General features: G+C 48.4%; 1 protein-coding gene across 19 annotated transcripts; it reads right to left on the reverse strand.

Annotated features, from left to right (window-relative positions):
* Nucleotides 1-29,984: 29,984 nt before the first annotated feature.
* On the reverse strand, nt 29,985-99,746 carry BIN1 (bridging integrator 1). Of its 19 annotated transcripts, XM_049889085.1 has the most exons (19): nt 99,352-99,746; nt 58,766-58,846; nt 53,550-53,604; nt 53,178-53,272; nt 52,644-52,739; nt 51,038-51,145; nt 50,176-50,268; nt 46,603-46,688; nt 45,914-45,989; nt 44,234-44,316; nt 40,405-40,552; nt 39,350-39,478; nt 36,097-36,204; nt 35,587-35,610; nt 34,332-34,433; nt 33,311-33,400; nt 32,970-33,080; nt 32,725-32,826; nt 29,985-30,638 (listed from the first exon to the last, which is right to left on the reverse strand). In XM_049889085.1, exons 1-19 carry the CDS (start codon nt 99,433-99,435, stop codon nt 30,531-30,533), a joined length of 1,779 nt encoding a protein of 592 aa, XP_049745042.1. In that variant the 5' UTR covers nt 99,436-99,746; the 3' UTR covers nt 29,985-30,530. The 19 variants fall into 19 exon arrangements, with proteins under 19 accessions (XP_049745042.1, XP_049745044.1, XP_049745046.1 ...); XM_049889087.1 differs by lacking the exon at nt 50,176-50,268 and having other exon boundaries at nt 99,352-99,741; XM_049889089.1 differs by lacking the exons at nt 35,587-35,610; nt 36,097-36,204; nt 39,350-39,478 and having other exon boundaries at nt 99,352-99,741.
* Nucleotides 99,747-144,179: the final 44,433 nt, after the last annotated feature.

Raw genomic sequence — 144,179 nt, forward strand, 5'->3', positions numbered from 1 at the left:
CGCACCACGCCCGCTTTCCACCAAACTCCAAGATCAGTCACTGCCTCCTGGGTGCCTCTCCCACCGGCCGCGCCACCATGCCGCCCGCGCCAACTGGCTAGGCGCTCTCCCGGGATGAGTTCGGTGGGTAGGGCTGGGCCCCTTGTCTGTGCCGTCTGCCCCCCTGGGCTCTGCCCCAGATCGGGCTCCAAAAGTTACCTGCCTGGTACGCTGGCTCCTGGTTCTGAAAATGATCGCTGTCTGCCCGTATTTGTTCGTTCTCCATCTCTAAGTCTGTATTTGTTGTTCAGAGTTCGTAGATTGTTATGTATGTGATCGATTCACTTGTTTTTCCGAGTCTTTGTTGCAAGAGGCATCCGCGGTAGCGTCCACCTAGTCCGCCATCTTGGCCCCACCTCAGTTTAGTAATTTTTGTTTTAAAACAACTAGATCTTTTATTTATCAGTGTTAAGTATAATACAAGTGCACCTTTTATTTGGTTTTATTCTGATGAAGACAATAGTCCATCTGAACTCCTGAAATAGGTTTACAGATCAAGAAATTAATGTTGTTATTGTTAGGTGCTGTTGAGTCTGTTCCAACTCATAGCGACCATGTACAACAGAACCAAACACTGCCTGGTTCTGCTCCATCCTCACAATTGTTACACCCAGTGTTGCAGCCACTGGGTCAGTCCATCTCTATGAGGGTCTTCCTCTTTTCACTGACCCCCTACTTTACCAAGCATGATGTCCTTTTCCAGGGACTGGTCCCTCCTGATAACATGTCCAATGTACATGAAACGAAATCTCTCCATCCTCACTTCTAAGGAGCATTCCGGCTGTACTTCTACCAAGACAAATCTGCTGACTTTTCTGGCAGACTTGGCTATGCTCAATATTCTTCACCAACACCAAATGCATCAACTCTTCTTTGGTCTTCCTTATCTATTGTCTGGCTTTCGCATGCATATGAGGCAACTGAAACTACCATAACTTGGGTCCAGCGTACCTTTGTCCTCAAGGTGGTATCTCTACTTTTTAACACTTTAAAGAGACCTTGTGCAGCAAATTTGCCCAATGCAGCGTGTCGTTTGATTTCTCGACTGCTGCTTCCATGGGTGTTGATTCCGTGTCCAAGTAAGATGAAATCCTTGACCATTTCAATGTTTTCTCCATTTATCATGATGTTGCTTTTTGGTCTAGTTGTGAGGATTTTTGCTTTATTGATGTTCAGGTGTAATCCACACTGAAGGCTGTGGTCTTTGATCTTCATCAATGTGTGCTTCAAGTCCTCTTCACTTTCAGCAAGCGAGGTTGTGTCACCTGCATATCACAGGTTGTTTATGAGTCTTCGTCCAAACCTGATGCCATGTTCTTCTTCATATAGTCTGGCTTCTCCGATTATTTGCTCAGCACGCAGATTGAGTAAGTATGGTGAAAGGATATAACCTTGATGCACATCTTTCCTGATTTGAAATCGTGTAGTATCCCCTTGTTTTGTTTGAATGGCTGCCTCTTGGTCTATGTGCAGGTTTCACATGAGCACAATTAAGTGTCCTGAAATTCCCATCCTTTGCAATGTTATCCATAATTTGTTATATAATGTTAAGATGGTGAAAAGTGTAAATTGGTGTTCAGCTAAATTGAATCACTGTCCAGATAAATTTATCATATCATCAACCTATGTTTTGTAGTGTAATAGATTAAATAAATTTCTAAGAAATTTAGATAACTTAAAACTTTGAACAGATATTGAATGGAGTTAATTATGGAATATGGAAACCCTGGTAGTGGTTAAGAGTTTGGTTGCTAACCAAAGGGCAGTTCTACTCTGTCTTAAAGGGTCGCTATGGGTCAGAATCAACTCAAGACAATGGGTTTGGTCTTGGGGTTTTGGTGGGGGAGGGAGAGTACGTCATTGATTTTCTTGGGCTGAGCTAGTTTGCAATTCTGTAGAGACACTAGTGGTGCTAACCAAAAGGTCAGCAGTTCAAACCCAACAGTCACTCCACTCCACGACTCCACGGGAGAATAAACATGGCCATCTGCTCCGGTAAAGATTACAGCCTAGGAAACCCTTCAGTTTCCTTTTGTCCTATAGGGTCACTATGAGTTGGCATTGACTCCACAGCACTCAACAACAGAGACAGGTAAACCGTGGAAGGACATCGGAAGACACAGATGTTTCCTGCCCCTGCTATGCATATAATTCCTGCTCAATGCAACTCTTGTCTGGTAGAGAATATAAAAAAAAAAAAAAAAAGAGAGAGAGAATATAAATTCCTGTAAATCCAGGTCTCTTTTGAACTGACAGTAGCATCTTACTGCTTTCTCATTAATTAGTCAAATAAAATGTGCTCATTTTCCATTTGTATGATATCTATGACTGTAGTTTTTTGAAGATGATCTTTTAACATGTCTTAATTCACACAACCCTGTGAATTAGGTTCCATCAGCACTATTTTACAGGCAGGGAAACTGAGGACCAAGACAGTGTTGTCCCACTTGTAAAGGGCAGGGCTAGTGTCATAGGCATGATGCTCTAGCCCTAGAGCCCACCTCTTTACCACTCCTGCTTGCAGGTGCCTGAGTATAACCCAAATATCTACCTGGCATTGGCCCCATGCCCCTGTGTCTCCATCCTTGCCCTTTTGGGGGGGCCCATACTCATCTCCCCAAAGGCAGAGGCAGAATTACCATTTCTTCTTGTGCAGAAAAATTTGTCTCTTCTGTGGTTTCTCCCATCCAGGCCATGTTGGAGGCTGGCAGGGGAAGTGGAGGGGTGGGTTATCTTTCAGAACCAAAGATACTGTTTAAAGCATTTTATTTTTCCCACAAATGACCTTTTTATGCCCTTAGAGGAATTTTTTGCTTCTTCCTCGTTCAATCTGTTCAAACCTCGAACTGTAGGCAACATTTCAAATACAAATTGTTTTCTTCCTACACACAAAAATCAAATTCCCTGACTGAAGATGACAATTTGTCAAGATGGAATGCATTCAAGCTTTGCCACCAGCCTGAAGATATTTCCCAGACAGGAAATTCTAGAATGTGCTCAGCAACTGCAGTCTCTTGTTAGAATAAGAACACACACACACAGCAGTTGTTTTGAAAGGTAAATGTTCATTTGGATGGATGCTTTCTGCAGGCTCACAAAATTACAGATGCCTATTGTGGGTTGAATTGCATCCCCCCAAAAGATACGATGAAGCCCTAAACTCCAGTGAATGTGACCTCATTTGGAAGTAAGGTCTTTGCAGATGTGATCAAGTTAACATAAGGTCATCTCAGAGAAGGGTGGGTCTGAAATCCAATATGTTGATGTTCTATAAGAAAAGGAAAGACCCAGAAAGAAGATAGCCATGTGAGGAGGGAAACAGAGATTGGGATGATGCTGCCACTAATCAAGGAAGTCCTAGGGCTACCAGAAGCTGGAAGAGAAAAGAAGGATCTTCCCCTAGAGCCTCCAAAGACAGCACGACCCTGCTGACACTCTGATTCCAGTCTTCTAGCTGTGAGACAATACATTTCTGTTTTTTTAAGCCACCCAGTTTGTGGTCCTTTGTTATGGCAGCCCAGGACACTAACACAATACACATGTGAACATGTGATCCCTGCCTTGGCATCTTATGAAATGCTCGTGAGCAAAGTAGAGAAAGATTAGGAGACTGCACGTTGATGAGGGTCATGAAGGCTGGGTAAATCAACAGTCCAAAAGCAGGCTTCCAGGTAAGAGTCAGTGGCAGGCTCGGTGCTCTGCATGTGGTTCGCTCGGTGGGGTTTAGTGTTTTCATTACAACAGACTGCATCACCCAACCTCCTTATCCAAAGATGGCAAAGCTGGGTCACAGTCTTTTGAGTGGGCTGCTGGGGGGTCACACAGAGGGTCACAGCAGAGTCACAGCTTGTCTTCCTGTCCCTCTACCCTCCAACCCCCTTGGGCTTATCTGGATGGCATATTTAGCATGTGTTAGGACACAGGCTGAGATGGAAATCTGGGATGGCAGATTCAAAATATACAGAGATTTGCCAGACTTAATCTGTTAAAAGCCTAAATGCGCAGAGAAACACCAGAAGTTAGTGTAACAGAATATATTTATTGTCAATAGATGTGATTCGAATCAGGTAGCTTCGAAACAAAAGTATTGGGAAGGTGCTCTGAAGAGGGAATAGTGAAAGCAGATTATATAGGCAGGGTCCAGGCAGGGTAGTCTCTTGAAGGTCATTGTAAATTCCTTTCATGTTGGTTTCTCAGGAGATAGAATCAAAGTACAAACAAGACTTCAGGGTCAGCCAGTTGTAAAAACAGAGTCATTAGGGACATGCCATATATCAAAGGACATCTGGAAATTTAATCACCAAGTAATTTGGTATAAGGAAGGCTTCTTGTTCCTGACCTTGATTCAGCCTTTTTTAGCTAGGGCCTGGCACAGCCTGCTTAGAATTTTGAGGTGTCTACACTTTTCCCTTCTGATCATTATTTCAAATGAGACTTATGATCACTTTAAGCTTGGTGAATGTTTCTCCTGCATAGACTTCTAGTCATAAGCTTCGTCATTCACTGGCAGTCCAGCGTTATTGACTCATTGAGCTTTTACACACATTCAAATCTTCACTATGTCATAGATTTATACTCTGGAGTGGGGCCTAGTGCAGACTTGGGCAAAATTGTAGAAACAGTGCTGGCTTTAACAGAAAAAATTACAGTCAAAAACTCAGGGAAGATTCCCTGAGGTACATCAAATGTTGCATAGGTCTGGGAATGGTTGATTTGCAGTAAAATTGTTGTACAGTGTAAGTAAAAGAACAACATGGTGAACAACAGCACAAGCATAATAAGGCGATGACTATGCAGACAATGATAAATACAGATTTCTTCCAGACTCCCCAACTTGAAAACCATTGCTGAAACAGCTCACCTACACTGGGAATAGGACCAGACATTTGGTTAATAACATTCTCCATGTGACATGTATTGAGTAACATTATTAGATTCATCAGTGATATAAGTACACTATTCAGTTTAACTATAGCACAAGTTTCTCCTTAAGAAACTAACAGGAAATCTAAGGCTATTCTATTTTGTAAAGCCATAGCCCAAACTTCAGCTATTTTTCTAGTTATTGTCTTTACAACTTTGCTGAATTTATCAACAGAAATTTCTAATTGGAGAGTTACAATATCTAAACTCATTTATAGTCTGATTACTTCCTTTAATGCAAGAACTAGCTTTTTCAATAACGAGTAGCACTACACTGACTATAAAGTAACCTATGGTAAGAGTTTTTCTCATCTCCTAATCCTTCTTTGTTAAAGTTTTTTTCTGGTCTCAGTTTTTCATTCCTCTCCTATTTCGTCTTGATTAATTGGTTATATATAAACACATAGAAAAAGCATAACAAGAGTCAGTCCAGATCTGCCGGTTAAAAAACAAACCCATTAGTTAGATAGTTTAGGAGAAAGAAGAAAATGTTTTCTTATATCCAGAAAATAGAACATTAAAACATCAGCAATATCCCCACATAAAACCCAATATCTTTTAGTTCACTCAGTCCTATGTAGCTAACATGATTCTGGATCAATAGCAGTCTGTAAATCCGTCAGCTTCTACACAAGACTTCTGGAAACCTTGATTCAGTTCAATAATATCCACTTTCAAAACATCTATCACAGTCCCTTTCATAAGTTCAATATAGTCTATTTGGGTTTTTTTTGAACACTCTCATCAAGCATTTTCAGGGAGTCAGCAAAGTAGAAAACTATCTGCAGATGACAAAATTTAAAACTGACCATGGTTAACTTACTACTAATAATAAACCCTCATGAGAAGTTATTACAAAATAATGCAAAGAAAAATAAAGTCAGTGAAAAATCTTTAGATAAAATGTCTCTAAACATAATGATTAAAACCATTTGCAAAGAACTTCAGCTATAACATATAATCTTGAGACATAATATCATATAAACAGGATATATCAAGAATATACAAAGATTATCAAGTCTCTAAACATCTGAATAGTAATAAAACTCCATAGGTAAACTATGTGAATTCCCCAGTTAAACTATTGGCTCTTATGCTGCTGGATTCAAAAGAAATAAAGCTGTAACCATGTTCCCTAAAAGATTTTATCTACTAATTTTTGGAATCAAAAATGCCTCTATTTCACCCTACCATTTCATTGATATGCTTGTAACTTTAAATCTATGGCTAGGGTGGAAACATTTTCCCAGGCATTTTCAGGTGTGTCTCATTGTGATTTTTATCCTTTGGCTTTTTAAAATTCCTCTACAATAGAGAGTTCTTGTTTATGGTTCTTTTATGTTGGGGATCCACCCAAGTTCTGATAACTCTATTAAGACAGCATTTTTTTTTCTTTTTTATTCAATGTCCACTTTATTTATCTTATTTTATAATATCATTAAAAGATCTCCACCTTGTTGGAAGGGGTCCCTTGACACTTTTTTCTCTACTATTCTCTTGGTAAGCAGTTTAGCCTACACCTCTTTAACATAATGTTTCTTTATAGAAAAATCCATCAAATCTTAGCTAATTTTTTAACCTTTTTTATTTTCCATCTAGGTTTGTCTCATGCCTTCACTTTTATCATTCTGGAACTACTAGTTGTACAAAATTACTCCTTTTTCCCAAAAATAAAACATATTCCATACAAAATCTAGTTTAAGTTGCTTAGAAAGATTTTGCTTTTTAAGAAACTGCTACAAAACATAAAAATCTTCATCAGAGCAAATTAATTTTCATTACTATCTGGGAATATTAAAAAAAACAAAAACCAAACCCAGTGCCATCGAGTCAATTCCGACTCATAACGACCCTACAGGACAGAGTAGAACTGCCCCATAGAGTTTCCAAGGAGTGCCTGGAGGATTCGAACTGCCAACACTTTGGTTAGCAGCCGTAGCACTTAACCACTATGCCACCGGAGTTTCATATTAGGATGATTTAATTAATAAACCCAGTAAAAAAAATAAATAAACCCAGTACCCATTAAAAATTAATTAATATGGGTGCTTATTTATCACTAAACCAGTCAAAATAAAGTTTTTTTGAAGGAATATCATAATCTAATTTAATAATACCTCTGGAGGTAGGAAATTATTACACTGCCATAACCCTATATTCTGCACACTTTAAAAAATCTGTCAGAGAAGTAATTTAGAATAATTTGTCATTTATAAGGTTTTGTTATGCCAATCAAAATAAACAGTCCATCCTTTTTCAGTGCACTTTTCAAATAGACCAATTTACATGAAAGTTTCTCAAAGTATTACTGAAAGCCCAAGTCATAAGACAGATGCAAGAAACAGTTTTTCTTGGAAGAGAAAAGAACTGAGACTTAAGAGGACATCATGAAAAAGCTAGCAACTAGGAGTTGAATAGACATTTCACCAAAGAGGACATTCAAATGGCCATCAAACACATGAAAAGATGCTCAGTGTCATAAGCCATCAGAAAGATGCAACTCAAAACCACAATGAGATACCACTTCATTCCCACTAGGATGGTTAAAAAAAAAGAAAATGATAAATGTTGCTGAGGATGTGGGGAAATTCGAACCCTTATCTACTGCTAGTGGGAATGCAAAATGGCACAACCATTGTGGAAAACAGTGTGGCAGTTCCTCAAGAAACTAGAAATAGAACTACCATATGACACAGCAATTCCGCTCCTAGAAATATAACCTAAAGACTTGAAAGCAGAGACTCAAACAGAAACTTATACGCCAATATTCATTGCAGCACTATTCAAAACTGTCAAAAAGTGGAAACAACCTAAATGCCCATCAACAGATGAGTGGATAAACAAAATGTGGTACATACATGCAATGAAATACTACTCAGTCAGTAGGAGAAATGAAGTCTTAATACATGGTACAACATGGATGGAGCTTGTAGACATTCTGCTGAGCCAAATAACCCAATCACAAAACAAGTGTTGTGTGACCTCGCTTATCTAAAAAGGCAAATGTACGGAGACCAAAGTTTATTAGTGGTTACCAGAGGTGGGGGGGGGGAAGGAGGAGGTTAATGATGATGGAAAAATTGCATTGATTAAGGGTAGTGCAGCACAGTCAATTATCATAATTGCTGTCAATAAGTTGTACACCTGTAAAAAGTTGAGTTGGCAAAAGTTGTGTGATAGATGTATCTACAACCATGAAAATTTAAAAAAAAAAAAAAGGAGCTTCTGAGGCTGCTTATGTACAACCAAAAACCTCAAAAGATTTTGTTTCTTAGTTTGGAGGTTTAGGGTCATGGTTTCATGGGGCATCCAAAATAACTGACCTAATATGTTTAATGCTTCTGTTCTACCTCCTAGTTTGTTACATAGTGCCTGAGGTCTTAAAAGGTTGCAAGTGACCATTCAAAGCAAACAATTGGTCTGTATTGAGCTGGAGCAACAGAGGAAGAGTTAGGAATAGTGCGAGTATATGGAATGTTTGGCTAATTGCCTCCATGAACAACTGCCTCCTTTGCCATGAGACCAGAAGAAATGGATGGTGTCTGGCTAACCTTAGTGAACACTTTGATCAAAGATTCCATAGAAGAATACCAATTATAAGGTGGAAAATGGAGAGCCGGGGCCAAGATGGCAGACTAGTCAGACACTTCTTGGTGAACACTCTTACAAAAGAGACCTGAAAAACATGTGAAACAATTATATTTATGACAAGCTAGGAGCTCTGAAAGCAAAGTTAGATAACAGACTGAACAGCAGAGGGAGAGAGAGATGGTTCAGAAGTGGAGACGAGTTGCCAGACCTGAATCGCTGGGAACATTCAGGCACCATTCCCAGGAGCGACTGCAGCAGGCTGGTGGTACTGTTCGGCCGCAGTTTCCTCAGGAAGAAACAGCCAGTCGCACAGCCTACTCACGCCTCTGGAACCAGAAAATAACAGCACTCTCAGCTAAAGCTAAGTACTTGCATATATTTTACCGTGCCCTAGCCCACAAGCTGGCTTCAGTGGCTGTTGATTTCCCTGGGCCTGAGATAGGCTCTGCTGAGTGCCCTGAGCCATTTTTCCGGCCTTGGAGAAAGAGTAAATTCACAATTGGGGGAAAAGGTAATCTGCCAGCTCCACTAACCTGAGGAGCTCAGGACAGAAGTGGCTTCTGTCCAGTAGTAAATGGTCTGTTGTCTTTGAATACCTTTCCCCACTGCATGGACCTGTGTGGGCCTATTTCAGGAGACTAGGCCCTTGTTGGCAGACTGCAACTGTTTCAGCTGTGGGGTAAAGAGGTGGGTGTTTGGTGTTTAACACCGCTTTGCCTATTAAACAGGGTCCTCACCTACCCATATCAGGGGCCTAACTACCAGTGGCTTGACCCAGTCCTTGCAACCAAAAGCATTGGCTGCCCACAGTCCATCTGCAGAACCCACCCACCTGTCCTTTCTATGGAACGGGGACATGATTTCATCACAGACACTCAGGAGGTGGTTGTCAGCCCCCTGGCTTGTTCAAAGCATGACCCACAGTGGCAACTAGATACCTGTACCTACACCAATCACCCCTTCCCCTCTAAGACTGTAGGACAGAGCCTATACTACACACTTGATGACCAACTACCTGGACACCTGAGCTGAATCCATACAAGAAAAGTGAATGGACTCATATAACTGATAACAGCACTAGCCCTCTGGTGACAGGACGTTAAAACTTCAAAGGCAAAAATAATCAAGCTAGCTCACTAAAGCAACCTATTTGAGCATATCAAAACATAACAAAGCAAGAGGCTAGGATACAGTAAGCAAACATAAACTAATAAATAACTTACAGTTGGCTTGGAGACAACAGTCAATATCAAATCACATAAAGAAGCAGACCATGATCACTTCAACAAGCTCTCAAAACAAAGAATCAAGGGATCTTCAGAATGAAGGTGGATTCCTGGAATTACCAGATGCAGAATATAAAAAATTAATATACAGAACTCTTTAAGACGTAAGGAACGAGATCAGGAAGGAGATCAGGCAATACGCAGAGCAAGCCAAGGAACACACAGATAAAGCAGATGACAAAATTAAAATGGTTATTCAAGAACATAACAAAAAATTTAATAAGCTGCAAGAATCTATACAGAGACAGTAATCAGAGATTCAGAAGATTAACAATAAAATTACAGGACTAGACAACTCAATAGAAAGTCAGAGGAGCAGAATTGTGGAAGTGGAAGGCAGAATTAGTGAGAATGAAGATAAAACACTTGGTAACAATATATTCTAAGAAAAATCAGATAAAAGAATTTTAAAAAATGAAGAAACCCTAATAATCATGTGGGACTGTATCAAGAGAAATAATTTATGAGTGATTGGAGTACCAGAACAGGGAGAGATAACAGAAAATACAGAGAGAATTTGAAGATTTATTGGCAGAAAATGTCCCTGATATCATGAAAGATGAGAAGATATCTATGCAAGATGCTCATCAAACTCCACATAAGGTAGATATTTTTAAAAAGTCGCCAAGACATATTATAATCAAACTTGCCAAAACCAAAGATAAAGAGAGAATTTTAAGAGTAGTTAGGGATAAATAAAAAGTCACCTACAAAGTAGAGTCAATAAGAAGAAGTTTGGGCTCCTCAGTAGACAACCATGCAGGCAAGAAGGCAATGGGATGACTTGTATAAAGCATTGAAGGAAAAACATTGCCAGCCAAGAATCATATATCCAGCAAAACTGTCTCTCCAATATGAAGGTGAAATTAGGACATTTCTGGATAACAGAAGTTTAGGGAATTCATAAAAACTAAACCATAACTACAAGAAATACTAAAGAGAGTTCTCTGGTTAGAAAATCAATAATAGTGGATACCAACCCAAGACTAGAACACAGGACAGAGGAACCAGATGTCAACGCAAATAGGGAAATCACAAAAATAAATCAAGATTTAAAAAAAAAAACACTCAAAACAGGGAAACAGCAATGTCATTGTGTAAAAGAAGACAACATTAAAATAATACAGAGGGACTAAGAAATGTAGTCATAGATCTTTCATATGGAGAGGGAGACAAGGGGATATAAAGGAATAAAAGTTAGGTTTAAACTTAGAAAACTAGGGGTAAATATTAAGGTAACCACAAACGAGACTAACAATCTTACTCATCAAAATAAAATACAAGAAAAAAAAAAGATATTCAGCAGAAACAAAATCAAGAATACCAAATAAGAGGAAAAGACAATATATAAAGAAAAACTACTCAGCACAAAAAACTAAGTGGGAAAAAGAAACTGTCAACAACACACCAAAAAGATCTCAAAATGACAACACTAAACTCATACCTATCCATAATTATGCTGAAAGCAAATGGACTAAATGCACCAGTAAAGAGACAGAGAATGGCAGAATGGATTAAAGAAAACACAATCCATCTATGCTGCCTACAAGAAACACATCTTAGACTCAGAGACACAAACTAAAACTCAAAGGATGGAAAAAATATATCAAGCAAACAACAATCAAAAAAGAGCAGAAGTGGCAATAATAATTTCTAACAAAATAGATTTTAAAGTTAAATCCACCACAAAGGATAAGGAAGGACACCATACATTGATTAAAGGGACAATATACCAGGAGGAAATAACCATATTAAATAGTTATGCACCCAATGGCAGGGCTGCAAGATACGCAAAACAAACTCTAACAGCATTGAAAGTGAGATAGACAGCTCCACAATTATACTAGGAGACTTCAATACACCACTTTCGATGAAGGACAGAACATCCAGAAAGAAGCTCATTACAGTCATGGAAGATCTAAATGTCACAATCAACCAACTTGACCTCATAGACATATACAGAACACTCCACCCAACAGCAGCCAAGCATACTTTCTTTTCCAATGCACATGAAACATTCTCTAGAATAGACCACATATTAGGTCATAAAGCAAGCCTTACCAGAATCCAAAACATCGAAATATTATGAAGCATCTTCTCTGCCCATAAGGCCATAATAGTAGAAATCAGTAATAGAAAAATCAGGGAAAAGAAATCAAACACTTGGAAACTGAACAATACTCTGCTCAAAAATGCCTGGGTTATAGAAGACATGAAGGATGGAAAAAAGAAATTTATAGAATCCAACGAAAATGAAAGCCCTTCCTATCAGAACCTTTCGGACACAGCAAAAGCAGTGCTCAGAGATCAATTTATACCAATAAATGCACACATCCAAAAAAGATCCAAAAAAAGAAAGGGCCAAACTCAAAGAATTATCCCTACAACTAGAACAAATAGAAAGTGAGCAACAAAAGGAACCCTGAAGCATCAAGGAAAGCAAATAATAAAAATTAGAGCAGAATTACACGAAATAGAGAACAGAAAAACAATTGAAAGAATTAACAAGACCAAAAGCTGGTTCCTTGAAAAAATTAACAAAATTGATAAACCATTGGCCAAACTGACAAAAGAAAAACAGGAAACGAAGGAAATAACCCAGATAAGAAATGAGATGGGCGATATCACAACTGACCCAACTGAAATTAAAAGAATCATATCAGATTACTACAAAAAATTGTACTCCAACAAATCTGAAAACCTAGAAAAATGGATGAATTTCTACACACTACCTGCCTAAACTAACACGACTAAATAAACTCATAACAAAAGAAGAGATTGAAAAGGTAATCAAAAAACTCCCAACAAAAAAAACGCCCTGGCCCAGACAGCTTCACTGCACAGTTCTACCAAACTTTCAGAGAACATTTAACACCACTTTACTACTAAAGGTATTTCAAAGCATAGAAAAGGACAGGATACTCCCAAACTCATTCTATGAAGCTAGCATATCCCTGATACCAAAACTAGGTAAAGACACCACAAAAAAGGAAATTACAGACCTATATCCCTCAAGAACGTAGATGCAAAAACCCTCAACAAAATTCTAGCCAATAGAATTCAACAACATATCAAAAAAAGAATTTGCCATGACCAAATGGGATTCATACCCGGTATGCAGGAATGGTTCAACATTAGAAAACCAATTAATATAATCCATCATATAAATAAAACAAAAGACAAGAACCACATGATCTTATCAATTGATGTCGAAAAGGCATTTGACAAAGTTCGACACCGATTCATGATAAAAACTCTCAGCAAAATAGGAATAGAAGGAAAATTCCTCAACATAATAAAGGGAATTTATACAAAGCCAATAGCCAAAATCATCCTAAATGGAGAGAGTCTGAAGGCATTCCCCTTGATATCAGGAACCAGGCAAGGATGGCTTTTATCACCACTCTAATTCAACATTGTGCTGGAGGTCCTAGCCAGAGCAATTAGGCTAGATAAAGAAATAAAGGGCATCCAGATTGGCAAGGATGCAGATGACATGACCTTATACACAGAAAACCCTAAACAATCCTTAAGAAAACTCCCGAATCTAATAGAAGAGTTCAGCACAGGATCAGGATACAAGATAAACATCCAAAAATCAGTTGGATTCCTCTACACCAACAAAAAGAACATAGACGAGGAAATCACCAAATCAATGCCATTTACAGTAGCCCCCAAGAAGATAAAAACACATAGGAATAAATCTTACCAGAGACATAAAAGACCTATACAAAGAAAACTACAAGACACTACTGACAGAAACCAGAAGAGACCTACATAAGTGGAAAAACATACCGTGCTCATGGATAGGAAGACAACATTGTAAAAATGTCTATTCTACCAAAAGCCATCTATAGGTACAATGCAATTCTGATCCAAATTCTAACGAAATTATTTAATGAGATGGGGAAACAAATCACCAACTTCATATGGAAGGGAAAGAGGCCCCAGATAAGTAAAGCATTACTGAAAATGAAAAACAAAGTGGGAGGCCTCACACTACCTGATTTTAGAAACTATTAAACCACCACAGTAGTCAAAACAGCCTGGTACTGGTACAACAACAGATACATAGACCAATGGAACAGAATTGAGAATCCAGACACAAATCCATCCACATATGAGCAGCTGATATATGACAAAGGCCCAAAGTCAGTTAAATGGGGAAAAGACAGTCTAGTTAACAAATGGTGCTGGCATAACTGGATATCCATCTGCAAAAAAAATAAACAAGACCCATTCCTCACACCATGCACAAAAACCAACTCAAAACGGGTCAAAGACCTAAATATAAAATCTAAAACTATAAAGATCATGGAAAAAAAATAGGGAAAGGCTAGGAGTCCTAATACATGGCATAAACAGTATACAAAACATTACTAACAATGCACAAACACCAAAAGAGAAATTAGATAACTGGGAGCTCCTATTTTTTTTTTTTTTCCTAAAGTCAAACGCCTGTGCTAATCCAAAGACTTCACTAAAAGTGTAAAAAGATTACCTACACTCTGGAAAAAGTTTTTAGCTATGACATTTCTGATCAGCATCTGATCTCTAAAATCTACGTGATACTGCAAAAACTCAACAACAAAAAGATAAATAACCCGATTAAGAAATGGGCAAAGGATATGAACAGGCACTTCACTAAAGAAGACATTTGGGTAGCTAACAGATACATGAGGAAATGCTCATGATCATTAGCCACTAGAGAAATGCAAATCAAAACTACAATGAGATTCCATTTCACTCCAGCAAGGCTGGCATTAATCCAAAAAACACAAAATAATAAATGTTGGAGAGGTTGTGGAGAGACTAGAACGCTTATACATTGCTGGTGGAAATGTAAAATGGTACAACCACTTTGGAAATCAATTTGACGTTTCCTTGAAAAACTAGAAAGAGAACTACCATACAATCCTGCAATCCCACTCCTTGGAATATATCCTACAGAAATAAGAGCCTTTACACAGACAGATATATGCATACCCATGTTCACTGCAGCACTGTTTACAACAGCAAAAAGATGGAAGCAACCAAGGCGCCCCTCAACGGATGAATGGATAAATAAATTATGGTATATTCACATAATGGAATACTACTCATAGATAAAGAACAGTGATGAATCCGTGAAACATTTCATAACATGGAGGAATCTGGAAGGTATGCTGAGTGACGTTAGTCATTTGCAAAAGGACAAATATTGTATAAGACCACTATTATAAGAACTCAAGATATATTTAAAAAGAGAAGAAAATATTATTTGATGGTTACAGTGGGGGAAGGGAGTGAGGGAGGGAGGGGGGATTCACTAATTAGATAGTAGACAAGAACTAATTTTGGTGAAGGGAAAGACAACACACAATATAGGAGAGGTCAGCACAACTGGACTAAACCAAAGGCAAAGAAGTTTCCTGAATAAACCGATTGCTTCAAAGGCCAGTGTAGCAGAGGCAGGGGTTTGGGGATCATGGTTTCAGGAGACATCTAGGTCAATTGGCATAATAAAATCTATTAAGAAAAAATTCTGCATCCCACTTTCGAGAGTGGCATCTGGAGTCCTAAACACTAGCACACGTCCATCTAAGATGCATCAGTTGGTCTCAACCCACCTGGAGCAGAGTAGAACAAAGAACACCAAAGACACAAGGTAATTATGAGCCCAAGGGGCAGAAAACCCCCAAAAAAACCAAACCCACTGCAGTCTAGTCGATTCCAACTCATAGCAGAAAGAGCTACATAAATCAGAGAATCCATCATCCTCAGACCAGAAGAACTAGATGGTGCCCAGCTACAACTGATGACTGCCATGACAGGAAACACAATAGAGAATCTAGAAGGAGCAGAGCAGTGGAATGCAGACTTCAAATTCTCATAAGAATACCAGGCTTAATGGTCTGACTGAGACTAGAAGGACCCTGGAGGTCATGGTCCCCAGACCTTCTGTTAGCCCAAGACAGGAACCATTCCCAAAGCCAACTCTTCAGACAGGGATTGGACTGGATTATAAGATAGAAAATGATACCGGTGAGGAGTCCTTGGATCAAGTAGGCACATGAGACTATGTGGGCAGCTACTGTCTGGAAGGGAGATGTGAAGGCCGAAGGGGACAGAAGCTGGCTGAATGGACACAGAAATACAGGGTGGAGAGGAGTGTGCCGTCTCGTTAGGGGGAGAGCAACTAGGAGTATACAGCAAGGTGTATATAAGTTTTTGTATGAGAGACTGACTTGATTTGTAAACTTTCACTTAAGGCACAATAATAATATTGCTTATTAAATTACTTAATACAATATATACAGAAAGGGCTAAGTATTTCTAGGTGGAATAATAATCAGTCGGTTTATGTTTTAACAATTGCCTAGTTCTTTCAAAATCTCCATACTTTCTACTGTTAAAAAAAAAGCAAAATAAAAACTAAAACCTTCAAAAAAACATATTGTATTAGAAGTTCTAGCCAGAGCAATAAGACAAGAAAAAGAAAAGGTGTACATATTTGAAAAGAAGTAAAATTATCTCTATTAACAGAGGATATGATCCTATATATACAAAATCCCAAAGAGGCCACAAGAAAACTTCTGGAGCTAATAGAGGAATTTAGCAAAGTTGCAGAGTACAAGGTCGACAAACAAAAATCCGTTGAGTTTCTACATACCAGCACTGAGAAATATGAAAGGAAAACTAACGAAAAAATTTCACTTAAAATAGCATCTAAGAGAATAAAATACCTGCGAATAAATCTAACCAGGGACAAGAAGAACCTATACAATGAAAACTATAAAACACTGCTGAAAGAGATTAAAGAACCTTAAATAAATGGAAAGATGTTCCATCTTCATGGATTGGAAGACTTCATATTTTAAGACGTCAATACTACCCAAAGCAATCTATAGATTCAATACAAGCCCGAACAGAATTTCAACAGCCTTATTTACAAAACTGGAAAACCAATACTCAATCTTATATGGAATGACAAGAGACCCTGAATAGCTAAAGCAATGTTGAAAGTGAAGAACAAAGTAGGAGACTCACACTTCCTGATTTTAAAACATACTATACAGCTACAGTAATTAAGACAGACTGGTATTGGTATAACAATAAACACATAGATCAATGGAATAGAAGTTCTTGTTGTTGTTTGTTGATAGGTGCCATCGAGTTGGTTCCAATTCATAGTGACCCTATGCACAACAGAACGAAACACTGCCTGGTCCTGAGCCATCCTTACAATCATTGTTATGCTTGAGCTCATTGTTGCAGCCACTGTATGTCAGTTCGCCTCCTGGAGGAACTTCCTCTTTTCCGCTGACCTTGTGCTTTGCCAAACATCATGTCCTTCTCCAGGAACTGATCTCTCCAGACAACATGTCCAAAGTATGTAAGACGCAGTATCTCCATCCTTGCCTCTAAGGAGCATTTTGAATGTACTTCTTCTAAGACATATTTGTTTGTTCTTTTGGCAGTCCATGGTATATCCAATATTCTCTGCCAACACCACAATTCAAAGGCGTCAATTCTTCTTCAGTCTTCCTTATTCATTGTCCAGTTTTCACATGCATATGATGCGATTGAAAAAACCATGGCTTGGGTCAGGTCACCTTAGTCTTCAAGGTGACATCTTTCCTCTTCAACACTTGAAAGAGGTCCTTTGCAGCAGATTTACCCAATGCAAGGCGTCTTTTGATTTCTCGACTGCTGCTTCCATGGGTGTTGATTGTGGATGCAAGTAAAATGAAATCCTTGGCAACTTCAATCTTTTCTCTGTTTATCATGATGTTGCTCATGGGTCCAGTTGTGAGGATTTTTGTTTTCTTTATGTTGAGGTGCAATCCATACTGAAGGCTGTGGACTTTGGTGTTCATTAGTAAGTGCTTCAAGTCCTCTTCACTTTCAGCAAGCAAGGTTGTGTCATCTGCATAACGCAGGTTGTTAATGAGTCTTCCTCCAATCCTGAAGCCCCGTTCCTCTTCGTATAGTCCAACTTCTCGGATTATTTGCTCACCATACAGATTGAATAGGTATGGTGAAAGAATACAACCCTGAACCACACCTTTCCTGACTTTAAACCAATCAGTATCCCTTTGTTCTGTCCGAACAACTGCCTCTTGATCTATGTAAAGGTTCCTCATGAGCACAATTAAGTGTTCTGGAATTCCCATTCTTCGCAATGTTATCCATAATTTGTTACAATCCCCACAGTCGAATGCCTTTGCATAGTCAATAAAACATCCTTCTGGTATTCTCTGCTTTCAGCCAGGACCCATCTGACATCAGCAATGATATCCCTGGTTCCACATCCTCTTCTGAAACCAGCCTGAATTTCTGGTAGTTCCCTGTCAATATACTATTGCAGTCATTTTTGAATGATCTTCAGCACAATTTTGCTTGCATGTGATATTAATGATATTGTTCTATAATTTCCACATTCAGTTGGATCACCTTTCTTGGGAATAGGCATAAATATGAGTCTCTTCCAGTCAGTTGGCCAGGAAGCTGTCTTTCATATTTCTTGGCATAGACGAGTGAGCACCTCTGGCACTGCATCTGTTTGTTGAAACATCTCAGTTGATATTCCATCAATTCCTGGAGCCTGTTTTTCACCAATGCCTTCCGAGCAGCTTGGACTTCTTCCTTCAGTACCATCGGTTCCTGATCATATGCTACCTCTTGAAATGGCTTTTTGGTATAATGATTCTGTGTATTCCTTCCATCTTCTTTTGATGCTTCCTGTGTCGCTTAATATTTTCCCCATAGAATCCTTCACTATTGCAACTCGAGGCTTGAATTTTTTCTTCATTTCTTTCAGCCTGAGAAACACCGAGTATGTTCTCCCCTTTTGGTTTTCCATTTCCAGCTCTTTACACATGTCCTAAAAAAAAAAAAAAATTTTTTTTTTTTTTTTATAATACTTTACTTTGTCTTCTTAAGCTACCCTTTGAAATCTTCTGTTCAGTTCTTTTACGTCATTAATCCTTTCTTTTGCTTTAGCTGCTTGACGTTCGAAAGCAAGTTTCAGAGTCTCCTCTGACATCCATCTTGGTCTCTTCTTTCTTTCCTGTCTTTTCAATGACCTCTTGCTTTCTTCATGGATGATGTCCTCGATGTCATTCCACAACTCATCTGGTCTTCAGCCACTAGTGTTCGATGCGTCAAATTTATTCTTCAGATGGTCTCTAAATTTAGGTGGGATGTACTCAAGGTCATATTTTGGCTGTCATGGACTTGCTCTGATTTTCTTCAGTTTCAGCTTGAACTTGCATATGAGCAGTTGACGGTGTGTTCCACAGTCAGCCCTGGCCTTGTTCTGACTGATGATATTGAGCTTTTCCATCATCTCTTTCCAAAGATGTAGTCAATTTGATTTCTGTGTGTTCCATCTGGCAAGGTCCATGTGTATAGTCACCGTTTATGTTGGTGAAAGAAGGTATTTGCAATGAAGAAGTCATTGGTCTTGCAAAATTCTATCATTCGATCTCTGGCATTGTTTCTATCACCAAGGCCATATTTTCCAATCACTGATCCCTCTTCTTCGTTTCCAACTCTTGCATTCCAGTCACCAGTAATTATCAATGCATTTTGATTGCATGTTTGATCAACTTCAGACTGCAGCAGCTGATAAAAATCTTCTATTTCTTCATCTTTGGCCCTAGTGGTTGGTGTGTAAATTTGAATAATAGTCATATTTACTGGTCTTTCTTGTAGGAGTATGGATATTATCCTATCCCTGACAGCGTTGTACTTCAGGATAGATTTTGAAATGTTCTTTTTGACGATGAATGCAACACCATTCCTGTTCAAGTTGTCATTCCCAGCATAGTAGACTATATGATTGTCTGGTTCAAAATGGCGAATACCAGTCCATTTCAGCTCACTAATGCCTGGGATATCGATGTTTATGCATTCCATTTCATTTCTGATGATTTCCAATTTTCCTAGATTCATACTTTGTACATTCCAGGTTCTGATTATTAAGGGATGTTTGCAGCTGTTCTCATTTTGAGTCGTGCCACATGAGCAAATGAAGGTCACGAAAGCTTTACTCCATCCACGTCATTAAGGTCGACTTTACTGTGAGGAGGCAGCTCTGCCCCAGTCATCTTTTTGAGTGCCTTCCAACCTGGGGGGCTCATCTTCCAGCACTATATCAGACAATGTTCCACTGCTATTCATAAGGTTTTCAATGGCTAATGCTTTTCAGAAGTAGACTGCCTGGCCCTTCTTCCTAGTCTGTCTTAGTCTGGAAGCTCAACTGAAACCTGTCCTGCATGGGTGACCCTGCTGGTATCTGAATACCGGTGGCATAGCTTCCAGCACCACAGCAACATGCAAGCCCCCACAGTATGACAAACTGACAGACACGTGTGGGAAATGGAAGTGAGAGTCCAAAAATAAACCCACATACCTAAGGTCAACTGATTTTTAAAAAGGGTACAAAGTCCATTAGATGCGGAAAGAAGAGTCTCTTCAATAAATGATGTTGGGAAAACTGGATTTCCACATGCAGAAAAATGAAACAGGGTCCATGCCTCATACCACATGCAAAATCAAATTCAAAATGGATTAAGGACCTAAATGTGTAAACTAAAATCATAAAATTCTTAGAAAAAAATGCAGGGGCAAGGCTGTCTAGCCTAGATTTAACAATGGATTATCTAATATAATAGCAAAAGCACAAACAGCAAAAGACAAAATGAATAAAATTAAAAATAAAAAAAACTTTTTTTTATCAAAAGATTTTACCAAAAAATTGAAAAGGCAAGCTACTGACTAGAAGAATATATTTGGAAGCCATATATCTGATAAGAATCTAATAACAAAAATATATATAAAACCTTAACAACTTAACAACAAAAAGACAACTGGGTCCTAAAATGAGCAAGGGATGTCAAGAAACATTTCACCACAGAGGACATTAAAATGGCCACTAAATGTGTGAAAAGATGGTCAATGTCAAAAACCATCAGAGAGATGCAAATCAAAAGCATAATAAGGGACCATTTCACTCTCACTAGGATGGCTAAGATTGAAAAAAAAGAAAATAACAAGAACACTTATTCACTGCTGGCGGGAATGCAAAATGGTACAGTCACTGTGGAAAACAATGTTCCTCAAAAATCTCAAAATAGAACTACCTATGACCCAGCAATTTCACCTAGATATATACCTTAAAGACTTGAAAGCAGAGACTCAAAAAGAGACTTGTACACCAATGTTCACCGAAGCACTACTCACAATAGCCAAAAAGTGGAAACAACCTAAATGTCCAGTCTCTGTCAGACTACTAAGTCTGGTCTTTTTTCGTGAGTTAGAATTTTGTTCCACATTTTCCTCCAGCTCTGCCTGGAACCCTCTATTGTGATCCCTGTCAGAGTAGTCGGTGATGGTAGCTGGGTACCATCTAGTTATGCTGGACTCAGTCTGGTGGAAGCTGTGGTAGTTGTGGTCCATTAGTTCTTTGAACTAATATTTCCCGGGTGTCTTTGATTTTCTCCATCCTCCCTTGCTCCAGACAGGGTGTGACCAGTGGAGTATTTTACATGGTGGCTCACAAGCTTTTGAGACTCACTAAAGGTGGATGGGAAGCCCTGGTGGCGAAGTGGTTAAGTGCTACAGCTGCTAACCAAGAGGTCAGCAGTTCGAGTCCACCAGGTGCTCCTTGGAAACTGTATGGTGCAGTTCTACTCTGTCCTATAGGGTCACTGTGAGTCAGAATTGACAGCAGTGGTTTTGGTTTTTTTGGTTTTAGAGGAGGATGTGGAACATTTTCTTTATAAACTGTGTTATGCCAGTTGAGCTAGATGTCCTCTGAGACCATGGTTCCCAGCCCTCAGCTCAGTAATTCGGTCTCTCAGGGAGTTTGGATGTGTCTACGGAGCGACCATGACCTTGTACAGGTTGTACTGGCTTCTCCAGTATTGTGTACTGTCCTACCCTTCACCAAAGTTACCACTTATCTATTGTCTATTCAGTATTTTTCCCTCCCCACCCCTCTCCTCCCTTGTAACAATCAAAGATTATTTCTTTCTGTGTGGAAAGCTTTTCATGAGTTTTTATAATAGCAGTCTCATACGGTATTTGTCCTTTTGTGATTGACTGATTTCCCTCAGTGTAATGCCCTCCAGATTCGTCTATGTGGAGAGATGTTTCACGGATTCTTCCTTGTTCTTAGTATTCCAGTGCATGTATGTACCACAAGATAGTTTATCCATTCATCTATTGTTGGGCACTTAGGTTATTTCCATTTTTTGGCTCTTGTGAATAATGCCGCAATGAGCATATGTCTATTCCTGTAATGGCTCTTATTTCTCTAGAATATTCCTAGAATGGGATTACGGGATAGTATAGTATTTCTATTTCTAGTTTTTTAAGGAGCAGCCATATTTTCCATAGTGGTTCTACTATTTTACATTTCCACATAGCAGTACAATATCCCCACAACTCAAACATTTGTTATTTTCTGTTGTTTTGATTAGTGCCAAATGTCGGGGTGAGATGGTACCTCATTGTAGTTTTGATTTGCATTCTCTAATGGCTAACGATCCCAAGCATTTCTTCATGTGTCTGTTAGCTGCCTGAATGTCTTCTTTGGTGAAGTGTCTGTTCATATCCTTTATCAATTTTTTAATTGGATTATTTATCCTTTTCTTGTAGAGATGTTAGATTTTCCTATAGATTTTAGAGATTAGACCTCTGTTGGATTTGTCATAGTCATAAAATTTTTCCCAGTCTGTAGGTTCTCTTTTTACTCTTTGGTGAAGTCTTTTGATGAGCGTTTAAGTGCTAATTTTTAGAAGATCCCAGTTATCTAGCTTATCTTCTGGTGTTTGTGTATTGTTAGTTATGGTTCGTATCCTATTTATGCCTTGTATTACAGCCTCTAGTGTTGACCCTATTTTTTCTTCTGTGATCTTTACAGTTTTTGGTTTTATATTTAGATCTTTGACCCATTTTGGATTGGTTTTTGTGTATGCTGTGATGTATGGGTCCTGTTTCATTTTTTTACAGATGGACATTCAGTTTTGCCAGCACCATTTGTTAAAAAGACTGCCTTTTCCCCCATTTAATGAACTTTGGGCTTTTGTCGAAGATCAGGTGACCCACAGGTGAATGGATTTACATCTGCGTTCTCAATTCTGTTCCTTTGGTCAGTGTGTCTATTGTTGTACCAGTACCAGGCTGTTCTGACTAGGAGAAATGAAGTCTTGATGCAAGCTACAGTATGGATGGAGCCTGAAAACATTATGCTGAGCAAAAAAAGTCAATCACAAAAGGACAAATACTGTATGACCTCACTTATCTAAAAAGACAGGAAAAAGAAAACGTATACAGACCAAGGTTTATTAGCGGTGGCCAGGGGTGGAAGGGAGGGAGAAAGGGAGGATTAACAGTGATGGAAAAATCCCATTGAATAAGGGCAGGCTTGCTCAGCCGATTATTATAATTACTGTCAATAAGGTGTACGCCCATAAAAAGTTGAATTGGCAAAAGTTGTGTGATTGCTATACTTACAACAACGACAAAAAGAGAGAGAGACAGTAGCTGCTGAGGTTGCTTATATACAATCAAAAACCTTAAGAGATTTTGTTCGCTAGTTTGGAGGTTTAGGTCATGGTTTCTGGGGACATCCCAGTTAATTGGTCTAATAACCTGTCTAGTGCTTCTGTTCTACCTCCTACTTTGTTGTGTAGTATCGGGGGTCTTATAAGCTTGCAAGCAGCCAACCAAGGCTTCTACTCACCTGGAGGAATAGAGCAAGGAGACTTAGGAATGGGAGAAGAATATGGAATGTGTGGCTAATTGCTCCCTTGAGCAACTGCCTTCTTTGCTCTGAGACCAAAAAAACTGGATAATGGCTGGCTACCATTACCGAACATTTTGATCAAAGATTCCATAGAAGAATTCTGATCAAAAGGGGGAAAATGCAGAACAGAATTTCAAATTCTCATGGACTACAGACTTCCTGGAGCCATGGGGGCTAGATGAATCTGAGACTATTGCCCTGAGATAATCTTTAAACCTTAAACCAAAAATATCCCCTGAAGTCTTCCTGAAAATGAAACAATAGTTCAGCTTAACTAGTAAAGAATGCCTGCCTTGAGCATTGTGCTCTTTCACATCTATCTATATGGGATCATGTTGACAGTAGCAACTTGAAAGATTAGATAGGAAACTTAGAAGGCAGTGAGTTTATGCTAATAATAGCGAGGAACAACTCAGAAATGGTGAGAATGATTGCACAACTTGAAGACTATGATTGATGTTACTGAATTGTACATGTAGAAACTGTTGAATTGGTGTATGTGTTGCTGTGTATATTCTCCACAACAAAATAACTCCAGTAAAGTGGGCAAAAATGAAAGTACTAGTTTAGAGTGATCGGATTATTACTCATCTTTTCCAGTTTTTAGTAAGCAGTGTCCTGTTGCTTCTACAATGTGGACACTTTTAAAGAGAAAAACATGTGATGGAAAACCACGGACAGGGGCACATGAGGAAGGTGGCCAACCCCTATGTTCTCTCATGGAGCCTCCTCTGAGTGTAGAGCCGGGGAGGGCACACACAGGCCAACAAGAAGCTGATGACCAGATGGGAGACAGACTTGCTGTACAGATGGACAAGCGGGTATGAACACAGAGGCCACCAAAGTGAAAATCAGCTGGGTGAAGAGAAGGGCATATTTCTGAGGGAGGTATGACAAAAGCAGGGAGAGAAACCAGCCCATAGAAAGAGGGCACACAGGCTCTGGGTCACTGGGGCATAGGTCCAGGAAGGGAGAGCTGAGAGATGGGCCAGAGACAGGTTCAGATGACAAGACTAACGGGTTTGGGGGAGATAGAGACCACTGAAGTGTTTAAATGCAGGAGCAGTATGGTCAGCACCCTGCAAAAGGTGGACTAGGGATGATGATGGGATGGAGGCAGGCTGTGCTGCCAGGAGGCTACTGCTTTAGTGCAGAGAAAAGACAGCGGGACCTGAACTAGGAAGACATGAGGGAATGGGAGGGAGAAACAGATTCAGGCCTCTGTAAGAGGTCAGACAAGCAGGTCGTGGTGACTAGATGCAAGAGTCGGGGATGCTGCAAGAAGCAGAAAACCCTACAAACCCTACAATGTAATGGCTTTGTTGTTTCACACAAAAATAAGCCAGGGTATTATTTTGAAATAAACGGTTAAAAAAAATAGTAACAAGGAAAGCTGTCCGGGTTGGTGTGAACACAGCTGTGTGATCCTCTTTCCATCTTTCCACTCTGCTTTGTCCTCCTGTGCGACTCAGGGTCACAACATGGCTGTTGCACCACTTGCCCTCATCCCAGGTAGAGTAAGGAGGCTAAGGCCTTTCTTTTAGCAAGGCTTTGGGTTTTCATTTGAGAAGGAACGCCCTCCCTTGCCTTACTGGCCAAGACTGTGTCATAAGGCCACCTCTAGCTGCAAGGAAGAATGGGAAGATGAGTGACTTTAGTGGAGTACATTGCTGTGATGGTTAAGATTGTGTGTCAGCTTGGCTGCGCCATGATTCTCAGTGTTTTGGCAGTTGTATAATGTTGTGATCACTTCCCTGCTGAAATTTGGTATGTGATCACCTACATGATGGAATCTGCTGAGTGGTACCAGCGGGGGGCAGGGCCTGTGGTGACTCACTGCCCCCTCAGCCTTCATCTCCATCCTCCACTGCCTACTTCATTCCTGCTTGCCTTGCCAAGGCTTTTGACTCATTCTGGATCCTGCAGCTGCCTCTTGTCTGACCTCCAGTTCTTGGGACTTGAGCTAGCAGCTTACCTGCCGATCTTGGGGTTCATCAACCTTCACAGCCTGTGAGTAAGAGCCCTCCTCTCCAACCTGCCAATCTTGGGTTCACCAGCCCCTGCGGCTGTGTGAATCAGGAGAAACCTCTATTCCGATCCGTGGACTTGGGACGTTCCAGCCTTTACAGTCAAGCTAGTTGTTTCCTTGATATAAATCTCTCTCTCTCTATATATATATATATACATACATACACACACACACACACACACACATGTTTATATGCTTTACTGGTTTTGCTTCTCTAGAGAACCCAGCCTAAGACAATTGCTACCCTGAAAAAAATCAGAGTTCAATTAGAAAGGCAGCAGAGGTAACTATGGGGTAGGCATCTAGCAGTGTATGCCGCCGGAGAGGGGGAGGAGGAGTCCAGGGAGTCCCTCAGATATCACAAGGCCAACTTAGAGGTACATAAAGCTTAACACGCCCATGGCATTGGGGGGATGGAATTCAGTGGGCAGTTACATGCAATTGCCCAAAGCTTGGGTAAGAACATTGACCTGAAACCATAGATTCAGGGTCAGCACAGAGTTGAGGATGACCTTTCAGAAGCTCCCCAGCTCCACTACCTAGAAATTACATATCCGCTAGACATAACAAAATAAGAATAGGGTGCGAGTACCAGGCTTCCAGAGAAAGAACCTGTTTCAACATTGTGTTCCTGTGTGTACACCGTGGCCACCACGAGCTTGTCATCTGGCCACCACTGGCAGGGAGCCCATGGCAGTGTACTTTAGGGATGGCCTAAGTCTGGGGACTGACTGGCTAGGACAGAGAAGGCCTTCCATATCACTGGGAATCACCCCGGGATTCAAAGTCCTTTCCTTGAGCAAAACTCGATGTCCATCTTTGCCACTGCGCACTGACCTCAGCCTGGGAGGGGAAATGTCTCTCCTCCTCTTCTCCCTCCAGCAGCCTGGATCCTGATCTCTAGTCAGCCACAATCAGGAAAGCAACTTCCCTGCGCACTGTTAATTATCCTTTTTAATTACATGTGAGAAGGGCCTCCGCTCAGTGAGGCACTCTTCCACATGATCAAAACAGGGCCTAGAATAGCGTTTGATGCAGGCTGTTTTGTCCTCAGACAGGCCCACAGTGCCCCTTCCATGGGGTCTGGGGACACAAAGCAGGCCATGCAAGGCCACTGTCTTTAATGTCTTCTTTCTCCTAGGCGCGACTGACCACACACATTTCCTTGAGGTGGGCACTCTTCTTAAAGGCACTTAGTAGCTCCTCAGGAGTCCCCTGCACCATCAAATCCCTTCGTCCTCCCTCCTGTGAATGCTGGTGAACACCAGCTACCACCTGGGGCCTTCCTCCCTCCTCACTCGGGGCAGGGGGTGGGGAGCATGTGTGCAAGATCTCCGGGGGTCTGAGGTGGCCTCTATGGAGGAGGGCCTACCTGGAAGGTGAGGGTTTCTTGGAACCCCACGATAAACTTTAGCAAATTGAATTACTTATGTATAACTTCCCCGAAAGTCAACCAATTTGCTGGCGGGATACACTACTTAATTTTTTTATACAGTACTTTAAGTTGTGGGAGTTGGCAGCTCAAAAATGCCCACTTCCCTCCCAGTGTATGTCTGGACTCTGCACAAGTAGCCACCCAGCTCAGAAGTCTCAGCTCAGCTCAGGGGCTCCCTGGCCCCTCTCTCGGCCAGCTCCCAGACCACACAGCAGTTTTGACTGCCCACTGCCTTGGCCCCTTGGTGCCTCATTCGCAGTTGGATTTGTAACCACCTGGTGTTGCATCTAAGGAACCCTGGTAGTACAGTGGTTAAGCACTTGGCTGCTAATGGAAAGGTTGGCGGTTCAAACCCACAGGAGCTGCTCTGGAGAAGAAAGATGTGGCAGTCTGCTTCTGTAAAGATTACAGCCTTGGGAACCCTGTGGGGAAGTTCTACTCTCTCTGTCCTGTAGGGTTGCTATGAACCAGAATTGACTTGATAGTAACAGGTTTGGTTTTTTGGTTTGGTGTTGCTTCTGTCGGTCCCTCTGGCCTGGTGACCCTCTACCCCGTTTCTGGGAATTTAAGAATCTATACTCCGCCCCCTTACCCGCTCCTAACACCAGGCTGTGTGCAGGACTGTTGTGAAGGATGGCCCAACATTGGTTCATTCACCCTGCAAGCCCCCTCTGTGCACCCCTCAGGGTCCGAGGTGGGGGGTGTCAGGCTGCAGCCCAGTCCCAGGGCGATGCCTTTACTCTCCTGCCTTTAGGGTGTCGTCATCTTTGTCTTTGGAGGGATGTCCGTAGCCGTTCTAGGTTTACATCTGCACACTGCAGAGGAACAGGGAATCTTTCTTCCCAGAAGCCCCAGCAATTCTCTCCTTTGTCCCATTGGTCAGAATTGGGTTAGGTCCTCATTTCTGAACCAGTCGCTGTGGCTGGGGGTGGGACCTGCTAAGATAAGCAGGGCCTCTCACGAGCCCGAGCCCCAGCTCCAGCCCCTCACCTAGGGCTTGGGGTCTGAGAGCCACCAGGCACCATGTGGTCCAGTTCTCCCAGAGCCCTTGGCCCGGGCCTACCATTAGCAACTGCTGCTACCTGGGGACAGTCTGCCCACGGGAACCCTGCTCTGCGAGGGCCAGGCCTCCATGGCCACACATCAGCCTAAATCGAGCCAGGGCCCACCAAGCCTCCAAGGCTCTGTCGTTCCAGCTGCTGCATAGACCAGCCAGCACCTCTCACACCCTGCCTCAGGCCATGCCAGCCTTGGCCTTGGTTCTTTGTCCTACTCACTGACCTGGCTTCTCAGGCTGCCCGCTCTGAGCTCCGCTCAGCCCGACGCAAGCCTGGTGCACCCGGCTCCCAGATATACAGCCCAGCTCAGGCCTAAGGCCAGGATGCCTTTACCCACACCGGGCAGGCCTACCACCCTGGTGCCCAGTTCCCAACCCCCGTCCCTCCCACCTGCCCATACTGAGCTCCCTGCAGGCCCCTCGGTTCTTAGAAGGCAAAGGAAACTGTGGGGTCCAGAGCAGGACTTTTCCCACCAGTGACCCCTTGAAGGTCAGGGAGTAAAGCTCAGGCATCACTGAGATAAAACCTATCACAAATGCTTTCTCCTTGATGATGTGTCTTACATGAAGATGTTTAAACTATTTCCTTATGAAAAAAAGTACGGCCGTCTCATGCTGGCACAGGGGCTGCACACCCCCCGCCACCCCAGCCCCAGGGCACACGAGCCCTGGCTCAGAAGCAGCTGAGCTAGCCAACCATGGTCCTCAGCAATTAACTGTGTGGTCTTGGGCAGGGGACTTACCCTCAATCTAAGCTGAAGGAATGAATGAGTGAACGAAAGAAAAGGTACAGCTTTCAAAGCAGAGGCAGCTATAAATGGGCTCCCCGGGACCCAATGTTGTAAATTCTATCGTCACAGGAATTGAAGACAACAGTTGGCAGAGCCTACACTATTAGACAGGGGCCACTAGGATCCTGCCCCTAAAGCAAAGCTCATGGCTTCTACCCAAAAATACAGCTGAGGTTCTGACATATATTCGCTCACTTGCTTCTACCGTAGTGTAGATTCATGTAGAGAGAAACTTCTCCCATCTGTACTCCAGGCTGACTTCCCAGCCCCCGAGCCCCAGGTCTGATCCAGGCTGCTGCTGGCAGGCCACTTGGACCAGCAGGAGCCTGCTGCAGGGAGCAGGAGAGGTGAGCTGCCACAGTGGTGGCCTTGGCATTAGAAAGGGTGGCAGAAAGAGGAAAGAGCCCTGGGCCGCCAAGCTGGCCCTCAGCACTGGTGCCCAGGACCTGCCAGACTCAGGAACTCACCATGCATTTGGAGTCACACTGCTCAGGTTCAAGTCCTAGTTCCACCCTCACTAACCAGCAAGTCACTGGACCTCCCTGGGCCTCAGTTTTCTCATCTATGAAATGGGAGTCCTGGTACCTGACTCTCAGAGTTCTCACCTAGCCAGCACCCAGAGGGGTCTTGGCACAGTTGGATCTTAAGTCACTCATCTGCCACCCATACATACACCAACTCCCCTCACCTGCATCCCACCCAGCCACCAGGAAGAAGCCAGGGGACAGGGATAAAGCCCTTGGTCAGGTCAGCACTGACAGGGACTCAAAGAGGTTCTAATGCTGTGGGGGCCCTGCAGGGAAACCAGCCTCTTGCCCGCCAGTTCTGCCTCCCTTTCTGGAAGCCCTGCCCCTCTGTCAGTCAACTCTGTCTCGGGAGGCCCCACCGCACTGCTGATCCACCCCTCCTGTGGGCTCTCACACCCAACCTGGGCCTCCTTTCCCCCAACTCTTCCAGAACAAAAACCACAAACCACCATGCTGCATCTGCCCCTGCTGACAGAAGATGAGGGAAAATAAAGATAAGCAGGCGCTCTGTTTTTTGTCATTTTGTTCTTGTTGTTGTTTCATTTTCTTTTGAACACTAAGATTTACTTCAAACAGCACACGGACGTCTGCAGGGCAGGGCCAGGTGGGATGGTGTTAGGCCCCATAGCCCCTGGGCAGACCAGCCCCCCACAGCAGCTGCCAGGACAGGAGACCTGTGCTCAGGGGTGCAGCTGAAGCTTCAGGCAAGCGTGAGAGCTCGGTGGCCAGCCCAGCGAGCCGCCCCGGCCCAGCCCTGCGTGCCGAGCAGCCGCGGGGCGCACATGAGGGCAGCACCCCGGGGCAGCGGCACAGGAAGCTCCGTCACAGGGCACAGCAGCTTCAGGGACGCTGGTGAGCTCTGCCGGGCGGCCACACCGGTCTCAGCAGACAGCCTCACCTTCGGGAGAGCACTTCTCAGCTTCAGGCTCTCCTCGCGAGTCCCCCTTTGCTTTTCAAAGTTTAAAAACAAAAACGAGAAAAAAAAAAAAAAGAAAAGAAACACACATTTTCGGGAAGAGGTTCATCTCTGCATGCCCAGAGCACACGGGCTGCCTCACGGGACCCGCTCAGTGAAGTTCTCAGGGAAGACGCCCCGGCACTTCTCCAGCTCTTTGTGCTGGTTCCAGTCACTCTCCTTGACACCCATCAGCCAGCCTTCATCCTGTAGGGGCCAAGCAGCCCAGGTCATGACACAGGCTCCCAACCCCACAGCATGTGCACCTCACTGGGGATCTCACTGCCTGTTCATTTCTGAGCCTGCGGAGCCACCTGACGAAGGTTTTCTTCCAGGCAGAGCTGCTGATATGTGCCTAGGCCCACACCCACCCACCCCAGCCACCAGCCCTTGGCAGATGGACTTAACCCTTTGTGCCTGCCTGGTTAAGTCCTTGTGGGCTGACTGCCATGTGGGTCTGACATTGCCTAAACAACCCCCTCCACACCACATCAAGGAGCTTCCTGCCACCTGGCACCCACGGAGGACAAGCCTTTGAGGAGAAGACCAGCTGTCCTTCCAGGCTTTCTACAAACAATACCAGAAAGTTCTAGCAAGCCTTGACCAGTTAAAAGCATCAGGGATGGCTCAAGGCCACCACACCAGGCACTCCAACAGCATGGACTTGGCCTTGACTTTGGCTTCAAAACTGACCCCTAGAGAGTGTCTGCTGCCCAAGTCCTGACCCCTGGGACCACAGAAGCCATAAACCCCTGTCCTATGGCCATGGCTGCCCCTGAAGCTGGACTGTGCCTCCTAGGGTTTAGCCCAGCCAGGCCTAGCACCTATCTGGGTCTTTGTCATTAAACTCGGCATCATTACCTGCCTTGTCACAGTCCCTAGTTATATCCCATCTGAGCCCCCACCCATCCCTGAACTACTCCCACCAAGGGCCAGGATTCTGCTTCTTGAAACCCCACTCACGGGGGAGACCAGTGCAGATAGTGGATTTAGGAGAACTGGGCAATTCAGCAACAAACCTGTTAAACCCATTGCTGTCGAGTCAATTCCAGCTCATAGTGACCCTATAGGACAGAGTAGAACTGCCCCACAGAGTTTCCAAGGAGCACCTGGTGGATTTGAACTGCCGACCTTCTGGTTAGCAGCAGTAGCTCTTAACCACTAAGCAACCAGGGTTTCCAATTCAGCAATAGGTTCAGGCCTCCCTCCCCTTATGCCCTCCAGTCCCAGCCCAACATCCCTCACCCAGACTGGCCACAACCCAAACCCAGCAAGACCCTTCTCCTACCCTCACTCTGGCAACTAATTCACACTAACATGCTGATGACTGACTGGACTCTCTGAAAGCAGAAAGAGTACAACCAGGACCCCGTGCAGGCTCAGCAGGTGCTCAGGGAACTGAACTGGATGTTTACTTGATATCATCATGGCCAGCACCCCACCACCAACACACCCCACAAACAACCCAGGCACCACACACTCGCCCTGCCAACAGCAAGACTTATGCTGAGGGTCTGCAGCCACGTGAGTAAGAGCACCACATCCAAACCTGGAAGGGGCCAGCTCAGAGCTAGCCCAGGCTCAGCGGAAGCCCTCACTTTGAAAAGACTCACTGAGGAGGAGAAACTTTAGCAGAAGCAGGGTCTGGAAGCATCTGGGAACTCCACTGGGGTGCTCAGGGGCCAGCAGGGGCCCGTCCCCACAGACAGGGAACAGCAAGATGCTGTGTAGACAGAGAACAGGGCCAGCCAAAGGAGGGACCCGTTTAGGCAATGACTGCACAGGTGCCCTGGCCTGGGAGGAAGGTGGGCCTTGCAGAGGGTGGCATGAGGCAGGGAGGCAAGAAAGGGAGAAAGAAATTCAGGTACAGAGCACAGAGGAAGACAGACAGGACCTGGGGTAGGGTAGTGGGACAAAAAGAAAAGCAGAGAGAAGCTCAAGAAGGAAAGGAAATCGCGAGACCTGAGCAAAGCGGAGGCAGAGAGAGAGAGCGATCAAAGAAGAAAATGTGGCTACACCGGTGAGGCAGCCTATGGGAGGATGAGAAAGAAAGGAGGAGCTACGGGAGGAAATGTTAAGATGAGAGAAGAAAAGCACAAAAGCAGGGACAAGGAGCTAGACAGACAGAAAGGGGAGAAGCACCTGCGACTGGCCCAACCTTCACTGGCAGGTCTCTGATGCCCCCTGCTGGCCCACCCCGCCACCACTAGCCATGGTCTGCAGCCGCGGAGTCCAGGGTGACGCCTCTGTGGGCACCCCAGAGCCCCCTGCCGGGCCCCCCCCCAGCCGTTACCTGCTCCTCGGGATTCTGGAACGGGATCACCAGCACCACGTCACCAGCCTTGAGCTGAAGCTCGTCCGTGTCAGTGGCTGTGTAATCGTGCTGGGCCTGCACCTGCAGAGTTGGGGTGAGACTGTAGCAGGGGACAACCACACCACCAGCCAGGGCTCAGTGTCCACACTGCATAGGGGGGTGACCCACCTCCTGGGACGTGGAGAAGGACGCATCACAGAGCAGACCCTCTGCCCTCCACTGACCTTGAACATGAATCCTGGGGGCAAGTCCAAGCGCCCAGCCCCACTGCTCCCCTCCACGGCACCATTCACAGTTGCTGAGAAGGTCTCCACCACGACAGCTGGAAGGGAGCTCTGGGGGCAGACAGTGCAGGGTTAGAGGGTGAGGAGGCAGCAAGGGAGGGCCGGGCACTGGGGGCAGGAGGCCGTGCCTAATGCCAGACCAGCCTGCCTCTAGGTTCCAGGACAGGGCTGTGAATGGGGTCAGCATGGGACCAGGAGCACAAACACCACGCAGGGGGAGCTGTGGGCAGACAGACAGATAGCAGGAAAGAAAGGCAGGGCCTTGGTCCCTGGAGTCTTACGGAAGCTGCTTCACTTGCCGCCGTCTCCCCGGGCTCCTGGGCGCCAGCCACAGGTTCGGTCCCACCCGCCACCTCCGAGGCCTCGCCTGGCTGTAACATAAATGCCGCACAGGTCAGACACTGCCAGGACATTGCCAGGACATGGAGCCAGGCCACCAGAGGGCAGCCTCTGGAATGCCAGGACAAGAGCACTGGCCACAGCTGGGAGCGGGGGTCTACCCAATCCCGGAAGCTCCCGGGGGGAGAGGGTCAGGCCTGGGTACAGGAGGCAGCTGAAGAGAAGGTGCTGACAGGAACAGAGGCCGACTGGTATGCTGTGGAGGAGACTGGTGCAGGTCCCAAAATGCCACCCCCAGCCACCCTCGGTAGGCCCTGACCTCAAAGCCCTCGACCCGCCAAGCCCCAGCCCCTCCTGCCCACTCTGCCCTGCCTGGCCCTGACCCAGGCTCTGGGATGGCAGCATGTGCCTGTCTGGCCCTAACACAACTCTGCCCATAAGCCGAGCCCTTCCCCAGGCCCAAGGAAGTGTGGCACAGGGCGGGCCACCTCAGCAGAGACCCCAGCAAGGTAGTGTGGACACCGCCAGGCAGCAGAGACAGGCTGGCCTGCAGTGACATTCACAGCCACTCACTTCCAAGCTCTGGAACCTCAGGCAAGTTACTCAACCTTCCTAGCCTCCTCCTCATCTGTCAAAGGGGCAATGCCTAGCTCACAAGGCATTAAACAAGGAAATTCTGAAAGGCGCACAGCATAAACCCGCAGATGCTCTAAATACTCCTCAGGGTGGATGGGTGGGAGAGGCTGAATCGACCCAGCTCCCAGAGAACTGAGCAGTCACTTGCCCAGAACTCATGGTCACCAGCCTGAGAAGCGAGCCCTCCTGGAGCCTCCAGCTCACAGCCCTGTCCTCACCCTCAGGCCCAGAGCGGCTTTGTCCGTCCTGTGCCCATCCTCTGAGCTCTTGTCCAGGATACACTCTCGGAGACCAGGAACATGCCAGAGGGGGTGGGCGGGCACTTACTTGAGCAGGCTCGGCTGTCTGGCTGGGCCAGGACACAGCAAAGGTGCCCTCGGCCATGCTGGGCTCCCCGGAAGGCAGGCTGCCAGCAGGACTCTCTGTGGGCTAGCGACGGCCACGAGGAGAGAACGGGAGGAGGCAGGGGAGGCCAGGGAAAGTGTTGGGCGGGGGTGTGAGACAAAAATAATCATGAAAGACCCAGTGCTGGCAGAGGGAAGTGTGGGTACCTACAGGGCCAAGGGGCCTGTCTGAGGCAGGTATGGCCTCAGAGGGATGCCCACCCCCTGCCCCCTCTTTCCTGTCATCACAGGGGGACAGGAAGGTGCTGCACACAGCCAACCCCCACTGAGACCCACCACCAAGACAGCTGTGCCATCTCTCATGGGGCCTCCTCCTCACTACAGCACTATGGTGATAGTGGTGCCCCCTGCCAAACGTTCGCACTTCCAGCCGCTGACTTGCGGCTCTCCCTGCTCTGGCTCACGCCCCGCAGTCCCAGTCCTCCACGTCCACAGCTGGAACAGCGGCCAGGGCGGGCTCCTCCCAGGCTCACCAGAGCTCATGTTTGTTCCCTACAGTCAAGCCTTTCTCAGGATCCAGAGGTGTGGCTGCAGGCTCCCTACCCCAGGGGCCTGGGAGATTCTCTGGAAGGGAAAGGGCGGCCTCCCCATAGCCCCCAAGGTCTAAGAGTGACACAGCCTGTGCTTCCAGAGCCCAGCAGCCCCCACAGGGCTCAGGGAAGGCGTGGCTGCAGTGGCCCGGCAGAGGTGTAACCCAGACTAAGTGGCCAGGCCACACCTCAGCAGTATGTGGCCTCTTCCTGCGCCTCTGCTTCCTGAGCTGTCAGGTGATGACGGTGCTGCCCTGCATCAGCCAGCTCTGCTCCTGCCAGGCCAGCCCTACTCCTGAAGGGCATCAAGCCTCACCTGCCTTTCCTGCTTCTCCTACGCCACCCCCTCTCCTCAGCACGTGACGCCACCTCCCTGTGGGCTCCCAGCTGACAGAAAGCCCTGGCCCACCCTCATCCCTCTGGGTGAACACACTTTTAGGCCTGACACTGCGGCCTGGGTCACAGAACCCTATCACAGGCCCTGGCTGAGGACCAGGCTTGTCCACAGGGGGAGGGCAGTGAAGCAGCTGGCTGGGAAGGCTGCCTGTGTGTGCGAGCACAGGCACCTGTGTGCGTGTCGTGTATGTCCCAGGGAGCAGGCCGGTGGAGGAGGGCAGGCGGCCCTGCACACAGCAAACACAGGCTTACCTCCCAGAGATCCCACGGGATTGGCTGAGCACAGCAGTGTTGGGGAGAAGGACAGAGTTAGCACAGAGGTTAGAGACAAGGGCGGCAGGCAAGCGGTCTCCAGTAATCCCCCACCCACCCCAGGGTCCACCATCCCAGCAGGCATGGTGGCACAGTCAGCCTAGGCTCTGAGACCTCCGAAAGGCTGAGTCCTGGACACCTCCCAGGAGCCTGCAAGACCCCAGAGGAGAGTGCCACGTGCTGGAGAGAGCAACAATAACTGCCAGCGACATGTTAGCAAATCCCTCCTCCAGAAGGCCCTCCCAGGCTGGCTTCGTGTCTCTGCTACGTCCCTCCTCCAGGGCCAGGACAGGAGCAGGCAAACAAGGGGTGGTGTGGAGGCACACAGGGCAGTGGGCGGGGGGGGTGCCTGATGACCCTGGAGACCCACAGCCTGGGCCTGGATGGTCAGTAGGCAGGCTCGAGCCCCAGAAGGCCAGGAGGGCCCAGGGGCAGTGGGCCCAGACCAACCTGACCAGAGGGCGTGGGTGCTTTCACAGGGCTGGCCACAGGTGGGAGGGGGTCGAAGTCCAGGTCCAGCAGGCTGGCCTGCTCCGAGAAGGGCCCTGGGGCCTCAAACTTGGCAGCAGCGGCAGAGGAGGAAGGCAGTTAGTGACAGAGACCAGGCACACTGGACCGCAGGAGCACAGACACATGTCCAAGGCTCAGAGTACACACGCACACACGTGGACACACACACGGACACAGACACACACAAATATACACACAGGAGCACTGTAGAAGGCCACTCAGCCTGCACAGGCTCCCAGCCTCATAGCAATGCCACCTGGAGCCTCATGGACACCGCTTCAGCATCCTCCTATTCTCTAGGACAGTCATCTCACCAGACTCGATGCCAAGGCCCCTCTGCAGGGTGGTGGAGGCCACCAGTGCCTGTGCCTTCACTCTGCTCCCCTGCCCCCACCCCCAGGTAGCAGCCCCAGGCCACAGCAGTGGGCTGGCAGAGAGGGCCCCAGGACAGGGCCTCTAGCTGGCTTTTGTCCATCATCCCATGCAGAGAGGGCACCCTTGGGCAAGGCCCACCCTGAGCCAGCGGCAGAAGACAGCAAGGGCTATACCAGCAAAGGAGGCTGGTCTTCAAAATGTAGGTCCCGAATGCCAGGGGCCTTCAGAACCACCTACCACCTGTCTTCAAACTGCAGATCACCACCTCCACCCTACCCTCACCCACTGCTTCCCTCCCATATTCCCACCCGGTGGCTAGGGAGCAGCCCAGGAGGTTGCGGCACAGTGGCCTTGGCCACGCTGGGAGAAACCCACCGTGGGAGGAGCCCAAACATCCTCAGAGAAAGGGTCTCTCTCAGATGCCCCTTGGCGCAGGCCTGTCCAGGGGCAGCAGCACAAACACCTTCCAAGGAGGGGGGCTGCTTAATCTTGGGCCTCTACCTCGCCATGTAGGCCTTTCCCCTTTGGGGACAGAAGGGACTCTGCCCAGGTCCAACAGAGAGATCAGGCTTGACCTGGGGTTCTTCCACCCACCTTCCTCAGTGCCAAAAGGGGCACAAATTTAAAGAACTAGGTGCTGAAGAGGCTGTCAGCCCAGCCTCACAGGCTGCAGGCCAGCCCACCTCCCTCTCCTTTCGCTTCTGCCAGGCACCCAGCCCTGCTCATCCACAGCCTCCTCTTGAAGGGCCTAAGACCTGGGGCAGGAGGAACAGGCTCCCAGAGGGGCCTTCAAAGCTGAGAAGACAGGTACCTGCTGACTCAAAGCTCAGGGGGACAAGAAAAGGCCCCACACTGGGCCAAGCCCCAGGAGCCCAGGCCAAAGGACCCAATTCCCTGAGCCAGGAGAGCCTGAACCTCAAGGACCTGCCCTAGTCTGGTTCCCAGCAACTGGCTTTCCTTTAGGACCCTGTCCGGTGAGCCCCCATGGCAGCCGCTGGGCATCATGGCACAGGGGCAGCCAGCTTCTCTCCCCAGGCCACCCACCACGCTGCCCCTGCCACTGACTCTGTCCCAACCAAGTTCTTTCCAGAAGTGCCAGGCCCAGACTGCCGCTCCCTGTTATGCTGCCAAGGGACAGGTCATCAGTCCAAAGAGCAGGACCCCCCACTCCAAGCAGGGACACAGGCTACTTGCCACCCCAGGCAATGCCCCATGAGCAGTGCCACAATGGAGGGTGAGCTCTGACCCCATGCACACCACCCCGCAATAAGGCAGAGACCCAGGCCCCTGAGATGGTGGGAGGAAGCAGCCAGGGAGACATGCGGTGAGCACGCAGGGCCCAGCACACATGGCCCCACCCAACCCTGCCACAAACTTGGGCTGCCACACGGGGAGGTGCAGGTCTGGCCCCAGGTTCTTCCCCATTAAATGGGGACAGTGAACCCTTCCAAGGGACAGTTAAACCAAACACAACCAAGTAGGTTAAGCATTTGCTCACACTCACATGACCCTCTCCTTCACCTGCGCACCCACTGGCGCCCTAGGGCAGAGGTGGGCTGGCTGGAGTGGAGCGGGAGAGCAGAAAGCAACCTTGGAGGCAATTCAACCCCATTCCAATACTGCCTCTGCCACCTTACAGAAGGAGGCCCCTGAGTGAGGGATCACCTACCACCCACCACCTAGCAGTCCCATATTTAAAGTTGGCATGAAGCCCACTTTCCCAGAGGCCCATCTTAGCAGAGATCACTGTGCTCCAGCCAGAACACCTCTTCCCTCCACACTGACACCCTGAGCCTGGGCCTCCCCCAGGCCTTCAGGTTCATGCAGAGGAGTGTGGGGGTACAGTGCCCAGACTCCAATAGCCAGCTCCAGGCAGGGCCATCACTACCCCTGATGCTCAGGCCCCAAGTCCAAGCTCCACCCCTGGAAGGAGGACCTGATGTCTGCAGACCCAGACTAGGAGTCAGCCTGCTGCAGGAGGCTGGCCAAGCTAGGCCCTCTCTCAAGCTGACACTGCCGATGCATCAGCCCATCCCAGTGCCAGTAGGCGGGATTCTACCACAAAGGACTCTCCCTTGCTCGGGCCCTCTTTCTGTCAGTCTGTGAAACCGGCATTAAATGCCTTCTCAGGGCATTTACAATCAGCAACTCTGCTTTGCAGCCCAGTCACTGCCACCACCCAAGCTTCTGTCACCAGCTCTGGAAGCTGAGGCCCAGCACCATCAGCCAAACATGGAGGTCTTCCCAACTGCGGTCCTCCCAACACCTCTCACTACCACCCAGTGACACGCTCAGCCACCCGAACTACCGCAACTTTCTGAACCCCAGTCTCTCATCCCCTAGGCCAACATACAGGCTCTTCTGTCTAAAGCTCTCTCTCTGCTCTTATCTACCTGCTCCAGGAGGCTTCCCTAACCATCCCCAGCTCCTCCGCACTCCCTCAATTGTCCGCCATGCTCCCCTCTGCCACAGCCTCTGTCATGCTGTGAGGCCATCATTGGTCTGAATATCTCCTCTGAGAGGGTGGGGCGGGCAACTTTCACCACTGTGTCTGCCATAGAACATGCTCAGAAATGGATGGCTGAAGGGAGGGATGGAGGGATGCATGGACGGACGGGCGGGTGGGCAGGCAGATGGATGGATGGGATGAGATGAGAGACAGGCATGAAGGGAGGGTGGATGACAACAAGGCAGGCTCAGGGCCCATCTCTGCCAGGTTCCTGGCCCTTGAGACAGGCACAGGCGTGGGATGAGGGCAAGGCTGTGCACGTCCTGAGCAAGCAAGAGGAGGAGCTGGGCCGCAGCAGCCGCGGCTGACCTGGGAGGGGGTGGTCACGCTGATCTCGGGGACAAACGTGTCGTCAAACAGGCTGAGGATCTGCTCCTGCTTGACCTCCTTGGACGGGGTATGTTTGGGAGGTGGAGGGACTGGTGGGCCTTTCCGGAGCTGTGGTTGGCAGCAGGTGAGGGGCCGCACAGGGAGGCACAGTAGAGCGAGGGGATGGGGAGACAGACAGACAGATAAAGCCATGGTTAGTCACACCAGGGCCACGGCCCTACCCGGGCAGCTGAGGAAGCAGCAACAAATGTGGAGCACAGTACCATCTGAGGGAGATGAGGCAGGGGGCCTGGGAGGGAAGGAGGGAGAAGAGGGGAGAGAAGAGGAGAGACAAGAAGAGGAGGCAGAACAAATAAGGTGGGGCAGGAGGCAGCCCAGGCTGCCAGTGTAAGGAGTCTTGGCTCCCACGTGCTGAATGAGGTGCTGAGCAAGGAAGGGTAGCTGAGGCACGGCCCAGGGCTCAGCCTCTCCCTGCACCCCGTCCACTCTTCCTGCAGACCCTCCCTCTTCCTCCGTATCTAGGTCAGCCCTGTGGGTCTCTCCTTATCTCCCAGGGGAGCTTGGGCTCAGAAGCCCAGGGCCTGCCCACCCAGCCACTTTGTACTCCCTGCCTGAGCCCTTTCTGTCCTTTAAAAGAGGTCCTCATGGCCAGGGGGTTGGGGCCGCTCCCTCAGCTCCTGCAAGAGAGAGGTGAGGGACCAGGAAAGGCAGCCACCTAGGAGACTCAGACACTCCCGGGGCCGGAGAGCTCAGTGCCTCTGCTAGGAAGGAAAGGAAGATGGAGAAAGAGTTAAGCAGCCAGAGGCCAAGGAGAGAGGGGACAGTGCCATGATGGGGGGTGTAGGGACACAGGGAGAGGTGACCAAGCCCAAGGGAAATGGAGGTTCAGCCCAGCCTCTGCTCCAGCCCCTGCTGGGCAAAGCCTCTGGCTCTAAATCTGCTCAGGCCCAGGCCTGAATGGAGGGAGGGGGAACTATGGCAAGGCAGGGGTACAGGGAAGAAGGGGGGGGACAGGCTGCTGAGATACCACCTACCTGAGACGGGGACTTGGGGAGGGTGGCCCCAGGCGCAGCCATGCCAGCTGGCTCTGGCTCATGATTGACTCTCATCTCTGGAGTGGCGGCAGGGGAGCCATCTGGTGGAGGTGAAGGGCTCTTGTTCCCTTTGGCAGGGGTGCCATCGCTGTGAAGGCAAAAGAGAGTGGCCCGATGGAAGGAGGCCACGGCATAAGAGGTGGGGCGCAGATACATGGGTATGTGCGTGAAGCTGTGTGTGCACATGGACTCACGTACACATACGCATACGTATACATATATATATATACACATGTACAGAGCCAGGTATATATAGATGTACATGACTGTGTGCCTCTGGGAGTCCATATAAGAAATGTGTGTGCACAGGTATATGACTGTGTGTCTGCCCCTCTGGGTGCACATGTGTGTAAACATGCATGAGTATGTATGTGTGTACACATCTACTGAGTGTGTGTCCAGGTATGAAATTGTGTACACATGTGCACAAGTGTGTGCCTCATGTACCATGTGTGAGGCTGTGTGTACATGTGTGTACATGTATGCATTGTTGACAGTGTGCCCTGTGTGAAGTTGTGTGTGCATGTGTACCCTATGTATCCTCATGTGGAGTTGTATGTACACGTGTGTGTTGACAGTATACCCAGATATCCACATGTGAAGCTGTGTGTGTGGGGTGGAGAATGAGGGGACATGGTGTGAGACTCCACACGTCCACAGTGTGGGTCCTGCCTTGGAGACAGTGACAGCACATGACAGAATACCAAAGTGGAGGCCTGAAAGCCCTGGAGGAGAGAGGAAGGTCCCTGGGAACTGCCACCAAAGGGTGTTCCAGCCCAGCCTCCCCACGGGGTCCCACTGGGCTGCACTAGAAGCCAGAGCTCCTAAAGGGCGGTGAGTTCTATTCTACCACACACCTCACACAGCATCCCCTGCTCAGGACAGGCCCCACGCCCCAACACAATGCACCTCCCCATTCACACGTAGAGTCCCCCGTCCACCCCCACAACTGCTCTCCACACCTTTGCTCCCACAGCCTTCAGCATGTTCCTCAACTCCCTGCACCTCTCCATCCCCTTCCCGGCTGAAAAGATGGGGCCTCCCACAAGCCGGCACAGCCTGGTGCCTTCTAGAGTGGAGTGGCAGCAGGTAGGAGTCAAGAGGGGAAGCCCCCAAAGCCCACACTGCTCAGTGCCAAAACGAGGGTCAGATGGGCACTTCCGTGCCACAGAAGCAGAGAAGGACAAGCTCCGTGTACCTGCACAAAGAAGCTCTAGAGCAGCGCTTTCCAGTAAAGCAGCCACTAACCACAGGTGGCTGCTTACATTTAAATTAAACTAACCATATTTCAAGTGCTCAATAGCCACACGCGGCCACCAGCTACCACACGGGACAGCGCAGGTACGGAGGACACAAAAGAGAATGGTCATAAGGTTACCTGCTGGGGAGGGTGGGGACTAGATGGATGGACAGGCATGGGAGGAACATCTCTGTGCTCCTGTTGGTCTTCTATAAATGTGTGTTTCATGGGAATGTATATATACAAATATATGTTTACGATTAAAGATAACACACGTACACACAATTATTCAGAAACAACGCTGCCGCAGCGTCCCTTTCCCTGGGCCCTTCCCAGGCCTCCTTCCTCACTGTGCTATATACCTGAAAATGCCACTCCTGGTCCCAGCCTGCTGGACACACCATGGGCACAGAGGTCCCTCAGACTGGCCCTCCTGCCACCTCGCTCCCACCCAGCAGCCCCCTCTCGTCCTCCCCCCGGCACACACTCCACACCCAGCGCAGCCCTGGCGCCGCAGTCCTGCTGGCCGCCCTCCTGCTGGCCCTGCCCAGCGCAGCCTCCACACAAGGCGGGTGTGGTTAGTCGTGCCCTCAGAGCAGGACACCAGGCACATGCACAGGGGCCAGCCGGGCCACCACAATGCAGCACTCATTGCTGGTACCTGTTCTTCTTCCTGCGCAGCCTGGAGAACAGTTTAGTTTTCTTTCTGTGGGATGGACGGGGTGTGGAGGCCTTCATTATGGGGAAATGTCAGATGCAGGCTGGCCTGTCCCCTTTCCCAACCAGCAGCTCCTCTGCTCAGAGGAGGGCAAAGGGGCAAAGGCCTCCCCAGCCACGAGGCTGTGAAGAGGCCTGGCCCTGCCCTCAGCCCGTTAGGGAGCAGGCAGACACTGCCCAGCCATGGGTGCCCTCAGGCAGTGCTGACAGAGCAACAGAAAGACGAGGTAGCTTCCCAAGTCAGGCCTGAGCTCGGGGGTTGGGGGACCTACGGCTCCAGCCCATAGGCACTTCGGTGGGCGTGTGCCAGGAAGGGGCGAAGGTTAGTCACCAGTAGGGGACCCGGGAGAGGAGACAGCCAGGCACAGGCTAGCTGTGCGTCCAGCACCCGACCCCTGCCCTGGGCTCGGGAGCCTCCACTTCCACTCCGTCTCCCAGACCCCTGATGCTGTCCCAGGGGAGCCCAGACCCAAGAACCAGCCCAAGGATCTGCACTGCCAGAACAGCTGCCACTCATCACTCTCCTCACCCAGTCTGCACATGCCCACCACCACCCAGGAGGGCAGGGGGTGGCACGGGACCCCCACCAGCACTGACCTCGGGAACTCTGCTGAGCAGGGGGCACCATGGGGGCCCTCTCTCAGTCACACATATTTTTAGGAGAGGAGAAGGGCCAGTAACAGTCACTGAATGCCTTCTTAGTCCTAGGCAATAGCCCTGAACGCCCTAAGAAGCAGATAGGGTCATCTGGTTTACAGGTGAGGAAAGCCAAGTCCATCAGTGGTCTCCAAACTTTGGTGCAACACACGCGCATCTGCGCAGACATGGGCACACACACACATAGATGGGCACACACACAGAGGCATGCACACACACACACCTGCACAGATAGGCATGGGCACACACACACATATCTGCACAGACATGGGCACACACACACACGGATGGGCACACACACACAGGCATGCACACACACACACCTGCAGAGATAGGCATGGGCACACACACACATATCTGCACAGATATGGGCGCACACACACACACATTTGCACAGACACGGGCACACATTTGCACAGACACAGGCACACAGACATTTGCACAGACGGGCACACACACATTTACACAGACATGGGCACACACACACATCTGCACAGACATGGGCACACACACATTTGCACAGACATGGGCACACACACAGGCATGCACACACACACAGCCAGAGAGAATGGGAAATCCCAGACTCTGCCAATGTCCCCATGACCCACATCCAGAGAAGAGCAAGGCATCCCCCTTCCCCACTCATGGTTTCCCCTCAGGAAATATGGATCTGCACTGAGGCTGGGCCAGGGCTACAGCACAGAACAAGGGAGCCTTCACAGGTGTGTGGAATGCCACCATCAAGGGACCCGGGATCTCCCAGGAGTCATGAGAGGGAAAGGGTGGCACTGCCTCCATTTTGAAATGACAGCTTACTTTCCAGAAGGTTCCACACTTATGAGCACCTCCCACCTGCAAAGCTGAGCAGGAATCTCTATCCCACCTTTGCTGCTCCTGCTCCACCAGTGAGGACTGGGCCCAGAGGCCCAGGCGACCTGCAGAGACGCCAGGGAGAGATCCTCCCACGATGGAGCCCAGCTGAGAACCAGGGGTGTGAGAAGGACAGCGGCTGCCCTCACTGCTTCCCTGAGCACAGGCAGGCCGGCCAGGAAGGTCCCAGGCCCCCAGGGCCGGCCTACTCGGGAACGAGGCCTGCCCAGCCTCCCACCCAGTCAGCGAGACCCCCAGACCACACGCACCCTCATGTCCACTGACCTGGGCTGGGCCTTGACTGTGAAGGTGTTGCTCCCGTGCTGCTTCTCCAGGCTGACCAGCACATCATTGAGGTTCTGGTTGAGCTGCAGGGAGCAACAGCAGGGGGTGGGGGCAGGCAGGGCCACGACTGCCTCACATCCCCAGGAGCACCCCTCCTCCCTCCCCACCAGATCCTCCCTGGGCCCTTGCCCCCACCAGGAACAAGCTCCTCATTCCCATCAGGCGGAGCTGGGAGCAGCACCCCCAAATCCACAAACTCACAGGGAGAAACACAGCAAAGTGGGCCATTATTGACAGCTATAAATACTGGTGACCATCTTTTCTCTTTTTTCTACTTGTACCGATTTCCTAAAATGCCACCTAAAGCCTGTACTGTTTTTAAATTAAAAAAGAAAAAATGTTTTCAAAGGGTAACTGTTGATCCTAATTGTGTTTTACAAAGATGCTGTCAGGCCACATCACAACTGCCAGCAATTTCAGCCAAAGCACAGCCAAGAGAGGAAGGTTTACCACATGCATGTAATGATTCTCGTTACTGATATTTCCCTCTTTGCTTTGGCCAGTATGAAGCTCAAGCTGAAATTGCCTCCTGTTTATAAGCACTGTGTCTTGTGGCATATGCTCCTGTGGACTAACTTTACATAAATATTTCCTTCCCATAAAACCTCTTTCTGTTTGTTTCTTAAACACTTCATAAGTTGTCTTGAATCTTGGAAGGGAAGGGAGAAAAGCAGGAAAGAAGGAGAAGGCCTAAAAGGCAGGAAACCACACTAAAGGTGGTGAGTCAGGAGAGACCCCAAACTGGCTTTTCCTCCTACTGCCCCTTGGTCTGAAACCTAATCATCACCACTTCATTCCTCTCACCTAACAGACAGACAGACCCAGCCACTGCCCAGAGGATGGAGCTGCCAACACTGGGTGTCTCCAACCTGACTTCCTCATTTAACTGACCAAACTTAAAAAAAAAAAAAATTCGTTGCCATTGAGTCGATTCCAACTCATTGCAACCTTATAGGACAGAGTAGAACTGCCCCAGAGAGCTTCCAAAGACAGCCTGGTGGGTTCAAACTGTCAACCTTTTAGTTAGCAAGCCCCCTAACCACTACACCACCAAGGTTTCCATCTAAATGGCAATCCAGTTAAAATGAAAGTAACACAGTGTACGAATTTAAGCTAATCACAGCCCTTTCCTACAGCAGGCTCTGGCAGATACAGTAAGGCCTGTGTCAACATCAGAAGAAATATGGGAGAACAACCGAAAATTGAGAAAATCCTACTAATTTAACAAATTAGGAAACTGCCACGGTTTTCTGGCGCTGAGTTCCCTGGTCCGCGATCTCCTGAGAACTCAGTTACAGTCAGAAAGGGGCTGGCTTCCACCTTCCCACCATCAGTCCAGAGAGAGTAGAGGACTAGGCAGGGCAGGGGGAAGGGCTGGATACAGCCAGCTCCCACTGGGCAGGGCACTCTGTGGAGCATGGATTCTTCCAGGGCAGGGTGAGTCTCTTCTCCCCCGGCCCAGAAGGGCACATGGTCACTAGCATATACTGAATTTCAGGTAGAAGAGGCAGTTCTCAAGGGCAGGTGGTGCCCACCTATGCTTCCATGCCTTCTGACCCTAGACCCTTGGCCAGACTGGACATGGTCAAGAAGCCCACAGGGGTCATTGCCAGGCCCTACCTTACTCATCTCCTTGTGGAAGTTTTCCTCCAGGCCCGCAATGCTCTGAAATGTGTTGACATAGAAACCCACACGACTGCAGGGGACAGAAGGGAGGACACGTGATCACACAGGCCAGCCAGGCCGCCCCTGAGAGCCACACGGCCAGCTCAGAGAGGCACCCTCACCCTCTCACATACCCGCCCCTAAAAGCCATGCAGCCAGCTCAGAGAGGCACCCTCACCCACTCACACACCCACCCGAGTCACACGGCCAGCTCAGAGGGGCACCTTCACCCACTCACACACCCACCCCTGAGAGCCACACGGCCAACTCAGGAGCACCCTCACCCACACGAGGCCACCCACTCACACACCTGCCAGGAGAGCCACATGGTCGGCTCAGAGGAGCACCCTCAGACACACTCGGCTGCCTGCTCACACACCCACCAGGAAAGCCACATAGCCAACTCAGGGGCACCCTCACCCACACGTGACTACCCACTCATACACCCACTCGGAAAGCCACGCTGTCAGCTCAGACACATGGCCACCCACTCACACACCTGCTCTTACACACAGACACACCTGAAGCATCCAGATGCTGAGGGTTACAGGACCGCACAGGAGCACAAATGAGCAGGCAGGCACTCTGGGCCTGCCTCTCACCCAGCCCTGACAAGCTCCTGGAGCTCCCCTCCCGGCCCTCACCTGTTCCACAAGGATGGCAGCTCCTCCTGCAAGTCCACATTCATCTCCTCAAACACCTTCTGGGCTTTGACAAGCTCCTCCTCAGCCTGGGGGGCAGGGCAGGTCATTCCCCTTGCCAGACCTCTGTCCCAGCCAGCCCAGCCCAGCCCTCCCCCAAGGCCTACACCCCCACTTCTGCTCAGCTTTCTGGGGCAGACAGAGGCTGAAATGAACGTGGACACCCAGGCTGACCTCGGCCACAGTCCCTCAGGAGCTCTGCAGCCAATCCCCTGGGGCCTGCTCTGGGATGGGGAGGCCCAAGTGGGCTGGGAGGGAGGTGATGTGGGAGAAGGGTGTGTGCAGAAGGGTGCTGGCCAAAGGCCCAGGAGGCTGGGGCACGAGGAGGGTGCCCAGGCAGACCCCCAGACCCAGCCATGAGGTGACTTCCCACTTACACTTAGCCCTCTCTCAGGCAGTCAGCCCTGTCACCTTGCTCTCTGGGCCCGTGTTCCTCTGTCCCATCTCGAGTGTTCCTCCCCCTTCTTAGCTGCTCCTGCACAGCCTCAGCCGCAGCGTGCGCTCACCCCCGCCCAGTCCTACCCCTTCCCAGGGCCCCTCTTTGTGACCCTGTCCCTTCTAGACCGAGGCCAGAGGCAGTACCTCGGGTCCATCCAGGAAAGGCAGTGGAGAGGTAGGAGCAGAAGGCTGGGCCAGGGCTATGACCACTCCCGACACCTCCCCCGGCATAAGACAGGCCTCCCCAGGCGTAGGTTGCATCCTCCCCTCCTGTTCACACCCAACCAGGCCATGGGGCCAAGGCCACCACTGCAGAGCTATGAGCATAGAGTGTGAGCTTTGTGGGCCGAGCACAGACCTGAGCTGGGGAAGGGGCTCTGACAGCTCACCTCTGGAGGGTGATGCTGGGAACAGTGACTCAGGGAGGTGACTTGGCCTCAGGGTCTGAGTCACAGCCCAGGAACATGCCGTGCCGGGCCCAAGGGGAGAAAACTTCCTGCCAACAGCCTTGGCCTCATGTTCTTGGGATGTGGCAGGGCCACCTTCGGCAAAGGCAGCCAGCTGGCCCCAACACCCATTTGCCACAAGCACATCACTCCCCCAGCCCACCCACTGTTCAGTCCAGCTGCAGGCCCCTGGGCCAGCTCCCTCGGGCCATGCCCCAGGGACCCAAGCCTGGGCTGTGCTGACTGTGGGGGTGGGACTGCCAGTAAGGGCACCAGTGCTTGACTGAAGTCACCTCCAGGTGGTTGGGATTTGCTAGAATGAGCATGAGGGCCTTGCCTAACTGCAAAACCTAATAAGAATGTAAAGACAGAACAGGGAGAAATTCGTCTATCTAAACATGCATGCCTCAGCCTCTCGGGAGGGATCAGACCTGGGGGCCCTTGAAGAACACTGTCCCGCCCCCAGTCTGGGCTGGGAATGTTGACTTTTCCTGCCCGTCCCCACGCCCTGGCCAAGCCATCCCTGCCCTACTCCTCTGGGGGACCCCAGAGCCTGGCAAGGGGAGTGGGCTGCTAACAGAGGCTTGTTGAACCAACAAAATGAGTGACTCCAACTGGCCAAGCCACAGGAGTCTCTCCACACTGCACGTTGCCCCGCCCTCCATTGCTCAGTGTCTGGCAAACACCACCTCCTCCAGGCACCTGCCTGGACCACTCACTCCTGGCAGAGCTGAGACCACCTCCTGTGAGGAGAGGTCTCTGCTGCATGCAGCCACCGCCTCACAGATGCTGTCTCATCTCCCCAGATGAATGACCCTGAGAACGGAGGTGACAATGGATCAAGCACCTCCACGTGCCACCTGGCCACACGTCCCAGCCAGGCTGCAAAGAGGGGGCAGCCCCACTTCAGAGTTCCTGGAAGTCAGGACCTGCCTTTTATTCCTCACGTTCCAGCTATTTCCAGAAGCACTTGGGGTGGCAGGGAGTGAGGGGAGAGCTGTTCACTGCGGGGGAGGCTTTGGCACCCCTGTGGCTGTGCTGCAGGCTGAGGGGCAGGGCGGGTACACCCGAAGCCAGCCCACTGGCCGCAGGGTCCAGGAGGTTGTGGAGAGGGCAGAGGGAGGCCAGCTCCTGTGAGCACAGCCTCAAGGGGAGGCACTGTCCCCTCCAAGTCAGGTCAGACCTGCAGGGCACCCCAGGCACCTACGGCTTTTTAGGTTCCAGGCAGGCATGAGGCAGGGCCAGGGGCCCGAGGAGGAGATGCTCAAATAAAACCTGGGTCCAACTTCCAAAGCCTGCTTGGCAGAAAGGCAAAACACCTACAGCCCAACGTCCAAGGTGGCATGGTCCACCTGAGCCTCTCCTCTGCTCTGCCAAGGGAGGGCGAGGGGCTACACTCATCCGAGGGGGCCTAACACAGCAGTCCTCTCCCACCTACCATAAACAGTCACCTTGCCTCCTGCCAAGCCTGTTACACTGGAGAAAATCTACAAAAACCCTGGCTTGGGCCTAGTAGCCCCATTTCCTTTCCAGCTAGAAATCCAAACTCCAGAGCCAGGAGACACCCACTCCAGCCCCTCATTCCTCCTTCACCTCTTGAGGCAGAGGAGGACTTGGGTCTATCAAAGACCCCACACCCCCGCCAAGCCAATTCCCCCAGACCCTGGAGACCCAGGGTCAGCCCAACCTCAGGGTGAAGCTGTCAATGGCTCAGTGCCTCCAGAGTCAGCCTACAGCCTCAGCCTAGAAGAAATCAGCCAGCAGGTGAGGTAGGAAATTTGGCTGCGAGCCTGGACCTAGCCCAGAGCTCTCTGAGTGCAATAGGTGCGGGGTAAAGATGATTAAATCAAGAGGCAGCCCAGAAAACGGGAGCAGCTGCCCAGAGAAACCTGACCTCCCCAGCTGGCCACCCCTCCCCGCCTGGGTAGGAAGGGTGCTCAAGTCTGTTAGGCTGTGTCTCTGCTGGCCTGAAACCTGAGTCAGTGTCACTGGAGAGAAAAACACCAGTCCTACTGCTCCCAGGGGCCCTGTGCCCAGCAGTACCTCACACAGTGCTTGCCCAGAACCTGGCCTGCTTCTAGGGCAGGGGCCTGAGAAGAGCTCAGAATAGCCAGGGTGCCTCCTCCAGGAAGCTCTCCCAGGCTACAGTGGCACAGAGTCCTTGCCCCCTAAGAACTCCCAGAGAGGCCTTCCAGGTCTCAGCATCCCAGCCAGACTGAAGGCCTTCCTAACATCCCCTCAGCAAAGGCATAGTGGAGGTCCCTGGAGACATGCTGCAATCCCGCCCTGCTCTCAGGAGCTCTCACAGAGAACAGGGACTCAAAGCCAGCCTGTGTTCCTGGAGGACTAGGATCTCATGGAGGAACCCTGGGCCCCTCCCCATGTCACCCAGAGCCCCTCAGCTTCTATCTGCCTTACACATCTGCCCTCAGGCAGAGGCTACCAGGCTGCTCTTCAGCAGCGGCAAGCCCCCAGATCCAGGTTGAAACCCAGCCCAACCACCCAGCCCAGGGAAGGGGCTGAACCCCCTCCAGGCCAGAGTAGCCAGGTGGGTAGACAGGCACACCCGAGTGCAGAGGACAGGACAACAGACCGGAAGGCGCCAGCACGTGCAGGGTTAGAAGCCAGTCACCTGATTTCGGAGCAGGTTAGTTTGAGCTACGAGATGAGCCTGCAGTTTGCCTTGGCACCACTGGGGGGCAGCTTTCTCAAGCAGCGAGACAGGCTGAAAGCCGGTAGGGGAGAGGTCAAGGCAAAGGAGGGTGGAGAGACAGGAGGGAGACGGGGAGAGAGAACAGAGACACAGATATTAAACGCGAAGTCCAAACGCCCTGATGCAGTGACAGACAAGCAAGACACCTCCCTGTGAGGTGGCCTAGGAGGGTGAAAGAATTAATGGAGAGCCCAAAGGGGCAGGGGGGCACGGCGAATTCCAGCTGCAAAGGCAAAATGTGAGACTCATTAGTAGGGCAGAGGGACTCAGCAAGCACGGTCCTGCCCCAGGGTGATGTGCGGTGTTCCAGCTGAGACGGGGTTACCCGCGACAAACCCTATGGGGCAGTTCTGCTCTGTCCTATAGGGTTGCTATGAGTCGAAACCGACTTGATGGCACACAGCAACACCACACACCAGGTGGAGCAGGCACGATTCCACCAAAACCCAAGTGAGGCCTTGTTCATTCTAGAAAGTGACCTCAGAGGGGAGAGAGGGGCCAGAGGCAGGGCAATACCACAGGTGGACTCTCTCACTTCCCACCCTGGGTTGCAGCACCACCCCAACCCTGTATTCACACTGGCACTTTCTCCCAGGCTCTACGACCTTGGACTAGTAAGCCCATCTCTGTCAACAGGGCTGATGACTCCTACAGGCCCATGGCCCAGGGAGCAGGAGAACCAGATGAGCAAATGGAGCAGGTGAGTGGGGAAAAGAAAGGGGAGGTGGACAACCCTGGTTCCCTGGACTCTACTCGCCCCCTGCCCGGCCCTCCACCTTACCTTGGCAATTTTGGCTTCATCCTTCTTTTTGGCGGTTTGGAGGGACTCGTAATGGTGCCGGGCACTGTCATAGTCCACTAGCTTCCGCCCCCTCTTGGCAATGCGTGACTGGGGGGACAGACAGGGTAAGAGACTGAACAGGGCCTGACACCCATGCTGAGCCCCGACTAGGCCCAGAGAAACTGCCAAGGAGGGCACAGGAAAGTCCAAGGGGCCCAGAGCCTTCAGACCCTGGGGCTCAACACTCCCTTCTGACACACATATGAGCACCTGATGCCTGATTCCTTCGGTGGCCAGGAGCTCACCCCAAGAAGTCAAACCATTTCCATGGGACATCACCCCATCTGTCAGCACCAACAGCCAGTGCTGTGCGGAGCTAGCCTCTCCTCTCAGCACCTGAAAGACGTCCTTGTGCCCATCCTCTCTTCCCCATCCCCCTCAGGCACCTCAGCCTCTCTGTTGGGGATCTTCGTGGTTGGGCTCTGGGGCCTGTCAAGGGGACCTGACCACAGGCCCAGCACAGTGGTCACCCTCTGGCTCCAGACCCCTTCTGCTCTGGGACGCAGCCTCTGGGGTCCCACTCACCTAGTGGAGGCCTTGTACACTGACAATTCCTACAAGTACCCAGGGCCCAAACTGAGAAGGGGCAGCTGGCTCTCTGAACACACAACCCATACTACTATACCAGAGACAGGCACCCCAGGTAAGAGGTGACACACCCTTCTTCAGCACGTGGAGCACAAGCCTGGGTAGCTGTGGGCACACACACAGGCATGCCTGACACACCTCAGGCAATCACAGTCATCCCACAACACACACAACATACACATATACACACATCCACTACACACACACCACACACACACAATACATACACACACACACCACACACATATATACACATACACTACACACACACAAAATTATACACACACACACCACGCACACACCATACACATATATACATATACACTGCACATACACTGTACACACACTACACACACACCATATACCACACACATTACACACACACCATACACATATATTACACATGCGCCATACACACATACCATACACACACATATACACACACACTACACACACACCATACATACACATATACTACACATATACCATACACACACAACGTACCAGACATATATACACATACACTACACACACACCACATACACACACCATACACACATACATATATACACATACTACACACATGCCATACACACACACCATACACACATACATATATACACACACACTACAAACACACCATACACACCATGCATACATACGCACTCACACCAATGGGGTCTCCTCCCACAGGCCTCAGGCTCAAAGAAACAGGGCCTGAAGCTCCCCATGCAGGAAGGCCTAGGTCTGGGGAGTCAGGGCCAAGAGGGCTGTCCTCAGAGGGAATGGCCTCTAGGAGGAGGGAAATACCAGCCCAACAGAGGTGCCTGTCTCAGGGCACAGCTACCTTAGTCCCTGGCCCACCCCAGGCTGCACCCCTCAACCCTTCTCTCCCTCTCCAGCGCTGAACACTAGCTGCAGGCCAAAAGCAGGGTGGCTGTAAAGAGAGGCCTCTCACCTTGATGTCAGGGAACTGGCCCAGGTACGTGTCCATGGTCAGCAGCGCCTGGTCCACCAACTTCTGGTGGAAATCCATCCAGAGCAGGTCGTTGTTCTGAAAGAGCCAAGAGCAGTGAGCTGGGCCCCTAAGGAGCCTTTACTTCCCAGGGGCCTGGAAGCAGAGGAGTTGAGACCTGGGGGTCAGCTCCAGCCTATCGCTTCACAGCTCCGTGGCTTCCCAGAGCTTGTTTCCTCCCTGTAAAATGCAGTGACAACTCCTGCCTTCATGAGTTTCTGTGGGTGACTGTGAGGATCAGATAAACCCAGGTCTGGTAGGGGCTTTACAAGTCATGAGACACAACACACAGACAAGGGCATCACAGCACGCTATGCCCTCCAATGCATCCTCACAACAGCCCAGCTGAGTGCCAAGGCCTTCAGAGGAGAAGGACCCTCAGGTACGGGCAGTGAATTGTGGGGAGTGGTGGGTGTGGGGGGTGGGACAGCCCAGGAAGAGCTCTGTGACGAGGCAGAGCCCACTACCCACACGCACTTCGGCGATCTTGCTCGCCTCGTCCCTGCCAGGCCAGTCAGGCTCGTACACCTCCTGTAGACATTCGTTCAGCTTCTTGGAGGCCTCGTGCATGGCTGTGGACAGAGGGGCCACATCGTAGCCAGGGCTGTGGGGGGCTGGAAAGGGGAGCCACCCTTCCCACCCACCCTACTCCCAGAGGCCGGGGTGGGGGTTGCAACCCTTGTCCATCCAGCACAGACCTGGCCTGCCACTTCCTCCCAGTCCTGCCACTTCCTCCCAGCCCTGCAGCCTTCAGCTCTGAGTTGGGCAGGGACCGTCACCGCACCCAGGCCTACAGGGGTGGGGAGGGCCCCAGGTCAGGTCTGCTCCAGAGCCCTGTCTTCCTCTTACCTTTGACAGAGGCCAGGTAGGTACGAAGGTCCTTCTGCAGCCGGGTGCCCTCAGTCTGCAAAAGGGAAAGAGGAGGACACAGTCAGGCCAGGCCGCTCGCCCCACTCCGGACCCTGTCCTTCCCACGGCACCCCCCAGGGACAAGCCCAGGCTGGTCTCCTGACAGCTCCATGGGGTGGCTGTCCTCCAATGATAATAAGACACACCTCATCAGGTTACTGGGGGATCAGAAAGATGAACATGTGAAAGTGCCTGGCCAGACGTGGCACCAGTGCCTGGAGGACACAGCTCTCCCCTCTGTTCACAAACACAGGCCTGACTGTGCTCTTGGCATGGGGCAGGAAACTGCAGACAAGCACCACCCCTGCCCAGGGACTGGTCTCCTGGGGTTACTCATTCACCATGGCCCCACAAGAAGATGCTACCTGCCTACCGACCATGCTGGATGCTTCCACGTGGCAGCAGAGAGGTTGTGTGTGGAGGGCTTAAGGTCAGCACAAAAGATGTCATATAAAAAAAAAAAAATGGGGGCATGGGGCTGCAGAGAGCAAAAATCTCTAAGAGAAATGTCTTGAGTCTGCCAGAGTAAAGAACGTAGCCCTGGGCGCACGTAATTCTTATGAACATCAAGTTTGAGGTCCGTTGATACAAGCATCAGAGGAAGACACAATGAGATACCACCTCACCCCATTAGAATGGCAATGACCAAAAAAACCAGAAAACAAGGTGTCGGAGAGGGTATGGAGAAACTGAAACCCTCAACTATTGCTGGTGGGAATGTAAAATGGTGCAGCCACTGTGGAAAACGGTTTGGTGGTTCTTCAAAAAGGTGAACACAGAACTACCATGACCCAGCAATCCCAACCTAGGTAAATACCCAGAAGAGGTGAAAGCAGGAACACAAACAGAAACTTGTACACCAATGTTCACTGTGGCACTTTTCATAATAGCCAAAAGGTAGAAACAATCTAAATGTCCACCGTGTGGTATATATGTACAATGGAATATTACTCAGCCATAAGGGGAAATGAAGTTGCGATATATGCCACAACGTGGATGAACCTTGAAAACATCACGCTGAGTAAAATAAGTCAGTTACAAAAGGCCAAATACTGTAGGATCTCACTTATATGGGATAAGCAAACAGATAGAAACCAAAGACTATTAGTGGTTACCAGGGGTGGAAGAGAGAAAGAGACGGGGAGTTTCTGCTTTGGGCTCACTGAGGTTATGTCAGTGGTGGCAGAATGACTTGGAGAAGGACACTGAGAGTGGGTGCACAACTTGGAGGATATAATGGATGCCACTGTAGCAACTGTTGAATTGGCATATGTTCTGTTGTGTATATTTTCACCACAATAAAAAATTTAAAATGATAAGAGGAAGAAACAAAGTGCAGCCTACAAGCATTCAACCTCTCAGGAACTCCATGGGGTGGCGGGCGGGGGTGGGGGTGCGTTGTGCTGGCGCCTGTGGGAATGGGATGAGGAAAGAACATCCCAGTCCTGACACGGCCGCGCAGAGCACAGGACGATTCGCTGTTCTGCTGGTTGAGATGAAGACTGAAGAATTCCTGATGTGATGCTGTTGTACTCACCTGATGTCATGCAATCTTTCAGATCCAGCTTCCCTCCCTGCCTGACATCCATCACGCCAGCCAACCAAGCCTTCTCCACCCCCTTGGACCCTAGCACCTGCCCGTGCTGCGCCCCAGTGAGGGATCCCGCGGTGCAGGCGGCCGTGTTCCTGCGGGCCCAGGCCGTACCAGGGCCCCTTGTGCCTCCCAGACAAGGCTGCACTGTAGCAGGCCCGCAGAACAATGTGCCACATTTCCAGGCCGCCCTCCCCGCCAGGACCCCCTCAGCTGCCTCCTGCAGGCCAGCACCCAGGCCAGTCAGCCCAGATGGTGTGTGTTGGCTTCCAAAGTGGCCCCTGGCCCCCCAAACAGGACTTTGAAGTCTGAGAAACAACTCTGGAGGTTCCCTGGGGCCCTATCATGCCCCTTGCAGAGCCAATTGGGAGCAGGATAGGATTCTGGAGCCACTACCCACTTTGGCTGGCTCTCTAGCTCCGCACTCGGGAGCCATAGCACACGGCCAGCCCAGGACCAACACCTGCTGCATCCTCCGCGGTGGGATGGGCTCGGCCAGCACTCCCCGCCCCAGACGTACCACCTGCAAAGGGCCCTCCGCGTCCCCCTCCTCAACGTCAGCCCCACCAGACCTGGAGGACCAGGGCCCCCAACCTTCCCAGGGAGTCTCCTGTATGGACCGCCTTCTGGCTCCAGCTCTGACTCCTGCCCCTCTGCAATCAGTGCCATGGCATCTCCACGTAATACCCACTGATGCCCACTTTTAGCAAACACCGATCTGGGTGAGCCCTGGGGACAGAAGGGACGAAGACCTGCCCCACCTCAATGACAGGCAAGCAGCAATGATGAGCCCAGGCACCTGTAGGCCCCAGCAGCCTCCAGAGAAAGGGGCCTGGCTGGCCTGGGAGGCCCTGGGAGGTTTCCAGGAGGGCCCTAGCTGGGTCTTGAGGTGCCGAGGGTACAAGCAGGCCCTCCAGGCTTTCTCAGCACAGGACAGAGGGCAAGTGCTACCTGTTACCAGCATTGAGAGGGTCTGGGGCAGGCTGGGTGGGCAACCTATACCCTCTCCTAGGCCCAGTCCCATAGGAAGGTGTGGGAGATCCATTCCCTTGGAGACAAAATTCCTGGTCATTCCTGCCCCTGACTGGTGCTGGGCCCACCACGCTTGGTGTTCACAGGTAAGGATGCAGGAGAAACCTGCACTTCCAGAGCATCCCATGCCAAACCAGCTCACCTTTCCCAGGGTCCCCCATACTCTGCAAGTTGGCTGAGGCCATGCTCACTGTAGCTCCCTGAATTCATGCCCTCAAGAACAGCAGCCCTCACACCCTTCCCAACCCAGAAAGACGCCTCAGGCCCCAGGCATCCCTCCACACCATCACATCCAGAACTGCCCCCAGAGCAGGGGGACCCAGGGAAGGAGTACCCCAGAGCCTCAAATGAGACCTCAGAACTGCCTACCCTCACTACCACCCTCGGCCCCTGAAAAGCCGGCCAGCCCACTCAACCTGGAGGCAGAGCCCCAGCTCAAGAACCCACGCCCTGCCCACAGCTAGCAGCCAGCAGCAACGGCTATCTTCAGCCCAGGCCCCTCTGACAAAGGATCAATGAGTGAGTGATTCCCTGTTCACAGCCAGGGCCCCAGGGGGTGATTCTGATGGACAAGCAAGCAGAGCACTCCCTGAGGCCAGGCCACAGGGAACTTCACTCTCATGCCCCTGCATTCCTCACCCTACTCCAAACAGCCAGGTGCTCTGGGGAGGTCCACCACCACCATCCAAGGGCTGGAGCCCAGGACCAGGAAGGACTGCTGCTCAGGTCTCTCCCCAGCCCAGAGAGCCACCCTCAGGACCAGGGAGTTAGCTCCATGAGGGAACTAGAGAAGGCAGATTGGATTTAAATACTCAAACCCCTGCACCAGCTGAGTGGCCTTCGAAGAGTCACTTAACTCTAAGTCTCAAGGTCCTCATCTGCAAAATGAAGACCCTATTAGCACCCACCTCCAGCACTACAGGATCATGTCTGTGAAACGAGTATAAGTAATACCAATGCCCTAGAAGGCTCTCAGAGCAGCCTTCAGCCCACAGAAGCCAGCTGGGGGAGGTACACACCCCGGGGCTTCCAAGGGACAGATCAGAAGCCAAGATTTTGGGTTTCCATCATTTTCCAGGTGAGGAAGCTGAGGCCCAAGGGGCAGGGGCTTGCCCAGGGCCACCAAGGCAGATGTCCTGCCATTACCTAGGCCTGGAAATGTCTCCTGTTACTGGCCTGCAGGACAAGGAGCATTGGTGGCCCCACCCCTGCCCTGGGAGCGTCTCTGGCTAAGTCCTTCTGGCAGGCCAGGTGGACTTTCCCAGCATGCCCCCTGGGCCTTTCCCAGCTTGCCCCCTGGGCCTTTCCCAGCATGCCCCCTGGCCCTTTCCCAGCATGCCCCCTGGCCCTTTCCCAGCACGGCTCCCAGCCCTAGCCAGTGTACTCTCAAGGTTTACCACGGGCTCTGCCCCAGGTTCCAGTTCAGTGGCAGAGGCTTTGGTGGGCACTTCCGTGCTTGCTGAGGCCTCCAATATGGACGAGTACAGAAGCCTAGTCTCACCCAGCCCCCGGCCTGGGCCTTCCCTGTCCTGTTTCCGAGCAGAGCTTAGAACCTGGCCTCACTCCCTTCCCTGTTCCCATTCCTATGGCTCCTCCTCTGGCCTTGCTCCCCATCGTTCACTCACCCTCACCAGGGCTGGCCTGCAAAAGGCCCAAAGCCAATGGCCAAGTAACCCCTCGCTCCCTGCTACCTTGGTGCTTCCCAGGAGGGGGAATTCCAGGGTCATCTCACTCCCCCTTCCACTGTGCTCAGACACGGCCACAGAAGTGGATCATTCCAGACTTAGCGATCTCTGTGGGGAAAGGCTTCAGGGGCAGCCCAGGCAGTGTACTCGGAGTCCTTTGGCTTGGAAGCCCTCCCTTGTATCTAACCACTGCCCCCAGGCTGCCACCATGAGCAAGCTCCTTCTGCCACTGGCCCCTGGTCTTGGTAACAATGCCCTTAAAGTCCCTTCCAGGACCTGAAGTCAGACAATTATGGGCCTGAATCCACTTCCTAGGCTGAATGGCAATGGGAAAATTACCCAACTTCCCTGAGTCTCAACTGCTTCATCTACAAAAGAGGAACGATGATACCGTCTGCCTTACAGTGGAGTAGGGAGGTGTCTAAAGACCATCTACAAATGGCCTGGCCTTGAGCCTCCACACGGTCAGTCACAGATGGGGATGATGCCCAAGCCAACCCAGCAGCCCACCCCATCCTAAACCCCACAGAGGCCACTCTCCTGGCTAGAACTCCTGCAGCCCCCCTGCCTTGACACGAAGCTTTCCAGGGGCTGGCCACCATCAACTGCCTGCTCCCGCCCACTGCCACCCCTCCTATGTCCTACAAGGACCTAAAGTGCACCTCCCATTTCCCCTTTTTATGTCAGTACCCCTCCTCCAAGAAGACTTCCATGACCTCAACAGCGTACACTGACCCCTCTCTTCTCTAGTCTCCCAACTCCATAAGGCTGCCTCTTGACATCACCCATCTGGCCACCACTGTTCCATTTTCCCAAGTTCCCTAAGGCCCGGGGCTGCCCACACTCACCAGCTGCTTGTTGAAATTCTGGACACACTGTTCAAACTGCTCATCCTTAGTCTCATCCGCCTTGCCCAGCTTCTGGAGGACCTGCCGCGGCAGAGGTAAGAGGAGAGAACATTACCTTGAGGGAAGGAGTGTCAAAACTGAGTGGCCACTCACCAGACCACAGACCCCTCCCCACCCCCTAACCCAGGGCCTGGGAGGCCTACAGCCAGTATCATCCCAACCATCAGTAAGTCTCCTGGCTGCTGGCATCCCCAAGGGCAAGGCTGAGTACACCAAGTCTTGAAACCCCTGCCCTCTATCCAGGGCTCAGCCAAGAGGAGGCACTTAGGACAGGCTCGATGTGGGACTGAAACCAGGAGGAGGGAGGCTTCCAAGACAGCATGAGGGGCAAGGGTGCCCCTCCTTGCTGATCTCACACTGCACTCATGGGGCTCCACCCCTACTCTGGCTGCTGAGAGCAATCTGAGCATGAGAGGGGGCCAGGCTGGGGGAGCCACACCTCCCTACATGACTCCATCTTCTGGGCCCAAGGCCCGTGTTACCACAGAGAAAAGCAGAGCAGTCCTAGCCTTGGAGGGAACACTCCACAACAAGGACACAGCCAGCAGAGCCCAAGGGGCAGCTCCCAATCCAGCAATCTGATTTTTCAGATGTGACCTGTTTAGCCACCTTCTCTCACCTTCCACGGTCCAGCAGACAATCCTGAGCCCACCCTTCAGCACACTCACACAAGCGTACACATAGACACTCAGGCAAATAAAGGCATACACATGGACTCACAGCCACACGCGCTTACTCCCAACTGGAACTCTCAGAGGTGGACTCTCCCCTCTGATGGGTCACAGCTGTCCCTTCTCAGCTGTGGCAGGGAGAAGGAACAGAGGGCAGGAGGGGGAGATGGGTAAGTAAAGGCAGAGAGGGAGACCCGAAACCAGAAGGGGGGAAAGGGCTAGAAAAAAGGAGGAGCTGGACCAGTAGCCAGAGCCCTAACCAGATGGGCTGGCCCACCAGGTCCTCCCAGGTTTCCCTCTCTCTGCCCCTCCAGCCCCATAGCAATATATGAGGAGAGAGTGGTGGGGCAGTAAAATAGAGATGATGGAGGCGAGGGTGACAGTGAGAACAGAGGAGAGAAAGACAAAGAGATGGGGGGGCTCACAGAAAAGGAATGCTAAAGCAGAGATGGAGTGGGGTCATACAGAGGGGGGCAGAGACGAAGGTAGAGACACAGAGCCATCTCCCATGGGGAAGCAGAAGGTACAGCTGCAAGACTGTCAGAGGTCTCTCCAGAGGAAGTGGTCAAAACTCAACATGAAGGAGAAGGAAATAGGTGAGGGGTGGAAGGGGGCGGTAGGCCCAGGGCAAGGGGGTATAGGTGGGGCTGGGCCCAGTGCACAGACAACCCATGAGCAATAGGGATACCCAGTGGCTGCCCAAGGCCCCGGGTCATCACCAGTACCGCCCTCAGATACGTCCGCCTTTTAAAGCCCCTGTGGCGCATCCAGCTCCTGTGTGAGGGATGCCCAGACCCTTCCCATCCATGACTCCTCTGGGAAGCCCAGCCCAGATGCACGGTGTGGCCAGCCCCTCTCAGGACCTCTTTCTCACCTTTCAGGGCATCTGGCCCTCTCTCACCAGGCGCCCGCTCTGTGTTCACCCTGGCCCCCAAGCAATGAACCAGACACAGGCCCAGCCCAGAGTCAGAGGGAAGTTCCTGGAACTGTGGCCTCAGACCTGACCTGGGAAGACTTCCTGGGGGAGGTGGTTGCCCAGACGGAGGGGAGAGCTTGCAGCAAAGGTGAGGAGACCAGAGTAGGGGATTCTGAATTGCTCCAGGTGACCAGAGGTCATACAGAATGTTGAGGGAGGGTGAGAACAGTGGGAGAGGTGGGCTGGGCACAGGAGAGGCGGACCCACAAACAACGGTGAGCTGCAATGGTCAGGACACATCTGTCCAGGCAAGCGCAGCTGGCAAAGGCTGACACCCCAGGACACTGGGGTGAGAGGAGGGAACCAAGTGCAGAGTATCAGCACTTCCCTCAATCCACACCCCTCCTCAGACCTCACTCCCTGATGGCCATGTCCGCTGGGTCTGCGGAAGGAGGTGAAGCCTGGGAGGTACTGGCCCGGCTCAGCACTAAGCTTGGGTGGGTGACTCACCCCCACATGCCAGACACCATCCCACAGCCTCCCCCGCTTCCAGCCCTCCTCCACAGACGAATGGACCACTAGGTGGGAAAGAACTCCAGAAGTCTGTGGGGGGAGCTGTGGGCCCACGACCAGACAGCAGGGGCCACCCGAAGGAGCCAGAGTCCACCAGAGGGCAGGGCAGGGCCTCAAAGCATGACCATGTCTTCTTCCTGAGGAGGTGGGCTCAGAGAGCAGAGGTCCCCAGTCCCCGCCCTGTCGCCAGGGCGCCCAGCTGAACACCTGTTCCCTGACAGCTGAAGCCGCTGAGGAGATCCCCAGGTCCTGAGAAAGAGAGGCCAGCCCAGTGTGAGAGTGGCCTGGGAAGGAGACCCCTCCAGGCAGTGGGAAGGCCCCTGAGAAACGGGACTCCCACTCTCATCAGCCTCTTAACCTCTCCTACCTCTTGGAGCCTCAAGCTTCTTGTCTGCAAATGAAGATAATACTAGCACCCGGCAGAGGTACTCAGATAACGTCGATGCCCTAAAAGGCCTTCAGAGCAACTTTCACACAGCTGGGAGCTGGGCCTGGTCAAGACACAAGACAGAAGCCATGTACACACACTATACAAGGTGTGCACGTGCACACAGCAAACTCCTATTCATCCTTCGAAACCTTGCTCAAGGGACACCTCCTCTGTGAAGTTCTCTGATCTCTCCACAAACCACTCTGTACAACTTAGGGCCTGGGACCTAATTTCCTCATTGCTGTGTGATATGTGTGAGTGTCTGCCTCTCACCCTGCTCCACCCATGACAGCCTGTGGTCAGAACAAGATCCCAGCCATTTCTGTGTCCCCAGCTCCACAGAGGGCTGGGCACAGGGCAGATACACAGAATATTCCTGGTGGTCGGGGACTCATTAGAGCCATGGGCTTGAGGAACGCCCCGTCTCTCAGCCTCAGTCTCCTCTTAGGCAAAATGGGAAAACTAGTGGCCTAAAGGAGCCCTGGTGGCATAGTGGTTAAGAGTTCGGCTGCTAGCCAAAAGGTCGGCAGTTTAAATCCACCAGCTGCTCCTTGGAAACCCTTTGTGGCAGTTCTACTCTGTCCTATAGGGTTGCTGAGTCGGAACCAACTCAACGGCAATGGGTTTGGTTTTTGGTTATGAGCCTAAAGTACTTAGCAGAGTGCCTGGCACACAGGAAGCATTCTGTAAGCCTGAGTCATCAGAATTAGGGTTAGAGCTAGTATACCACTAACATAAGGGCTGGGTCCCTTTTAAAGACTTCCCCAGCCCTGAGAAGGCAGTGAGTATCCAGCCTATGACTTACCAGCTGTGTGACCTTGGGCTAACTGCTTAGCCTCCCTGTGCCTCAGTGTCCCCACCTTGGAAATGGGATGATAAGAGGGTGCGCCTCTGGGTGTCCAAGTAAAAGTACCACGCAGGCAGAGCCACAGCAGCCCAGGCCAGAGGAGAGGTGCAGGAGAAAAGTCAGTCCCTCCAGGCCCAGCACTGCTCGCTGCCTTGTTTAACCTGCCCCCTCTCAACTCCTTATTCTGAAACCACTGTCGCGCAGGCTCAGAGGAGCGCTCAGTAAGTTGGTGTCAGCCTTGGCCTCAGCTAGCCTGCATGTCACATACACGGGACAGCACAAACACAGGACGTGATGAGGATGCGAGGTCCAAGCTGGTCCCCAGGAGCTCCTGAGAGCAGGAAAACAAGCAGGCTCCAGGTGCTGCCTGCCCCTGCACAGGGGACCAGGACAAGGCACTCTGCCTGCACTCTGGAGGAGAATGCCTGCTGGGTGGAGAAGAGGCCTTTCTGAGGCCCTGGAGTTACCCTCCCTGTTACCTAGGGGCTGTCAGCCACACAGGGGTCTGTCCCCACCTCCAGGGGAGGTGACAGGCTGTTCTCTCAGCTCCCACCAGTGTCTTCTCAGAGCAGCCAACTTACCTAGGAGCAGACACATGCACTCATACACACACACACAGAGTTGTCTACTTGCAGAGCACCCACTCAGAGCACAGTCGGCAGTGGCCTGCTCTGTGCTGAGCTCTGGGCAGGATGAGATCACAGACGGAAACAGAGGGATGGGGCCTCTGGGTATCCAGGAGGAGCCTGGCCCAGCAGGGTCATGGGAGGCAGGACAGCAAGCTGGGTTCTGAAGGGTGAGCAAGAGCTGGGTGAGGAGGAGAGCCTGGTGGCACAGGGACAGGATTAGCACTGTCTGTCCAGGTTACTCTGGGGGCAGGGGACGGGAAGGAGAAGCCAAGACACTCACACTTATCGTGCACGTATCACTTTGTAACAAAGAGCAGGCTTTCTAGCCACACAGCCAGAGGACAAGCACAAGTCCCACCACATCTGTGTCAGTGCAGGAGGCCAAGGCAGGCCTGGGGTGGGGCCGCCAGGCAGGTGGGTTGGGCAGGCCCACATAGCCAACAGTCCAGGAAGCCTTATCAGTGCCACTTGGGGTCAATCCTATCAGTTTCCTCTCACCACATCCTCCAAGAGTGGCCAGATCTGAGCAGGCTGAAGTGCCTCAGAAGGGGATATTTCCAGGGCAGGGCAGAGAGGAGCGTCTGTCTGGTGGCAGGAGTGACAACGTGTCTGCCCACCTGGCAGGCTCCAGAGCCTCCTAAGCAGTGCCACAGTTCAGCCTCTCTGAGCCTCAGGTGTGATGACAGCCCCTCCCTGGAAGGATGGCGGGGGGGACCACACTAGGCCTCTTACTGCAAGAGAGAGACTTGGGTTGAGGGATGCTGGCAGAGAGCTTTCCATGGCTGGGGGCGAGGAGGAAGAGTGCCCTTCCCTGCCTCTCATGATGCCTGCCTCTCACAGCCCCAGAGCCCTAGGGGAAGGCTCTGGAGTCAGCCCAGCTCACTACAGATGTAAGGATGGGCCAGGCAAGCCCCCGGGGCAGAACACCCAGGACCCCTCATACTGGAAACCTTGGTGGCATAGTGGTTAAGAGCTATGGCTGCTAACCAAAAGGTCGGTAGTTCAAATTCACCAGGCACTCCTTGGAAACCCAATGGGGCAGTTCTACTCTGTCCTATAGGGTCACTATGAGTCGGAACTGGCTCAACAGCAAGGGGTTTTTTATACAGGTACAGCCTGCGTGGGTGCAGCTGGCCAACTCAAGCGGTAGGAAATACCCCACCCCCACCCCAAGCAGTCTTGTTTGAACCAAGAGTTGTTACCACTTGGAGTTCCGGCACTTTACAGACATGAGGTGTCACATGTGGCAGGAGGCAGGTGAGCCCACGTGAATCAGGACCCTGACCCTAAGACCACGTGGTGAGGAGTGCCTGCTCTGAGCAGCCCCACATCAGGAAAGGAGGCCAGCGTGTGTTCACCTTCCTGACCCTGAGCTCAGGGCAATGCCCTCCTGGGGGCCCCTGCAGCCCCCCTGCATCTGTGACGACACACACCTGCACATTGGTACTACACAGGGCAGGGATAAGCACTTTCTAGAACCCAGGACCAATCCTGTTGGGCGCCAGCCTTCAGGAAGAGCCAAGACTAGGGCCCAGGGTGGAGCTCCAAGGGAGGCAGGGGCCAGGTGGGCATGGGCCCAGGATGGATGTGAGAGGCAGTGGGAAAACTGACTGGCCCAAAGACCACCCCCCGCCACCCCAGGCCTGATTCCAGCACTAACTTCATTTCTTTGGGCCTCAAAAAGGGGCTCTTGACCAGAATGGAAATGCCTTTGTTAACAAAGAGAGGATGGGGAGAGGGGGGAGCTGTGCAGGGTCACATAGGAGGCCAAGGACAAGGGTCCTGGGAGCCCACCCACCACAGCCACTCCCCTAAGCTTGGGCCTCAGTATTGACCACAAAGACCCACATTCCCAGTAGCCCGGGACAGCAAGATGCACTGGGGGCTTCTCCACCAGGGCCCGAGTGCCGGCCATGGCTCTGCCCTGGGCGGCAGGACCCACCCCACCCTCCACTCAGCTCAGTGCCCAGCACTCCCACCACCATACCCCTCACACAGACCCTGGCCTGAACCCAGACGGCCGCATCTACCTCATCCCTCTCAAGGTACTCACCCCCCAGACACTGAGACCCCAGACAGTGCATCTCACCTTCACCTTCCTCAGCATCTCCTCAGCACCTGCCCAGCTGGCTCAGGAAGGGTCAGAAGCGGTGGAGCTCCGCAGGCTGGCTGAGTGTCATCACCCCACCTCTTCCTCCCCAGCACAGCCTGCGGCTGGGGGAGACAGGATGCAAGCACGAGCACCCTCGGCCTGTGCTCCCCAGGTGGGCGGGGGCACACAAAACACACAGGCAGAGGCCACCATGAGACACTCAGCCAGGCTTTCCCATGGACCAGGCAGCTGGCCCTGCTCTGAGGGAGACAGCCCAAGAGGTCACAGTGAGGAGGGGGAACCCAGAGTGCAGCCCCTGTGTCCCTACAGCCCCCTCTGCCCACCTGCCCTGTGTCTCTGGCTGGCAGACTGGCTGACTGGCTGACTGCATTCTCTTCACTGGTGCCCTCCATCCGCCTCCTTCTACCTTCTCTTCCACAGGGCTGAGAAAGTTGTGGCTGACAGCAGACAACCTCCCTGCTCTTCCTGCCCTGATGCCTAAGGGCCCTGGGTGGCCTCATCTGCAGTGCCCAGGAACAGAGAGGAAGGGGACCAGCCTTGGCCTGGCCTCATCACGGAGCTCCAGAGACCTGCAGCCGCCACTGGAGGCAAGGAGACTCCTGGACGTTCTGGTGACACTGGAGGTCTCGAGGACCCCACCCCTGGGAGGCAAGCCTGTACCAAGACCAGGGTCCGTTTGGGCAGGCAGAGGTGGGCACCCAGGCAGAGGAAGGGGTTAGAGGCCCGCCCACCTTCCTGTCCTGCCCAGTGGCCTCCCACTGTCCGGACCACAAGCATGGGGGAAGATGGTGCCATCACTGAGCAAGGGAAGTCTGGAATCACTGGGGACAGAAGGGGCCTCTGGCCTGGGACAGTCCTGCAGGCACTTCGTGAGGGCCCAGACTACCCCTCAAGTTCCCACCCCTCCTCCAGGCTCCTCTTCCAAATGCCAGCTGCCCCTGCTCCCAGAGAAAAGAAGCCTTCTCTCCTGGCTGCTGGTGCTACCCTCCCTGCCCTGGGCAATGAGGGGCTGCTCCCTCTGTGAGGTGTCCCACACTGAGCTATCTCAGCCTGCTCCACACAGCCATGTAGAGGGTCTGGGTGGCCTCCAATGTGCTAAGCACCATGCAGGCAGCGCCACAGTAGCCCAGGCCAGAGGAGAGGGACAGAAGAAAATCAGTCCCTCCAGGCCCAGCACTCCTCGGTGCCTTGTTTAACATGCCTCTCCCAATTCCTTATTTGGAAACCGTAAACTTCAAAAAAGGTTGAAAGAATAACATGACAAATTGCCACATACCTTTCACTGGTATACCCCAATTGTTACCACTTGTCATATTTGCTTTATGTCTTGCCAAACCACTGGAAAGCAAGTTATAGACATCATGGCCCTTTACCCCAAAATACTCTACCCCTAAATACTTCAGCATTTTCCCTAAGAACAAGAAAATTCTACTAAATACCAGTAATACTTAATATTTGATAATATTATCTAAGATACATTGCATATTCAAATATCCCTACCTAGTTGTCCCCAAAATGTCCCTTATGTCTGGGTTGGTTGTTTTTAATCTACAGTCGTCATGGTTCACACATTGCTTTTGTTGTAGCTCTTCTCTCCTTTAATCCAGAATATCCCCCTGCCCCCCAAATTATTTATTTTTGTATTTTTTAATTTATTTATTTTTGGTCTTTCATGACATTGACATTTTTTTAAATGCAAACCTTAGAGAATGTCCCACATTCTGAATTCATCTGATTCACATTTTCCTTGTGATTAAATTCAGGTTATACATTATTTTGCAAAAATGCTACAGAAAGTGTGTTGAATTCTTCCAACTGCATGACACTGGAGGGATGTGAGGTCATTTTGCCCCGTTATTGGTTGATCACTTGGTCAGAGAAATGAGTGCAGACCTCTGCAGTAATGTTTTCCTTGGTGATTACTTTGTACGTTTTGTTACTGTGTAAATGTCCACCAACTTCTTACCAGCACTTTTAGCCAGCTGTCACGGAGTCAGCTTCGACTCAAGGCAACCCCACGTGTGTCACGGTAGACCTGCACTTCACATGGTCTTCAGTAGCTGATTTTTCAGAAGCAGACCCCCAGGCCTTTCTTCCAAAGCACCTCTGGGTGGACTGGAACCGCCAGCCTCTTGAACATGTTAGCCATTTGCACCAGGCAGGAACTCATCAGTGCTTTTAGCATCCGTTAATACTTTGCTACCCACAGAAGACCAGGCCCGTGGTCATCTGGAAGCCTGGTAGAAATGAAGAACTTCCGGCCCTGCTCTGAGCCTGCTGTCTTAGACCCTCAAATCAGACTTCGCATCAGGACAACGCCCCAGGTCCTCTGTATGAACACAGAGGTCTGAGATACTCCTCTGTGGTCACTGAGGAACCAACTATTCCACCAAAAACAAAAAAAAAAAAAACCAAACCCGGTGCCCTCAAGTCAATTCCGACTCATAGCGACCCTACAGGACAGAGCAGAACTGTCCCATAGGGCTTCTAAGGAGTGACTGGTGAATTCAAACTGCTGACCTTTTGGTTAGCGGCCTGAGCTCTTCACCACTGTGCCACCAGGGCTTAAAAACCCAGTGCCATAGAATCGATTCCGACTCATAGCGACCCTATAGGACAGAGTAGAACTGCCCCATAGTTTCCAAGGACAGCCTGGTGGATTTGAACTGCTGACCCTTTGATTAGCAGCTGTAGCAATTAACCACTATGCCACCTTTACCTTTAGGGCTTACTAAATTGTGACCTCCATAGTCCTCTCATTTTCATTCCCTGGCATTCTTCTATGAAGAAAAGGAGCCCTGGTGGCGCAGTGGTTAAAGCAATGGACTGCGAACTGAAAGGTCAGCAGTTCAAAACCACCAGCAGCTCTGCGGGAGAAAGATGTGGCAGTCTACTTCCATACTGATTTACAGCCTCGGAAACCCTATGGGGTCACTATGAGTCAGAATCGACTCGACAACACTGGGTTTTTTTCCTTCTACCAAGAAGAGCTCTCCCCAGTCCTGCCTTTTTGGGAAAAGGGATCACCATGGACTCGTGGCTCGTTTTTATTCAACAGGTTATGATTTGTTACTGCCATTCTTCTTTTTGACACTCAAATTGTCCCACATTTGGCCAGTGGGACCCTTCTGAATGTGCCCATTAGTCTGTAAGCACTTCCTTGCTTTCTGCACAGCAAGGCACTCCAGGTTCATCTCACACTTTCTCTGCTCAAGTCCAGAGCGCCTCATGCCTCCCATAGCGCCAGGCTGGCCACACACAGGCTCTGCCTTACGCAAAGGCATGATGACATTTTAAGAAAGAGAAATCTTGAAACTCTGGCCTTGGGCAGGAGCCAGGGACAGCATTCCACACCGAGGGGGCGAGAAACAGCTGAGCTCTCAGCCTCCCCCTGGGGAGCCAGCTTAGCCACCATCCACACTTGCGTGCACACACGCCCACACACACACAGCATGTGCTCACAGGTGTCAGTGGCACACACACTCACCCTGTGGTCATGTGGCCTCTGCTGATGCTTACCTATCTGTGCACACGCTCACACACCCTCCCTGACATGCCTCAGACAACCAGGAACTCCCTGCCCACCGCCCTTCAGTCACTTTCCCACGAGGAAGCCAAAGGAGCCAGGAAAGAGGCAGAGTAGAGGCCAGAAAGACCGTGAAGAACCCAGGAGGAAGGAGCTAGAGAAAGAACCAGAGGGAGAGAGACAGAGAAACCACGGAAGAAAACCAACAGAGCCCCGGGCAGCAGGCTGGGCTCTTGAGAGAAGACTGGGCCTCCCTACTGCAGCTTCCTGTCCCTGCCCAGTGCGCGCACGCGTGCGCACACACACACACTCTCTCCCTCTCACTTCCCTGGGCCTCTCTGCCCTCCTTCCTCAGGACCTCCATTTCCCCAGGCCCTGGCTGGAGGGACTGGCTCTGGGGGTGGGGCTGGCTACCTATCTGCCTTCCTCCTCGAGGGAGGTGCTGTACTTGACTCACAAATCCAACAGATTTCCCTCTTTCAGCCACACGCCCACTGTGAAGTCAGGGCTGCCCTAGTGAATCCTGCCAGCTATGCCAATTGTGCAAACCAACCCAGGGAGACTAAGATTTCCCACTTCTGACACAAAATTGTATGGTGGATAACAAATCCCACTCCATACACCAACTGCATCCTGTGGAGATCTCAGCTTCCCTTTCAGTTCAGACCCCAGTTGCCCACACAGCCCTTCCCTTCCCTTGCCACCCAGGGATGGATCAGTGGGTAAAAGGTACTAGCCACAAACTTGGCAGTCCAGATGACACCCCTGCTTCAGAACAGCCAGCCCCATATTTAGGGTTTTCCTCTACTGGCTCAGGGTACCAGCCACAAGCCCAGGCATCTACCTGGCTCCTTCCAGTTCAGGCCAGCCAGCTCCTCCTGCTCCTTTGGATCTGAGCTCATGGGAGACTCCATGTCTGCCATAACAACTTTAATATAACAGAAATGGATACAAACAAGAGACACATGGGTGAGGCCTGGAGCGGTCACAGCACAGAGTTTCCACATCCCGAAGAGGGACACACTGCCCTCTCCTGTACACAGTCACAACTAGGAAGCCTCATCTGAGCCTTAGGGCTCAGTGCTTTCACTGGCCTTACATCATGCCCCACAAGGCTTCGCATCGGGCCCTCAGGCGGTCCCTCTTGAGCGGCTCAGTCCCCACTCATTGGCCTCAGGTGTTGGTACAGCTCTCAGGAACCAAGACCAAAGACCAGATGGCTTTCTGCAAGGTGATTTCATACCTTGCGCCCACCTAACCAAACTGCCCCACCGATTCAGCTGAGGGCACTGCATCAGCCCCTCCAAGTTCCACAAATATCAGGGAGCCGCTGGACCAAGGACCCACCTTGAGGGAGCCCTACAACCCTTGATACCTCTCACACTTGGGCTCATATCACTATGACTCCTTGAGGTGATAACTGTTCCATTTTACAGATAAAGAAACTGAGGTTCAGAGAGGTCATTCGGCTAACGACTGGCAGAGCCAGGACCCCAAACCAGACTGTTTCCAAAGCCCAAATTTAATTTACGATTTTCAAATTGGAGTAATGGGCAGTGAGCAGGCTTGGAGGTTACTGCAGAAGATTCATCCTGCATTTTGCTGTGTTCCAACGATTTCACCAGTAAATAAAACACTTCTGTAATATAACTAATATAGATTGTGGATGAGAATGCTAAGGCTAAGAGGATTTTTGCAATGAAATACAAAACTAGAAAAGCATTTCCAGGTTCCTCCTCCCAGAAAGCTCCCAAGCCTCACCCCCACTGCCTACCCACCCAATAAATGATTCACCAGTTAGTCTACAAGGAAGCCTGGCGCGCTATCTTGAACACGTCTTCCTGTTGTAGAAGTCCCTGACCCCTGACCCAGTCACAAAACTCACTATACTTTTCCATGGGTCCCTGAGGAAGCCACTGGCCTTTCGGGGAAGCTTCTCACTCTGAAACGGTCAGTGCCTTCTGCTTCTAGTGATTTTCCCTTTTGCTTATGAAATACTGGTAAGGGTAAAAAAATCCTTGGTTTTATTTTTTATGACTTTTTAGCCAATTAAAGACATAAAAACCAACGAAAACACCAAGAGAGGCCAGTAGCTTCCTCAGGGACCCATGGAAAAGTATACTGAGTTTTGTGGACTGGGCCACGGGTCAAGGACTTGTATAACAGGAAGATAGTACATCGACAGGGAACTGACAGAAATTCAAGCTGGATTCAGAAAAGGACGCAAAATGAGGGATATCATTGCTGATGTCAGATGGATCCTGGCTGAAAGCAGAGAATTCCGGAAAAATGTTCACCTGTGTTTTATCGACTATGCAAAGGCATTCGACTGTGTGGATCATAACAAATTATGGATAACATTACGAAGGATGGGAATTCAAGAATGCGTAATTGTGCTCATAAGGAACCTGTACATAGATCAAGAGGCAGTTGTTCGGACAGAACAAGGGGTTACTCCGTGGTTTAAAGTCAGGAAAGGTATACATCAGGGTTGTATTCTTTTACCATACCTTTTCAATCTGTTTGCTGAGCAAATAATCCAAGAAGCTTAAGAAGAATGGGGCATCAGGATTGAAGGAAGACTCAGTAACAACCTGCGTTATGTAGATGACACAACCTTGCTTGCTGAAAATGAAGAGGACTTGAAGCACTTACTAATGAAGATCAGAGACTACAGCCTTCAGTATGGATTACAGCTCAACGTAAAGAAAACAAAAATCCTCACAACTCTACCAATAAGCAACATCACGATAAATGGAGAAAAGACCGAAGTTGTCAAGGATTTCATTTTACTTGGATTCACAATCAATGCCTGTGGAAGCAGCAGTCAAGAAATCGAATGACGAACTGCATTGGGCAAATCTGCTCCAAAAGACCTCTTTGAAGTGTTAAAAAGCAAAGACATCACTCTAAGGACTAAGGTGAACCTGACCCAAGTCATGGTTTTTTCAATCACCTCATATGAATGTGGAAGCTGGGCAATGAATAAGGAAGACAGAAGAATTGACGCCTTTGAATTATGGTGTTGGCGAAGAATACTGATACACACCACGGACTGCCAAATCTGTCTTGGAAGAAGTATAGCCGGAATGCTCCTTAGAGGCAAGGATGGGAGACTACTTCTCGCATACTTTGGACATGTTATCAGGAGAGATCAATCCCTGGAGAAGGACATCATGCTTGGTAAAGTAGAGGGTCAGCGAAAAAGGGGAAAACCCTCAATGAGATGGCTCGACACAGTGGCTGCAACAATGGGCTCAGGCATAACAATGCTCATGAGGATGACACGGGACCAGGTAGTGTTTTGTTCTGCTGTGCATAGTCACTATGAGTCAGAACTGACTTGATGGCACCTAACAACAACTTTTTTTTAACAACAACAATTGGCTAAATAAAATGTTGGCCACCTGTATCAGCCCCAAAACAATGCCTTGAAGTGTGACTAGCCGGTTAAATCCAAGGCAGAGAGACCAGGCAGCCCCCCCAGACCAGCCCAGCCCTCCCCCACCAGCCTAGCCCTGACAGCCCTTTCTGCCCTGACCACCCTGTCCTGGGGCTGGAAGCCTAATCCCAGCCTGAAAAAGGCCTCAGCCCCTTCCTCCAGGTGGAAGGAAAGCCTCAGCCCCAGGTAAGGTGTTTCCAGTGGGCTCCCTGGGGCTGGAAGCCTAATCCCAGCCTGCAAAAGGCCTCAGCCCCTTCCTCCAGGTGGAAGGAAAGCCTCAGCCCCAGGTAAAGTGTTTCCAGTGGGCTCCCAGGCTACGAAGCCATACCTGCCTCCCCTCTGTGATCTCCTTCCCTCTTCCCTCCCAGGAGCCCAGGGGTGGATTATCCAACAAGCAAGGTAAGCATGGGCTTACTTGTACTTACGTACTAATCTGTAGTGAAAATTTTCACATGGGCTTCACATCAAAGATGTGAAATTGTTCACTACAGATTAATAAGCAAGCACAAGTAAGCCCATGCTTACCTTGCTTACTGTGTCATTCACCTGTCAGGGACTGTAAACTGAAAAGAGGCTTTGATTCTCTAGGAAGGTTCTGTAGGGCTGGGAGACAGACCCCAGCCATACCTAGAAGCAGAATCTTTGATGTGGTGAAAAAAAATGTGAAATTGTTCCCTACAGATCATCTGGTAAACAAGGTAAGCACCGTGCTTACCTTTCCCATTGGATAATCCGTCCCTGCAAGTGCCTAAAATTCTAGCCCAATTCAGCAGATAAGCCAGTGGCTGGAAGCCAGTACAGGGAGCCCGGACAGCCCAGAACCAGGACAGAGTGAAAAGAAGCAGGGGCGGGAATGAGGGAGGAGGGTGTCCGGGCCCCGCTCAGGGGGCCCAGCTGGGCTGGGCTAGGCTGGGGGGAGGACCGAGAGGATAGAGCGCTGCAGCCGCTCATTCTGGATTGCGCACCTTGCCTCTGAAGCTTCTCAAGTGTCGTCAAAATCCAGTAAGGAGAGTGAGGCATCCACAGGTGAGGAAGCTGAGGCTCAACGCCTCATCATTAAGGAAGCAGGGAGCTGGAATTTGATTTTGGGTCCAACCGCTCCCAAACCCATGGCTCCTAACGGCCACCCAGTCACCTTCCTCAAGGGCCTTCAAAGGTATGGGGGAAAGGAGGGACATCACGAAAGAGGTGTGAAAGCTAAAAGGAGACATTTGGGGGAAGGCTTCTGGACAGGCCAGGACTGCCAGACCCAGGTTGGTGTCCCCATTCCACAATCAGGCAACCACCCACTATCCAGACCCCCACTCGCCCCTCCACCCCACCCAGCCAACACTTCAATGGGTGAGAGGAGTCTTTCCACAACCTCCCACCTAGGTCCAAGCTGCTCCATCCTCAGTGGCCCCACTTGACGTCATGCTCACACCACCCTCCACAGCAAGAAGACCCACCTCTACCAGCCGGACTCAGACCCCTGGCCTGGAAGGGCTACAGGTGGGGGATCCAGCTCATCGTTGCCCCCCTCCCAGGCTTGGCACATTCTGGGTGAGCTGACCAAATTCCCCCAAAACTCAGGCTCCCAGGAAGAAGTCTAAGATCAGGTCAGAGGCCAGGGGCCAAACCAGGGATTGCCCAGCCCAGCTCCCACCTGTGCTCCTTCCCTGCCCTGCTCCCTGCCCTCAAGAAGGACGTTCAGTGACGCCGCAGATGTAGCTCAGCACTGCCACGGGCCAGGCCCTGCTCCCTGCCCTCACAATGGACATTCGGTGACACAGCACAGGGAGCCTCAGCGCTGCCACGGGCCAGGCCCTGGTCCCTGCCCTCACAATGGACATTCGGTGACACAGCACAGGGAGCCTCAGCGCTGCCACGGGCCAGGCCCTGCTCCCTGCCCTCACAATGGACATTCGGTGACACAGCACAGGGAGCCTCAGCGCTGCCACGGGCCAGGCCCTGCTCCCTGCCCTCACAATGGACATTCGGTGACACAGCACAGGGAGCCTCAGCGCTGCCACGGGCCAGGCCCTGCTCCCTGCCCTCACAATGGACATTCGGTGACACAGCACAGGGAGCCTCAGCGCTGCCACGGGCCAGGCCCTGCTCCCTGCCCTCACAATGGACATTCGGTGACACAGCACAGGGAGCCTCAGCGCTGCCACGGGCCAGGCCCTGCTCCCTGCCCTCACAATGGACATTCGGTGACACAGCACAGGGAGCCTCAGCGCTGCCACGGGCCAGGCCCTGCTCCCTGCCCTCACAATGGACATTCGGTGACACAGCACAGGGAGCCTCAGCGCTGCCACGGGCCAGGCCCTGCTCCCTGCCCTCACAATGGACATTCAGTGACACAGCACAGGGAGCCTCAGCGCTGCCATGGGTCAGGCCCTGCTCCCTCACCCGCGACAGGCATTCAGTGATGCAGCAGATGTAGCTCAGCACTGCCATGGGCCAGGCCCTGCTCCCTGCCCTCAAGCAGCCATGTGCTTAATGATGTCAGTCTCTGAACAAAAAAGACAGCAGGACACAGGAGCGGGGAGGAGCGACCTGATGAAGAAACAAGAAGCAGGCCACCTGGAGGAGAGAAGGTGCAGCTTGTGCAAAGGCTCTGAGGTGGACACAGGCTGGGGATTCCACAGAACAGCGAGGAGACCACTGTGGCTGAAGAGACGGCTGGAGGGTGGGTATAGGAGGATGCCCTGAAACACCGCGTGCCAGGTTCTGTGCTGAGCCCTTGGCATGAGTAATCAATCAATGCCCTCAGTAACCTCACCAGGGAGATACTATTATCACACCCACTTTGCAGATGAGGAAACTGAGGCATTAAGAAACTCCCAGGGTCATGGAGCCAGCAGGTGGAGTGACCAGGATCCAAACCCCAGGTCTGACTCCAGAGTCTAGTGTTTTAACCACCAGCTAGACTGTCTTGGCAGCCAGGGCCAGACCATCCCCTGGAAGACTCAGGCTTCTAAAACCCCTGGGTGCTGCAAATGGTTAATGTGCTCAGCTGCTAACCAAAAGATTGGAGTTCGAGTACCCCAGACACACCTCAGAAGAAAGGACTGGCGATCTACATCCCAAAACTGAACCACTGAAAATCCTCCGGAGCACAGTTTCTACTCTGACACACATGGGATTGCACGGGTTGGAGTCAATTTGACGAAAACTGGGAAACAGATGGGGTAGAAACCACTGGAGAGCTTCCAGCAGAATTTTGATATGACTTAGACTTTTAAAAGATGAGGACAACCCTTGAAACTTGGAACTGAAATTGCTCCCAGAGATCACATTATAGCCATATGATAGACAGGCCTATTAAGAAAACAATAGCACCAGTGACGAACGTAGCCCTCAGAACAATCAATTATACCAGACCTATAGGGCAAATTTACACACCAACCACTAGGGCCAAAGATGAAGAAACAGAAGATTTTTATCAGCTGCTGCAGTCTGAAATTGATCAAACATGCAATCGAGATGCATTGATAATTACTGGCAATTGGAACATGAAAGTTAGAAACGAAGAAGGACTGGTAGTTGGAAAGTATGGCCTTGGTGATAGAAACAACACTGGAGATCGAATGACAGAATTTTGCAAGACCAACGACTTCTTCATTACAAATACCTTCCTTCACCAACATGAACGGCAACTATACACATGGACCTCGCCCGATGGAACACAAAGAAATCAAATTGAGTACATCTGTGGAAAGAGATGATGGAAAAGCTCAATATCATCAGTCAGAACAAGGCCAGGGGCCGATTGTGGAACAATCACTCACATGCAAGTTCAAGCTGAAACTGAAGAAAATCAGAGCAAGTCCACGAGAGCCAAAATATGACCTTGAGTACTTCCCACCTGAATTTAGAGACCATCTCAAGAATAGATTTGATGCATTGAACACTAGTGACCGAAGACCAGACAAGTTGTGCAAGGATATCATACATGAAGAAAGCAAGAGGTCACTGAAAAGACAGGAAAGAAAAGACCAAGATGGATGTCACAGGAGACTCTGAAACTTGCTCTCGAACGTCAAGCAGCTAAAGCAAAAGGAAGAACTGATGAAGTGAAAGAACTGAATGGAAGATTTCAAAGGAAAGCTCAAGAAGACAAAGTAAAGTATTATAACGACATGTGCAAAGAGCTGGAGATGGAAAACCAAAAGGGGAGAGCATACTCGGCGTTTCTCGAGCTGCAAGAACTGAAGAAAAAATTCAAGCCTCAAGTTGCAGTAGTGAAGGATTCCATGGGGAAAATATTAAATGACGCAGGAAACATCAAAAGAAGATGGAAGGAATACACAGTCGTTATACCAAAAAGAATTATTCGATGTTCAACCATTTCCAGAGGTGGCATATGATCAGAACTGATGGTACTGAAGGAAGAAGTCCAAGCTGCTCTGAAGGCATTGGTGAAAAACAAGGCTCCAGGAATTAAAGGAATATCAATTGAGATGTTTCAACAAACAGATGCAGCGCTGGAGGTGCTCACTCGTCTATGCCAAGAAATATGGAAGACAGCTTCCTGGCCGACTCACTGGAAGAGATCCATATTTATGCCTTTTCCCAAGAAAGGTGATCCAACAAAATGTGGAAATTATAGAACATTATCATTAATATCACAAGCAAGCAAAATTGTGCTGAAGATCATTCCAAAATGGCTGCAGCAGTATATCGACAGGGAACTGCCAGAAATTCAGGCCAGTTTCAGAAGAGAATGTGGAACCAGGGATATCATTGCTGATGTCAGATGGATCCTGGCTGAAAGCAGAGAAGACCAGAAGGATGTTTACCTCTGTTTTATTGACTATGCAAAGGCATTCGACTGTGTGGATGATAACAAACTACGGATAACATTGAGAAGAATGGGAATTCCAGAACACTTAATTGTGCTCACGAGGAACGTTTACATAGATCAAGAGGCAGTCTTTCGGACAGAACAAGGGGATACTGATTGGTTTAAAGTCAGGAAAGGTGTGTGTCAGGGTTGTATTCTTTCACCATACCTATTTAATCTGTATGCTGAGCAAATTATACGAGAAGCTGGACTATATGAAGAAGAACGTAACAGCAGCTTTGGAGGAAGGCTCATTAACAATCTGCGTTAATGCAGATGACACAATTTTGCTTGCTGAAAGTGAAGAGGACTTGAAGCACTTGCTGATAAAGATCAAAGACCACAGCCTTCAGTATGGATTGCACCTCAACATAAAGAAAACAAAAATCCTCACAACTGGACCAATGAGCAACAATCATGATAAACAGAGAAAAGATTGAAGTTGTCAAGGATTTCATTTTAATTGGATCCACAATCAACACCCATGGAAGCAGCAGTCAAGAAATCAAAAGATGCATTGCATTGGGTAAATCTGCTGCAAAGGACCTCTTCAAAGTGTTGAAGAGCAAAGATGTCACCCTGAAGACTAAGGTGCACCTGACCCAAGCCACGGTATTTTGAATCGCATCATACCCATGTGAAAACTGGACAATGAATAAGGAAGACCGAAGAAGAATTGACACCTTTGAATTGTGGTGCTGGGGAAGAATATTGAATATACCATGGACTGCCAAAAGAACAAACAAGTCTGTCTTAGAAGAAGTACAACCAGAATGCTCCTTAGAAGCAAGGATGGCGAGACTGTGTCTTACATACTTTGGACATGTTATCAGGAGGGATCGGTCCCTGGAGAAGGACATCATGCTTGGCAGAGTAGAGGGTCAGCAGAAGAGAGGAAGACCCTCAACGACTTGGATTGACACAGTGGCTGCAACAATGAGCTCAAGCATAACAATGATCGTAAGGATGGCTCAGGACGGGGCAGTGTTTCGTTCTGTCGTACATAGGGTCGCTATGAGTCGGAACTGACTCGACGGCACCTAACAACTAACTAATAGGGCAGTACTTGCCCAAAAGCAAAGTTCAGAAGGACAGTGCTCTTGTTGTTGTTATTGTCAGGTGCCATCAAGTCGGTTCTGGCTCATAGCGACCCTACATACTACAGAACAAAACAAAACCATGCTCACAATTATTGTTATGCTTAAGCCCACTGTTGCAGCCACTGTGTCAATCCATCTCATTGAGGGTCTTCCTCTTTTTCGCTGACCCTGTACTCTACCAAGCATGATGTCCTCCTCCAGGGACTAGTCCCTCCTGATAACACGTCCAAAGTATTTAAGACACAGTCACGCCATCCTTGCTTCTAAGGAATATTCTGCTTGTACTTCTTCCAAGACACATTTGTTCATTCTTTCGGCAGTTGACAGTATATTTAATACTCTTTGCCAATACCACAATTCAAAGGCATCAATTCTTCTTCGGTCTTCCTTATTCATTGTCCAGCTTTCACATGCATAAGATGCAACTGAAAATACCATGGCTTGGGTCAGGTGCACCTTAGTCTTCAAGGTGAAATCTTTGCTTTTCAACACTCTAAAGAGGTCTTTCGCAGCAGATTTGCCCAACACAAAGCGTCTCTTGATTTCCTGACTGCTGCTTCCATGGGCATTGATTGTAGATCCAAGTAAAATGAAATCATTGACAAATTCAATATTCTCCCCATTTATCATGATGCTGCTTATTGGTCCAGTTGTGAGGGTTTTTGTTTTCTTTATGTTGAGCTATAATCCATACTGAAGGCTGTGGTCTTTGATCTTCATCAGTAAGTTCTTCAAGTCCTCTTCACTTTCAGCAGGCAAGGTTGTGTCATCTGCATAATGCAGGTTGTTAATGAGTCTTCCTCCAATCCTGCTGTTATGTTCTTCTTCATACAGTCCAGCCTCTCAGATCATCTGCTCAGCATACAGATTGAATAGGTATGGTGAAAGGATACAACACTGACGCACACCTTTCCTGACTTTAAACCAATCAGTATCCCCTTGTTCTGTCCGAAAGACTGCCTCTTGATCTACGTACAGGTTCTTCAGGAGCACAATTAAGTGTCCTGGAATTCCCATTCTTCACAATGTTATCCACAATTTGTTATGATTCACACAGTTGAATGCCTTTGCATGGTCAATAAAACACAGGTAAACATCCTTCTGGTATTCTCTGCTTTCAGCCAGAATCCATCTTATATTCAGCAATGATATTCCTGGTTCCATGTCCTCTTCTGAATCCAGCTTGAATTTTTGGCAGTTCCTTGTCAATATACTGCTGCAGCTGCTTTTGAATGATCTTCAGCAAAATTTTACTTGCATGTGACATTAATGATATTGTTCAATATTTCCACATTCGGCTGGAATGTGTTAGTCATCTAGTGCTGCTATAACAGAAATACCACAAGTGGATGGCTTCAACGAAGAGAAGTTTATTCTCTCATAGTCTAGTAGGTTACAAGTCCAAATTCAGCGTGTCAGCTCCAAAGGAAGACATTCTCTGTCGGCCTTCTCATCAACGTTCCCCCAGACGAGGAGCTTCTTCATGCAGGGGACCCTGAGTCCAAAGGATTCACCGCTCTGCTCCCGGTGCTTCTTTCTTGGTGGTATGAGATCCCCTTGTCTCTCTACTTGCTTTTATCTTTTATATCTCAAGAGAGTGCCTCAAGACACAATCTAATCCTGTAGGTTGAGTCTTGCCTCACTAATACAACTTTGCCCTTCCTCCCTCATTAACATCCTGGAGGCAGGATTTACGACATAGGAAAATCATACAATACCAGGAATAATGTCCCAACCCAATTGATAAACACATTTTTGGGGGGACATAATTCAATCCATGACACTTGAGAATAGGCATAAATACGGATGTCTTCCAGTCAGTTGGCCAGGTAGCTGTCTTCCAAATCTCCTGGCATAGAAGAGTAAGTGTTTCCAGCGCTGCATCCGTTTGTTGAAACATCTCAATTGGTATCCCATTAATTCCTGGAGCCTTGTTTTTTGCCAATGCCTTCAGTGCAGCTTGGGCTTCTTCCTTCAGTATCATCAGTTCTTAATCATATCCTACCTCTTGAAATGGTTGAACATCAACCAAGTCTTTTCAGTAAAATGACTCTGTGTGTTCCTTCCATCTTCTTCTGATGCTTCCTGTGTTGCTTAATATTTTTCCCATGGAATCCTTCACTGCTGCAACTCGAGGCTTGAATTTTTTCCTCAGTTCTTTCAGCTTGAGAAATGCCAAGTGTGTTCTTCCATTTTGGTTTTCTATCTTCAGCTCTTTGCACATGTCATTATAATACTTTACTTTGTCTTCTCAAGTCATCTTTTGAAATCTTCCATTCAGTTCTTTTACTTCATCATTTCTTCCTTTTGCTTTGGCTACTCGATGTTCAAAAGCAATTTTCAGACAATTCTCTTCTGACAACATTTTGGTCTTTTCTTTCTTTCTTGTAATTTTTAATGACCTTTTGCTCTCTCCATGGATGATGTCCTTGATGTCATCCCACAACTTGGCTGGTCTTCAGTCATCAGTGTTCAACGTGTCTAATCTATTCTTAAGATGGTCTCTAAATTCAGACGGGATATATTCAAGGTCATACTTTGGCTCTCGTGGACTCGTTCTAATTTTCTTCAGTTTCAACTTGAACTTGCATGTGAGCAATTGATAGTCTGTTCCCCAGTCAGACCCTGGCCTTGTTCTGACTGATGATATTGAGCTTTTTCCTCCTCTCTTTCCACAGATGTAGTCAATTTGATTCCTATGTATTCCATCTGGCAAGGGCCATATGTATTGTCACCATTTATGTTGGTGAAAAAAGGTACTTGCAATGAAGTTGTTGGCCTTGCAAAATTCCATCATGCAATCTCTGGCATTGTTTCTATCACCAAGGCCATATTTTCCAACTACCAATCCTTCTGCTTTGTTTCCAACTTTCGCATTCCAATCACCTGTATAATCAATTTCAGACTGCAGAAGCTGATAAAAATCTTCAGTTTCTTCATCTGTGACCCTAGTGGTTGGTGAGTAAATTTGAATAGTAGTCATATTAGCTGGTCTTCCTTGTAGGCGTATGGACATTATCCTATCACTGACAGCCTTGTACTTTAGGAGAAATCTTGAAATGTTCTTTCTGACAATGAATGCAACGCAATTCGTCTTCAAGTTGTCATTCCCAGCATAGTAGGCCATATGATTGTTCAATTTGAAATGACCAATACCAGTTCATTTCAGCTCACTAATGCCTCGGTGTGATGGTTAAGATTGTGTGTCGACTTGGCTGGGCCATGATTCTCAGTGTTCATATGTGCTCACTCCCATAATTAAATCTGCTGTGAGTAGCCAATCAGTTGAAAGGAAGTTTCCTTGGGGTGTGGCCTGCACCCAAATATAAGCAGATGTTCTTGCTTTATCGCTCACTCTGGCTCCCGTGCTGCCTCCTGTTCATATGACCTCTGGCTCTTGAGACTTCAGTTATCAGCTTATCTGCAGATCTTGGAATTCATAGATCTTCACAGCCTGAGAGCAGGAGCTCCGCTCTCTACCCTGCCAATCTTGGGTTCACCGGCCCCTGCAGGTATGTGAATTGAGAGAAGCCTCTATCCTGATCCGTGGACTTGGGATGTTTCAGCCTCTACAATTTTGTGAGCTGTTTCCTTGATATAAATCTCTGTCTATATATATTTATATGCTTTACTGGTTTTGCTTCTCTGGAGAAACTAGCCTAAGACATTTGGTACCAAGAGTCGGGTGCTGCTCTAACAGATACCTAAAATGTGGAAGCAGTTTTCAAACCATGAACGGATAGAGTTGCAGCAGCGGCAGAGGACCAGCAGCAGCAGAGAACCTGCAATGGTAGAGAATCGGCAGTGGCAGAGAACCAGCGGCGGACTGACAGCAGCAGAACCAGGAGACCTGTGTCAGATGGCATTGAAGCTGACCCACAGAGTGAAAAAGCAGAGTGCCTGTGTGCAGGAGGCTTCCTGGTGGAGTGGGGTGCCTACAGGAACTTATCAGTGGAGCTAGACTTGCTGACCCATGGAGCAAGAGAGCTGAGTGCCTGTGTACAGGTTTCCCGGCAGAGTGAGGTGCCTACAGGCACTTATCAGTGGAGCTACAGAGCTTTGGAACACTTGCCTCAGCAGGGCAAATGTGGGCATGAGGTCCGAGAGCCAAGAGGCCAAGAAACCAGGAAGCAGAAGCTGAAGAGACAAGGAACAGAGGAAGCTGTGCTGCCTCAATCTCAAAAGGTATAGCCATGACCTCTGGGGTTTCTAAGGGTGGAGTTGCCACTCAGATGGACTAGGAGAATGGTGCACCTAAAGTAAAGCCAAGGGAGCAGAGTTGCTGTCCCATTGGGCCTGGAAGGCAGAGCTAAAGCCCAGGGCCGAGGGGCCTCCACTCAGAATCCAGAGAGTGTGGCCAATACCTAGAGTCTGGAGGGCAGGGCTATTGTGTAAAGGGCCTCAGAAAACAAAGGATTACTTTCATGCCTTGAGGGCTAATGTAATGTGTTCTGCTAACTTGCTTGGTGCCTGTTGCTCCTTCCTTCCCTCCAATTTCTCCCATTTGTAATGGAAATGTCTAGCTTGTGCCTATTCTGCCATTGTACCTTTGAAAGCAGATAACTTGTATTCTGGGTTTCACAGATGAAGAAGAACTTTTGGATTTTGGACTTCGAGTTGATTTAAGACTTCTGCTATAATACGATGGGGTGAATAAGTTTTACATGTGGGAAGGACATGAATTTGGGGGCCAAAGGGTAGAATGTCATGGATTGAATTGTGTCCCTCAAAAATATCTGTCAACTTGGCTAGATCGTGATTCTCTTGTTGATTGTATGATTGCCTACCATTTTATCATCTGATGTGATTTCCCTATGTGTTATAAATCCCATCACTATGATGTAATAAGATGGATTAACAGCAATTATATTGATGAGGTCTACAAGATTAAGTAGTGTCTTAAGCCAATCTCTTTTGAGATACAAGAGAGAGAAGTGAGCAGAGGGACGAGGGGACCTCATACCACCAAGAAAGCAGCACCAGGAGTAGAGCGGGTCCCTGTGCCTGAGAAGTTCCTTGATCAAGGGAAGACTGATGAAGGAATCTTTCTCTAGAGCCGACAGAGAGAGAAAGCCTTCCCCTGGAGCTGACACCCTGAATTTGGACGTGTAACCTACTAGACTGTGAGAAAATAATTTTTCTTTGTTAAAGCCATCCACTTGTGGTATTTCTGTTATAGCAGCACTAGTTGACCAACACAGAATTTGGTACCAAGAGTAGGATCTTAGCTCCGAGGGGGGGAATGCTCCCACCTGGAGACACATCACTGATTCCATTGAACGGGAAGCTAAGAATGCCGCCTGGCCACTTTGGGCTCCTTATGCCTCTGGATCAACAGGCAAGGAAGGGAGTTACCATACTGGCTGGTGTGATTGATCCTGATTACCAAGCGGAAATCCAATTGATATTACATAACGGTGGTAAAGAAGCGTATGTCTGGAATGCAGGAGATCACTTAGCATACTGCCATGCCCTGTGATTAAAGTCAATGGAATATTACAGCAACCCAATTCCGACATGACTACTAATGATCTAGACCTTTCAGGAATGGTTTGGGTCACCTCACCAGGCAAAGAACCACGACGAGCTAAGGTGCTTCCTGAGGTGAAAGGGAATACGGAATGGGTGGTGGAAGAAGGTAGTTCTAAGTATCAGTTACAGCCACATGCCCAGTTGCAGAAACGAGGACTGTAACTGTTATGCATATTTCTGCTTTGTAGGTGTACATCAAATATTTTTGTCTTCTTCACTTATAAAATATAAGATATAAACAGGGCTAGTATGTTTTCTGTTGTACATGTTAGTTTAGTTGTATCACATTAGGCACAAGTATAACTTTATAATTGTTTTTATTCACAGATTATGTATGGTTCAAGGAGATGTGTACATGTGCCAGGTTGACAAAGGGTGGACTGTGATGGTTAAGACTGTGTGTCAACTTGGCTGGGCCATGATTCTCAGTGTTTGTGTGTGATCACTCCCATTATTGAATCTGCTGTGAGTAGCCAATCAGTTGAAAGGGAGTTTCCTTGGGGTGTGGCCTGCACCCAAATATAAGCAGATGTTCTTGCTTTATCGCTCACTCTGGATCCTATGCTGCTTCCTCGTCATATGACCTCTGGCTCTTGGGACTTGAGCTTATCAGCTTATCTGCAGACCTTGGAATCTGTCGATCTTCACAGCCTGAGAGCAGGGCCCCCCGCTCCCCGCTCTCCGAACTGCCAATCTCGGGTTCGCCAGCCCCTGCGGCTACGTGAATTGAGAGAAGCCTCTATCCTGATATATTTATACACTTTACTGGTTTTGCTTCTCTAGAGAACCAAGCCTAAGACACTAGGATATCAATGTTTATGCATTCCATTTCATTTCTGATGATTTCCGATTTCCCTAGATTCATACTTCGTACGTTCCAGGTTCTAATTATTAATGGATGTTTGCAGCTGTTTCTTCTCATTTTGAGTCGTGCCACATCAGCAAATAAAGGTCCTGAAAGCATGACTCCATCCATGTCATTAAGGTCAACTCTACTTTGAGGAGGCAGCTCTTCCCTAGTCGTCTTTTGGGTGCCTTCCAACCTGGGGGGCTCATCTTCCAGCACTGTATCAGACAATGTTCCACTGCTATTCATAAGGTTTTCACTGGCTAATGCTTTTCAGAAGTAGACTACCGGGTTCTTCTTCCTAGTCTGTCTTAGTCTGGAAGCTCAGCTGAAACCTGTCCAGCATGGGTGACCCTGCTGGTATCTGAATACTGGTGGCATAGCTTCCAGCACCACAGCAACACGCAAGCCCCCACAGTACAACAAACTGACAAACATGTCGGGGAGGATAGGAGGACCAGGAAAGCTGGGCAGGAACAGGAAAACTGGGCAAGTGGACATGGGAAACCCAGGGAGGAAGCAGGGAGAGTGCTGACACATTCAGGGGTTTGCAACCAACATCACAAAACCAGCTGTGTATAAACTGTTGAATGGGAAATTGATTTGCTCCGTAGACTTTCACCTAAACAATAACATGTTAAAAAAAAAAAAAAAAAAAGACAAGGACAGACTGCAGGAGCCTTGGGGCACGGGGTGTGTAGCAGGTGACTGCAAGGACCCAGGTGAGAGATGCTGGTGGCTTGGGCGGGGCGGCGGCAAAGGAAATTGTGAGAAATGACCAAAACACAGGGTGACACAGAGGAGAGTAAAGGGACCCCAGGGCCTGAGCAACCAGAGGGAAGGAGCCACCACCCGAGATGTGGGGCCTGTGGGAGAGCAACAGAGTGTCACACTGAGTCTGAGGTGTCCTTAGACACCTAAGGGAGATGTCAGGAGGCACGTGAGATACTTGGGCAGGAAGACCCCATCATGGGGCTCCTGCCACTCCCCACCCTCCCCCCACACACACCTGCAGTCCCTCCCACTCCTGGTGAGCAGCTCAGGATGGTGACAGCTCAGGCCGATGACAGGTCAGGGTGGTGGCAGCACAGAGGGATGATCGGCTTGGGGCTTCTGGTCTGGAGGGCTGGCTGAGAGGCGACAGAGGGAGGAGCACAATTCCTGCTGGGGGTCTTCTTGTGGGAGAGGCCCCACGGGCGGGGGGAGGAGCAAGGAGCAGCCCAGGCTGTGCAACCCTGGGCAGGTAACTTAACCTCTCTATGCCTAAGCCTCATCAGTAAAATAGAGCCAAGGTGGTTTTAAGGACAAGATGGGACTGTGTAGAAAAGAGGGCCCAACCCAAAAGTAGTAGCTGGTGTTCTTCCTGGCCCCTTACCCCTATCCTGATCTGGGTATTCCACGTACCCAGGCCAGAAAACTCTGACAAGCTCTCCCACTTACTCCCCCCGGGGCCCCACCCCCCCAGCACAGACACGCCTTTGCTGGTGCCAGCCGCCCAGCGCACCTGCTCCACATGACTCATTCACAAGCACACACGCATTCCTCATGGAGAGCAAACACCAGCCCAGCCACCGTCCTTTCCTAAGCCAAGCCCCTCTCAGTAGCCCCCTCGCACCACAGCTCTGCAGGGACCCTACAGGCCCCCCAGCCCCCATTGCCCTGGTCACCATTGATAAAAGGGTGAAATGGCACAGAGGGGAAAGCCAGGTAGAAATCAAACAGTAGCTGAACCTCTCAGGGACTTCAGCCCCACAACCTTTGCATGACACACCAGCAAGGAGCCGGGGGCGGGGGGGGGGTCCGTGCTGCAAGCCCACCCAAGGAGAAGTTCAGAGAGGCCAGGTCAAGATGTCTCTCCCTCCTCTCTTGGGCGGGGCACTGAGGCCAGCCCTTTTCTGCAGGCATGTACCCCACCCCAGCCTGGCCTCTCACCACCTGTTCAGAGATGTCAGCATGACTACACCAGGACCCCGGAGGCCCCAATTCCGCCCACCCACCACCTGTCCCCTCCACACAAGTGTGGGTGCTATTCTCAGCCCAGGGCTCCAGGACACCGGCCATAAACAAAGGGTGAAATCTCAGCTCCTGCAGCCCGAAGGCCCCCTGCCAGCCTCTCATCACCTGCTTCCTGAGCTAGGTGGCTGGAACAACCTCTGAGGGGTGGGAGGAGCTGAGCATGGGCCCAGCCACACCCAAGCCAGAGAGCACTGGGGGCTGGGGCAGTGGCTACAAGGGCCAGCAGGGCCACAGGCACCCCCAGTCCTTCATCAAGAGCACTGCTTCCCTATCAGTGCCCTGCCATGCTGGTCCCCACACCACCTCCCAGGGTCTACCCCAGGCAGAGGACAGGCTTGTCCCTCTGGAAGCCCTCAGCCCTTTGCGTATGTTCCTCTCTAAGGAGTTCCTGGGGGGTGCAAACAGGTAAGCACTTGGCTCTGCTTTCCCAGCTCCTGAAGAACACTCCACAAGGAGCCCTGTCCCAGGCTCCCCAGGCGTCCAACTCCCACCTTCCGCTCAGTACACCCAGGCTTCCTCCAAAAGTTCCAGGAGAAGAGACGAGGCAGCAATGACAAGCGGCAGAAGGGGCACTTTGCAGGGATCCCCCATGAGAGGGCAGAGGTCCCCAGAAATCCCAGCAAACACCAGCATGCCCTCCCAGGTTCTGCAGAGTTATGACAGGCTGGCCCCTCCTGGGCTCATGCCCAACAATCCTCCAAGGACCCTCCTGCCTCTCCTCACCCAGACAAACAGAGCTGTAAGAGGAAGATGAGCAGCCAGTTAGCCAGAGAGGGAAGGAAGTAGGGAGGAAAGAGGGAAGGAGGAAGGGAGGAAGGAACTAAATGCTGGGATGCACCCAAGGAGGGGCAGAAGGGAGTGGAATGCGAGCAAGGCGTGGACACCCTGTCTGACCCAGAGATCCTGGTGGGGGTAGGGGAAGCCCATCCAACTCTGGGGCCCTGAAAACTGAGATGTATAGAAGCTGGGAGGGGTCCCTCCTGCTCCAGGGAGAAGGGTTAGGGTAGGAGGGCTGAGGGGGATGGGAAGTGGAAGGGAACATGGTGTTCCTCACAGTCCTCTCCTTTACCGCCCCCCTCCCCGAAGCCTCAGGCCCCACCAACTAGATCCCAAGCTGGTGGGCCAGGCCTGGACCACATACCCGGATGGGCAGCATGGCCCAGCTGGGACACACACAGGCATACAGCTACAGGGCAAGGCTGGGGTCCATGAGCTGGCACCCAGCCTTCAGTTTCTCATCTGAAGTGGAGACACCTGCTCTTTCACTTCATCCTCATGACAACCCTTCCATGTAGGATGCTGTACCCACTTCACAAACAAGATGACCCAGGCTCAGTGAGCATAGTAACTTCCCCAAGGTCAAAGGGCTTAGGAGGAGCAGAGCTGGGATTTGAGGGGTGAGCCAAGGTCCCGTACGGAAGGGGACAAGAAGAAGGAACGAGGGTCTCAGGGTCTCCTGGGTGTGCCTGAGGAACTCCAGGAGGCCAGGCCACACTCACACAGGAAGGGCACTGAGCCTGCCACACAGGTTAGGGGTGGCCTCCCTTAGCCCCGGCCCACAGCCGGCAGGGTGGCGGCAAGAAGATCAGCACAAAGTCAGGCCGTGGCATCAGGTTCCATCCACACGCTGACTCAGCTTTCCCTGCCAGCCTGCCCCCAGTGTGCCCAGGCCAGCAGAGGCAGGGCAACGCTGCCCCCACATCCTCAGGAAGGGCCCAGGCCCTTCAGCAGCCTCCACCAGCCCCATGGTCCACCCCAACAGGAGGGACGGGCAGGCTGTGAACTTGGAGAAGGTGGTGACACTCCAGCCCTGCCAGGCCTGCTTCCAGGACAGACACTGAGTCCTTAAGGAGGGGACACACAATAGATCAAAACAAAACAACTTCTGACTTAGTTTATATTTCAGGAGGAAAAAAATATATATATAGCAATATTTGGGTCCTGTCCCAGGTTCAACAAATGCATCCAATTAATTGGGGATTCTGTTTCCCAGTTTAGATCACGACTCAGCTCATTCCCTGCCGTTAACTCGTCCTTGAGTCTCCCCCAATGCCCCTGCCATCCTCTTGGTCCCTCCAGCTCTTTCTTTGTGGGAGGTATGGTATCTGTACCCAGCTGTCTCCCATCCTGAGGACCCCCGGGCTTTGGGGCCAGGCCAGCTTCGTTCAAGTCAGACCCCTTGCTTTCTGGGGCCCCTTGATGCTCCTGGTCACCCTCCAGGAATCATTGGAGGGTCCTGGGCCACATGGAAGGAAAGCCCCAGTTCCATAGCTTTCTCATCTCCTTTGCAGTCTCCCACACACATCTATGTGCATGTCTGACAAAGGTGCTCCCACACTGATTTTCATTTGTAAGCACTTTAGAGCTCATGTTTGCACTTCAATAGTCACACCAGCACCCCTCACCACCACTCTGGCTTGACCTGGCTGGAGGAGGGGCAGCACCTGGGAAAAGTCACCTGGGGTCAAGTGCTACTTCCCAGGAAACATCTTTGAGGACCAAAGAGGGAGGAACTCTCAGGGCTTCCCTAAGCCTCAGTGTTCCCATCTGTCAAATGGGACTACAACCCAGTCCCGCCAACCTCATAGGTCACTAGAAGAAACAAATGAGAAATGCTGGGTGTGACGGCAGCTCCAAGTAAATTACTAAACACAACAGAGATCTAAGACTGACCTCCCCTCCTGAGCATCCAGGCTGGGCCTGGACCGGGTGCCCTACTATCACTTACAGGATGTGTGAGTTCACCAGATTTCACTGGGGGCAGGGGAGGTGGGGGACAACTCAGGCTTCCCCGTTCCCAGGCGGCAAACACTGAGGCTCCGTGGCCAAGCCAGGACTGGCCCAGGCCTCTCAAGCCTGTGCTCTTCTGCTATACATCAGGTTCCTCTACTGAGGGAATGAATGAATGAATGATGGGAGACCTCACACCTCTGCCTCCAGCCCTGGCCCCTCATCTCACCCCCTCATTCAGTCAGGCTCTGGCTCTGGGGTGGGGAGTTCTGACTTCTCTCCTTGAGGAGGTGATACCACCATCTCCCAATTTAGCTCTGGCAGCCTATACCGGAAAAAAATGTGCACTGCAGTCACCTCCAAGAGTCCCTTTACAGCAAAGACAAACAGCTCAAAATGCAAAAGCCAGAACTGCCAACGCAGTGGGCTCTTCTGGGCATTCCCAAGGTGCTCCTGCCAGGGAGCAGGCACAGCACTGCAGGCATTCACATTCTCCTGGGCCCTCTGCAGGCCTGTGGTACAGGAGTACTTGGACCCCATTTTACCAAGGAGGAAACAGGCTCAGATAGGGCAACTGACTTGCCCAGGGCCACAGAGCAGGCAAGGGGCCGTCCTGGGCCAAGCCCCTTCCCCTCTCTGCAGATTAAAGCCCCTGTTCCCATCTATGTTCCTCCTTCCACATCCCCGGATTTTCTTCGTGCCCCTTCCCCATTCGATCCCTTGTCTCTCCTTGCCTGCCTGGGCCCAGGTTAGCCCCCAACCACCCCACTGCATGCATCTGCCCCTTGAGATTGTTATTGATGGGCTGGGGCTGGATGACATGATCTTAACTGATGCCACCTCACAGAAGTGAGGAGCCACAGCTGGCTGGGGGAGGGGGACCTCTCCAGGCTAGGTCCCTCCAGTGCCCAATGGCAGGTCCAGGCCCACCCAGGGCCCAGGCATCTTGGCTATAGTCCCAGGGAGAGGGTGAGTTGAGCAAACATCCAAAGAAAGCAGCAGCAGCTGTTGGAAAAGGGGTCCGGGGGAGGGAGACCGGGAGAGGGCTGGCAAATGCCCCTCCATCACTCCATCCCCTCTTCCAGTACAGCAGCCTCAGCAAAGCTTCTCCCCTGAGCCTCCACCCACACACAGCGGCTGCTGGTGTTGTCACTGTTATGGCAGCCATCCGCCACGGCGTCTCCTCTGACGACCTCCCCCGCTCCAGCCCAGGCACAAGGCTGTGGGCCCCGTGTGGCAGCTGGGTCAAAGGCCCAGCCCTGCATGGCAGTGCCTACAGCAGGGCCCTGACAGGGTTACCTCCTGGGCAGTCAGGAAAACTGCTTGAGCTCTCCAGTCCCGTATGGCCAGTGTCCCCTCCTCATGTCACCAAGAGTCTGGGGCCTAAAATACGATGGGGGGCACAGGATGTTGTATACCAGCCACCCAGGAAGACGGGGGACCGATCTCGGGGCTCCTGTGAGCCCAAACAACACCCAAGGAAGGAGCCTGACCAGCCGAGAGCACTTATGGGTCTCCGGGCAAAGGCAGCCTCTTCCAGAGCCCATGGCTGCACCAGCCTTTAGGGCCCTCCCCAGGCCTGCCCCACCTGTCTTTCCAACTCAAGACTCACCCCACCCACACCTCCACACTCCAGCCACCCTGAGCAGGCCTTTGCAAGGGCTGTTCCCACCGCCAGAAGCATTCCTCCTACCCACAACCTGCCTCCTTCACCCTCAGAACTTGGCTCTGGCACCCCCTCCTCCAAGGAGCCTTCCCTGACTGCCCAGGCCAGTGGAGAGCTCCCCCACGACAGGCACACCATAAATGAAGAGCTACAGCTGACAAACAGAAAGGTCATCGCAGCCTGTCCCCTAAGCGAGCCACAATCCCATCAGGCAGACTCAGCCAGAGGGGTGTCCTGACAGAGGTACCCTAGGAGCTCTGGGGAGGGGAGGCCTGGCAGTGATGAGTCCCTCCCCACCCCAAGGACTATGGCAGCTGCTGCGCCACCAGTCACTGCCCCTCCCTGTGCACCTGCTCAGCCAGCCACCCTCCATGGTACACACACTGCAGGGGCAGCGGGGCCTGCAGCGGCCACCTTTCCAAGAAGCGGAGGCAGCCATCAAGGCCGTGGCCTCGGGCTTGGGCCACAGCATGGGGGCTTGAATGCCCACTCCCAGGGGCACCACTGCACCCCCAGGATCACAGCCCAAATCCCAGCCCCATGCTGTGACCTCAATCCCACCCCATCTTCTACCTCCCTTGGGGTCTAGGTCAGACTGCAGCCAGTGCAGGTCCCAGAAGCCAGGAAGAGGCCTGGGAAAGAGCGAGCATAAATGTGTCTGAGAACGGCAGCAAGAGGTCTGAGCCTGGCTGGCCCTAACTGTGAAGTCCCATATTCCCCAAATCACACTGGCCCAGGCCAGCACTCCCCAACCCCGGTCACCTCAAAACCTTCTCAGGTGCCGTGTGGATTCCCGTGAGCACCCTTTGGCAGGGGCTCAAAGCCAAGCCACACTGGGCATCGTGGGTAGAGCTGGCAGGAATCCCCACATGGCCCCCCAACTCTGGAGAATCCCCAGTCCCCAGGCACCAAGCGCTGCAGCCACTGGCTCAGGATAAGCCTTACAAAAGCCCCGAGCAGTTTTCTCACCGACAGTTACTGTGGGACAAGGTGGTGAAGTGATATCTGGGCCATACCTCTCCCGGCTGATGGTGGGGCGAGATCTGCATCCCAATACCCACAGCAAGCCTCCCGGGTATCTGCCAGCTATCAGTGCCAACAGAAGGGCCTCCCAGAACCCTGTCCCAGCCTGCCTCTGTGAGGTGGGCCTGCAGCTCTGGGCTGAGGCAAGGGGTACGAGATAGAGGCCATAGGAGGTATGCCAAGCTGGGGGTGTCACAGTGACCCCGCCCTCAGGGAGCAGACATCATAGAGACCTTGCCCCTTGCCGTCATAGGCCTGCCTGAAGCCTGCGCGCCAGGAGAGCTGCCTGTCCAGTCCCTACTCCCCACGGCCCTACCGGGCGGGCAACCAGGAATCAGTACAGTGGGCCCCAGACTTCTGAATTCCACATCAGGAAGTTTTCCCAATGTGGGGCATATGTGGGATGTGTGTGTAGCCTTGACTATCCCCCCCAAGAATATTAGTATTACTATTGTTTCACAAAAAAAGCATTTTAGCAATTACAAAAGTAGGATATAATCTCTGAATAAGGACAGTATCTTATACTGCATATAGCTCTTTGAAACGCAGGCACACACACAGCATAAATACACACACTGTGCTTGTTCACCCTCATCTGAACACATGAACCCCAGTCTATGGACCTGCATCTGAAAACTGTAGCCCCGAGCCCACCACATACCCAAAAGTAGACAGACCACATCACCAAGAGTAGGCTTAGACACCCAACTAAGACTGCTGGGAGAAGACAAGGGCTTTCCAGTTTAATGGAGGATTGAAAGGGTCTTAGGGACCACAGTCTGCCAAAAATGATGCCCTGTCACATTCTCCCATTGCGCCCTGCTGTACATTTGGATCTCTCCACAGCCTCCCACATGCCTGGCCCACTCACTGACCCCTGTAGAGGAGGCAGCCCAGAACTTTGACCAAGACAGCCCAAGTTACAAAGTCAGGCCTGGGTGACCGCTGGTCAAGGCACATCACTGCTCTGAGCCTCAGATCCTCCATTTGCTGCTTGGGAACCATAACCACCTCCCAGGGTTTCAGGGGCTTGAGAAATCTCACCAACCGCCTGGCGATCAGCAGGTGAGCAATAAACCGTGTCTGTTATCAGTAATATTTGACAAAGGCTCCCCTTGGGGCAGGAAAAGCCAGACTTCCTCAACTCCCCAGCCCTGACCCCTTTTCAGCCCTTGGTATGAGGCCAGCTCCACTGCCTAGTCCAGACAGACCCTGTGGATTCTTCAGGAGATGGCTCCAGGAGCCTGGGGTCAGCCAGTTCCCAGGAGGCAAAAGGATTTCATGGCACAAGAAGAACGATAAACCCTACTAGTGGGCAGACAACCATGAGCCCTGCCCGTGCTTGGAGCTCCATCCTGTCCATTTAACCTGCAGGAATCATCACCCTGTATTTCAGCCTAAATTGAGGCTAAGAAGCCAGCATGACTTTCCAAGGGCACAAGCTGGTAGTGATGAGTAGGGAGGGACTCAGGCCCAGCCTGATGGTTTCCACGACAAGGAGGGCTAAGTGCATGAAAACCTTAGAGTCTGGGGTCATCTCTGGTGCCTTCCTCCTGTTTTAGCAGGCCCTCCTGCTTCCCCATCTGCAGATCTGGGGCGAGAAGGTAACAGTGAGCCCGAGAGTCCCTGCCCACCTGGCCCTGCACAGACAGCTACCAGCGCTGCATGTGTGCCCAGGCCTGCCTGCTGCCATAGCCCTACTGAGTCTTTTAGGGTTGGTCTTCTTTTCTTTGCACTTTGAATCCCCAAAACAGATCTGCCAAAGAGGCAGCTTAGAAAAACCCAGCATACCAGGGTAGCATCCAAGAAGATGCACTCCTTCCCTAGGTGCCCTCTCACCTAGAGACCAGCCACACCCAATCCACCTCTGTGACCTAACGGCAGTCCTGAATCCTCCACACCAGCAGAGGGCTCACATCCAGGAGCTGCTGAGTAAATGCTGCACCGGTCGGTCAGTCAGTCAGTCAGTCTCCACTGAGGAAAAACTATGGTGGTTGGCTTGTTTACTGCCTGTCTTGACAAGCTAGAACATCAGCTCCGTGAGGACAGGAGCTGGGTTTTGCTCACCCCCATACCCTCAGTCCCTACACATGCCTAGCACATAGTGGGTGCTCAACATCTGTTACATGAGTGAGTGAATGAATGAATGAACAAACCCTGTTATTTCACTAATGGTGAAAGTTAAGGCCAGACAGGTCTTACCTAGGTCGTGCAGTTTGTGTGTAAGAGAATCAAGATTCACCCCAAAACCGTCCGATTCCAGAGTCCAAGTCCTCCCCCCCCCCACAGGTACGCATGCACACACACACACACACACACACACACACACACACACACACGGGGCTGTGACAACATCATAGACTCTGATCAGCTCAGGCTCAGCAGGGATTAGTGGTCTACAGAGGCCTGTAACAGACACTCCCAGGGAGCAGGGTTGGGAGGAAGGAGGACAGAGGGGGAATCCCAGTGTGGGCTCACCATATTCCTGCCCACAGAGTCGGCATTTAATGAGCACTTACGGAAACCCTGGTGGCGCAGTGGTTAAGTGCTACAGCTGCTAACCAAGAGGTTGGCAGTTCAAATCCGCCAGGCACTCCTTGGAAACTCTATGGAGCAGTTCTACTCTGTCCTATAAGGTCGCTATGAGTTGGAATCAACTCAACAGCAGTGGGTTTGGTTCTTTTGGGTTTACTATGTAACAGGTCTTTGTCAAGGGCTTACTCCTCACAACAACTGTGCAGAGGAATTATACATTTTATTCATGAAGAAACTGTGCTCAGGAAGGTCCTGCCACTGCCCAGGGCCCCGCAGCGGGCCAGGGAACCCATGGCTGTCTGCCTGCAGAGCCCATGTCCCCTCTGCTGTCCCTCATAGTAGCGGTGGGCCTTTGTGGCCTTCTCTCACGTGGCGGAACCCAGGGATTCTAGAACCACATGGAAGAACCATCCAAGGTGTGGCCCTGGGTTAGGGCAGAACAGAAGCATCTCCTCACTTTGTCCAAGTCACACACCTCATGAGGTGTGACATGCCTCCTAGTCCAGGGGGCAAGAACACAGTCAGAGGCCCAGAGAGTGAAGTAAGAAAAGAGTGAAGGTGACTCTGGCAGGTTACCTATGAAGAGGGGGAGGAGACGCCTCGGCTTCTCCATGAAGCCATATGGCTCGAAGATTTCCATAGCATTCAACTGACTGCCCCAGCTACACCTCACCACCCCTTCTCTTGAGCTAATGTGGTGTCCTCACTGCCCTCAGTCCCACCAACGCACCATGGCCCACTCCCTGGCCCTCCTTAGAACACCTTATCCTTCCACCATGCCCCATGCAGCCCAGCGGCTCACCCTCCTGTGATGCCCTAAGCAAAACAGTCTTTCCTCACTTGCAGCTTTGGTCTGAGCCAGCAGGCCACTGAGCAGGGACACAGCTCATCCCCAGGCCCATCTGCCCCCAGGGCCCACTGGGGCTCAGAGAAGCCTGGGGGTCACGTTTCCACTTCTCCATGCCCACATTCCTTAGTCAATCAATGTCCACAAGCACCCACAAACACCCACCCAAGATGAAGCCAACTCGAGGGCCTTCCTCCAGCAGGCGAGAGGGGCCACCACATAAATCACTGGGTTTGGGGGAAGCTGGCCCTTGTCTGAAGCTGGAGAAATGTACAGTGAAAGCCTGTGCAAGGTCAGAGGAGAGAGAGACAGAGCAGGGAGACACAGAGAGGGACAGAAGGAAGGAATGCCATGGGGGTGGTTATAAGGGAGAGGAGTAGGACAACCACTGCAGACACCCAGAGACACAGATAAAGAGAGATAGGTGGAGGTCAGAGAATACAAGCGAAAGGAGCAGCTTCTGAATCCCGCCTGGGAATGGGGAGGAGGTCCCACACGCAAAAATCAGGGGACAGAGCTTCTAGGCGGAGAGAAGCGCCAGGGGCTAAGGACAAGGTGGAAGTAACCTGGGGCTTCCCAGAACCTCCAGCCAACCTGCTGGGACCCCAGCTCTGTCACTTAGCACTCTGCAACTTAGGCAAGTGGTAGGCCTACCAAGACCCCATCCCTCTTCTGTTAAAGCTGATGAGAGCACCTCCTTCTAGGTGGAGCATGGCTACTCTTATAGCTGAAGATAAAAGTTGGCTCAAGGAGAAGTCTGGCTCATTCTAGGCCATGTCAGCCTCCCAGATGCACAGCTAATATGGCTCCTGCAGAAGGAACGGTGCCCACCCAAATGATAATCGTGCAATTCTGTGAGATACATGACCACTTGTCAAGGTTCTATAAATAATTACCCTTTCACCTTCCCTTCCGTGAGCGAGGCACTGTGCTGTTCACAGGCAGCCCCAGGCCCCTGTCCTGCCCAGCTGGTCCCCACCACTACCCTCTCTGTACTCCTCGCCACGTGCTCCAGGGCTGGCCAGGAGGAACAGACAACGTGCACACTCCCACCGTTGGCCAGGGCCTTCTTGTGCTCATCACTGTCCAAGCTCTGCCTGAACAAGGCTCTGCCTGAACAAGGCTCTGCCTGAACAAGGCTCTGCCTGAACAAGGCTCTGCCTGAACAAGGCTCTGCCTGAACAAGGCTCTGCCTGAACAAGGCTCAGCCTTCTCTGCATGCTCCATTAGCACTTCTCGGTGGTGGACCTTCAGAGGCGAGCAGGCCAGACTCCAGCCACCCCCCTGCCAGCTGTTCCTTCTCCCCAGCCACCCCATCCCCCAAGGTGCTCAGCCCGCCAACCTCTAATCCTCTCTGTCATCTGACCCCAGCTCCACCCTAAGTCTGCTCTGCCCAGCCACACTTCTGAGGTCCAAAAATGGACACAATCATTTATAGAGAGTCCGACTAGCCCGATGCAATGAGAAGATGACCTCATGGCGCCCACTCGCTGGCTATAGGCACCACTCTGTGCTCAGCACCATGGCGGTGGCTGGAGGCAGGGACTGAGCAGAGCAGTGCTGGCAGGCCCAGGTGACCCTTCTAATTCATCCTTATATCCAACTCACACCCGGGCCAGAGGCCGCAGGGCCTATAACAATCAGCTACACACAGGCTATCGTAAGGCATCATAAGACTTGGCACAAAACAGGCACACAGCACATGTCCAAGCAACACTTGAATGAAGGTGGAAGTAGCTCACAGCACCAACTAGCCTACCTACAGGCCTGCATGAAGGCTCATAAGCCAAGCCCCAAGATGCTAAGCACCTACTGGGGGCTAGGTGAATGCTGGTGGTGGACACAAAGGATCTGCCCCTGCCCAGGAGTACCCAGACAGAGACAGGACGGTCAAAAGGTAGTAACAAAGAAGTGTGATCCAGGATTCCATGGAGAGACGCCACTTGAGCTGGGGAACAGCACCAGAGGGTAGGCGTCCCTTGACCCCACTGCTGCCCTGTGTCTCTGTGGATGATTGCCCTGAGAGCGGAAGAGGGGAAGATGAGAGGTCAGGCCCTCTATCAAAGATCCTGCTTGTCCGTCAGGAAATGCCTCCAATGGCCCCAGGGAAACTGGAATTGACAGGGCAAGCTGGGTGCACTGTGGGGGATGCTGGGACAACACAGGGGATCGCAGTTACATGAACAATGCCCATGTTAGACATGAGCCAGCAGCCCAGTTAGTGGGCAAAGGGGAGAGGCTGGTGCGGGTTGAGGTATCAGGCTTCCTGGGAGGGGTGCCTGCAACTGGGCCAAGAAGAGAGAGGATGGAAAGAAGGTTACTGTTAAGGGACTCAGCCAGGAGGCTCAGGCAGGGCCAGCCCTTGGCCAAAGCCAGTATCCATAGCTAAGTGGCTGTCAGCCAACCACCTGTGGCAACAGAATGGGAGCTGAGGAGAGATAGCAGTTCAGTGGGGTCAGTGATGACACAAGGCCGTTTACATGGAGGGGACACAGCTCATGCCTGCTGCCCCCAGAACAACATCAAAGATGATGCTGCCTAGAAAAGGCAGCTAGGCCAAAGGGGACACAAAAATATCAATCAGGAGCCAGGGAGGCACAAGACATCAGTGGTAGTGGCAAGACATTTGTCTCCTTGGCCTCCCATTCATTGTCCTAGGCCCCTGAGAAGTAGGAGGAAGCCTTGGTCCCAGGGGCTGCCTGCTCCAGGCACCTACAGGGATGGCCCAGTCATGGGAGACCAGGGAGCCGCACCTGGCCAAGAGGGCAAGAGCCCAAGACAGGCACCACCACCCCCACCTGGCGCTTCCCAGTCTTCCCAGCCACCAGCCAGGCATCCTGGGGGCTCTAATTCCGCCCTCTCCCCTGGGGAAGAGAATTGGTGCTGGCCAGATCTGGAGTTTGGCTGAAGGCCCTTCCCTCCACCGCATACCCCCACCTCCTTATGGGCAACCACAGGGATGAGCGGCGGGACTCAGGGAGGTGCAAGAGAACCTCTTGCCGCCCCCACCACCACCACCACCACCATCACGAGGTTGCATCCTCAGGGAGCCCGCAGGTCCCAGCTGCAAAAGTCATTGTTTATAAACAGCCACAGGCCTGACTGAGGAAGGCCTGGCGTTCCCGGATCCCCTCTTGGCCGCGCGGGGGAGGCAGCAGGCCCCGCCGCACGGCACTGGGGGGCCACACAGGCTGAAGCACCAGGTCCTGCAATCTCAGATTTCAGTCAGAGCCAGCAGGGGAAGTGGCGTCAGCAGCTAGTGTGATCCAATTCAATAAGCCAGAAGCGGCTAGGGAGAGAAGGCAAGGCAGGCGACCCCCGCCCCCAGTCCCTGCATTTCCTGCACTATCCAAGTGCCCCAGGAAGCCCCCGGCTGCACGTTCCGCCAGCCCGGAGTCACGATCGGCGCGGAGGGGTAGGGTTTCCTGCGGACCCAGGGTCGAAGGGCGGCGATGCCGAGAGGGGCCCGTGGAGCCCTCCGCACCCCTCCCCGGCCCGCCGCCCTCCCCTGGGCCAGCTCCCAACGCCGGGGCCGCCACCGGATCCTCGGGCGTTGGAAACCCGAAGCCCCTGCTCTGTCGCGGGCACCTCCCCGAAGGGCGCGCGGCCCTCTGCACCCGACCCGGCCGGGCCGGAGCTCCAGGCCGCCAGCGCCGCTCCAGAGACGAAACCCGATCCCTCCTTCGGCCCGCGGGGAGAGAAGGTGGAGAGGCGGGTGTAAAGGAGGGGGACCGCGGGCGCAGGGAGCAACTGGGAGCCGGGAGCCTCGCGCGCCGGCGACCCGCAGGCCCCGGAGGCAGCCCTGAAGTCCCGGGTAAAGTGGTCGGGGTGGGGAGCAGGGCTTTCCCCCTCCACCGCGCCGGCTCCGTCCGGCTCCGGCGTAGGCCTGGAGCGCTGGGGTCCCACGTCGTCTCCAGCTCACAGCCCTCGACCTCCAGGGGAGGGTGAGGCGGGAGCTCGGGCCGGCGGGAAGAGCCCCTTCTCCACCCAGGTGCGGAGAAGGCATAAAGCAATGGGAGGGGAAGGAGCCGGGGGGTGGGGAGGGACAGCTGCTCCCTCTCCCACCCCCGCAGGGAGTGGGGAGACGGACGACGCGGGCAAGAGAGGGCGCCCAGAACGCAGGGGGCGCAGCCTGGGGGTCCCCAAAGGCCTCGTCCGCGGTCGCCCGAGCGTGACAGTGCCCAAACCCGGGTGAAGACCAGTCCGGTGGGCGGCGGTGAAGGGCAGGTGGCCGGGGTTCCTGCTCGCTCACCTTCTCCTGCGCGCGGGTGAGCTTCTTCTGCACGTTGCTGGCGATCTTCCCTGCCGTCACCCCCTTGCTGCCCAGCTCTGCCATCGCCGCGCGGGCCTCGCCCGTGGCGGGCCCTTCACGCGCAGGGAGGCCGTGAGCGCCGCGTCGCAGCCCCAACCGCGCGTCGGGCTCGGGCTGCGCTCCACGCCGCGCACTCGGCGAGCACCCGGACTGACGGAGGCTGAACGTGCGCCCGCCCGCGAGCGACGCGAGGACCGGGGGAGGGGCGCTGGGGAGGGGCCGGGCCTCGGGCGACGGTCGGCGCCCCCCGCCCGCCCCCTCCGGACAAGACACGGCCTTTTAAAGGGCCACCGCCCGCGCAGGAGCCTCACGCTCGGCCAGGAGGCGGCGGCTGGCACTGGAGCCGGGGGGCTGCGGCGAGCGGGACTCCTGCGACGCCCCGGTGACACCGCCCCGGGGCGGGGATTAACACGACAGTCCTCGGTCCAGCGCCGCCGTGGGCCTGGCGCCTTCGTCCTCACAAGCCCTTCCCGCAGCCCAGGAAAGTAAACAGGTTGGGGCTAGCGGCGGGCTTTTAAAAATCAAAGATACAGAGCGGCGGTTGGTACGCACCCCTGCAATCGGGTGCCGGGGCCGGGGTGGAGGGGCTGCCGGGGCCCCTCACCTTCCCTGCTCACCTCTGGCCCTGCGCGCGTCGCTCCGCCTCCTCCCGGCCTGTGTACTCACCGGTCTTCACCTGGCTTTTCTGGGCTCTCTGGGACATCGTAACGTTTCTGCCCCTGGCGCCTAGTCTTGTGCAGCCAGGCATGCATCTTCAGTTTGGTAATAATTGTTAAAATAACAATAGCATTACTGAGCGCTTAGTATGTGCTAGGCATTGTGCTAATTGCCTTGATGAGCACTGTCTTTTGCTTCCTCACAACAGTCCTATGAGGCAGATACTATTATTATTCCCACTGTACAAATGAGGCTCCAAGTGGCCTGGAACCAGGTCTCTGACTCCACATTCCAGGCCCTTAATCACTACACACTGGGTGTTCTCCTATTGGGTGCTAGAAGAAAAAAGATCGGTGATCACTATTCATAGTCAAGATGAGATTATTGTTAACTGGCTTTGCCCAGAGACCTATCTCGAGATTCTAAATTGATGACTATGTTTGAGTCTGCTGATCCCTCCCCCCTCCCAACATGAAGGATGCTACACTGCTGCCCTGGAAGCCACCGGCATGGCTGATTCATGCCCGGCACAGGCCTGGCCCTCGAAGCTCTCTCAGCGATGTGGGCTGAGCTGAGCAGTCAAGGCCCTGACGAGGAGACCCAGACGCATGTCCACTGTGGGTACAGAAGCCAGGGTGGTACCTGCAGGACCACACAGCCCTCTCCTGGGAGAGGGTTTCCCTGGAGGCTTCCTGGAGGAGGCCTTCAGCCCCAAAATCCAGAATAAGAAGGGCTCTTGGAGACCACACACCAAGCCCATCAAGAAAGTAGGGAAACAGAGGCCTGGGAAAACAAGGTTCAGCCTGGGTTCGCATAGCCAGTCCTCTCCTCTCTCTGCTTAGGACGTCTTTCTGTGCTTTCTTTGGCTATTCTTACTGGCTCTTCTTGTCACCACTCAGCGCCCAGTGCTGTGCTCTTGTTCAGTCCTCCCTCTTGGTCTATTATTGTCCCAATTTTGCAGACAGGCTGAGGTTCAGCAGCTGCTTCATTCATACGACAGGTCACACAGAAAGCAAATAACAGCAAAGATCCAGACACAGGCACTCCTGCGCGAAATCCTCAGAGCTGCACTGAAGTGTCTCCCAGAACAAAGCACCAAGCACTGTGCGAGGGGAGAGTGTTTTGTCATAGTTATTACTGTAAACTCATGCCCAATTCATGAGTTACAAAAACAAAACCTAAACAGCAGCGGCTTGAGTTTCTCAAGCACTTTCTTTCCTAAAAGCTCAACATGCTTTCACTTCCTGGCCCCTTTCCCCCTGTTTTTGTGTTTGCCGTCTTTCTGAGCATCCTCTAGGAGTGATTTCTTCCTCAGAGGAAAGGAGAAAGCAAGAAGTCAAATCCTTTTAGAGTCAGCCTCTGGGAACAGTGGGAGATTCTGCTGTGCTGGACATTGGTGTTTTAAAGTATTGCTTGACAAAAAAAATTGGAAGGAACTTAAATGTTCATCAGCAGGACAGGGTCAGCTGTGTGACAGCACAGTGGTGGGAGGGGCTTTTGGCAAGGATTTTGACAACCGTTCCAGAGATTATGTAACAATACGAAAATAATGCTTATGGTATAGTCATGAGTGAAAAGGAAAAGGAGGGAAACTGTGCATGCACTGTAGTGGTAACCACGTAAAGACAAATGCAGATGCTCATGATGCGGGGCTGGAAAGAACAATGCGTAAAGGAGAACAGATGTGTTAGGCTCCAGGGAAGGAGCCCTTGTGGTACAATGGTTAAGCACTTGGCTGTTAACCATAAGGTTGGCAGTTCAAGCCCACCCAGCAGCTCCTCAGGAGAAAGACCTGGCAATCTGCTCCTGCAAAGATTTAAAAAAAAAAAAAACAAAAAAACTGCTGTCAAGCCGATTCTGGCTCACAGCAGCCCTACAGGAGAGAGTAGAACTACCCCATGGGGCTTCCAAGGAGTGGCTGGTGGATTCAAACTGCAAACCTTTTGGTTAGCAGTGAAGCTTCTAACCACTGTACCACCAGGCCTCCCCATAAAGATTATAGCCTAGAAAATCCTATGGAGCAGCTCTATTCTGTCACATGGGATCACTATATTGACTCAGTGGCACCTGCAGTACGATGGATCAATGGATCGCTTTTGTGTGGCCTTTCTCACCAAGTGACTGGGTGCGTCTGTGGCCTACCAACGGGATTGGTCAGTTTTGCCATTCCGCTGGGCTTGAGGTGAGCCATCCCAGAGGTGAGAGAGAGAAGATTCCACCACCACCAAGGAAGAATTGCCAGGAGCAGAAAGCATGTCCTTTAGACCCAGGATCTCTGCACTGAGAAGCTCCTGGAACCAGGAGACTGAGCTGTAACCCTGAAGATGATAAGACTCGGTGGCAGGAGACTGCACAGTGGGCTTCCCGGCCCACGGAGCAAGAAAGTTGAGTGCCTGGGGTGCCTCTGGTGACTTCTTGCCAGAGGCTAAAAGAGCTTTGTAACACCTGCCTGAGCAGGGCAGAGACCTAGGGCGAGAGAGGGGGTGCCTGAGAGCACAGCTGAAAAGAGGCTGTCCTGATGGACGAACTGTATCCTGAGTGTTCCTGTGCCTGAATTGTAACCTGTTACTTCCCTAATAAACCCCATAATCATGAGTATTGTCCGTGAGTTCTCTGCAGCCATAGCAATGAATTATCAAACCGAGTGGAGAACTAGAGAATGCTGTGGGAGGGACGGTTGGTGTCAGAATTGGTAAAGATAGCAGAGAGAGGAGGCATGTCTGATCCCTGCCTCATAGGAAACAGCCTTGGGCTGTTGCTCTTGATTTTCCATCTCCTTTTCTCAAAGTTAGAAGTGGTCAGACACTGCAACTAACAACAAGAAGGTAAGTCTATCCAATCTCTAGACAAGAAAGACTTCTAAGCATTGAAGGATAGATTGAAATAAAAAGCACTAGTTTAATGGGGCACAAAAATTAAAATATTTTTTTGAACATCAAAAAATACCATAAACACATAAGATAAAATTTGAAAGAAAATGCTCCAAAAATGGTAATACAAGTTAAGTGCAATTGAATTTTTACTTTCTTCTTTTTAATTTTCTATAGTAGTTGATTTTTTTAACCAAGATAGTGCATTATTATCAGAAAAAAAAAAATAAAGCTATTTCCATTTTTAAAAGAAAATTGACACGTAAAATTAAAGTGTAAGAAACGGGGGAAAATAGGTCAAAAATAAGACAAAATTCCCATATATTCATAAGGAAAACATTAAGATCCCTGTATATAAACAGGCAAATGGCATAAATGAACAATTCACAAAATTGAACATGCAAATGGTAGACAAACAACTTTGAGAAGTTCGTTATTACCGGAAGTAAAAGAAATGTTTACTAAATCAATGAGATACTGTACCTACTCCCACTCTCATCAATCAGCAAATCGATTTTTAAATTCTGTTACTTCATGAAACCAGAGAGACAGACACTCTCACGTACTGCTATTAGGAGCATAAATGTATACAAAATTTCTGGAAAACAGTCTTGCAATATGCATTAAGAATCACCAAAATATTCATATTCTTCAACTCTATAATTGCAAGTCAAGGAAATAATTCAAAATTTTAACAAAGCTTCAGATGTTCATCTCATAATAGTGCAAAACTGAGAACATCCTAAAAACTACCACCTAAATGATAAACTAAACTCTGATATAGCCATACATTAAATGTTGACCAGGATAATACCAAAAACCCAACCCCACTGCAGTTGAGTCAGTTCTGACTCATAGGGGCCCTATAGGACAAGAGTAGAACTGCCCCATAGGGTTTCCAAGGGGCAGCTGGTGGATTCGAACTGCCCACCTTTTGTCTAGCAGCGGAGCTCTTAACCACTATGCCACCAGGGTTTCCTACTGAAATAATAATGCACATTAAGTTTTTGTGGTTGGGGAAATGCCTGTAATGTGATGCTGATAGATATTAAAAAAAAAAAAAAATTAAAGGATATTAAATTATATAGGCAGGATGATGCCTACTGCTCTCCAAAGCGAGGCTGATATCTCTGGTTGGAGCAATTCAGGGTTTTGGTTTTCCGGGTTTTTTCCTGCTCCTTTTTTGATTTCCAAATTTTGTACAGGTACTATTTTTGTAATCCGAAGGAAATGCTATTAGGAATACTAATTGGAATGAGGAGAGTTGGGAAACCACAATATGGGAGAGTAGAAAGAAGGCACAGAGGCAGAGCAAGCCCCCAGCTGTGCCGCTGACCTGTCACATTTGAAAGAGGTTTTGAAGAAATGATTTTTGAACCATGAAGAACACAGACAAGCAAAGGGGCAGTCCTTTTCCCGTGAGAGAGAAAAAAAAAAGCATGCCCCCAGGTTTTCCTTCAGTAATTCAAGACACAAAAGAGGCCCTGGGCTAGCATTCTTATCTTCATGACTATCTTCACCCTCATCAGCATTTTATCTTACAAAGTGAGATTTTACTTTTTCTCTTTAATTTTTGCCATCCTTTTATTGGTGGAAAAAGTGAGACTCAAAGAAGATAGGCTTACCCAAAGGCTCACACTGAGATCAGATAGCGCCCAGCCATCACCCATGTCTAGAACAGACAGGCTTCCTACCTCCCTCCTGGGACAGCAACTTCAGCTACAGAGACAGGCAGGGGACTGTCTTGCTCAGGATCCAGAAACATCTACAGACAGAACCAGGAGAAATTTGACTTTCCAGAGGCATCATTTCAAGACAATATGCATGTGATATGGTATCTAGGAAAGGTCCCTGACTCTAATCTTGCTCCACTAATCACATTGGGGGGGGGAGCGGGTGAGAGAGGTGGGTGGGGAGCAGACAGACCTGGGGTCAGAAGTCAGCCCCATAAATTACCTAAGGATAAATTTAACCAGGGAGTAAAAGACTTGTGCATGGACAACTGTAAAGCATTGCTGAAAGAAATCAATGAAGTCCTAAATAAATACAAGGACATTCCAGGTCCATGGATTAGAAGACAATACTGTTAAAATGTCAATACTACCCAAAGCAATCTATAGATTTGATGAAATCCCTATGAAAATTCCAACAGCCTTCTTTGCAGTTATAGGAAAGCCAAACCTCAAATTTATATGGAATTGCAAGGGACCCCAGACAGCCAAAGCAACCTGGAAAAAGAAAACCAAGTAGGGGCACTCACCTTCTCAATTTCAAAAGGTATTATAAAGCTACAGTAACCAAAATAGTCTGGTACAGGGATAATGATACACATATAAACCAATGGGCTAGAATTGTGAGTCCAGACATAAACCCATACATCTATGGTCAACTGATTTTTCAACAACCGTGCTAAGTCCATTCAACGGAGAAGGAATAGTCTCTTCAACAAATGGTGTTGGGACAGCTGGATTTCTACATGCAGAAGAATGAAGCTGGACCCATACCTCACCCTGTATACGAAAACTTAACTCCAAATGAATCAGGGACCTAAATGTAAGAACTAAAACCATAAAAATCTTCAGGGATTCTCTGGTGCACACAACTATCACTACTACTTCTCAAGGTGGATAGGTGTTAGGGTGCAGCACACACTTGATGACCCAAAATCAGATTCTACTCAAGAATAGTGAATAGACTCAGGCATATATATCTGGCAACAGCCTAAACCAGCTGGTAATAGGTCATAAGTAAGTCAAGGGCTACAACAAACAAGACAGCACAATCTAGTAGCCCATCCACGTATACTGAAAGAAAACAAAACAAGATAAGACTCAGTGAGCAATTATAGAATAAACCACACTAGAAATATCTTAGCGATGGCTCGGAGACAGCAGTTGATATCAAACCACATAAAGAAGCAGACCATGACAGCTTCTACAACCCCCCAAAAAAAGAATCAAAATCTTTCCCAAATGAAGATACAATCCGGGAATTATCAGATACAGAATATAAAAAACTAATTTACAGAATGCTTCAAGACATCAGGGACGACCTCAGAAACAAAATAAGGCAAACTGCAGAAAAAGCCAAGGAACACACTGATAAAACTGTTGAAGAACTCAAAAAGATTATTCAAGAACATAGTGGAAAAATTAATAAGTTGCAAGAATCCATAGAGAGACAGCATGTAGAAATCCAAAAGATTAACAATAAAATTACAGAATTAGACAACGCAATAGGAAGTCAGAGGAGCAGACTCGAGCAATTAGAATGCAGACTGGGAAATCTGGAGGACCAGGGAATTAACACTAACATAGCTGAAAAAAAATCAGATAAAAGAATTAAAAAAAATGAAGAAACCCTAAGAATCATGTGGGACTCTATCAAGAAGGATAACTTGCGTGTGATTGGAGTCCCAGAACAGGGAGGGAGGACAGAAAACACAGAGAAAATAGTTGAAGAACTCCTGACAGAAAACTTCCCTGACATCATGAAAGACGAAAGGATATCTATCCAAGATGCTCATCGAACCCCATTTAAGATTGATCCAAAAAGAAAAACACCAAGACATATTATCATCAAACTTGCCAAAACCAAAGATAAACAGAAAATTTTAAAAGCAGCCAGGGATAAAAGAAAGGTCTCCTTCAAGGGAGAATCAATAAGAATAAGTTCAGACTACGCAGCAGAAACCATGCAGGCAAGAAGGCAATGGGATGACATATACAGAGCACTGAAGGAGAAAAACTGCCAGCCAAGGATCATATATCCAGCAAAACTCTCTCTGAAATATGAAGGCAAAATTAAGATATTTACAGATAAACACAAGCTTAGAGAATTTGCAAAAACCAAACCAAAGCTACAAGAAATACTAAAGGAAATTGGTCAGAAAACCAATAATATCAGATACCAGCACAACACAAGGTCACGAAACAAAACATCCTGATATCAGCTCAAATGGGGAAATCACAAAAACAAATTAAGATTAATTAAAAAAAAATGCTCATAACAGGGAATCATTGAAGTCAATACGTAAAAGATCACAATAAGCAAAAAGACGGACTAAATACAGGTGGCACAGAACTGCCATATGGAGAGTGATACAAGGTGATATAGGACAATACAAGTAAGGTTTTTACTTAGAAAAATCAGGGTAAATATTAAGGTAACCACAAAGAGGTATAACAACTCCATAACTCAAGATAAAAGCCAAGAAAAACATAACGACTCAACAAACATAAAGTCAAACACTATGAAAATGAGGATCTCACAATTTACTAAGAAAAATGTCTCAGCACAAAAAAGTAAGTGGAAAAATGAAATTGTCAACAACACACATAAAAAGGCATCAAAATGACTACACTAAACACTTATTTATCTATAATTACGCTGAATGTAAATGGACTAAATGCACCAATAAAGAGACAGAGAGTCTCGGACTGGATAAAGAAACACGATCCGTCTATATGCTGCCTACAAGAGACACACATTAGACTTAGAGACACAAACAAACTAAAACTCAAAGGATGGAAAAAAACATATCAAGCAAACAATAAGCAAAAAATAAGAGGAGTAGCAACATTAATTTCTGACGAAATAGACTTTAGACTTAAATCCACCACAAAGGATAAAGAAGGACACTACATAATGATAAAAGGGACAATTGATCAGGAAGATATAACCATATTAAATATTTATGCACCCAATGACAGGGCTGCAAGATACATAAATCAAATTTTAACAGAACTGAAAAGTGAGATAGACACCTCCAAAATTATAGTAGGAGACTTCAACACACCACTTTCGGAGAAGGACAGGACATCCAGTAAGAAGCTCAATAGAGACATGGAAGACCTACTTACAACAATCAACCAACTTGACCTCATTGACTTATACAGAACTCTCCACCCAACTGTTGCAAAGTATACTTTTTTTTCTAGTGCACATGGAACATTCTCTAGAATAGACCACATATTAGGTCATAAAACAAACCTTTGCAGAATCCAAAACATTGAAATATTGCAAAGCATCTTCTCAGACCACAAGGCAATAAAACTAGAAATCAATAACAGAAAAACTAGGGAAAAGAAATCAAATACTTGGAAAATGAATAATACCCCCCTGAAAAAAGACTGGGTTATAGAAGACATCAAGGAGGGAATAAGGAAATTCATAGACTGCAACGAGAATGAAAATACTTCCTATCAAAACCTCTGGGACACAGCAAAAGCAGTGCTCAGAGGTCAATTTATATCGATAAATGCACACATACAAAAAGAAGAAAGAGCCAAAATCAGAGAACTGTCCCTACAACTTGAACAAATAGAAAGTGAGCAACAAAAGAATCCATCAGGCACCAGAAGAAAACAATTAATAAAAATTAGAGCAGTTCAACTAAATGAATTAGAGAACAGAAAAACAATTGAAAGAATTAACAAAACGAAAAGCTGGTTCTTTGAAAAAATTAACAAAATTGATAAACCATTGGCTAGACTGACTAAAGAAATACAGGAAAGGAAACAAATAACCTGAATAAGAAACAAGAAGGACCACATCACAACAGACCCAACTGAAATTAAAAGAATCATATCAGATTATTACGAAAAATTGTACTCTAACAAATTTGCAAACCTAGAAGAAATGGATGAATTCCTGGAAAAACACTACCTACCTAAACTAACACATTCAGAAGTGAAAGAGATTGAAACGCTAATCAAAAAACTCCCAACAAAAAAAAGCCCTGGCCCGGACGGCTTCACCGCAGAGTTCTACCAAACTTTCAGAGAAGAGTTAACACCACTACTACTAAAGGTACTTCAAAGCATAGAAAATGACGGAATACTACCCAACTCATTCTATGAAGCCACCATCTCCCTGATACCAAAACCAGGTAAGGACATTACAAAAAAAGAAAATTACAGACCTATATCCCTCATGAACATAGATGCAAAAATCCTCAACAAAATTCTAGCCAATAGAATTCAACAACATATCAAAAAAATAATTCACCACGACCAAGTGGGATTTATACCAGGTATGCAAGGCTGGTTTAATATCAGAAAAACCATTAATGTAATCCACCACATAAATAAAACAAAAGACAAAAACCACATGATCTTATCAATTGATGCAGAAAAGGCATTTGACACAGTCCAACACCTATTCATGATAAAAACTCTCACCAAAATAGGAATTGAAGGAAAATTCCTCAACATAATAAAGGCCATCTATGCAAAGCCAACAGCAAACATCACTCTAAATGGAGAGAACCCGAAAGCATTTCCCTTGAAAACGGGAACCAGACAAGGATGCCCTTTATCACCGCTCTTATTCAGCATTGTGCTAGAAGTCCTAGCCAGAGCAATTAGGCCAGACAAAGAAATAAAGGGCATCCGGATTGGCAAAGAGGAAGTAAAATTATCTCTATTTGCAGATGACATGATCTTATACACAGAAAACCCTAAGGAATCCTCCAGAAAACTACTGAAACTAATAGAAGAGTTTGGAAGAGTCTCAGGTTATAAGATAAACATACAAAAATCACTTGGATTCCTCTACATCAACAAAAAGAACATCGAAGAAGAAATAAACAAATCAATACCATTCACAGTAGCCCCCAAGAAGATAAAATACTTAGGAATAAATCTTACCAAGGATGTAAAAGACCTATACAAAGAAAACTACAAAGCTCTACTACAAGAAATTCAAACGGACATACTTAAGTGGAAAAACATACCTTGCTCATGGATAGGAAGACTTAACATAGTAAAAACGTCTATTCTACCAAAAGCCGATGCACTTCCGATCCAAATTCCAATGTCATTTTTTAAGGTGATAGAGAAACAAATCACCAACTTCATATGGAAGGGAAAGAAGCCTCGGATAAGCAAAGCATTACTGAAAAAGAAGAAGAAAGTGGGAGGCCTCACTCTACCCGATTTCAGAACCTATTATACAGCCACAGTAGTCAAAACAGCCTGGTATTGGTACAACAACAGGCACATAGACCAGTGGAACAGAATTGAGAACCCAGATATAAATCCATCCACATATGAGCAGCTGATATTTGACAAAGGCCCAGTGTCAGTTAATTGGGGAAAAGATAGTCTTTTTAACAAATGGTGCTGGCATAACTGGATATCCATTTGCAAAAAAATGAAACAGGACCCATACCTCACACCAAGCACAAAAACTAACTCCAAGTGGATCAAAGACCTAAACATAAAGACTAAAACGATAAAGATCATGGAAGAAAAAATAGGGACAACCCTAGGAGCCCTAATACAAGGCATAAACAGAATACAAAACATTACCAAAAATGATGAAGAGAAACCAGATAACTGGGAGCTCCTAAAAATCAAACACCTATACTCATCTAAAGACTTCACCAAAAGAGTAAAAAGACCACCTACAGACTGGGAAAGAATTTTCAGCTATGACATCTCCGACCAGCGCCTGATCTCTAAAATCTATATGATTCTGTCAAAACTCAACCACAAAAAGACAAACAACCCAATCAAGAACTGGGCAAAGGATATGAACACACACTTCACTAATGAAGATATTCAGGCAGCTAACAGATACATGAGAAAATGCTCTCGATCATTAGCCATTAGAGAAATGCAAATTAAAACCACGATTAGATTCCATCTCACTCCGACAAGGCTGGCATTAATCCAAAAAACACAAAATGATAAATGTTGGAGAGGCTGCGGAGAGATTGGAACTCTTATACACTGCTGGTGGGAATGTCAAATGGTACAACCACTTTGGAAATCTATCTGGCATTATCTTAAACAGTTAGAAATAGAACTACCATACAACCCAGAAATCCCACTCCTCGGAATATACCCTAGAGAAATAAGAGCCTTCACACAAACAGATATATGCACACCCATGTTTATTGCAGCTCTGTTTACAATAGCAAAAAGCTGGAAGCAACCAAGGTGTCCATCAACGGATGAATGGATAAATTGTAGTATATTCACACAATGGAATACTACGCATCGATAAAGAACAGTGACGAATCTGTGAAACATTTCATAACATGGAGGAACCTGGAAGGCATTATGCTGAGTGAAATTAGTCAGAGGCAAAAGGACAAATATTGTATAAGACCACTATTATAAGATCTTGAGAAATAGTATAAACTGAGAAGAACACATACTTTTGCGGTTACGAGGGGGGGAGGGAGGGAAGGTGGGAGAGGGTATTTTACTGATGAATTAGTAGATAAGAACTGCTTTAGGTGAAGGGAAGGACAATACTCAATACATGGAAGGTCAGCTCAACTGGACTGGACCAAAAGCAAAGAAGTTTCCAGGGTAAACTGAATGCTTCAAAGGTCAGCGGAGCAAGGGCGGGGGTTTGGGGACCATGGTTTAAGGGGACTTCTAAGTCAGTTGGCAAAATAATTCTATTATGAAAACATTCTGCATCCCACTTTGAAATGCGGCGTCTGGGGTCTTAAATGCTAACAAGCGGCCATCTAAGATGCATCAATTGGTCTCAACCCACCTGGATCAAAGGAAAATGAAGAACACCAAGGTCACACGACAACTAAGAGCCCAAAAGACAGAAAGGGCCACATGAACCAGAGACCTACATCATCCTCAGACCAGAAGAACTAGTTGGTGCCTGGCCACAATCGATGACTGCCCTGACAGGGAGCACAACAGAGAACCCCTGAGGGAGCAGGAGATCAGTGGGATGCAGATCCCAAATTCTCATAAAAAGACCATACTTAATGGTCTGACTGAGACTAGAGGAATCCTGGCGGTCATGGTCCCCAAACCTTCTGTTGGCACAGGACAGGAACCATCCCCAAAGACAACTCATCAGACATGAAAGGGACTGGACAGTGGGTAGGAGAGAGATGCTGATGAAGAGTGAGCTAATTATATCAAGTGGTCACTTCAGACTGTGTTGGCATCTCCTGTCTGGAGAGGGGATGGGAGGATAGAGAGAGTGGGAAGCTGGCAAAATTGTCATGAAAGGAGAGACTGGAAGGGCTGACTCATTAGGGGGAGAGCAAGTGGGAGTACGGAGTAAGGGTATATAAACTTATATGTGACAGTCTGACTTGATTTGTAAATGTTCACTTGAAGCTCAATAAAAGTTATTAAAAAAAAAAATCTTCAGGGATTCTTTGATATGTCACCAAAAGCACAAACAACAAAAGACAAAATAAATGAATTGGACTTCATGAAAATTAAAAACTTCTGTGCATCAAAGAATTTTACTAACAAAGCAAAAAGAAAACCCACAAAATGGGAGAAAATACTTGGGAACCATACATCCAGTAAGAGCTTAATATCCAAAATATATAAACAACACGTACAACTGAACAACAAAAAGACAAACAACCCAATTAAAAAAAGGGCAAAGGGCTTGAATAGGCATTTCATGAAAGAAATATACAAATGACCAAAAAGTACATGAAAAGATGCTCAATCACATTAGTCATTCAAAAAAAAAAAAAAAACCAAACCCATAGCCGTTGAGTCTGCCCCATAGGGTTTCCAAGGAGCAGCTGGTAGATTCAAACTGCTGACCTTTTGTTTAGCAGCTGAACTCTTAACCACTGGGAAACCAGGGCTCCCCTTAGTCCTTGGGGAAATGCAAATCAAAACCACAATGAGATATCATTTCCTACCTGTTAGGACAGCTATTACCAGAAGAAATGGAAAACAAGTTTTGATGAGGATGTGGAGAAAATGAAACCCTTATCCATTGTTGGTGGGATCGTAAAAGGATGCAGCCTGTATGGAAAATATTATTCACGACAGCCAAAATGTAGAAATAATTGGATAAACAAAATATGATACATACAATGGAATTTTACTCAATTGTAAAGAGAAATGAAGCTCTGACACATGCCACCACATGGATGAACCTTGAAAACATGATGCTGAGTAAAATAAGCCAGACACAAAAGAACAATTATTATATGATCCCACTTATATGAAATACCCAGAATAGGCAATGGCACAGAGACCAAAGTTTACTGGTGATTACCAGGAGCAGAGGGGCTGGGGAGGGGGAATCATTGCTTAGGGGCGCTGACTTTCTGTCAAAGGTGATGAAAAAAATTGGAAACAGATAGTGGTGTTGGTTATACAACATGGTGAATGTAACTGATGTCACCGAACTGTACACCTAAAAAATGGTTGAAATGACAAATGTTCTATTATATATATTTTACCACAATAAAAAAAAATCATCTCCTCTGCTTACTACTTTTCCATCCTTGGGTATGTTACTTGCAGTGCTCAAGCCTCATCCGTGCTACGGGGATAAATTGCAATCTTTGAGTTACTGCAGAGGTTACGAATAATATATATGTATATATAAAGTCCCTGGAATATTAGAAGTGACTGTATATGGGGGCTATACAGTGGATGGCAGACACTGTAAATTGGTCTGCCCAGCTGATTACCCTGGCTTCTTTAGGTATATTTGGTATGGTTTTATGAGGCAGTCATTTTGATGCTTTGTCCCCTGCCACAAGATGTGCACATACCCCAGGTGGACCATTCACCCAGGCCATAGCACGTGGTTCAGGGATGAGCACCTGACCCAAGCAGAGCCCATAAGCGTCTTCTCTGGACTGATATATGCTTGCAGGAGGCGCAAGTTCTTCTTTCTTCTAGACTTGTTATGTTGGGAGGCTGTGAGTCTAGAGTTGCCGGTGGCCAGCTTGCCCACTACTTGGAAAAATCCTGCCTAGAAGATGAAGTCAACAACAGTTGAGAGATGGAGAGATAGGGACAAAGAGGAAAAGAGAGAGTTAATAATATTATTTGGGAACGTGGTTCCAACCAGGCCTGAATCCTGGCACCCCACCTTCACCCCTCACCACTATCTACCTACATGAACCAATACATTCTCTTCTTGCTGAAGCCAGTTTGAGGTCACTTTCAACCAAAAGAGCCAAGACTAAAAAGCCCTCAAAATAATAATGTTCTCTGAGAGACAACCCTAATGAATTCCTAGTGCTACAGGTTTCTTCAGCTTAGAGTCTCTGTTGAGTGCATTTTACCTGTTCATTGGAATGACAATAGAATGTGTCTATACCTGGACAGCTTTGAGAGTGAAAGGGGGTGGGGAGGTAATTACCCCTGTACAGTAGGCATAAGCCAGGCCATAGGAGTACCTAGGTTAGGGCATGTTGCTGTTGTTGTTCATGTTAGCTGGTGCTGAATTGGCCCCAGACTCATGTCATGGAAACCCCATACACAAAGGAATGGAACAAGATACTGCTCACTCCTGTGCCCGACACCCTCTCCCCCCATGCTCTCTTGCAGATCTGACCGTTGTGATCCATAGGGCTTCTTTCATTGGCTAGAAGCTCTGCTGAAACTTGTTGCATCAAAGCAACACACAGGCCTCCACTGACAGACAGGTGATGGCTGCGCATATGGTGCGTTGGCCAGAACTCGAACCCGGGTGAGTATGCTACCACTGAACCACCAGTGCCCTGGGTTAAGGGGTAGAAGTTAAGTTGCAAGTTGGCAAAGAACGCTAAGGGCAAATGGAATGCAGTTCACAATCTGTGCTGAACACTAATTTCTGTCTTTCCCAGACAGGTCTACCTTTCCTTGAGGCAATCCTTGGAGACATGGGAAGGCAACCCTCCAAAGGACCTTCTGAAAGGAGATCTCTCCCTAGTCATCACCTCCTGACCTCCAAACCTACTGACCCAGGTGTTCAGCTCCAATCTTGATCCAATCTGACCAGCCTCCAGGGGAGAGGCCTGTGGCTAGGCCAGTTAATGGTCCTACCCCAACTAGCCCCAAGGTATTTCAGAGGCTTCCAGGAAACAAGGCTTCCAGCAATAGGTAAACCAGTTACTCCCTTTTGCCACCAACTAAAGTCTTTGAGAGCAGTTTTTTGTTTTGTTTTGTTTTCTTAAGTTAATCAGCTTTCTTGTGCTTCTCCTCTACATATTTAAACCCATGTTGACCTCTGTCTGGTCAATGACTTGACTAGAAGATAGTAGGCAGAGAAAACAACATAGGCTTTGGATCCTGAAGGCCCTGTCTCTGTCATTATTAGCTGTATGACCTTGGACCAGCCACTGCCCCTCATCTTTTAAATGGAGCAGTAATACTCACCAGTCCTTGCTGTTGAGGATTAGAGGTAACATAGGGAAGCCGCTGGCCCAAGGCTTCATATGCGCTGGTCAGGGTAAATGGTAGTCCTGATGATCAGGAACAGTCTTTCTTAGTTAATCTGGCATGTGCCTGTCTTAGCTAGTGCTGCTGTAACAGAAATACCACGAGTAGGTGGTTTGAAAGAACAGAAGTTTATTTCCTCACAATTCAGGAGTCTAGACGTCCAAATTCAGAGTGTAGCTCTAGACACCTTTGTCTATTTTAGCTTCTAATAGCCCAGAATCCTTGGAATTCCTGTCTTTCTTCTGTGCCTAATCTGCTTTTTTTGTAACTCAGATGTGATTAGGTTTAGGACACACCCTATGCTGATATGGCCTTACTGACATTACAAAGAAACCCCTATTTCCAAACAGGATACCATCCAGCGGTATAGGGGTTAGGACACCAAGATATATTTTGAGAGGATCCAGTTCGATCTGTAACAGCACCCCTCATTGCTGGTGAGACACAGGAGACAAGTGTCACAGATGGGTCAAGGTGCAGAAAAGCAAACAGCCCTTTGCCTAGCACTCCCACCAGTCACTGCTGAGTTCCTAAAGAAGTAAGATTCCATTCTTGGGACTTGCTCACCGGGAAATTACTATAATTATCTATGAAAAAAAGGGTTTACTAAACAAGATCGCACATGTACATTTTTAGGCATCTCTAAGCTTCCTTTAACAGGCTATGGGCACTGCTAAGAGAACTGGTTGGTTTCTTGAAACTGGACTTCATTTGCAAGTTACTGTAGACCGTTGCTGAAGGCCGTGCAGACGTACAACCAGGGCCCTTAGGAAACAAAGAATTCCGTGGTGTGCACGAAAGCCCTACAAACCTTTGCATCCTCAGATGCCTCTGAGACTCTCTACTTAGAACACTGTCGTGAGTACAATCATGCTCTTCACAACAGTGCATGAAATACTGAAAAGCTGGAAACAGCCCAAATGTCCAAGCATGGGTTGATTAGGTACATGAGTTTCTAGATTTTGGTGTACCTATATTGTGTATATGTCAAATGTTGTTGTTGTTGTTAGGTGCCATCGAATTGGTTCCAACGCATAGCGACCCTATGTACCACAGAACGAAACACTGCCCAGTTCTGCACCATCCTTAAATTCCTTGTTATGCTTCAGCCCATTGTTGCAGCCGCCATGTCAATCCATCTTGTTGAGAGTCTTCCTCTTTTCCACTGACCCTGTATTTTACCAAGCTTGATGTCCTTCTCCAGGGACTGATCTCTCCTGATAACATGTCGAAAGTATATAAGACCAAGTCTCGCCATCCTTGCTTCTAAGGAGCATTCTGGTTGTACTGCTTCAAAGACAGATTTGTTCATTCTTTTGGGGCAGTCCATAGTATATTCAATATTCTTCGCCAACACCACAATTCAAAGGCATCAATTCTTCTTCGGTCTTCCTTATTCATTGTCCAGCTTTCACATGTATATGATACGATTGAAAATACCACGGCTTGGATCAGGCACACCTTAGTCTTCAAGGTGACATCTGTGCTTTTCAACACTTTAAAGAGGTCCTCTGCAGCAGATTTGTCCAATGCAATGCGTCTTTTGATTTCTTGACTGCTGCTTCTGTGAGTGTTGATTGTGGATCCAAGTAAAATGAAATCCTGGACAACTTCAATCTTTTCTCCATTTATCATGCTGTGGTTTACTGGTCCACTTGTGAGGACTTTTGTTTTCTTTATGTTGAGGTGTAATCCATAGTGAAGGCTATAGTCTTTGATCTTCAGAAGTGCTTCAAGTCCTTTTCACTTTCAGCAAGCAAGGTTGTGTAATTTGCATAACACAGGTTGTTAATGAGTCTTCCTCCAGTCCTGATGCCGCATTATTCTTCATATAGTCCAGCTTCTTATTTTCTTAGCATACAGACTGAACAGGTATGGCAAAAGGATACAACACTGATGCGCACCTTTCCTGACTTTAAAACAATCAGTATCTCCTTGTTCTGTCCAAATAACTGCCTTTTGATCTATGTACAGGTTCCTTATGAGCACAATTAAGTGTTCTGGAATTCCCATTCTTTGCAATTTTACCCACAATTTGTTATGATCCACACAGTCAAATGCCTTTGCATAGTCAATAAAACACAGGTAAACATCTTTCTGATATTCTCTGCTTTCAGCCAGGATCCATCTGACATCAGCAATGATATAACTGGTTCGACGTCCTCTTCTGAAACCAGCCTGAACTTCTGGCAGTTCCCTGTCAATATACTGCTGTAGCCACTTTTGAATGATCTTCAGCAAAATTTTGCTTGTGTGTGATATTAATGATATTCAATAATTTCTGCATTCGGATGGATCACCTTTCTTGGGAATAGGCATAAATATGGATCTCTTCCAGTCTGTTGGCTGGGTAGCTGTCTTCCAAATTTCTTGGAAAATATGACACTACCATTAAAAACTAATAAAGGACTTCTTCAAAATTTAAAAAGTGTACTCTTCCAAAAGCACAATTATGAAATGAAGAGGCAATCCACAGAGAATCCAATTAAAGATAAAAAATAAGAAGAAAAAAAAGAAAACAGGCAAATGATTTAAAGAGACCCTTTGCCAAAGAAGATTTATGAATACTCAACACACACACGGGAAGACACTTAACCACAATGAGCTAACACTACATACATACACACACACACAAAAATGGCTAAAATTAAGAAGACTGACAACACGAAATGTTGGCGAGAATTTGGAGCAACTGGAACTCTACCTAGAGCAACTTCTCCCCTCATACCAGATTCCTCCTCCTTCCTTATGATGAATTCTTTCTCAGAGGCTCCTTGCAATTTTTTTTTTTTTAGCTTAACCTTTTTCTCTCATCTCTTCTATTCTAAGTTTGTCATGATGTTGTTGTTGTTGTGTGCTGATTCTGACTCATAGCAACCCTATAGGACAGAGTAGAACTGCCCCCATAGGGCTCCCAAGGAGTGGCTGGTGGATTTGAGCTGCTGATATTTTGGTTAGCTGCCTGAGCTCTTAACCACTTTGCCACCCAGGCTCCACATACATCTGAAAACTAATTGTGAGCCCAGTTGAGTGTTTTACCCCCTGAATCCTTTATGGCTGCAAATAGATACCTGGGAGGAGAGGGGTTGCCCAAGTTCAGAGGAGGTATATCTCATCTTTGCCCAGATAGGCCCTCAATACATACAACAAAGGCTTTAAATCTCCTTCCTGAAGACCTGTATCTGGCATAACTAACTCTTCTCCCCTCGTTTCTTTACCTGGCTATTTGGCAACCCCTCTACTCATTGCACCCTTATTCACCCTTAAAGACTCAGCTCAGGTGTCATTTCCTCCAGGGAGCCTTCCTTGAGTCATCCGACTCAGCAGGGTTAAGTGACCCTCCTCTGTACTCCTCCAGAATACGCCTTTGCTTGCCTTTCTCACACACCCAGAGGGGGATAATGCCACTCTGGGAGCCAATTCTTAACTCTGACAGCTATTGAGGGCTCACTGAGTCCAGAAATCTGTGATGCCCTATGCCTTGTAATGGTCAGAGATGGAGGAGGAGGGTGCATTCATTGTGGGGGGAAGAATAATTACCTGCTCAAACTCTAATTGAAGAAATGATAGCCGTCTGTGCAGAATTTGGTTGCTCCCTAAGTAAATGCGATACTCAAGTTTCAGAACCATGGCCTTCAACTGTGGCCTCCTGGGGAGCAGGGACTAGGTCTGTTAGCGCTGATCCCTCCACTGCCCTCTACAAGGCCGGGCACAAATCAGGTACTCAACAAATGTGTAGGAGAGATTGCACCAAGCCTGGCTATGGTGTGGTCCACCCATGAATCAGGGCCGGCACTCAGTACTGGGAAGGTGGAGACCTACCTGGAACTGTGACTCATAAATGGGCAAGCTGTGGTCACCCAAAGTCACCTGCCTTTTTGTCTTTTCGTATATGTACTTTTCTGTCTCTCTTGAAGTCCCTGGGTAGTGCAAATGGGATTAACATGCTCGGCTGCTAACTGAAAGACTGGAGATTCGAGTTCACCCAGAGACACCTCAGAAAAAAGGCCTGGCAATCTACTTCTGAAAAATCAGCCATTGAAAGCCTTATGGAACACAGTTCTACTTTGACACACATGGGGTCGCCAGGGGTCAGAGATGACTTGATGGCAAATGGCTTTTTTTTCTTCCTCTCTTAGTGATATTTGCTGTGTTAGTAATGGGCATGGCCTTATGGTGTTATAAGTTATTGGCCGTGCGTGATTCATTTTTTTCTGCTGACCCATGTTTCTTCTAAAGCCAGCTGCAGCCACCCCAGCCCGGTTACTGGCCCCAGGACTTGGCTGAGTTGATGGGATGGTCTCAGGCCTCAGGCGGCCATGCAGACACTGATGCACATTCACTAAGTGCAGGTGGCCAGCACCACTCTCCCAATGAAATCATGTTCTTGCATTTGATATTTTACAGAGTAGGGCACAGAACATAACAGTTTTTGTTCATTCTAAGTAAACATCTGACAATGTCCAATTCAATGGATTCTGCCTCCAAAACACAACAAGACTTCCTTAAAAAAAAAAGGCTGAAAATACGTGCGTTTGTAGGTATGGGGACAGGTCTCAATCCACAATCCTAGGTGTGCAAGGAATACTTGACTCCCCTCACTTCTCTCACCAGCAGGACCCTCCTGCCCCTCCTCCCATCTCTCCAGACTCCCAGAGACCACAGCTCTGTGAAGGAGGGGATCTGGTCCTTGGCTTTGTCTTCCAGCCGGTTCATATGCGACGGCATGCTCCTTCCTTCCTCTCTTCGGTCTGGGCTCAGGGCAGTGACAGCTGCACCTAAATCTGTTCCAGGGCATGAAAGAAACAGTTTATGTCCCTCATGAGTTGGGCTTTAGGATACTCAGCCCTGGTGGTTCTCTCAGGTGGTGGGCAGACGTAAGGAACCATTGTCCTCCACCCTGCGGGGGCCCGGGCAACCCTCTGTGGCTGCCTTAGGCCCACTGCCCAGACAGGACAGACAGATGTCCCTCCTTCCCTCTTCACAGCTGCTGGGGGTGACTCTGGGCAAGGCCTACCCTGCCTCACATTATAAACTCGAATTCTCCCAAGCCTTGCTGGGATTTCTGTCACCCTTTCTCTGCCCCTGGAGATTGTTTTGGCAACAGGCAGAATTTTATTCTGCAGGGCGCAGGGCCAGATGTCTCCCAGAAACTTAGAAATATCTAATTTCTTTTTACTTCCCCTTTACTTCTCCACAATCTTACCCTGAGAATCATATTCTGGTCTAGCAGGAGGAAGCCTGGTTCTAGTCAAATTCAGCAGGCGTTTCCCCCAACCTAGTGGCTTATAAACAGGTCCAGGCTTTTAAAACTCAAAGGCCAAACATTTGATCCATTCCTTGAGGCAACGAAAGCAGAGTGCCCATCTGCTGCAACAGGGAAGAGTGGGAGATCACAGAAAATGTGGGGGAGGAGCAGGCACGAGCATTCCAGATCCTCTCCTATGATGTGTGTGTGTATATACTGTGAATATTTAACATTTTATGCAAACCCCACTTGTGAACCTGAAGCAGGAAGGTCTTCTTGCCATCTAATAAGGCCCCAGCACAGCCTGCCTCTAAGTGTGGACACAAAGGCTGTTGAGCACTCCCAGGCAGTGAATCCTTCCCAGTCAGCACTCACTGAACACTGAGTGCTGAGCCCCGAGCTCTGAACCCTGAGCGCTGAGCACTGAATGCTAAGCACTGAGCACTAAGCACTGAACACTGAGCACTGAGTGCTGAACACCGAGTGCTGAGCCCCGAGCGCCGAGCCCTGAGAACTGAATGCTGAGCACTGAGCACCAAGCGCTGAGCACTGAGTGCTGAGCACTGAGCACTGAACACTGAGCACTGAGTGTTGAGCACTGAACACTGAGTACTGAGCCCTGAGTGCTGAGCACCAAGCACAGCACTAAGCACTGAGTGCTGAGCACTGAGTACTGAGCACTGAGCACTGAACACTGAGCACTGAACGCTGAGCACTGAGTGCTGAGCACTGAACACTGAGGACTGAGCACTGAGCTCTGAGTGGGCCAGCACCTGACATTGGGATACACATGGAGGAGAATAAAATAGGTCCCCTTCCACAAGGAGTCTGAGGTCTGGAAGGAGACACAATCCCTGAACTACGCATAGTGAATGATCACCAGTAGCATCGTACGATTCTGCCTGTTGCCAAAACTTCCACAAGTGGGAGAGAACCTTAAAAAGGGCAGAAATTTTGGCTTTTGCAGACAGAAATATAGACACCTTTGGAAGAAAGCAAGTGCCTCATGTGGGCCCTATATGTGGGGCCTCACTAACTGCTAACTAACCTGCCTGGGAGTTTGGGGTCCCTGCTAGAAGGCTGACCAGCATGTAGGTCATCTGCAAGAACCAAGACAGTCCCGAGCAGGGAGTCGGCCCTTGGCCTGGCAGCTCAGAGAACTTCAAGGCAGCCACAGTTGGGCCCATCTGCCCCAAAGTCCAGGTGGGAACCCCTAACCCTTTGGCAGCCAGGGATGTTTGGAGGAGGTCTGGCCTACGCTCTGAGCTCCCTCAGTGCTCTGGAATGTGCTAACGATTGTAGCTGCTTTGCGTCCACATCAACGCTGGCCACCACCAACCAGGGCATACATACCCGCAGTCCCCCACACACACTTGCACACGTTACTTCAGGACCAGTTCATTCTGCCCCCAATACCAGCTTCCTCTGAGCCCTCTTGTCCACCCTCAAAGTCTCCGCCCTAGTTCAGGCCTCCCTACCTCACGTCCATTTGACCTCCCACCTGCCCTACACTGCCCAGGAGAGATTTTTCTAAAATGTTAATCTGACCACATAACCCTCTTGCCTTTCACAGCCTCCCTGGACATTTTTTAATAAATCCCAAATAGCTTAGAATACAAGCCCCCATGGCCCAGGCCCTACCTGCCTCTGCAGCTTCATCTCCCTGTACTCCCAGCCATTCCTGAGGCCCTCACCCCCAGGCCTTTGGACAAGCAGTTCCTTCCATCTGAACCAGCACCTCTCCTTTGCCTCATTGGTTTCCGCTGTCTTTCTCAACCCAGGTCACAACTCCTGCCATCTGGATTGCTTCTCCAAGTCTATTAGCTGGGGCAGTACCCTGGCTCAGAGATCCCACATTTACTATCTGTCTCTCCCAGGGAGGGGTTCCATGACCTATCTGTTCATTACTGTTTCCCCAGTGGCCAACAGCATCTGACCTATAATATGCTCAAATGTTTTGGGGGAAGCAGAGGAGGAGGGCAGGAGGGAGAGAGGCAGGAATTTTATGTGACTTGTGTCTTCTTTGACTGGATGGAATCATCCTCTGAGCAAGCCCTACTGATTTTGTAAGGTACACTCACAGCCACCAGACAGCATCCCCACATAGTAGGACTCAAACTCATATCTCAACCAACACCCTGGTTCTCAAATTAGGGTTGTGAACCCCAAAGGCTCTGTGTACATATAAGGGATCTATGTACTCTATATTCTTTTTTTAAGAAGTCTTCATTTCTCCATATTTTTTCTTACTTTTTATTTTGAAATAATTTCAAATACACCAGAATTTGGAAAGATCCTATGGAATGAATACTTCATCCAGTTTCCCCCCATGGTTACATCTTATGCAACTACAGTACAGTACAGAAACCAGGAATTTGACAATGGCACAATATGTGCATCTACCACTCATCTGTCAGTTTGTCATACTTTCCTGGCTTCCTTGTTGCTGTGATGCTGGAAGCTATGCTACCAGTATTTCAAATACCAGCAGGGTCACCCATGGTAGACAGGTTTCAGGGGATCTTCAGACTAAGACAGACTAGAAAGGAGGACCTGGCAGCCTACTTCTGAAAAAATTGGCCAGTGAAAACCTTTTGAATAGCAGTGGAACATTGTCTGATATAGTACCAGAAGATGAGCCCCCCAAGTTGGAAGGCACTCACAATACACCTGGGAAAGAACTTCATCCTCAAAGTAGAGTCGACCTTAATGACATGGATGGAGAAAAGCTTTCATTTGCTGATGTGGTATGACTCAAAATGAGAAGAAACAGCTGCAAACATCCATTAATAATCAGATTATGGAATGTAAGAAGTATGAATCTAGGAAAATTGGAAATCTTCAAAAATGAAATGGAACACATTAAGATCGATATCCTAGGTATTGGTGAGCTGAAATGGACTGGCATTGGCCATTTCGAATCAGAAAATCATATGGTCTACTATGCTAGGAATGACAAATTGCATAGGAATGGCGTTGCATTCATTATCAAAAAGAATATTCCAGTATCTATCCTAAGTACAATGCTGTCAGTGATAGGATAATATCCATATGCCTACAAAGAAGACCAGTTAATACAGCTATTATTCAAATTTACACATCAACCACTAAGGCCAAAGATGAAGATTTTTACCAACTTCTGCAGTCTGAAATTGATCAAACATGGAATCAAAGTGCATTGACAACTATTCTGAAATTGATCAAACATGGAATCAAAGTGCATTGACAACTATTGGTGATTGAAATTGGAAAGTTGGAAACAGAGAAGGATCCGCAGTTGGAAAATATGGCCTTGGTGATAGAAACAACTCCAGAGGTCACATGGTAGAATTTTGCAAAACCAACGACTTCTTTATTCATTGCAAATACCTTTTTTCAACAACATAAACAGCAACTCTACACTTGGACCTTGCCAGATGGGATACACAGGAATCAAATCGACTACATCTGTGGAAAGAAGGGATGGAAAAGCTCAATAACATCAATCAGAACAAGGCAGGTTGTCAACTCTGGAACAGATCATCGATTGCTCATATGCAAGTTCAAGTTGAAGCTGAAGAAAATTAAAATAAGTCTGAGAGAGCCAGAATAGACCTTGAGTATATCCCACCTGAAATTTGTGATCATCTCAAGAATAGATTTGATCAGAGGCTCTATCAGCCTGAGACCAGAAGAACTAGATGGTACCCAGCTACCACCAATGACTGCTCTGACAGGGACCACAACAGAGAGTCCTTGATGGAGCAGAAGAAGAGTGGGGTGTAGAACTCAAATTCTAGTAAAAAGACCAGACTTAATGGTCTGACTAAGAGGGACCCCAGAAGACATGGCCCCCAGACTCTCTGTTAGTCCAAAACTGAAACCATTCCCGAAACCAACTCTTCAGACAAAGGTTAGACTGGACTATAAGACATAAAATGATACTGGTGAGGAGTGTGCTTCTTAGCTCAAGTAGACACATGAGACATAAGTGGGTAGCTCCTGTACAGAGGCAAAATGAGAAGGCAGAGGGGGACAGGAGCTGGTTGAATAACAGACATGGGAAATACAGGGTGGAGAGGAAGAGTGTGCTGTCACATTATAGGGAGAGCAACTAGGGTCACGTAACAATGTGTGTATAAATCTTTGTATGAGAATCTAACTTAAACTGTAAACTTTCACTGAAAGCACACTGAATTTTTTTTTTAATAAATAAGTTGGAAACAAGGTACAAAAAAAAAAAAAAAGAATAGATATGACACGTTGAACAGTAATGACTGAAGACCAGACGAATTGTGGAATGACATCAAGGACATCAAATATGAAGAAAGCAAAAGGTCATTAAAAAGATAGGAAAGAAAGAAAAGACCAAAATGCATGTCACAAGAGACTCTGAAACTTGGTCTTGGATGTCGAGTAGCTGAAGTAAATGGAAGAAATGATGAAATAAAAGAGCTAAACAGAAGATTTCAAAGGGCAGCTTGAGAAGAAAAGTAAAGCATTATAATGAAATGTGCAAAGATCTGGAATTAAAAAACCAAAAGGGAAGAACATGCTTGGCATTTCTTGAGCTGAAAGAACTAAAGAAAAAATTCATCCCCGAGTTGCAATTTTGAAGGATTCTATGGGCAAAATATTGAATGACACAGGAAGCATCAAAAGAAGATGAAAGGAATACACAGAGTCACACTACCAAAAAGAACTGGTCGTTTTTCAGCCATTTCAGGCGGTAGCATATGATCAAGAACTGATGGTACTGAAGGAAGAAGTTGAAGCTACAATGAAGGCATTGTCAAAAAACAAGGCTCCGAGAATTGATGCAATATCAGTTGAGATGGTTCAACAAACCAATGCAGCTCTGGAATCACTCGCTCAGGCATGACAAGAAATCTGATAGACAGCTACCTGGCCAACCAGCTGGAAGAGATTCATATTTGTGCCCATACCAAAGAAAGGTGATCCAACCAAATGCAGAAAGTATCAAACGATATCATTAAAATCACACACAAGTAAAATTTTGCTGAAGATCATTCAAAAGCAGTTGAAGCAGACAAGGAGTTACCAGATATTCAAACCAGGTTCAGAAGGGGATGTGGAATGAGGAATGCCATTGCTGATGTCAGATGGATCTTGGCTGAAAGCAGAGAATATCAGAAAGATACTTACCTGTGTTGTATCAACTATGCAAAGGCACTTGACTATGTGAATCATAACAAATTATGGATAATATTGCAAAGAGTGGGAACTCCAGAACCTCAATTGTGCTCACACAGAACCTGTACATAGACCAAGAAAGGTAGTTGTTGGAAAAGAACAGGGGGATACTGACTGGTTTAAAATCAGGAAAGGTGCATGTTAGGGTTGTATCCTTTCACCATACTTATTCAATGTGCATGCTGAGCAAATAATCTGTGGAGCTGGACTATCTGAAGAAGAAGGTGGTGTCAGGATTGGAGGAAGACTCATTAACAATCTGCGATAAGCAGATGACACACCCTTGCTTGTTGAAAGCAAAGAGGAATTTTAAGCACTTACTGATGAAGATCGAAGACTGCAGTCCTTAGTATGGATTGCACTTCAACATAAAGAAAACAAAAATCCTCACAACAGGACCAATAAGCAACATCATGATAAAAAGAGAAAAGGTTGAAGGAGTCAAGGGTTTCATTTTACGTGGATCCACAATCAATGCCCATGGAAGCAGCAGTCAAAAAAATCAAATAATGTATTGCATTGGGCAGATCTTCTGCAAAAGACCTCTTTGAAGTGTTCAAAAGCAAAGATGTCATTTTGTAGACTAAGGTGCGCCTGACCCAAGTCATGGTATTTTCAATTGCCTCACATGCTTGTGAAAGCTGGACAGTGAACAAGGAAAATCAAAGAATTGATCCCTTTGAATTACAGTGTTGGCAAAGAATATTGAATATATGAACAAGTCTGTCTTGGAAGAAGTACAGCCAGAATGCTCATTAGAAGCAAGAATGGCAAGACTTCATCTCATGTAATTTGGACATGTTGTCAAGAGAGATCAGTCCCTTGAGAAGAACATCATGCTTGGTAAGGTAGAAAAGGGTCAGTGAAAAAGAGGAAGACCCTCAGTGAGATGGATTGACACAGTGGCTGCAACAATGGGCTCAAACATAGCAACAATTGTGAGGATGACACAGGACCAGGCAGTGTTTCGTTCAGTTGTACATGGGGTCGATATGAGTCAGAACCAATTCATTGGCACTGAATAGCAACAACAGCTATCTAGTTTATCTTGCTGATCTTCAACAAAATTTTACTTGTATGTGATATTAATGATATTGTTTGATAGTTTCTACATTTGGTTGTTTGTGCATTATTAGTTATGGTTTGTATTCTATTTATCCCATGTATTAGAGCCCCTAGTGTTGTCCAGAGCCCTGGTGACATAGTGGTTAAGAACTTGGCTGCTAACCAAAAGGTCAGCAGTTCGAATCCACCAGCCGCTCCTTGAAAACCCTATGGGGCAGTTCTACTCTATCCTATAGGGCTGCTATGAGCAAAATCAACTCCGTGACAACAGGTTTGGTTTTCTCTCTCTCTCTCTTTTTTTTTTTTTTTTTAGCATTGTCCCGATTTTTCTTCCATGATCTTCATCGTTTTAGGTTTTGTATTTAGGTCTTTGATCCATTTTGAGTTAGTTTTTGTGTATCGTGTGAGATATGCGTCCTGTTTCTTTTTTTTTACAAAGTGACATCTAGTTTTGCCAGCACCATTTGTTAAAAAGACTGCCTTTTCCCCATTTAATGGACTTTGGTCATTTGTCAAAGATCAGCTGACCATAGGTGAAAGGATTTACTTCTGGGTTCTTGATTCTGTTCCATGGATCAATGTGTCTATCATTGTACCATTATTCTATAAATCTTTGAACAAAGTGTTCAGTAATGGTAACTGGGCACCATCCACTTCTGGTCTCATGGCAAAAGAGGCAGACGTTCATGGAAGCGATTAGCCACACATTTCGTAGTCTTATTCCTGACTCTCCTTCTTCCTGTATTGCTCCAGGTGAAAAAAGACCAATTGTGCTTTGGATGGCTTCTTGCAAGCTTTTAAGACCCCAGGCACTAAGCAATGAACTAGGAGGTATAACAGAAGCACTAAACAGACTATTAGGCCAATTAACTGGGATGTCCCATGAAACCATGAAGCTAAACCTCCAAACCAAGGAACCAAATCCCATGAGCTATTTGGTTGTACATAAGCAGCCTCAGCAACTTTTTTTTTTTTTTGTCCTTGCTGTAAATATATCACACAACTTGGCCCATTCAACTTTTTACAGGTGTACAACTTATTGACAACACTTACAATAGTCAGCTGTGCAACCCTACCCTTAATGTAATTTTTCATCACCACAAACTGAAACTCAGTATTCCATAAGCATTTTGGGCTGGGCTCTCTAGAGAAGCAAAACCAGTAAAGCCTATAAATATAGAGAGATTTATATCAAGGAAATGGCTCACGTGGTTGTAGAGGCTGGAACCTCCCAAGTCGGTGGGTAAGGCTGGAGGTTTCTCCTGATTCCTGTAGCAGTAGGTGCTGGTGAATCCAATATCAGCAAGTCAGACAGCAGGACTCTTGCTCACAGGCTTCAAAAACTGACAAATCCCAAGATCAGCAGGCAAGATGGCAGGTAAGCTGCCAGCTCCTGCTAGCTCAAGTCCCAGGAACCGGAGGTCAGATGAATGGAAGCCACCTACAGGATCCAAAGTTATCTTAGATAACTAAGACAATAGGAAATAGCCCACCTTCTCCCTCCCTCCTAGCCCTAGTAATCACTAGTAAACTTTGATCTTTATGCATCTGCTTTTTCTTATCTTTTTAGATAAGTGAGATCATACAATATTTGTCCTTTGTGATTGAATTTTTTCACTCAGCATAATGTTTTCAAGTTCCATCCAAATTGTAGCATGTATAAAGACTTCGTTTCTCCTACTGACTGAGAAGTATTTCATTGCATGTATGTCCACATTTTGTTTATCCTTTCATTCCTGCCTGTTTTCTAATTGGATTGCTTGTTTTTCTCGTTGAGTTTCCAGGACTGTTTATATAGTCTAGATAATTGTCCTTTGTCAAATTTGTGGTTTGCAAATATTTTCTCCCAGTGTGTAGCATATCTTTTCATCCTTTGACTGGGTCTTCTGCAAGGTTTTCTCAATTTCAACAAAGTCCAATTTATCCTTTTTTTTTTTTCTTTTATGGATTGTGTTTTTCTTTGTTGTCATGTTTAAGAACTTTTTAATAAGCCTTAAGTCCTGAAGATTTTCTTCTATGTTATACTCTAAAAGTTCTATGGTTTTATGTTTTATATTTAAATCTATGACCCATTTTGATTTGTTTGTTTCAGGTGTAAGACTTAGATCGAGGGTTTTTTTGCCTGTGGATATTCAATTGTTCCAGCACCATTTGTTTGAAATACTATGCTTCCTCCATTAAATGCCTTTTGCACTTTTGTCAAAAATCTATTGTCCTTACTTGTATGCGGTTACTTCTGATGGGTTCTCTACTCAGAGTTCTTTCTATGTGTCTATTCCTCTGCCATATCATACAGTCTTGATTAATGAGTTATATAATAAGCCTTAATATTGGGTAGAGTTATCCCCTCTCACCTTATTCTTCTTTTTCAAAATTATTTTCCCTATCCTAGTTCCTTTGCCTTTCCACATAAATTTTAGAATAACCTTGTCTGTAGCTACAAAACAAATCTTGCTAGGATTTTGATAGAGATTTATTAAATATCAATTTGAGGAGATTGACATCTTTTCAATATTGAGTTTTCCAATTCATGAACATGATACGTCTTTCTGTTTATTTAGATCTTCTCTGACTTTTTTTAATCAGCATTTTGTAGTTTTTAGCATATAAATCCTATACATCTTTCATTAGATTTACACGTACTTCTTTTTTCAGTGATTATAAATAGTATTATATTTTTAATTTCAGTGTCCAAATGTTTATTTCTAGTATATAGAAATATAATCATTTTTTGTATGCTAATCTTGTGTCTTGTGATCTTGCTAAACTCAATCATTAGTTCTAGGAGTTTTAGGGCTTTTTTTTTTTTTTCCTTTCGTTTTGTTTTTTGGCAAATTCATGTCATCTGCAAATGGGGACAGTTTCATTTCTACCTTCTTAATCTGTGTGCCTTTTATTTCCTTTTCCAGACTTATTGCCCTGGCTAGAACTTCTAGTACTATATTGAAGAGCAGTGATGGGAGAGGACATCCTTACCTTGTTCCCAATCTTAGAGGGAAAAGCAGTCTTTCACTGTTAAATATAATGTTAGTTGCAGATTTTTTGTAGCTATTCTTTACCAAATTGAGGAAATTCCCCTTTTATCATGAATAAGTGTTGAATTTTATCAAATGCTTTTTCTGTATTAGTTGATATGATCATGTGATTTTTCTTTTTTAATCTATTAATACAGTGGCTTACATTTATTGATTTTCAGATATTGAACCAGCCTTACCTTCCTGGAATAAACCCTACTTAGTTATATTGTGTAATTCTTCTTATACAATGCAGAATTCTACTTGCTAAAGTTTTGTTAAGAATTTTTGCATCTATAATCATGACAGATAATGGTCTATAGCTTTCTTTCTTTTTTTTGTAAAAACAAATTAAAATTTATTTTCATTAAAATGTTTCAGTTACCAACTGCTGTATAATAAGCCACTCTGAAATTTAGTAGCTTAAAACAACAATGACTTACCTGGGCAGTTTGTCTGCAGGTCTCACCTGGGCTCACTCATATGGTCGCAGTCAGCTTGGAGCATAGCCATGGCTGGAGGGCCAAAAATGGCCTCACTTACTGGTCCAGGGCCTTCCTGGCCAGCTGGGAAAGCTGGGACTCCTATCTATACATAGTCTTTCATCTCTGGCTTCTTCACATCATGGTGAACGCGGGAGCTTCCAAGAAGGCATCTCCAATACACCCAGAAGCTCACCACGCCTCTGCTGGCGTCACCTTTACTGACGTCTGATTAAACAAGATCAGCCAAAGCAATTTACACGGCCAAGCATAGAGTCAATGTGGGAGGTGGCTACACAAGGGCATGGACACCTGGAGGTCCACTGGGGGCTACTAATACAGCAGTCTACCACATACAATAATCTAAATGTTGAATAGTAGCATATTCTGAGTGAATCATTCAAGGATATACAGAAAACTCAACAAACACTGGCGTAAACACATAAGACTTTATTTTTCCCATGTAATAGGAAGTCTAGAGAAAGGCAATCTAGGGCAGACGCGGCTGTTCGAGGATGTCATGAGGACAGAGTTTCCTTCGTCTTCAGATTTGGTCACTCTAGGAATAATTCATGGGGGGCTCAACCTCACAGTTGCAAGATGGTGGCTGCACCTCCAGTTTTGGTCACGGATAATGAAGGGGAAGTCGCAAAGAGCAAAGGCCTAGAACTATATGCCCCTCAGATTTTTCCTTTGTACAGAGGCTACCTAGAAGCCTGACCCAGTGATTTTTGCTTTCATCCTGTTGGCCAGAGGTGTCACATGGCCAGGTTTCCTTAGCAACCGGGGAATTTGGGAAAGTGAGTATTGAAGCTGGCAGAGTGCTATAACCAGTGTGCTGATATTACGGAGTCAGAGTAGGCAACCACCAATGGCGTGCCTATAACACGACCACTTATAACTGAGTACTGTCAGCCCCAGCAAACTAGATTTATGTTTCTGTTCATGAGCATGCTGAGACCAAGTAAATTACTGTGTCTCATGGTAAATATGAAAACAGGGCAGGTTTCTATGTCAATAAAAGCACTGAGTAAAGAGAAGGCCAAAAACCCCCACAACGCCCCATAAAAAGGTTTCACAACAGTTTAAGACAAAGTGGCAGGAGACCAAAGTCTTCAAGTAACACCCCGTTCTACAGCCATGCTGCACCTTAAGATTAGAACAGCAACAACAGCTGGTGTCCAACTGGTCACCCTACAAGTCCTGGCTAAAATTTACTAAAAATAGAAGTAAAACAATACTCTTCATCACATTAAATTTGTATTGTTATTTCTGTTTTACTGGCTTCACAAATTTTTTTCCAACTGTTCCTAATGGAAAATTTTAAACACACAGAAAGAGTGGAAGACTAATACAACAAACTGTCATGTGCCCACCACCTAAATACAACAGTTTTGAACATTTTCCACATATTATGTATGTGGTAAAAATTATATATACATTACATTAATAATGCACATGTGCATATGTATAAATATGTGTGTGTATAATTAGGAAGTTAGCTGCAGAAATCATTACACTTCACCCCTAGCTATTCCAGTGTGTATCTCCTAAGAATGAGGAATTCTACATAAACACACGCACTAGGAGTCCCTGGGTGGCAGAAAAGGTTAAGTGCTCAACCACTAATTGAAAGGTTAGTGGTTCAAAACCACCAAGAGGCGCCTGGAAAGAAAGGCCTGGTAATCAGCTTCCAAAAGGTCACAACCTCGAAAGCCCTATGGAGCAGTTCTACTCTGAAACACATGGGGTCACTATGAGTCAGAATCGACTCCATGGGAACTGGTACTGTGGTGGTGAACATGAACACACTACGATTATGACGCCTAAGAAATTCAACAATAATATGCCTAATATCATCTAATACCTGATCTGGATTATATTTAATTTAATATTACCAGTCATCACAAAGATGTTTTTATAAGGGTTTTTTTTTTTTTTTTTTTAAGCCAGATTCAATTAAGGTTCATACATTGCGTTTGTTGTTGGGTCAGTTTAGTCCATTTTGAAGAGTATCCCACCTTTTGGGGGGGGGAAGGGTATACTGCCTGTTTGAAGAAACCAGGTCAATTGTTTTATAAACCAAAAAACCAAACTCACTGTCATCAAGTCAATTCGTACTCATAGCGACCCTATAGGACAGAGTAGAACTTCCCCATAGGGTTTCCGAGCAGTGACTGGTGGATTTGAACTGCCAGCATTTGGCTAGAAGCCAAGTTCTTAACCATTGCACCCCCAGGGCTCCAATAGTCTTATAGAATGTCCCGTATTCTGAATTTGGTTTAGTTGCTTCTTTATCCCCTGGGTTTGTTATGAACCAAAAGTTAAGCAGAAAGACTTTCAAGCAGGAACAGTTCATCGATGGTGCTGTGCACTTTACACTGCGTCACAACAAGAGCTACCGAATGTCAGGTTGTCCCGTTATTAGTGATACTCAGTTTGATCATTGGTTAAGGTGGTGGCAGCCTCATCTCTCCGCTGTAGGTGTGTGTTTTTATCTCACAATTATCAGAGAAGCTGTGGGGTGGTAGTTGGGCACCACTCAGGTACACTGGTCCCCAGCACATGGCTACCACATGGCTTTTGCACACATTGGTGATCCATTCCAAATCATTTCACCTAGGATTGCAAAATGGTAGTTTTCTAGTTCTAACATTCCTTCCACATTTCCTGCTAAAAATGATAGCATAAATGCTTAATCCTTTCTCTTTTCTTTACAGACCGAGGAATTGGAGGAAAAATCATCCAGGATGGCAAATTAGGTGGGGTTTTTTGCCCTTTCTCTTTCTTTTTAAAAATTGCTATGGACCCATGGGTTTTTACTTATTCAATGTTTTCAATCAAGTCCTTACTTTTTTTGAGGCTTATATTGTCCCACGTTTAGCCAGAGAGACCTCTTCCAGCTGGCTCCTTGTCCTTTTGATATGTCCCCATTAGTCTTTGAAAGCATCCTTGTTTCCTGATATAAGATATTCCAAGCTCAATTTACCCTGAAATCAGCCATTTCTCTAAGATATTCTAATTTCTTTCAGTGGAAAATGGTATTTAGAAACCACAATCTGGTGCTAGCTGCACTCAGTGCTACTGAGCTATCAATGCTCCTGGGCACTTTCAGTAGACACAGCAAGAAAATTCCTTTTTAAAAGAACCACATATTCTTATTGATACTGTGAATTCAGATTTAATATTGCAGGTTTTTTTTTTCTTAACTTCTTTGTTTTTATATTCTTCTTCCTTAAAGGGAAAGTCTAGATTTCAATTAATATATTTACTTACTTTCTCCTACAACATTCATCAAATAGTTTCAAAATTATAAAAATTGCTGGGAGGACTAAAACTATTAAGTGAAGTTTAGGATTTCTTTTTAATTATGTTGTCCTTACAATTGTAGGTATACTGAACTAAAGCAAAAACAAAAATAAAACTTATGCCTTTGAGCCATGCTTACTGAAAAATTTATTTTCAGTAAAACATTGTCATTCCTCATGTTATTTTTCAAAAAAATTTTTTAGTGTTATTTATATATTATTTCTAAATTTGTTTTGGTTTTATAGCAAGACAAAAGCTATGAGCATAAGAAGTTTATGCTTAATTTTAAATTTATGTATGTAAAATTAATATTACACAGCATTATAATCAAAACAACTTAGACCATAGTTTCACGTAAAGATCTCACAATGAAGTCAGTTGTAGACTCTTCTTCCATGAATAGCAAGAAAATACACAAAGTTAGTAAAAAACAGCAAAAATTCACAAATTCAGCTTTTGTATTTTCTATAAGTGAATTCTTTATAATAAGGGCTTATCATTCTCACAAATTAAAAAATAATAATAATAAACCAACCTACTTTAACAATATAATTTAATTTAAGCTCACATTTGAGGCAAATAAGGAGGGACTATTACTCGGCCATAAAGAGAAATGAAGTCCTAATACATGCTACAACGTAAATGAACCTTGAAAACATTACGCTGAGTGAAATGTCAGTCACAAAAGGACAAATATTATATGATATCACTTATATGAAATGTTAGAATAGGCAAATGTACAGAGACCAAAGCTTATTAGTGGTTATCAGGAATGCACACGAGGGAGGGGGAAGGAAGAGGCATTGTTTAGGGGGCACTGAGCTTCTTTAAAGGGTGATGAGAAATTTTGGAGACAGGTATGGTGATGGTTACGCAATATTATAGATGAAATTAATGTCACTGAACTGTACTTGAAAAATGTTGAAATGGTAAATGTTTGTATATACATATATATATGCATATAGCACAACAAAAAAGAGATGAGAAATATTACTGTAGGCCAGACTTGGCTTTCTTGGGTTCAGCAGATGACCCAGGGGTCAGTGGTATGTAAATCACTGTGATAATGTTAGAATTTAGTTTCATTTTTATAACTTCTGTTGTTTTTTCAATTTCTGTCCAATTTTAGAAAAACCACAAAACATAGACAAGTTCAATTGAGTAGCTACTATTATTGCCATTACAGCTAACGATAAATAATTGCGTTCCCCAAAAAGAAAAGGCAGTAGAAGGGAACCCAAAATACCCCAACTCATTCGTTTATGCCAGAAAATGAAGGGCTTGCCCGTGTTTCCCTTCCCCCTCCACACCCCGTCCAGCCAGAGGAGCTGGGAGCATCTCTGTGGTGAACACTCTCACTTGCCCGTCAGGCCCACCATGTCAGCACTGCTGCTCTTAATGTCCTACCACTTCCACACTTCCCTCCCGACTGACTCAGGGCAGGGGTGGCCTTAATTCAATGTCTAAGTGCCTGTTGTGTGCAAAGACCTCTACCTGTGTCTGCATCTCTGTCTGTATCTACATCTATACCTATATGTCTATCTATATGTCTGTATCTTTATCTATACATGCATATATAACGTTCATTGCCTTCTATTCTCTCTGGCCTTCTTTTCTCTCTGGCCTTCACACAGTGATTCCATGATGCTAGAAGGGCCCTCAGAGGCCTCTTGTCATCCACCTCATTAAGGAGATGGGAAGCCAAGACCCAGGGAGGGGAATGGACTCACTGATGAACCACATCCAGTAACCAGGCCCCTGACAAGTCCTGAACTCAGTACTCGGCTATCCACTTCTCTGTATTCTAGGCACAATCCCAGTGAGTTCACATAATGCCTGCATGCCACAATTCCATCAGGGGGAGGAGGGCAGGAGGACCTGAATGACTAACCTAACAAAGATTCCCCCTCCTTGTCTCTTGCCACTTCCTCTTTATGAAAAGAGACCGCCACATCTTTCTCCCACAGAGGGACTGGTGGATTTGAACTGCCAACCTTTTGGTTAGCAGCCAGATGCTTTAACTACTGCACCACCAGGGCTCCCTGAGAAAGTTAAATACTTACTTTACCAGCCTCCCCTACAACTAAGGGTGGATATTGGACATTTGACACAATTCTGGGCAATGAGACTTAAGTAAAAGATTTCTAATGGTTGAGGAAAGTTTTTGCTTCTCTTGACTTAAAGGAAAATGTGCAACTGGCATCTTCTTTTCCTTTTTCTTTCTGTCTTGGACACAAATAAAATGTCTGGAGCCATGGCAGCTATTTTGTGATCATGAGGTAACAAGCAAGCAGGAAAGCCCAAGAGATTTACAGATAGGCCTTCACTGACATCATGAACTGCTGTACCAATGCCAGTGCCTGATTTTGGACGTCTTGGTACATCCCAAGTAGGATTTTCTGTTTCCTGAAGCAAAAGGCATTCCTAATTGACGCATACATTCACCACTTACAACAAATTAATTCAGCATTCACTGAGCACTTATCACGAACCCGAATCTGAGCATCTGCATGTGAATAAGACATAGTACCTTATCTCAAGGAATTCATTAGCACTAGAATTATGTTTTTGTTCTTCACACAGTGCTGTAAGATAAATATTATTTTTTGCCCATTTTGAAGATGAACTAAATGGAGACCCAGAGGGGTGAAGGAATTTGTTCGAGGTTACTCAAAACTTGGGGTTAACATCTGACTCATATGGGACAATCAACCCATAAGCAGGCCTGCAACCAATGATGTGATTTACGACAAGATGAGTCCAACCCGTTTGAAACTTTCTCAGACATCATCCCTCTACCCCCTTAGTTTCTTATTTCTTTGAATCGGAAAACACAGAGAAAATCGGTTGGTTAGCAAGGGATGCCAAAATGAAGTCATCAGATGGAGACACCCCCAAACTGGAAGAACACAAGTCCCGTGAGAGACAGAGACAGAAAGACAGAGAGAAAGACACAGACAGAGAGACAGGGAAAGCAGCAGCAGAGCTCTGGCCCCAAGAGCAGGGCCAAGGCCTCAGGCAAGCCCAGCCCCCTTGCTTCTGCCCACTGGCCCCAACAAGAGGCAGCTGAAGCTGAACCTACAGCAATCATAGTAGAGTCAAAAGCCTACAGTGACACCATAAAAAAAGTTGCCATCAAGTCAACACCCACTCATGGCGACCCCATATGTGTCAGAGTAGAAATGTGCTCCATAGGGTTTTCAAAGGCTGTGATCTTTCAGAAGTAGATTGCCAGGTCTTTCTTCTGAGGCACTGCTAGGTGGACTTGAACCTCCAATCTTTTGGTTAGGTAAGCATATTAACCATTTGCACCACCCAGGGACTCCTAATGACACCAAAAGAGGCAAGAAAAAGAGATAAAGAGGCACCCAGACCCAGAGCAGGATGGCTGGGTAACCACAGTGAACCCCTCCCTAGTCTATAAGAATATGGGCCAGTCACTGCTCCCTGAAACCAAAATGACTTCATTTTGGATGTGAATAACAGAAACTAACTCAAGTCAGCTCAAGCAATAAGGGAGACGAATGACACGGATGCTGATGTCCCTTTCATCCCTGCATTCACTTCCCCCTTCACTGCAGCCCCTCCTCACCCAGAACACTCACTGAGTAGAGACTTGGAGGAGGAAGCACTTCTGAGATACTGGACTCCCCCAGCACTCCCAGCCCCTGATCCCCACTAAGACAGCTTCCTTTACCTCTGCACTTGGCCCAGAACTCTTCCCCATGACCTGCACTGAAACTGGGACTTTAAATAGACTTTAAAAAAAAGAAAAAAAGAAACACAGACTGTTCTGCTTTTCAAAAATTCCTTTTTCCCCTTTTCACTTTCAGCAGAAGTAACCTGGGAAGACAAGAGACAGGCTAGAAGGGCAAGTAGAAGGACAGAAGCAGGGGAAGTCTCCATACTGACAGTCTCCTTGCTTGCCACATGCCCAGCCCCACTGGAACAGGAACACCAAGTCCGCCGGGTCTGGCTCTGGAAGTGTCCTCCCTGGCCTCACCTTTCACCACGCTGCCTCAATGTTGACAATAAAAACAATAAAAAGCCCATTTTTGAGCATCTACTTTAAGCAGACACTGTGCTCAGTGCTTTTCGTGCACTGTCTCTTTTAACTGTCATCCCATTTTACAGAGGAGGAAACTGAGGTTCAGAGCTGTCAAGTGTGACTTGCCCTAAATCTCTCAGAGAGCAAGTGGTTGAACCAGGCTCTAAATCTGACTGCATGGTTTTGCTCTCAAGTCAGAGATTGCAAACTGGTGGCCCTTAGGCCAATGTACATTTGTTTTGATTGATTTGGACAATGCTGGCCTGACCAGTGTTTTAAATTTGATTAGTTGTTTACATTTAACAATCAGTAGAATCTACATAAAAACTCACATTTCTGGATTCTCTTGAAAAAGCAGGACACCAGGCCCCAGTAGACCCACACTTCCTCCTAACAACAATTGACTGGACCTGTAGTGGGTAAGTCCTCTGCATTAGACCCTGGCTCTCTAGTTTGCCATAGTCCCCACCACTCCCTATTGAACCTCCAACGCCAAAGGCAGTGTCAAAGGCCATGTATCACCCTCCTCCTGGTCTGCTCCACTCACTCATGGTACCCACATGGTTCCTACAGACACCTGAACTTGTGACCCTGCAACATGCTCCACTGCTTCATGAATGAATGGATGGAGGGATAGATGAACAGAGGGACAGACAGATGGAAGGATGGGAAGGGCTCACTTGGTCTCAGCTGCCTGCCCAAGAAGTATCTGTGGGCACTGGCCCAGCCATCTCATCAAACCCTAACTACTCTAGAATGTCCGTCCTAATGAGTCAGCCTGGCTAATCACTCTCTTCACCCTGGAAATCTAGGCACTGAGAGTCCCCAGGGTTACAGAATCATCTACCCCTCGTTCAACCATCCCTGATGGAGCAGCCACTCTGTGTCAAAGCCTGGGGATGGAGATTCCTAGAGAAGCCCTCATTTCTAAAAAGGATCAGACATTCATTCATTCATGGGGAGCTAATGAAATGAAATGAGGCAAATAAGTGCCTAGCCTGTGGCAAATGCCCAGCACAAGTTGGCCATAACAGAAGGTGGCAAGTCGGGGAACTGTGAGGTTGGGCATCAGAAGCCCATGTGTGTAGATGTCTCATTGACCACAGATGCTGGGAAGAATAAAATGGGCGGGGGCCAAGGTGTTTGTGAACAGAGAAGAGCCTGGAAGTTGGAGAGAAGCTGAGATGAAAGGAGGTGGGGGGTAGGTGGAGAGAGGATGAGATCTTTGGTGGGAAGAGCCATGGAGGAGGAGAGGTAGAGGGTCTAGATGAGGAAGGAGGAGCAAAGGCCTGGAAGTGGCCAGGAGGGAAGCTGGGAGTCTGCTGACCCTTCTCCCACACTCAAGATAGAACTGGACAGGGGGAGAGGTGACTGAGGGACCCAGGAAGCAAAGTCATCTGGTTTCCATTTTTATTCATTAGGAGAAGGAAGTGAGGGAAATCTACAAAAAGATGAGTGATGTGGGTGCATCTTAGCAACAGAAGAGGAGACCAGGGGTGCCAGATGGAAAGGCTTGGAGGGAGAGGGGACAGAATGGAGGGCTGAGTTGATGGGTGCTCTGCAGGGTTTGTCCCTTGCTCAGTTATTAAGGATGGGGTGTGGGAGGCAGAGGATGGAGAGGAGAAGTGGTGTCTGCACCAGATCCTCCCCGCTGGGTGCCCATAAGTAGCCCCCAGGATGAATCTGGGGACAGCTGGTAGCTCTCCTGGCCTGCAGGCTATGACAGGGTTGGCAGTGTCTGATAGCTTCAGGCCTGCATCTTCCCCCATGCCTTGGTCACCAATGAGGTCTAATTGGCAGTGGGAGTTGGTCATCCAGCTCATGGCAATTTTCCTCAGTCTTCCTAGAGATCTGGGCTGAAGCTGCTCTCCTTCCATGAACACAAGAGGCAGTGTGAGGAGGCATTTGCCTCTCTGTGTTCTTTCAGAGCCCCTGCAGAACTAAGGCCCATCGTGACATCATCCCAAGAGACCTGGAAGGGATGGCATGGCCCCCAGAGAGCTGGCACATGGCCTCAGCCTGGCAGGCTCTGAGACCACATGATGTCAGCCAGCCCAGAAACATGTCCACAACTTGTCACAGACAGGTCCCTCAGCCAGACAGCAGTCATGAGTTGACAGTGACCAAGTCCACTGCCACAGCCTGGGACCTCTGTGTGACTGGCATGTCCTCGCCCTGGGGCACAGCCATGGGAAGCCAAATGGCCCCTCAGAAGTTCTGGGTGAGACTGGCTCAGAACAGAGAGAACTGGTTGACCCAATTCGATGCCCCTATCCTCAAGCAATGCCATTCTGATGCCCTCCCCCGAGGGTGGCCCTGCAACCAGGACCAGGAAGCAGGTTGGAGACCAAGCCCAGACCCCCGAGGCCAGTCCTGGAGTCTCAGTGACAAACCTCACCGCTGATCCTGTTCTCCAGTGGCCCCCTGGAGACACAGGCTTCCTTCAGTGGCCCTTCAGCACTGCCCCGGATGGGATGGTTTGGGAACAAGCATATCTGAGGAAGGGCCTGGTGGCCACTGGTCATCTATCTTGCCGACCATTGACGGGCCCTCCTCCCAGATGTCACTCCTAGCCACACTGCCTGGGTTCTGGACATTGCCCATCCTATACAACACCACTCGTATGGATGGCCTACCAATTCTAGGAGCTCCTGGTCAGGGTGCGTGTCAATGCCAGCCACCACCCTTGCAGGCTGGATTGTCCAGCAGGCCAACTGAGCCCATTTGGGTGGCGGCACCAACAAGTGCAAAGGAAAATCTCCTAAAACATTTTATTTCTAGCCCTGACCCCACAGCCTCCTACCATAAAGATGTGCATGCACAATCATAACGGAAGCCCCAAGGCAGGATGCACCCAGCACTCATGGACTCTGGCCTTGTCATCTGGGGTCCAGGCTCCCCATCTCTTGGCTCTGCTGTTCTCAGTACTGGCTTCTTCCTCTGGCTGCTAGCAGGATGCATGGGTTTCACCAATCCCACCCTGCAAGATGAGGTGGGGAGGAAGGTGAGTACCCTCTTTTCCCAGGGTCCCTGTTAGAGAAAGGGGCTGACTTCAGATGTCCTTCCCCCAGTGCATTGCCTCACTTCTCATTGACCAGAACTGGGTCACATGTCCGTTCCTGACCAAATCCCTGGCATGGTCCAAAACCAAATCCTACACCATCCAGTTCATTCCGACTCACAATGATGCTAAAGGACAGAGTAGAACTGCCCCATAGGGTTTCCAAGCCTGGAATCTTTACAGAAGCAGACTGCCAAATCCTACTTCCTGGAGTAGCTGGTGGGTTCCAACCGCTCAACAGGGGCCCCTAAAGTGTTAGTTGTCTTGGCTGGTTGCTGGATCTGCTGGGGAGCTGGATTCTGCCCTCGGAGTCTGATTTAATTGGTCTTGAAGGCTGTTATGGGAACTGAGGTTTTTTTTTAACTGGGAGTTATCATAAATGATGGACATAATAAGAGGATGACAAAAAAGACAAATAAGTCAGGAGACAGGGAAGGAGGGACCAGAGACAATTGGCTCAGGGAGTGAAGAGATAGGGTATTTAAGAGCAGACTATCAATTACAGGACTCCATGCGTTTCAGATTATAGCAGTGCTTCATAGGGTTTTCAACGGCTTATATTTCAGAATTAGATTACTAGACCCTTTTTCCCAGGGACCTCTGTCTGGGTGGACCAGAACTGCCAACCTTTGGATCAGCAGCCTAGTGCAACCGTTCGTACCACCTAGGGACTCCAAGAGCTGACTGGGGTGTCCCAAGCACACCTCTCCTAGTTCCCAACTCCAAGCAGCCAAACCCTTTCCTGAGGGCCACTGTGGCGGAGAAGAGGCCCCAGATCCAAGGTAGGCTCACAGCAACCTGCTTTGTTCATGTTTCAGGGCAGGATTTCGCTACTTGGCTGCATGTGGGACCTCCCGGGGAGCTCCTTTAGTGGAGAGAGGCCAGCCCTGACCCTGGAGAGGCAGCTCTGAACAGCTGGAGCCACCTAGGCATCTGCATTTTTGGTATGCTCCACTGGTGGTTCTGGGCATACCAAAGGTTGAGAACCATTAGGTATTAATCCATCTGTTGGAACATACCCTTCGCTGCTCGGACTTTGCACTGCTCTCAGTCCATGTGCCCACTAGCTCCTGGAGAACTCCATCCACGTGGGAAGGCAGGGGCCTGGAGGAGAGGCTGATCTGTACCTCATTTTCCCCCCACTAGAGCCAGTACGTGGGGCCAAGAACTGTGGCTGCTGCTGTACCCCAGTCATTATTTCATGTTTCCCCTTTCCTTCTGGGGCTTCCCAGCCCTGTCACTGCTGACCAAGAGTTCCTCCTAGCTGCCAGCTTTTCTCCAACCTAAAATAGCAACTTTTGGGGGTGGGGAGACTCAAAAGAGGACCAGGGCCACACTTTCATCCTCTACATCTCTCTACACACTCTTCTTCCCTATCATTACTCCATGTTGTCCCCCAGGAGGACATATTCAAGTTACAACAAACCACTCTTAGGACCACCCTTTTTTATTTGTTTATTTTTGTACATCTTATTGTTAGTACATCTTCCTGGGTGGAAGTTAAGGGAAAATGCGTGCAGGGGACATGGAAAAACTTGCTGAGTTATGTGAACATACTCCAAGCATTTGATCAGGATAATATGTTGTAAGACATCAGTGGAAAAATGTCCACATGGCAAGAACACTGAATTTAGAACTCAATATCGCTGATGTGGACCAGCTCACACATCACAAAGAAGGGGAACTGACAGATCAGGACTTAATGAATATTGAAGAGAAAAGAAATGAGGAGGAAGAGGAAGGAGAGCAATTGTCAAATAATTTTACCATGAAAGGTTTTAACCAAAAATCCAAAGCAAAGCCATTGCCATCGTGTCAATTCCAACTCATAAGGACCCTACGGGACAGAGTAGAGCTGCCCCATGGAGTTACCAAAGAGTGCTAGTGGATTCAAACTGCCGACCTTTTGAATAGCAGCCTAGTTCTTAACCACTTCGCCACCAGGGCTCCAGTGAAAGGGTTAGCTGGCGTTTTTTCTAAACTAAATCAAAGGCTTTGGTTGCTTGAAAACATGGACCCAAAGGCTGGTTACTTTGCTAAAGTCGATAGGCAGATTCAGGAAGCTGTGAGCTGTTACCACAAAATATATGAAGAAAAAAAGAAAAGGATAGGGAAGGTCAACACAACTTGAGCAAGGCAAAGCCATAGAAGCTTCCTGGGCATATACAAACAACTTGAGGGACCTAGTTGCTGGGGCTGAGGACTGGGGACCATGGTCTAGGGGGACATCTAGGTCAATTGCCATAATGCAGTTCGTAAATAAAATGTGCTACCTCCTCCTTTGGTGAGTAGTATCTGGGGTCTTAAAAGCTTGTGAGCATCCATTTAAGATACATCTGTTGGTCCCAAAACAAAACAAAAGAGAATGAAGAAAACCAATGACACAAGGAAAATATTAGCCCAAAGGACTAATGGACCACATGAATGACAGCCCCAACTAGCCTGAGCCCAGAAGAGCTAGACATTGCCCAGCTACCACCACCGACCACTCTGACAGGGATCACGATAGAGCGTTCCCAACAGAGAGGGAGAAAAATATAGAACAAAATTCAAATTCACAAAAAAAGACTAGGCTTACTGGTCTGACAGAGACTGGAGGAATCTCCAAGACTATAGCCCCCAGACGCCCTGCTAACTCAGAGCTGGAGCTACTCCTGAAGTCCACCTTTCAGCCAAAGATTAGACAGGCCTATAAAGCAAACAATAGCACACGTGAGGAACGTGATTTGATGAAGCATACAAGACCAAAGGGCAATGCCTACTCAAAAGCAAAGACAAGGAGCCAGGAAGGGACAGAAAAACTGGAGAAATGGATGCAGGGAACTCAGAGTGTAAAGGGAAAGGGAGGGAGTGCTGACACATTGCAGGGATTGCAACCCAAGTGACAAAATAATTTGCATATAAATTTTTGAACTAGAAAATAATTTTTACTATAAACTCTCACCTAAAGCAAAATAAAATTTAAAAAAAAAAGAAAGAAAAGGTCCATACGGACAACTGTCACTAATATTCTGACTAGAAATGGAATCCCCATTCCCAGGGACAATCCAGATGAGCTAGAACCTTTTACAAGTGGAGTTATTACCATAAATGACAAAATGTCAAAGTCTTCCAACTCTTCGTTATCGTTGGAATAAATTCTTATGATTCGTGTATTTTTATGAGTTTTTCGATATGTATTAAAATATATCTGTAAGCTTGTATGTAATGTTTCCAAACTCCAAAGACAAAAAAGGATCAGATTTATAAAGATATTGATAGTGTTGTTGTTAGTGTTGTTGTTGTTAAGTCCCACTGACTTGGTCCCGACTTGTAGCTGCCCTATGTACAACAGAACAAAACACTGCTGGGTCCTGCAACATCCTCACAATTGTTGCTATATTTGAACCCATTGCTGTCAATCCGTCTTGTTGAGGGTCTTCCTCTTTTTCACTGACCTTCTACTTTACCAAGCATGATATCCTTCTCCAGGGACTGGAGGAGGGCCTGATAACATGTCCAAAGTATGTGGACGAAGTCTCGCCATCCTCACTTCTAAGAAGCATTCTGGCTGTACTTCTTCCAAGACAAATTCATTCATTCTTCTAACAGTCCATGGTATATTCAATATTCTTCCTCAACGCCATTATTCAAAGGCATCAA

Source organism: Elephas maximus, chromosome 6 (assembly GCF_024166365.1).
Source record: "Elephas maximus indicus isolate mEleMax1 chromosome 6, mEleMax1 primary haplotype, whole genome shotgun sequence".
Classification (NCBI taxonomy): Eukaryota; Metazoa; Chordata; class Mammalia; order Proboscidea; family Elephantidae; genus Elephas; species Elephas maximus.

What these genes read in the sequence shown, in the direction of transcription:
- BIN1 (XM_049889085.1), bottom strand. Translation starts at nt 99,435, where the DNA reads ATGGCAGAGCTGGGCAGCAAGGGGGTGACGGCAGGGAAGATCGCCAGC. An exon ending in AGGCGAGCAAGATCGCCGAA is followed by an intron (nt 52,740 to 53,177) that starts GTGCGTGTGGGT and finishes TGGCTCTTTCAG; the next exon opens with AACAACGACCTGCTCTGGAT. An exon ending in GCGTGACCACCCCCTCCCAG is followed by an intron (nt 36,205 to 39,349) that starts GTCAGCCGCGGC and finishes GCTGCTGCCAAG; the next exon opens with TTTGAGGCCCCAGGGCCCTT.